This window comes from Puma concolor, chromosome B3 (assembly GCF_028749965.1).
Source record: "Puma concolor isolate L17-30 chromosome B3, mPumCon1.1.hap2, whole genome shotgun sequence".
Classification (NCBI taxonomy): Eukaryota; Metazoa; Chordata; class Mammalia; order Carnivora; family Felidae; genus Puma; species Puma concolor.
Window position 1 is genome coordinate 142,322,974 of NC_141672.1, and position 140,081 is coordinate 142,463,054.

Genomic DNA, 140,081 nt, shown 5'->3' on the forward strand with positions numbered 1-140,081 from the left:
GGCAGATGGAAGAGGTAAGACAAAGAGAGGAGCTTAGATCGGAACCACTGTCCCCACGCCCCTCACCCACAGATGGGGCCGATCCACCTCTTGCTAGGCTGTGATCACATTTTTCTGAGCTCTTCCCCTTTCCGGGATAAGAGTGAAAATAGCAGGTGGGCTCCCACCCAAGGCTTACACAGTAAATAGGTTTGACACAGAATTCCTCAATGCAAACATTTCTTCTAGGAAAATAATTGGGTAAAAAAGCAAAGATTCCTACAGAAGGAAATCTATTGCGGTAATTATTAGGAACACAAAAAGTTTGAAAGTAAATGCCCTGCAGTGAAGGATTGGTTATATAGTTACACAAATGATGGTATTATCTCTTCAGTGGCATACCAGGAGGTCAAGTAAAATATGGATAGTATATAGAAGGATATCCAGGATATAACAGCTGAAAAGAGCACATACACTATGATCCTGTTTTTATCAAACAATCACAGATGTATTCATATGCATAGACAAAGATTCAAAAGATATATAGTGGAGTCACATCATACATGCATTCAATTTCTCTGAATTCAACGCTGTGCCTATGCCACACGGTGGGGGAGGGGCAGGGGAGAAAGAGATAGAACAACTTCAATAGTGTACCTGTGATCTGCCACCCTCCTTGCTAAGATGGGGACACGAGGCTGCTGAAATTTCAGTCCCTCTCAGTTCCCATCTGCCTTCCAGAATGTGGGCATCCCCCCATGCTGAGTGTGACTAGCATGTTTCACGACGTGTATTTTTCGTGCTATCTGTCCCCTAAATGCAAGCCAGCTACTTTTTCTGGGGCTCAACCAACAAAACAGTGATCTGGTTCCATCCCAGAAGAAAGTGCTTGGGTTGTATGGATTGAGAGGTCGTCTGTCCACTGCTAATGCAACACATTCCTTGAGGAAATGTCCAGGGTAATTTTCCTCCTGGTGGACTGCCCCCCTCCAGCCCCCAATGCCAGATCCTATTCAACAAAGTGTGGACAGTAGGGATGTCTGGGTAAGGCTGGGTGTTTTTTTCTATTTATGATACTCTATATCGCCAAGTTTCCTAAAACGAACATGTATTTATGTGATATATTTTTAAATGTTTATTTATTTTTGAGAGGGAGCATGAGCAGGGGAGGGGCAGAGAGAGGGAGACAGACGATCTGAAGGGGGCTCTTTGCTGACAGCAGCCAGCCCAACGCAGGGCTCGAATTCGTGAACCTCGAGACCATGACCTGAGCCTAAGTCAGACGCTTAACCGGCTGAGCCACTCAGGAGCCCCTTCAAGGATATCCCCTTAAAGGATAGGGAAGGCCCCCTGTCCCGGTGGGTATGTGACCAAGCACCCTCCAGAAAGTTCCATCTAGGCATCTCAGCTTTGCCAACCCACAAGGGCAGCTTCCTGTCAGGTGTCTGCAGGCCGTCCTGCTGTGGCTGCAAAGCTGCTCTCCCTTTCTCTTGGCCCTTATCAGTGAGGATCTTTGTGGGTGATAGCATTAGGCCAGGCAGGGAGCCCTGGATGGCTGCAGGGCCCAGGGTGCCAGGCTGCTCGGGGCCATCTCAGCCCATCGCTCCCGGGCTCCATCAACCCTTGTTAGTCCTCATTACCAGCCCAAGCCCAGACAGGCTGCCTCCACGCTGGGTCCTTGATTTTTCTATTTTGAGAGGGTTACTCAGGCCAAATCATCAAATCGAGTTATGTCCCTGACGTCTTCGGTTGGCAGTGAGCTGACGGTTCCCCTCCCCCTGTCCCCATAGGCTGGGGGCCCTCCCTGGTCCCCCGGCAACCCAGAAATACACTCTCTCATGACACGACCTCCCACATACTCACACACACACACACACACACACACACACCCTCACCGGCTCACAAACACACACTTTCACCGGTACTCACACAAATAATCATAACAACATGAACATCCACACTCGGGGGTCCTCAGAGGTCATGAGAGACCCAGGCCATGTGCAGTTTTGAGGCTTCCAGAATATTACAGAATGAGAAATTGCTGCAACCGAGTCCCCATATTTGTAGCTGTTCTAAATGTTAACATTTAACAAATTATCATCATGTGTTTTAAATGCAATATAATTGTGTTATCCACAAAATAACCATAGGATTTATGAACTATTAATTCTCAGGCCACTACAGGCAGCGCACTTCGGTAACGCAATGTGCTCAGAGCTGTGTGATGAATGTCTTCTCCTCTCCATCTTGTCAGCGTATCTCGGACTGCGAGTGTAACCTCATTTGGGGATAATATCAAGAGCCCATATCTGAAGCCCTCTGAGAGTGTGAGGCCCACAGCCAAATGGCTCCTGTCAACTCCTGAACACACACTCACACCGGGAGGCCACGTGCCCGCGCTCACAAACGCCCCCCGTGCCCACCCACGCCGGCCGAGAGAAAATCCAGAGTCCTGTCGCTCGCCAGTGATCTCCGTTACCTTGTGACAGTCATGGCAATGTCTCAGGGCCGGGAGGGGCCCCTTGTGCCATCTGCTCCAGCCCCTCTCAGGACAGAGGCTTCCCTGGTCGCCCCCCCCCCCCCGGGTGGCTGGCCACGCTGCCCTTTCAGATCATTCCTGATGCGCCAGCCTAGACTGGCATCTAATGGGAAGGTCTTCCTAGAACTTCCAAACATCAGCATCCTCAACCTCTTCCATCAGGCGGCCCGGGACAGACATTCACCATCCACTCCATCCGGGCTTCTGTTCCACCCACCTGCATCTGGGCAAGTGTGCACACACGTATATGTGCTCACACACATACCTGCGTGTACACACTTTAAAAGATAGCGTGGCATTAGGGGAAGACCCTGAAGCAAACAAGCCACTACTTACAGCTCTCTTCCTTACGAGTTGTCACTTTCAGAGTCATTTGTCTTCTCTACACCTCGCTTCTCTGTATCTTTAGAGCGGACACAGAAAAAACCTGCCTCAAAGGTCATTGGTAGGATCTCCCCGAGATGTTTCTAAAAGCATGTAGCAAACTGCCTGGCATGTCATTTCTTTGCTATATAGGATGCTCTTTTCGATTTGTTCCTCTGCTCGGGACTGACATTAAGAAATGACTATCCCATGGGGCGCCTGGGTGGCGCAGTCGGTTAAGCGTCCGACTTCAGCCAGGTCACGATCTCGCGGTCCGTGAGTTCGAGCTTCGCGTCAGGCTCTGGGCTGATGGCTCAGAGCCTAGAGCCTGTTTCCTATTCTGTGTCTCCCTCTCTCTCTGCCCCTCCCCCGTTCATGCTCTGTCTCTCTCTATCCCAAAAATAAATAAACGTTGAAAAAAAAAAAATTAAAAAAAAAAAAAAAAGAAATGACTATCCCTCTCAGAGCAAAAATGTTTTAAATTCGAAGAAAAATTTGCTCCTCCCTGTAATATGGGGCAAAGAGCATCAAAATGGAAATCTAATGCCTGAATGCTGGCTCCAGTTCTTCCAAAAACGAGTTGTGTGCAATCGCCAGGGCATCAAACACACTCAACCTCAGTTTTCCTATCTATGAAAGGGGTACATTGGAGTAAATCCCTCAGGCCCTCTTCAGAGTCAGTGTTCTAGAACTCTTCTCAGAGGCAACTAACTCTCTTACCCAACGTGCACACCGACTTTTCCAGACTGGTCCGGTAAAGTTGGTAAACTAGACCTGAGAGCAGGTGTATCTGATCCTGTCCCCACTTCCAGCCCCTGAGCACAACCACGCCTCTGTCCCGGTAGGGGACACTGTATACTTTCCACTGTTTCCTTTCCAGTCCTGCCTGCTGAGCCACGGTGAGCCTGGTGGGAGTGAGGGGCATGCGGACTGCACTGAGTTGGAGGGTCCCGGGAGCAGGGTGGGACGGGCAGCCAGGGGCAGAACCGGTCAAGCAACGCTCCAAAATGGAGTTGAGGAAGGAAGGAAGGTTGAGTTTGCAAAGTCAGAAGTGGAACCTCAGGAGCGAGGACGATCTGGAGCAAGCTGGCACGCAGCATGTAAAGCGGCAAGAGAAAACAGCTCCAGACCAGTTTTAGGCGGTGCCAGTTTATGGCACAGGGCAAGCCCCAAACCACAGAGAGGTCGGCAAACCCTTGGCCATGGCCCTGGAAATCACTAGGGCCGATGCGTGCAGAGCGAGGCTGGAAGGGGAAGGCAGAGACGAGGGAATGACAATGGTCTACAAGCCGGTCCACTTCTCGGCCTTTCCTAAGACATTCGCAAGGGAGAATCGACACTGCACTTCGCCCAGGAGCAACTCTGTCCGCACCCAGGGAATGAGGAAACAAGCACAGAAGACACAGAAAAGCTTGCCATTCCTTAAAATCTGTTCTGGAGGCTTTTGCACCAGAACCTCCAAATGGATGCTTTTCTGCTGCTGGTCCAGCGAGAAGGTGCCCACAGGGATCCATCACTGGCTGTAGTGGCTGGACTGAAGAACGGGACGTTTCAAGGCCTTGCCCGGCATCCCCAGCCAGTGAGACCAGGACCAGCCTCAGGCTCTGCACACACTGTCCAGCTCTTAAGTCATAGACGGACCACTTAATATCAATTTTCAATACCTTCCGTAGAACAGATATGTATGCCCTTTGAAGCCAGGGGGACTTGGGTTCAAATCCCAGCTTCACCTTTCCTAGCTGGGTGACCATAGAAGATTGTCTTAATCTCTTTGTTCTCTACTCTCATCTGTAAAACAGGCATGAATAATGCCTACCTCTCAATGTTTCTGTGAGGCGTTTATGAGAACCTAGCTTATGTCTGTCACATAGTAAGGACTCAATAAATGGTGATCTTCTTTCCCTCTCCTCTTCTGGCCCCATTGGCCCCATCACAAGTTTTAATGCAGCTGGCTGCCTCGCACACGTCAAAGAGAAGTCTCCTGGGGTGTCCCTGAGTCTCTCAGGTGAGCACACCTGAGCATTCACACTGTTTGTCTTTGGGTTTAGGGTGTCATGGGAGTGGGTGTCCTGGAGGGGTCAGGGCCCCTCCAATTCTCAGGTCAACTGGGCCTCCACCTCTTTGCACAGCTGAGGGCAGGGAGTCACTGGTTGTCCTGGGAAGCCGTCAGCAACCAAGGTCAGCGCTGTGTCTGAGCATACAGCCAGAAGCCACCTTTCAAGGCCATTGACTAACCACTGTTGTTCAGGATGACTCTGTTTTTTTCTGGCATGGTTTGCTGATAAGAGTATCCCCCAGACTTAGCTGATTCCCCCCATGTGTATATTCAGTGGCACATTATGCTATCAAGAAACATCTCCTGAGCTCATTGGCCAAGCCCTCAGGTCAGAACCAAAAGGACTCCCTGTCCTCTCCTCCTGGTGAGAAAAATCTTCTGGATTAAGTGTCCCCCCAGGATCTTCCTGAGCTTTGGGGAAGTCCATGGGCCAACCACAACCTGATCCACTCCCATCTTGTATGAGCACCATTTCAAACACCCAAACAGAAGATGTGGTCCATATCCCGTGGGTGGCTCATTATCATCCTTGATCTGGCCAGATATTAGAGAAGCATCATATCCTGGGCAAAGTGGGATCCTGGACTCTGCCTACCTCTTCCACCTTCTATTCACCTCCACTCATTCTCATGATCTACGTTCAGAGCTTGCTGAAACCCTCTGCCCTCAGCCCTGTACAGTCTCCCTAGGCTTCATGTATTGCTCTCTCTGTTTGGAATGTCCTCCCTGTCATTCCCCAGCTCCTCCAGATCAGGGAAGGCTTCCCGGAGGCAGTGAGTCCAGGGATCAGTCTGGAGGGATGAGCTGCATCACCATTTACCTGCCTAATTCCCATTCATTCCCTCAAAGCAGCGCACATAGCTCCTCCCCCAGGAAGCCCTCCCTGACCAACCCCCCCTCCAGGTAGTTAGTTGCCCATCAGGTAGCGTTCTTCAGTGACTGCTTTGGCTTCGGTGTTGAGACATGTATCGGGAAGCAGATGGCACACTCAAACTAGCTAATTGAGAAGAGTTCAATAAAGGAACTGTTTACAAAGGTATAGACAGGGTTCAGAGAGAACAAACAGAGACAGAGCCCACACATAGGACTAGTGGCCGAGGGCAGCCTGAACTACACACAGGGGTGACAGGAGACCAGTGGGGAGTGGTGAGCAGGACCAGGACAGGAGGGCAGAGAGGAAGCAGCGGGGGCTCGTGGGGGGCAATTGCGCATATCAGAATGATAGCAGAATAATAATGTATTCTCTGTGTTCATACTTTAATTAATACTTTTGGTTGATGTTTTGTAATCTGTTTATATACAGTCTATATTTGAAAGGTATTAAGGTTTTAGTGTCACTGATTATGTAAAAATAAATTTTAAATACTTGATTTTAAAGTACCAGTATTCACACTAGCATTTCAGCATCCCGTGAAATAAATACTAAGCCACAGTACTATCATTTTGTCCCGATATTGAAAATTAGCATTCTTTTAATTGGAGGCAGTAAGAACCCAGCCCAAACTGGCTTCCCCAGTCTGATGGCTCCAGGCCCAGCTGGGTTGCAAGGGCCTGAGCAATGTCACCAGAGCTTGGGTGACTCCTTCCTTTCACCTGTCTCTCTCTGTTCTCTTCCATGGTTGTCTTAATACTCAGACAGTCTCCTCTTCGGAGTCACTAGGGGGCTGTAGCAGCTCTAGACGTCCAACCCACTCACCTTCACATCCAGCGGAGAGAAGCCTCCTTCCAGGACGTCCGTCGAAGGCTCGCTGCCTCTCGCGGGCTCTGGAGGGAAGACTTGTCCATCACTACAGCAATCCTGTGACCTGGCTTGTGAGCTTTGACCATCCTGGGGGCCCAGCATGGGCTCAGCTTTTTCTGAAACATAAACATTGAGGATGAGAAGGAGGTGGTTCTCCCAAAACATAAGAAGCTATCCCCCAAAAGTGAGGTCTGATGTCGAGTGAGAAAACAACAGATACCCACCTCAGCCACACCTCTCTACACTTCCACAGAATCCTGGACTTGCCTCGTAAGCGACTCAATTCACACTCTTAAAAACAAAAAACAAATAAGCAAAAAAGCCCTCTCTCTTGGACTGAATTCCTAAAGGACAGAGACTTTCTTGTATTCCCAGTCCCTAGGAAGTGCCTGGCATTCCGGGCTTCCTCCACACTTGTTTGTGGAGTGCACACATGATCACCAGTGCTCAGTAAGAATGCCTTTGCCTGTGGCCATCTATCCAATAGGCTGGAGCTCCGTATGTAGACTTGAGCATACCTAGGAATTTCCGGGGCAGTTTTTTCAAACACCAATTTCCTGGCCCCAATCCCAGAGATTCTGATTCGAGATGTCTGCAGTGAGGCCTGGGATTCTGCATTTCCAGCGAGCTCCCCGGTGGTGCTGCTGCTGGTCCGGGACTATATTGGAGCAGCATTACTCCAGGGAACCTGCAAGGGAGGCCCTGAGCATCAGGGCAAGAGCATTGTTCTGGCCAAGAGTTGGATTCCCCTTTGTGATAAAACAATATATTCAAAATGATGCTCCAGTGACTGCTACATTAAGCGAGCATTTTCAAATGGCTTTGCTCGATGGGGCTTCTAATGAAAGGACTAGAATTTTCAAAACTATCTGGTAAAAGATTTATTCAATTAAAGTGATTCCATTTTTAAAGGTATTTGTCCCTTCGTAGAGGCAAAGACATGCTTTTCTAATTAAAAGCTAATTACTGGCTAATATGCTGGTCTCACTGTGTTCAGCACAATGAAGCAGAGGAGGAAGAGGGCCTGGGGGCGATGTGAGAAACGCCAAGAGTAAAGAAAGATGGGCACTCCTCCCCCATGCCTCAGAGGTCTTGCAAAACAAACCTACACCACTTGTCTTTATTCATTCAACAAATGTCTTAAGCCTTTTTTTTTAAAGTTTATTTGTTTATTTTGAAGGAGAGAGAGAGAGAGACAGAAGGAGCAGGGGAAGGCAGAAAGAGAGAGGGATCAGAGGATCTAAAGCACAGATTCTCTGTGCTGTCAGCACACAGCCCGATGCAGGCCTTGAACTCAAGAACCATGAGAGTGACCTGAGTCAAACAAAGTCAGATGCTTAACTGATTGAGCCACCCAGGGGCCCCAAGCCTTTTTTAAAAAGAGATTTTAAGTTCCTGCATAAACCAGATTATGTCACCCCTTTGCTTAAGACCCTTCAAAGCCTCCCAATTGCATAAGATAGGTACAAAAGCTTTCACATGGCCCATGAGGACTAATCAGGCCCCTCCCCATCTCTCCAGCCTTGTCCTGTTCCATGTGCTTCTTCTCTTGAGGACCAGCCGCACCAGGCTTCTCTCTTTTGGTTCTTCCAGTGCACTCTTTTCCTGCCTCAGGGCCCTTGCACATGCTGCTTCCTCCACCAGAACAGCCCTGCCGGCCTTTCCTGAAATGTCATACTCTTGCATAGACCTTCCCTGATCACTCCTCCCTCAGTCTATTATTTTAGAGAATCCATCAGTGAAACAGATTTCAGATTCCAGAAACATACCCAAATACAGGTAAAAATATAGTACAAGGTCAACATAACATTTTGAATCAGTAGAACAAAGGATATAGTATTTAACAATTGATGGAAAAGAAAAGTTTGATCTCAACCTATTCCTTACACCAAAATAAATCCCTGATAGAAGAAAAGTTCATATACATAAAACAAAATCACAAAGAAAAACTTTTACATTCTTGGAGGGAGAAAGGCCTTTTTCAAAGTATGATACAAACCCAGAAACTATGATAGGAAAGACTATTACACTAACTTCACAAAAATAAATATTTTCTTTATGAGAAAAAGAGTCATTAGAAGAGTAAAAACTGAGGGAAACATTTGCAACGTGTATCACAGACAAAAGGCCAATCCCTCAATATACAAAGAGCTTCTACATATCAATAAGATCAACACTCCAACAGGAAAATGTGGACAAGATAAAAGCTACCAATAACCGAAGTGGAATGGATTTTAAACATAACAAGATGTGAAATTTTAAATGAGATACCATTTTTACCTATCAGGTTGGCCAAGCTGACAAAGCTTAATAACAGACTATTAGCAAAGGTGTGAAGAAACTAACACGCTCATTCTCTGCCTGTGACCTTTCTAGAGGCAGTAAACCATAATATTTAAAATGTGCGGAGTCACTAACCCAGCAATTGCAATTGCAGAAAATTATCCTACGGATATTCTTACACGTGTGAAATGACATATGTATTCGCTGCAGCATCGTTAAAAATGTAAAAGACTAAAAACAAACTAAGTACCCTTCAATATCAGACTAGTTAAATAAATCATGAAACGATCCATATAATGAATAGTATATAGCCTTTCAAATGAATGAGGCGGGCCGCTCCCCTGAACGGATATGGAGCCTTCTCTAAGACATATTACTATTACGTGGAAAAGCAAGCTATTGAAGAGGGTGTAGACCGTGCAAGAATGTGTTGTAAAAATAAAATGCGAGGCGTGCATATACTTACATATATACTGATTAACTCGAAGGAAACACAAGGGCTGGTAACTGAGGTTGCCTTCCAGGAAGGGAACTGGGCGGGGGATTTCCGCTTCCCTGCATACCCTCTGTAACTTTTGAATTTTGTATATACAATGTATCAAAATGAATTTTTGATTAAGAATAAATGAATTAAAAGCCATTTCACAGTAGAAAAATACCAAAAGGCGGGGAAAAAGCAGAAACGAGATGTTACCAATGATTGTGTGGTGGTACCGGGAATGCCTTTTACTTACTCTGTATTTTTCTATATTTAACCCTGTTTCTTTAATGAGCATGTACTGATTTAAAATGGGGAAAAGAATCGTTTTTAAAAAGCATTGGCAGAGTCACTAATCACCATCTTTCCTGTTGAGCTGCATGTGTTCCCAGCTGGATGTGGCACGAAATCCCCCAGCCACATCTGTTAATCCTGAGCCATCCTTGTAAAGACCCTCTGAGCCTCTGCATGTGGCTTTGGGGAAACAGGTCACCCAGCTGCTTTTCTGTTCCCACCCCAAGCAGGCTGGGGGCGGGCCCTGTGCATGAAAGACAACAGAGTTCTAGGTCCAAGAGCCACCATGGGTCCCCCAAATTTGGAAAGACCACGAAATAACAGTTAACATCTGAACAGTGCCCCAGAGTTTGCCAAAAGCATCTTATATGACATCTTACTTGATTCTCACAACTGCAGTGAAATGCAGCTCTGATTATTTCCCCCTTTCGAAAGCTGGTGAAACCGCTGTTCTTCCAGAGAAAGTAACTGGTCCAGGCTCACACAGCATCGTGTCCTGGGGTTAGGAGTTCAGTCCAAGTCTTGGATTCCAAACCAGAAGCTCTCTCCACTTCATTAAGTTGCTGTGGTATAAACACTCAGTGTGCTCCCCAAAATTGATCTCTTTTCCCTGGGCAAACAGCTAGATTACATTTCCCTGCCTTTCTTACGATTCACTGTGTCATTGAATTAAACATGTCTCCTTAGTCTGATGGAGTTTTAAGATGCTGGGGAAACTGCCCTCCCAGAGTTACCAGATTTCCAGAGACAGGCAACTCTTCCAAGAGTATGTCTGTCACCTGAAAATTAACCAGCCCAACCCAAGCCCCTACTTTCTCTGCTCTAACACTGCAGGACATTATTTCTCTGCCTGCATCACACCAGGGCCAGGTATTAGACAACTAGGGTCAGCCCCTATACCTTGAACCCCTAAAATTATTCAAAGTAGCCAATCCTAAAGCAGCTTACCCTGCCTCACCCATCCCCCTCCCCATGAAAAATACAGTTAAGGCTTTTCACTCTCCCTCTGCCTCCTCACTGACCCTGCTGCTTCCCTGTGTGGTCCCCACGGTGCGGCATAACAAACTTGACAACTATGGGCAACAAACTCTTTTCAATGGCAGTCTGCTCCTTTACCCATTATCTCTTGGCCTCACCAATGGGATGTGATCAGCAGTATAAGATAACACACTTCCAGGGCTGATCCACCAGAGCCCCCCTTATAAGTCTCTCTCCCTCTCTCTGTCTCTCTCTGTCTCTCCTCCCTGCCTCCCTCTCATTCGCTTCCCCTGTCTATTAGCTAGATATAGAGCATCCCAACCCAGCAGAGAGTACTTTGAGGCCCTAGGGGACGGTGGGGCTGCAAAATGGAAGGTGTTTGCATGCTTGAATTACCACATGGGAGGCCACCTGTCAGACACACATCAATACTGCGACCTAAGCAAAAACTAAACCTCTATTGTGTTAAGACATTGCAACCGGGGCGCCTGGGTGGCGCAGTCGGTTAAGCGTCCGACTTCAGCCAGGTCACGATCTCGTGGTCCGTGAGTTCGAGCCCCGCGTCAGGCTCTGGGCTGATGGCTCGGAGCCTGGAGCCTGTTTCCAATTCTGTGTCTCCCTCTCTCTCTGCCCCTCCCCCGTTCATGCTCTGTCTCTCTCTGTCCCAAAAATAAATAAAAAACATTGAAAAAAAATTAAAAAAAAAAAAAAAGACATTGCAACCTTGAGCTTCTCTACTACAGGAGCTGGACTATCCTGACAAAATATGTTGCTTCCACCTCCTACCACATCCCGGCTTCTCAAACCTCTGCTCCCTCCTCCCTATTCCCCCAAGGCCTTGAAGCTCCTCAGCTCCCCTCAGACTGTCTAAGTCTCCCTAGAAGAGCATCCAATTATATCAAATATATTCCCCCAAATTCAGCTTCACAAATGCTGCCTAAGTACCTATCCCATGCTGGGCACAGAACAAGACATGAGACCAATGTCACAGTCCTATGAGAGGGCTGGCTATCAGCTCCTGGAGATCAGGAGGTAGGATGTGCCCCGAGGACACAGGGCTGAAGCAGAGAGTATCTGCCACCTTGTATTATAGACTCTTTGATTGCTAGGTGTGCAGATCTCAACATCAAAAGAAAAGGAGAAGGAGGAGGAAGAAGAGGAGGAAAGAGTAGCAGTGCAATTGATTGAGACTCAAAGAATAGAGATAAGACCAAGTGGGAGCTAAGGGGGGCTGGGGAGCAACAGGAAGAACTCCAATCACAGGAAAAGGGGGCCGTAGGGGCTCTAAAAGCATAAGTAAGAACAGTGCAGACCAGCAACATTCCAGTCCCATGTGGTTCTGGAGAGGATGCTAGAGCTGTTTGCTTTCTGTCACTGAAACCAAGCTTTCCTTAGGAAATCCTGGAAGCATCCACAGCTCAGCCCTCCCTGGCCTCCCCTGTCCAGTTAAGAAGCATTTGTGTCTTCACCCTGGGTCTCCGCCTTGGGCCCACCGGACTACCGAGGCTCCTCCGTCGCAGCCACACAGCACTCAGAGGCGCACATTTGCCTTTGGCAAACAGGCAGGGTCTGCTGCAAGGAGCTGGGGGTGCAGGAGGTGTGAGATGCTGTCCTAATCGGGGAGCATTTGGCCGCAAGGAACAGAAGTGCCTCAACTAAGCTCAACTACTAGAGGGTTTTATTGAAGGATGATCAAGAAAACTCAAGGAAGTACCGAGCAGGAAGTGAAAGTCTTTTTCACAGGAGCTGGAAAATCGTTCCTCCCATTCAGAGCTTCTCACTCCCTCCCTCTCTCCTGTTTCTAGTGTCATGACTGTGTGTCCAGTTCTCGCCGTATTACAGCTTCGTCTAGCCACCATGGCTCAGACTCACCCCCAACACAGGTTTTCCATGGGCATCCGTGTGCCGGGCCCACTCAAGCTTGGACTCTGCAGGACTCCCCGGCTCAACGCCCCAGAGCTCATCGACTCAGCCCCTCAGAGTCCTCATTTCAAATTCTTGAGAGCAGATGTGATCACCTTAGGCCACGTGTCCACCCTTGGTCTAATCAGTTAAGGTCAAGGGAGAGAGACTGCATGGAGGTGCCCCTTCCAGCGACTAGGAGCCCCATGAGATGAATAAGTAGATTACAGAGGCAGAGACACAAACCCACTCACGTGTCCACTACAGACTGGCTCCAGCTCTCAGAATCCTCACCATCTCCTGGGAGAGCTTGAGCTCAAGTAGATTCTCCATCAAGGAAATGAGAGCGAGGCATCAGTCTCATTTCCCAGAGAGGAGCAATGAGTCCAAAGCAGGAAGTCCCTACGGCAGGTGAGGAATTCAGCTGGACCCTTACTGGCTCCTTATTGGAGCCATCTACCCACACTTCACACAGACCTAATCTGTGTCCCCCAGTGACAGCCTGACGTTTGGTCCACCCGGACCTGTAGCCCAAAAATAACCCCCTCCCCATCCTCAGTCTATCGTCAGAAACCCCTGCTGTACTCTTACGTGAGCAGAATGCCAAATTAGAGGTGGCCTTCTGACCCAACCAAACAATACCATGCCCGCTCCCTAGGGGCATAAATGTCAGTACACACCACATGGATCTAAAAGCATCTAAGATGTCACGATGTAAAAATACAGAATGTAAAGGAAGAAAAGCTATTAACAGTGGTGGCAGGAGGGCTGAACTAGAAATGCAGAGACCTGGTTGCCTGTCCTGACCCTGAAACTAGCTCACAAAGTGAAGGTGGACAAGGTCCACCTTCACTTTGTACCTAGATGACCTCTATGGCCTGCCCTTGCAGCTTCTTCGGTGGAGGGTCATCTTGCACAGGGTTAGAGGGGTGGTGTGTAAAAAGGAAGATGGTTCATGCTTTCCCCTGCTTAGAAAAGCGTCCCTGCATGAGATCGGGTCCAAGAATTGGTTACAAGAGAGAGGGAAGAGGGCAGTAAACTGGACAGAGTTTTCAGGCCTGGTGCCATCTGGGAGCAAGGAGCTGCATCGCTGTCATGTACATGTGGCTGAATAGCGGCCTGGTACCCTGCTGTTGAAAGATATGGTCAGTTGTTGGGGGCGCCTGGGTGGCTCAGTTGGTTGAGTATCCGACTTTGGCTCAGGTCATGATCTCACGGTCTGTGAGTTCGAGCCCCACGTCGGGCTCTGTGATGATGGCTCAGAGCCTGGAGCCTGCTTCAGATTCTGTGTCTCCCTCTCTCTCTGCCCCTCCCCTCTCATGCTCTGTCTCTCTCTCTCTCTCTGTCTCAGTCAAAAGTAAATAAACATTAAAAAAAAATTTTTTTAAGGTATGACCAGTCGTGAAAAAGAAGGAAATCCTACCATTTATGACAACATGGTGATCTTGGGGGGTGTCCTGATAAGTGAAATAGGTCAGACAGAGAAAGACAAATACTGCATAATCTCACTTATATGTGGAATCGAAAAAAAGCCAAGCCCATAGAAACAGAGTAGAGTGGCCGTTGCCAGAGGCTACAGAGTGAGGGAAATGGGAGATGCTGGTCAGAGGGTACGTATTGCCTATTATAAGATGAGTACGTTCTGGTGTCTAACGTACAGCCTGGTGACTATAGTTGACAATACTGTATCGTATGCTTGAAAGTTGAAAGAGTAAGTGAGCGAGAGTGAGTGATCTTAAGTGCTCTCACCACCACCACAACAAAAAAGGGAAGTATGTGAGGTGAAGGATGGGTTAACTAACCTTATTGTGGTGATCCAATCATCACATTGTATACCTTAAACTTACACAGTGTTTTACATCAGTTATATCTCAATAAAGCTAGAACAAAAGGTCCTGATGCTACCTCGGGTCGCAGGTATGGGTATGTACAGAGAGGAGCTAGAGTAGTAGAAAGCACGCATGAAGTGAAATATTTGGTTTGTGTGGTCTTCTCTGTAGGGTCTCCAGGGAGCCTACTGGCAAGTCTTCATGGTATTCTGGTGTGAGTTAGGGGCATTTCTGTCACAAGGCACAGAAACCCCACCCAAATTGTCTTAAGCCCCAGAGAGAATTTAGCAATACATGTAACTGAAAGTTCAAAAGTTCAGGGCTAGTGCTAGCTTCAGGCATGGCTGGATACAGGCGCTCAGAGTATCACCAAAATTTGGCCTTCCATCTCTGCTTTCTCTGGATAAGATCCATTCTCAGAAGGGCTCTTCTGACAGTTACCACAAGATGACTACGGTGCCTCCAGCACCACATACTTCTAGGTTCAAGGCTTACAAGAAAGTGTGAGTCTACTTCCCCAGAACTGAAACAAATAAAAATCCTAGAGTTCAATCTGACTAGCCTGCCTTCAGTTATGTGCCAGTTCCTGAAGCAATTAGTGTCAGCAGGGGAATGAAATGTACCCATTATTTAAGCCACAGCCTTATGCTCCACCCCTGGGGCTGGGGATGGAGTCTACTCAAAGTGGAAAGAGAGAGAGAAGTACACCCTCAGAGGAAAATGGGAAAATGCCATTACAAGAAAAACGGGGAATGGATGCTTGAGAAGCAAGTGACTTGTGGCCACTAGACCAAGTAACCCAAACTGGACATACTCCTAACAGTGCATTTCCACTGCAGACATAAATCCACGTGGAAAAGAATTCCATCACTGCTACTTTTGACACGTCGTAGCCTCCTTCCAAGAGCTTATTCTTACTCATCATTCTAACACCTGAAGTGCATAATACAGGATCCGCCTGGTAAACAGTAGTGCTTACCACCTGCTTCTTGAATTAAACTGAGTATCTGCAGTGGACGTAGTACCATTAGCACTGTCTGCAACCTTTAAATAATTTCCCAAGCTCTCTTGTATCTGTTATCTAAAAACCCAGTAAAAATAGGCATTACTGGCCTTGTTTTACAGATGAGAAAACTGAAGATCAGTGAAGCTAAGAAACTTGTCAACTCTAAGTGACTCGCCCAGCTAGTGAGTATTGGAGCAGGATCTTACCCCAGGATTTCTCAGCCCAAAGTATGGGCTCTTTCCCCTCCACAGTGTGGTCAGCCAGAGGACCAAAGACAGGACACTAGGGCCAGAGTTTGGGTCCCTGCCACCCCAGCCCAGACAGATTCAGACACGATAAACCACTTCCCCCCACCAAGCTGGCCAACAGGGCCTCCTTCCCTAGGGATGGTCCTGCTGCCATGTCATGTGGCCTGGGGACAGCAATAAATACTCAGCTGAACTCTGTAATGCCAAGTGACCTAATGGATCCTCTCTTAGTGCCCCCACCTCCTGCCACCCTTCAGGCCTCTACTGAGGCTGGGGCCAGGGCAAGATTGAGTTATAAAGCCCATTTAGTGACATATAAAATCCAAAGATTTGTTTCCTCAAGATTCCGCTGAGCACACATTTTTAAAATAATGACTCCAGCCACTGGAAAACATGTCTCTCCATTTGGTGACTGCCTTTGAAAGGACTGATACGCTTCTGAGCATTTGTTGACTTAATACTTACAAATTAAATTTAGAATTTTTACAGCACTGATATTAAATATGCGTCACCTATTTTGAACTGTATATAAAAGTGTTGATAAGAACTGTACGCATTTCCAAGTATTTACTTAATCTCCTAAATTAACCTTTGAATTTCTGCAAAGTGCCTCGCCAAGCAAGTCACTTTTCTTCCTCTTAATGTAGTACATAAAAATATGCACAAGAATTGCATTGTTTTTGAGCATTTATCTGCTTAATCAAAATTTGTGTGTTGGCGCATTCATTTAACTAATTGAAGGTTTTTAATTCTCAAGGAGGGTAAAGATGGCTAGCCAAATGTAAGAACTCTGAGCAACCACAGAGTAACTGCTTCTACAACCTTGGAGCAGCGAAATAAATGCTAACGCTGACACGAGGCGAGGCGGGGGAAGTGAAGGTGAGCAGAGGCCTGGGGGTGGAGGGGAGAAAACGAGAAACAGAAGAGAAGACACTGCAGAACTGCTAGACAACGAGATGTTCCATTGATAAGTATCAGTAAGTGTTACGGGCTAAACAAAAAGCATTTATGTCCTCTCCAAATTCATGTGTTGAAGTGGCACCCCCAGTGTGATGGTATGAGGAGGTGAGACCTTTGGGAGGTAATTAGGTGTAGATGGGGCCATGAGGATGGAGCCACCATGATGGCATTGGTGCCCTGATCAGAGGACAAACACACACCAGAGCATCTTCTCTCCACCCTATGAGGACACAGCGAGAAGGCCGCCATCTGCAAGTGAGAAAGAGGGCCCCTCACCAAGAACCAAATCTGCCAGCACATTGAACTTGTACTTCCCAGCCTCCAGAACTGTGAGAAATCAACGTCTATTGTTTAAGCTCCCAGTCTATGCTATTTTGTTATAGCGGCCTGAGCTATAATAAGCATGGTTGGGCCCAAGATAGGAAGTGTGTAACAAATAATGAGTGTCACAGTGAACTCAGACACTATTCACCTCTGACTCCCCCTGTTGCCCTCCATATTCAAAAGGACAGGTTCCTGGGTTTTTCTCAATGATCACAAACCCAAAAGAAAAAAACTTTTCGTAGAATTTCAAATCATGGAGAATAATATGCTCTTTCAAGACCTCGGTCATTGAGCTCATTAAGAGTTATATTTGAGGGATGCCTGGCTGGCTCACTTGGTAGAACATGTGATTCTTGATCTCAGGGTCATGAGTTCAAGCCCCATGTTGGGTGTGGAGTCTATTAAAAAAAAAAAAGTTATATTTGAGAAGAATAAGATTAACCTTCACAATGAGGAAGATAAAAATAACATGGTTTTATTAATAGCAGGTGAGATCTGCCAGAATGAAGTATGTTTGTTATACTGGGTATGGCTCACTTCCCATCAGTCCCTGCCCCTAGAGCCATTCTCTACCCTTTGGGTCCTTCTGACAGACTGCCTGACTTCACTAGACTTGTATCAAGGATGGCCTTGCATTCTGTCCAGGTCTGTGGGATTATACAACACATTGGACTTGGTGATTTGGATAGCCCTACCCAGCTAATTTAGTTTCTCCAAGTGCTCCCCACCAACACACAACACACACACACACACACACACACACACACACACACACACACACACCTAGAAACCTCAGTTCCTTCTCCTCTTCACTCCAGGAGATCCCATCCTGTTTGTATTCAAGGTAATGCTCGCTGTGATCCAAGGATTTAAGTGACTGAAGCACTATCAACCACAAGCACCAACAGCACAAGCAGATTTATCAAGCCAATTCTTACCATTTTCACCATCATAACACTTGTGAACGATGTGACGAACTTAAGCATGATAGAGTTTAACAAAACCCTCAAACTATTTTTCAGGGAAATAAGTAGGATATTATAGTAATTTGTAATTATTCCATCAATGATTTTTTAATCAATATATAATTTTAGATCAGAGCTATAAACGTAGGCTAGAAGGGGTCTAGCTCACAGAAGTATTTCCATTAGCCTTCATAACATTTTTTTAAATATTGCAATTTTTTTCTACCTTGAAAATGAGATGATTTCACACTAAAGGAACAATCATCTGGGCTTCCAGTTAAGATGGAGAAGGTCAGGAAATACCATCACTCTTACCATAACAACGAGAAAACATCAGGTAAACCATAAAATCGTATCTTGTAAAACCAACAAAGAGCTAAGGATGCAAAGAAATCTAAATGAACTAAATTCTAAAGAGAGACAACCCTTTAATAAGTGAACAGAGACTAGTGGCTGCTTTTATTCTTGGGGACATGGGCAGGCAGAGAAGCAAATCTGCAATAGATAGGGGTACTTTGCTGAATTAAGAGGAAATCGGATTAGCTCATAATGACCATAAAGCCTGGCATGATGGATTGGATTCTGACTGAGCCCTCACGTAGAGATGGCACTTGCTGCCCACCAATCCTCCCCCACAGGATGTTTGTCACATGCACAGCAGCATGTGATCTGGGCTGGAGAGCAGAGCAAGAATCTCCCACAGAATGAAAATGTGAAGGCAGGAAAGGAAATCAGAGAGAGAGCTTATGACCATTTACTATTTAGATCCCAAGGAGAAGCTGAGCACTGGGTGTTGTATGGAAACCAATTTGACAATAAATTTCATATATAAAAAAAAAAAAAAAAAAAAAAAAAAAAGATAGATCCCAAGGAGAAGCATCATCCCATTCTCAAGGCATTTGAAACCAACGGTCATTAAACCATTATTTTACTGCTGAAGGAAGAAAGGACATCGTGTTTCTGGGGATAAACCTTACTCACCTCAGTTTCTACTGTCTTTTTACACACAATATCTAGTTTGTGATCCAAAATTACAGTGAACACAAAAGAATGACAACTCTCAGCAACAGAAAAATGGTCAATAGAAGCAGACCTATAGATGACCTAGATAATGAAATTAACAGATAAGAATTTTTATAAACATTTTAAGAAATAAGTGTAAAGTATAAACATCATGGGTAATAAGATGAAGAATTTCATGAGAGAAACAGAAACTCTAAATAAGAATCAAGTGGAAATTTCAGACCTAAAAAAGATATATATATCTGAAATGAAATCACTTCATAATGGACTGAATAAAGTAGAGGAAAGGATCAGTAAACTCAAAAATAGGTCAATGAGAAAAATTACAAAACTGAAGCACAAAGAAAAAGAATTTTAAAAACAGAATATAGCATCAAAGTTCTACAGGGAAAAAAGAAAAAGTGTATATAAATACAATTATACAAAAAGAAGTAGAAAGAGAGAATTGGAGCAAAAGAAGTATTTGAAGAAATAATGGCCAGAATTTTCCAAATTTTGTGATATATACCAACCTACAAATCCAGGAAGCTCAGTGAATCCCAAAGAGAGTAAATCCAAATAGTACCATTAAGCAAGTTATAGTAAAACCAGTGAAAAATAAAGATGAGAGAAAATTTTAAAGTAGCCATAGAAAAAAGGGACATTAAGTTTAAAGGAATAACCATAAGATTTACAGCAAATGTCTCAACAATGTAAATACTGTTTACAGCAAACAATGGAATGCAAAAATAATACGATGACATTGTTTAGACACCACAAGAAAAAATGGTCAATCTATAATTCTATATGCTGTGAAAACATTATTCAAAAATGAAAGCAAAATAAAGCCATTTTCAGAAAAACAAAAGAGAATATTCATCACCAGCAGATTGCACTAAAAAAAAATACTAAAGGACGCTCTTCAGGCTGAGAAACAGATGGAGGCCCAGATCTTCAGGAAGGAATAAAGAGTACAAAAAAAGGGTAAATATTGGCAGTCATATACTACATATATGCCTATTGAAAGCAAAGAAATAATAGCACTGAACTGTGGGGTTTATATCATGTCCAGATGTGAAATACATGAAAAATAGCACAGGGGCACCTGGGTGGCTCAGTGGGTTAAGCATCTGATTTTGGCTCAGGTTGTGATCTCATGGTTCATGAGTTCGAGGCCCACATCAGGCTCTGTGCTGACAGCTCAGAGCCTGGAGCCTGCTTCTGATTCTGTGACTCCCTCTCTCTCTCTGCCCATTCCCTGCTCATCCTGTCTGTTTCTTTCTCAAAAATAAAATAAACGTTAAAAAAAAAAGAAAAAATACCACAAATGGTGGGAGGTAAAGTAAAAAGAATCATACTTTCTAAGATTCTTGCATTATTAAATGTAATAATACTGATTATATATATTATTTATTAAATATGAAAAATTAAAGATGATTATTATAATTTCTACAACAGACATTTAAAATGAATATGAGACAGGCAACAACAGATGTTGCTGAGGATGCAGAGAAAGAGGATCTCTTTTGCATTGTTGGTGGGAATGCAAGCTGGTGCAGCCACTCTGGAAAACAGTATGGAGGTTCCTCAAAAAACTAAAAATAGAACTACCCTACAACCCAGCAATTGCACTACTAGGCATTTATCCAAGGGATACAGGTGTGCTGTTTCGAAGGGACACATGCACCCCCATGTTGATAGCAGCACTATCAACAATAGCCAAAGTATGGAAAGAGACCAAATGTCCATCGATGCATGAATGGATAAAGAAGATGTGGTATATACATACAATGGAGTATTACTCGGCAATCAAAAAGAATGAAATCTTGCCATTTGCAACTCCGTGGATGAACTGGAGGGTATTATGCTAAGTGAAATTAGTCAGTCAGAGAAAGACAAAAATCATATGACTTCACTCATATGAGGACTTGAAGAGACAAAACAGATGAACATAAGGGAAGGGAAACAAAAATAATATAAAAACAGGGAGGAGGACAAAACAGAAGAGACTCATAAATATGGAGAACAAACTGAGGGTTCCTGGAGGTGTTGTGGGAGAGGGGATGGGCTAAATGGGTAAGGGGCATTAAGGAATCTACTCCTGAAATCATTGCTTCACTATATACTAACTAATTTGGATGCAAATTTTAAAAAATAAAAAATAAAGTTAAATTTAAAAAATAATAAAATAAAATGAATATGAGAAAGTACAGTTTAAAATTCAAAAAAAGAATAAAATGGAATAGTTAAAAATGCTTGGTTAATTCAAAAGAAGGCTGGAAATGAGGAACAAATATATAAGAAAGAAACGGCACACATATTAAAAGGGCAAACTTAAAGCTAGGTATAGCCTTAATTAAACAAAATGTAAATACATGAAACACTTCAATTTAAAAAAAAAGAATGTCTAGATAAAGAATCAAGCTCAAATTATTCCATTTACAAGAGACAAACTTTAAATATAAGGACATAGTTTGAATGTAAAAGGATGAGAAAAGACATGCCATATAGAGGTTAATCAGAAGAAAGCTGGTATAGTTGTATTCATATCAGACCAATAGATTTCAAAACATGGAGTATCGCTAGGAGTAATAGGAACATGTTATAATGATAAAAGTGTCCACTTATCAGTTAGACTTAACAATCATTAATGCATGTGCACCTAATAAGAGAGCTTCAAATTATATGAAGCAAAACCTCACATATATAAAAGGAGAAATAAACAATTCACAATCATAGATGAATATTTTCATAGAATAACTAGTCAAAAAGTCAAGAAGTATAAAGATTTGGGGCACCTGGGTGGCTCAGTCGGTTAAGCACCTGACTTCGGCTCAGGTCATGATCTCACAGTTCATGGGTTCAAGCCCCATCTTGGGCTCTGTGCAGACAGCTCAGAGTCTGGAGCCTGCTTCAGATTCTGTGTCTCCCTCGCTCTGACCCTCCCCGCCCATCTCTCAAAAAAAAATAAACATTAAAAAAATTCTAAAAAAAAAGTATAAAGATTTGAAAATATTATCAACTACTTGACCTAATGAATATCACAGAAAACAATATTCAACACTACAGAATATAACTTTTGTTAAATTCATATGGAACAGTCACCAAAATGACTATATGCTGGGACATAAATCAAGTTTTGATAAGCCTCAAAGGGTTAAAATCATACAGAGTATGTTTTATGACCACAGTGGATTAAAATAGAAATCATTAACAAAACAAAACCTAAAATATATAAATATGTAGGAATTAAGTAGCACTCTTTAAAACCACAATAATAGGGGCGCCTGGGTGGCGCAGTCGGTTAAGCGTCCAACTTCAGCCAGGTCACGATCTCGCGGTCCGTGAGTTCGAGCCCCGCGTCGGGCTCTGGGCTGATGGCTCAGAGCCTGGAGCCTGTTTCCGATTCTGTGTCTCCCTCTCTCTCTGCCCCTCCCCCGTTCATGCTCTGTCTCTCTCTGTCCCAAAAAAGAAATAAATGTTGAAAAAAAAAAATTATTAAAAAAAAAAAAACCACAATAATAACAACTCCAAGAATCAAAGAATAAATTTTCAAGGAAATGAGAAAATATTTTGAACTGAAAATACAGCATACTAAAATCTGTGGGATGCAGGTAAAGCAACATTTAGAGGAAAATGTATAGCTTTAAAGGCATCTATTAGGAAAGAATGAAGATGTATAGATCAATGGTCAATGATTCTACCTCAAAAAGCTTTAAAAAAAATCAACCCAAATAGAAGGAAGAAAATAAACGAGCAAAAATTCAATGAAATAGAAAAGAGGAAAATAACAGAGAAGTCCAACAAAGCAAAAATGTATGTTATTTGAAATTAATAAAATTGGTTAATGTTTACCAAGAAGGAGATAAAAACACAATACCAATATTAGGTATAAAAAGGAGAGTATTATGATAGATCCTTAAGATGTTGAAAAGATAATAGGAGGATACAATTAAGAACTTTATCTTAATAAATTTGACAACTTAGAAGAAATAAAAAATATCCTTTGAAAACACTACGTTATGAAACTCATCCAAAAAGAAACAGAAAATCCCATATTTGTTAGTTGAATTTGTAGTTAAAAACCTTATACAAATTAAACTTCAGGCCCAGATGGCTTCACTGAGGGATTCTTTTCTTTCTTCCTTTTTTGGGGGAGTGGGGGGAGAGAAAGAGTGCAAGTTGAGAGGGGGAGCAGAGGGAGAGACAGAGACAGAGACAGAGAATCTCAAGTAGGCTCCACACTCAGCATGAAGCCTGACACTAGGCTCAATGGAGGGCTCGACGCAGGACTCTATAATATGGGAACATGACCTGAGCTGAAATCAAGAGTCGGTCACTCAACCAATTGAGCCACCCAGGCGCCCCTTCACTGATAGATTCTATCAAACATTTAAGGAACGAAATAATAACACTATGAAGAATGTGAAAAGCTAAGCAACAGACTGGGAGAAAATATTCGCAGCACGCATATCTGACGAAAGGCTTGTACTCAAAATATATGAAGAATAGAGAACAAATATATATAATACATAAATGCATGTATAACATAATAATAACTCATCCCAATTTAAAAAAGAGAAAAGGGAATTGAAAAGGAACTTCATAAAAGAAAACACTGAGTGGCCAATATATACATGTAAAGGTGCTCAATATCGTTATTCATCATGGAAATGCAAATTAAAACCATAATGAGGTACCACTCTACACCCACTGGAACAGCCAAAAGTGTTGGTGAGGATGTCGAGCCACTAGAACTTTCATACACTGCTAATGAGAATGTAAGTTGATATAAATTTTATGGAAAACTGTCCATTTCTAACAAAGTTTCATAGACCTACTTAATGTCCTAGCAATTCCTCTATGTAGATACATATTAATATATATATATTAATATATGTACATATATACATATGTACAAATGTCCATATACAGAGTACATATGTCCAGAAAAAAGACTTATACATGAAGGTTCATAAGCAGTTGTATTCACAACAGGCAAGAAGTAAAAACAATCCAAATATCCCTCAATAAGAGCATGAATAAATAAAATATGACATTTGGTACTACCCAGCAATAAAAGGAATGAACTACTGATAACATGCAAGATGGACAATCTCAAAAGTATTATATTGAGAAGCCACATACTGTTAAGATTTTATTCATAGGAAGTTCAACATAAGACAAAACTAACTTATGGATATAGAAGTCAGTGGTTACCTTTGGTGGGAAATAGGAAACTATTGACTTGGAAAGGAGCATAAGAGAACTTTCTGAGAGATGGAAATGTTCCCTATCTTTATATGGATGGTGGTTACAAATGTAAAATGTATACATATGTAAGAATTCATTAAAATTTGTGCATTTTCGGGAAAAAAACAGTCTCTTCAACAAATGGCATTGGGAAAACTGGACAGCCACATGCAAAAGAATGAAACGAGACCACTTTCTTTCACCATACACAAAAATAAATCCAAAATGGATTAAAGACCTAAGGTGAGACCTGAAACTCAGCACCAAAAAAATCTAAATAATCCAATTTAAAAATTGGCAGAAGACACGAACAGACATTTTTCCAAAGAAGACATCCAGATAGTCAATAGACACCTGAAAATATGCTCAGCATGACTCATCATCAGGGAAATGCAAATCAAAACCATGAGATATCACCTCACACCTACCACAATGGCTAAAATCTACAACACAAGAAACAACAGGTGTTGGCGAGGATGTGGAGAGAAAGGAACCCTTGTGCACTGTTGGTGGGAATGCAAACTGGTGCAGCCACTCAGGAGAACAGTATGGAGGTTCCTCAAAACATTAAAAATAGAACTACCCTATGATCCAGTAACCACACTACTGGGTATGATTTTTTACACAAAAAATACAAAAACACTCACTCAGAGGGTTACATGCACCCCAATGTTTATTGCAGCATTATTTACAAGAGCCAAACTGAGGAAGCTGCCCAAGTGTCCCCTGATAGATAAATGGATAAAGAAGATGTGGTTTCTATATACAATGGAATACTACACAGCCATAAATAAGAATGAAATCTTGCCATTTGCAGCAACATGAATGGGGCTACAGAGTATTATGCTAAGCAAAACAGGTCATATGTGGAATTTAAGAAACAAACCAAATGAGCAAAGAAAAAAATAAGAGACAGACCAAGAAACGCATCTTATCAGGGAACAAACAGATAGTCACCAGAGGGGAGGTGAGCGGGGGGATGGCTGAAATAGATGATGGGGATAAAAGAGCATACTTATCATGACAAAAAAATTAAAATTAAAAAGTACAAAATTAATCATAAAAATTGTTCACTTTATTGTATATAAACTATGTCTCAAAAGCAAAACCCAGCATACATCTTGTTTCTTTTGAAAGCATGTGAAAATCTGGCAACACGGAGCCCACACTTGGCCACAGTTGGTTGAGGGAGTGCACATGCCGCTTCACCACAGACCCCACCACTCTCTATTGCACACCCCCAACACATCACACTCACTTCCACTACCCACTGGGCCCAGATCCAGGCACCTTAGCACACAAGTTCAGGAGGGGAGCCTGGATGAGGACACCACAGCCACCACCCACCCAGACTGCCAGCGAGCAGGCTACTCAGACTCTAGTTGTTGTTCTGCCTGGTATTTGGAAGTAGGTCTCCTTCCTTCATACGGAGCCAACAATTCAATGGGGGCAGGAAGCCTCTAAAGGGAGAACCTGAACTTCTGAATAATAAAGACTGCTCAAGCAATTAATTGGAGAAATCAAAGAAATGTGACAGTATTTTCATTCCAACCTCGTGAAGCAGTTCGTATGGACTGCATTTTTCAGTCATTTCAGCAAATCATGCACAAACTCTGTTTTAAGAGAAATGCGCACTCCCTGTAGCCCAGTTCAACCTCCAGACACAGAGCTCCGTCTTTGTCTAGTGGGTGTGCTGGGGAACACTACGGGCAGGAAGTCGGACGAGGAAGACAGTGGTGGGCCCGGGCATCAAGTCCACAAGCCAGAGTCACTCAGCCCATTAGCCGGGCACCTCTTGGTTGCAGACTTGTGATATTCGACTAATTCGCTGACTGGTCTGGCCCAGGCTTGACCTATCAGAACAGATTTTGGCCAAGTGATGGGAACTCTTTTAGTTAATGGGTCTGTGGGAGGTCTGGGAGGAGCCTGAGGGAGAGGCCAGAGCTAACAGATCAGGAGTTCTCTTAAGGCAGGGTCTATTTACCAGCCGGTATGAAAATTTTCTAGTATTTATTAACCAAGCTTATCACACCAGTGGTGCCGGGCCGGGGCTGTGCTGTGACTAGCTCCCGTCACCTCCGGAGAGCCAGAAGTAAGCACCTCTTCCCAATTCCCCATTCAGTGACACCACAGTGGCGGCTCACCACCGGCCACAGTGGGAGTGTTTACACCACGGAAATCGGCGAGTAGTACCCACCGACTGCCCACACCTCCAAACACCTGTTGGCCAGCACGTTGCTGGGACTAAGTATCAGCTACAACCCCACACTCGGGACAGTCTCTGGACTCACGGACCCTGGTGCCAGGCAATCTTCCAAGTGCTTTAAATACATACTTTCACCTACCTTACAGCAACCCTACGGGTATGTCCTATTTAGATTCCCATTGTGCAGATGAAGAACGGAGGTGCAGAGAAGTCAAACGACTTGCCCAAGGCCGCTCAGCTACTGACTGAAACACAGCTGAGTTCAAACCTGACCGTTTGGAGCCAGAGTCTATAGGCCTCACCTGTACGTGACACGCCCTCCTTCACTTCTTCTTCCCTCAAAAGCTTAAGTGGGCTCTGGGCTTTCGGTCAGCCATGGAAGCAGAGCCCAAATTACTAGCTCTAGAAAATCTGACTTCCCATTCCTCACAGGCGGGGAAAGCCCAGGCCTCCAGAAGCACACTCCATTCCTCAAGCTGCACCCCTTAAGGAGGCTGGGAGATATTTGCATCCAATTGAGAAAAATCCCCCTCCGGCCTCCCCAACCCCAGAAATGTGCCCAATGATCCCTTCTAAAATGAGTTTCCACTGCACACACAGGTGGACCATCCACACGCAGTCTTACAGGCAATGAATGGGTATCCACATCCCTGCCTGAGCTCCAGCTGCCCCGTTCCTGCCTTCCCCCCCACCAACTCAGGTCCTGGGTTGGAAAATCCTGGCCTGGCCTTGGGCACTACGATCTTGTCCAGCCCTGGCCCCAGCCCTGCGTGGGGACCTGAGAAGGTTTCTGGGAATTCTGGCTAATGGCGCCAAGACCAGATGGCCAGGGAGATTACTACAATTTGATTTCCACAAAATCCATAAACTTGGATGAGCTAATGTTCCTTCATATGCCTTATCTTGTAATCCCAGGGAAAGCTGTGCAGAGCCATGAGTCTGGCTCCTCTCCACCTCCACAGGCCGTGGTGTGCTGGGTAATCCCTGCTCTCCTGGGAGGGGGTCATGAAGGCCAAAGAGCCCTGCCAGGGGGCTGAGGAAAGCCCATCACCATGGTCATGCTGGCTCTTCTGAGCCTGGAATTTGAGGACAAGAGGGGAGGACCTAGGTTCTCAGAGGCTGCCAGGAGGTCCTGGAGCTCATGCGGAGGCCTGGCAGACTCCACATGGTGTCTAAACAAAAGCCCCAGGGGTCTCCGGCCTTTGCCTCTGGCCCTGTGTGAGGCTCAAGACAAGAGACTCCTCCTCCGGGCCTCACGACTCTAAGCGTCAAAGAGCTCACCGGCTTCGCCCACTGCCATGTGAGAGTCCGGCCAGCGTCACCTCCTGTCACATGTCAGGAGCTGCTCACCAGCCAGAACCACTCGAGGCTGCCCTGAGGCACGCAACCACCCTATTAACTGTGCCCAGTTCCCAGGGGTGGCCCTCGCAGCTCCTAAGGACTTGGATTGGAGCCCCAGCTCTGCCACTTCCCAGGTGTGTGACAAGGGTCGTGCCACTTTGCGTCCCCAGCTCTCAGCTCCCCTCGTCTGTCAATTAGGAATATTGACACGGCCCTGCCTTCCTCAGGCACACTGTAAAGCCCACATAATTGTAGGCCACTGGGCAACAGAGGATGTAGAGTAACAGTTGGCTCAAAGCAAAAATATGTTAAATTGAATCAAATACCTGTGAAAGTGTTTGGATGCTGACATTATTACTTTTTTCCTTGGCTCTGTCTTCCCTTTCAAATTTTCCCTCCCCTGGGTTCCCACAAACTCTTCGTAATTCTGCCTAATCCTCATGAGCTCACTCGAACGTGTTAATGCCTTAGTTGGTGACTTCTGCCTCACCATATCATTGCATGTTTGCCTTGGCCTTCAGTGCTTTAAGTCAATTTGCAACAGGCAGATGGCTACTCAGAGGCACTCACACGCAGGGAGGCTCGGCAGAAGGACACCACGGGCTTTTGGCCCCCAGAGTCCGGGGCTGTGTATGCATTTGCGTGTAGAGCCTCCCTGTGGACAACACATGTACTGCCTGGGACCCACCCCAATCACCAACACCTAACCACCAGCCCGTGGCAACCCGAGCAGCATCGTGAATCCAACCTCCTTATGTTGCAGATGGGAAAGCCGAGGTTTGCACAGAGGCATATTACTTGTTCAAGGTCAGGCAGTTCTTTTGACAAGTTGTAGACAGGAGTTAAGTGATGGGTGACAGTTCCTCATGATTCCATAAGCAAGGAAGCTAAAACAAAGAACACCTTGCCCCAGTTTCAGAACTAGGAATTTAGATTTGGGGGTCGGTGCACCCAAACCATTAGAGAAAGAGAGACACCTCCATCCTCTCTATTTATCACAGGCACGGAGAGTCCCCTTGTTTCTGAAACCATGTCTAGCCTGCTGATGCAAAATCTGGTTACACATTGGGCTCCTTGAAAGTTTCCATGACTCCACTCTCCAAATGGGCCCTGGCTGAGATATCCTGGATCCCATGAGACCAGGCTCACTGCTGTCATTTGTGATCACCCAGAGAGGGCTGAAGATGCCCCTGAGCCACTTAGTTCAGGGATACAACATGCTCTGTCCCACAAAAAATCCTGGAACAGGGAGGAGGGGCCACCATGCTCATTCATTCAACAAATACTGAACACCTACTCCGTGCCAGGATTTGATCCAACAAAGATCTGAGCACAGTTAGAAGAAAATCTGTTGGCCACAGCAGAGAAAATCCTAACATGTGGACACCAGCCGAGTAGCCGTCGGGTCCAGGTAGGGAAAAGTCGCCCATGCCAGGTAGTTCAGAAGAGGGACTGTAATACAGGTGACTACTGACACAAGTGTTTGGAAAGACTGAACAAAAACAGGGGAGGGTGAAGCCACCCAGAGATGAGTGGAGGGACACGGGAAGGAGGGGGTGCTGTCTGGAGTCTTGGCCATCCTGCAGGAACTGGGATCAACAAGGAGGCTGCTAGTGGGAAGGAGTCCACAGAAGTGATGCTGGGAGTACCACCAAGGCAAAGAATATGGAGAAATACGTGGCCCTCCCCTTTACCCTCCCATCTCTCACCAGTACCTCCTACTGGACAAACCCCACTGGAACCCAGAGGCTTAAGAAGGCTTGGAAGATGCAATTTTCAGGGGGCAGCACCTGCCTCGATGCACATGAGCACATGCGTGTGTGCAGGCGCGCGCACACATGCAAACACACACACACACACACTGTATAGCACAGCAGGGAAAGGGTGAGGAGCAGATCTGAGAGCAACAGGCAAATGACCCGAACAAGCATGTGAGGTGAATACTCAAGTCTGTGTGTGATGTGAATGCTCAAAAATGTGCATGTCATTATCAGTTTCAAAGGTGCATGTGTGCATGTGTGTAGAGTGTGTGTGTGTGTGTGTGTTTTAGTGTGACTGTTCAAGGGTGTGTGTGCATCAGATGGATTTCAAGGTTTTGTATAATGTGTGATAGAAGCAAGCATCCAAGGGTTTGTGTGTGATGTGAACATTCAAGAGTATGTGTATGTGTGATAAGAATATTTAAAGCTCTTGGGTGTGTGTGTGTGTGTGTGTGTGTGTGTGTGTGTGTGTGTGTGTGCTGTGAACACTCAAAGCTGTGTGTATGTGTGATGTGAATCCTGAAAACTGTGTGGCATGATGTTCAAGGGTGTGGTGTGTGTGGCTGGGTGAGAGACTGGTGAGAAGTGGGGACAGGAAGGAGGAAGGAAGTGTACAGAAATGTTCTCAATGGACATGGGAGGAAAGGTAGCCGTGTGTCTTTGTTGGGGATGGATATGCATGCAAAAATTTTCATTGTCTTGTATGCACACAAAAAGGCTAGGAGGACAGTGTTCGGAGAAGGATGTATATGAGGTGGGACTAGAGGACACGTAATTTTTTTTAGCAAAACATAATTCTTAATTTATTGATGGAACCACACAGCTCAGTGAAGCTTTGGGACCTGCTTTCCGCCAGTTTGTGTGCCACACATAAAATCTACAATCATCGCTACAGTCGCCCCATAGTCTTAGAGGCTGAGGCCAGAATTACCTTAATCACTTAAGCACTCCCATTGCTGGCTTAAGAACTTTTCCAAAACGCAAATCTCTCTTCTTAAAAAAGAAACGAGAAGAAAAGAAAAGAAAAGAAAAGAAAAGAAAAGAAAAGAAAAGAAAAGAAAAGAAAAGAAAAAAGAAAAGAAAAGAAAAGAAAAGAAAAGAAAAGAAAAGAAAAGAAAAAGGAAAAAATAAAGTGCTAATTTGTCACCTTTAAGGCCAAGCCTCTTTGGGGTATGAGTTAAAACACAAGTTTTGTTGTTTAATAATGAGTCACTGCCCAGGAGATTGCGCAGGGAGCTACGGAAACAATTGGGAACCAAATAAATACGATGGAACCGCACCATATGCACCTTTGACTTTTTTTTTTTTTTTTTTAAATGGGAGGATTAGGTAAGTTGTTTTTCCAACGTTTATTTATTTTTGGGACAGAGAGAGACAGAGCATGAACGGGGGAGGGGCAGAGAGAGAGGGAGACACAGAATCGGAAACAGGCTCCAGGCTCTGAGCCATCAGCCCAGAGCCCGACGCAGGGCTCGAACTCACAGACCGCGAGATCGTGACCTGGCTGAAGTCGGACGCTTAACCGACTGCGCCACCCAGGCGCCCCAACCTTTGACTTTTAAAAATTAAAATTACTGGGGCTCAGTCAGTTGAGTGTCCAACTTCGGCTCAGGTCATAATCTCACAGCTCGTGGGTTCGAGCCCCACGTCAGGCTCTGTGCTGACAGCTCTGGAGTGAGCCTGAGATGGGTGAGGAACCACCACCTTGGATCCTGAATGCCTAGCTTTGTGGGAGCACCTCCTGATGTCTGAATGTGAGTCTAAATCCCTTTTGTGTTCTTCCAAATTGCCCCAATTTGGGCCTCTCCTCAGGAGACATACACTTGACTCAATTTCCTGTTGGCAACAGGTACAGGAGTCCTAGTATTTTATTTGACCTAGCCCCTAAACTCAAGCCATTGGGCAATCTTAAGCTCAACCAAATCAACCATAATTGATTCCATCAGCGGAAGAAACACGAGCCGTGTTGGATTCCCCTAATGTGACCTCTTTCTAAAGGATAGTTCAACAGGAAATTTGTCCATGATTTGTGCACTGACTTTACAGTTCCAGCCCCCAGGATGGATGTGGCTTCACTGTAATAAGAGATCATGGAACCCATTCTCCTGCCTGACAGGATGGAAGTAATGAACATCCTTCCAACAATGCAACTCTTAAGCTGTCTTTAAGACGCTGTAAGATAACACCCACATGTACTGCCCTCCAGCCCCACAGAACTTTAGGGCCTCTGTAGGCACCTGCTCGCTACTCCCTCCCCCACCCCAGCTCACATGCCTTTATTCTTCAGGCCTCAGCTTCATCGCGTGTGGCCCGGATGCCCTCCCTGCCCCAGACCAGGCTGGGTAAAGACCACTTGTTTTCCCATGGCAGTTTCCCTTCGCTGGTGGATGAGTCGGCTTCCTGAACCCCACCCGCAGCACTAAACCATCAAGAAAACGTTGGCCAAGAGTATTTTGATCAACATTTTATTCCCGGTGCTTGGCAGTCAAACCACCTCCTCCAGAAATATTTGTTGAACGGTCACTGGAATGTTTCAGGAATTCACTTTGATGTCTAATAAGGCTAAATGTCAAGGAACTCTTCTCATGTTGTAGTCTCCCTGAAATTCCTCCTCCTGCATTTCAAGCTCACCACCTCCAATCCAAAGGAGACTGATCACCTTCCCTCGTAGAAGTAGCATGCAAACTTGAGGACCGTGACTCTTGTCATTCTCCGAGTTCAGTGGCTTCAACCTCTGCAGTCTCATTGTTCTCAACTCCAAATCCTTTCCATATTCTCCCAAACTACACCAGTTCAGGCCTTTCCAGGGCTCCACGGGTCTGCAGCAGACTGCCCCTGGGCCACAGGTGTGGGAACTAGATGACGCAAAGGTAATTGTCTAGGCTGTGGGTTCAATCATGGCTCCGCCACACATTGGCTACGAGACCTTCACAGAGACCCTTCACCTCCCCAAGCTTTTCTGCTGATCAAAACATGGTGAGAATACAAGTTGCCACGTAGGGGTGGGTGACAAGAGAATCCAGTGAGGCAGAGTGGGAGAACATGCCCCACATCTGTGCTGGCCGGTTGCATGTCACCTTGAGGCTACCCCCCTGATCCCAGGGGACATGGCACTGGCGGTTCTGCAGAGCCTGGGCAAGGAGCCTCTCCCAGGTAGTGGCCTAAGGCCAGGCGCAGGGAGATTGAGGGACAAAGTGGTTGTCAAGCAAATTCTGCCACCTTGTGGTGCTCATGCAGAAGATCCAACCCCAGCTGAATCCCAAAGCCCTGCCTTACTCCTCTTCCCCTCCACCCACCCCACCTCTCCTCAGCCCCGTCTACCCCAAGACTTCCTGACCTGGAGGTGTCCTCCCAAACCCTGTACTTCCAGGATGTTCCCAATTTCGTCCACCAGTCCTGTTGTCCTCAATGGTCCTCATCTGACTGTACTAGGGCCATTTTCCCCCTTCTGGGCCAAAGGAGAACCCGGGGGTCTCTCCCCCCTCCCCTCCCCTCCCCTCAGTCCCTTCTTCAACCGCTCAGCAGCTACTTGGGGCCTGGTATCTGATTCCTCAGCAACCAGTGGTGTGTCTGTACTGCCGGATCCCCCAAACAGAACCTGCTGCTGTCTCCTTCAGCCCATCTGAGGGTGACTTGAGACAAGGTAGCTGATGTGTGTGTGTGTGCACCTATCCCCTGCTCTGGACTAGTGCCTCCCTGGCCGTCCCCAGCCAGACTCACAGGGCACCTCCAGCTTCAGGCCCTGGGCTGTGGCAGTGATTCAGCTGTCTGGACCTATCCCTGAGCCTGTGTATCCGGGACACCTCTCCTGGAAACAGGAGCGATTCCCCCCCTTCACTTCCTGTGGTCTGAAGCACTGACATTCCAAGGTGGGGTGGGGGGGTGGGGGTGGTGACTGACAGCCTGCAGTGACGGGTTATCCCCCAGGCTTCCAGGAAACGCAGCGAAGGGGGGTACAAGGCCACCCCAAGACTTTAGGCAAACGGCCTCTATCTTACTGTGTGCGCTTGCAGCTTAGTGACCCGTGAGCTCTTAATAACTGGGTTGCTGACCTTTTAAGCTGTGTTTTCCCCCTGCTGGGGTAAGAGGATGGGCCCCCAAGTCCACTCTGTTGTTGGTGCCCCACAGGCCAGCGCCTAGCAATAGCTCCGGATTTCCTGGCCCGGGTGGGACAGTGCTGGCATGCCCAACCAGTCACATGTGCGACCCACCCAATTTGAAAAGGGCTACTGGAATCCATTAATCTCCAATTTCCCATGTCCCTTTCCAAACCGGTCAGAAACGCTCGGTTGCACAAGGTAGCACCTGGACAAGGTGAGAAATGGGAGCTACAAAAGCTAAAGAGGACACAGGGGGCTCCAGAGAATTCAGGAGCCTAACTACACTGGAAAGGGGAAACATTCTTACTTAGTGTCTACGAGCCGTGCGCAGTGCTAAGTATTTTCACACGAAGTATCACATTACCTGAGAAATAATACCGTCTTCCTCTGACAGATGAGAAAGGTAAAGTCAAGAGAACTTAAGAACTAGCTTGGTGCACAGATCGGAGTTCAGACTCTGATCCCACGATGCACTAGTGAGTCACGCTACACACATTAACCAGCCCCTTGGAGTCTCCTTCCTCAACTATAAACCAGGGATAATGACGCCTGACCTACTGGTTTAGACAGAAACGGATGCTGTGGGTACAGACACTAGTTCAGTTTCTCCACTCTGTCAACAGAGACTTGTGTAGACTTCAGGATGGAGCAAGCCAGCCTAGCTGAGACAACGTCCTTTCAAATAGGGTCGGGGGGCGCCTGGGTGGCTCAGTCAGTTGGGTGTCCGACTCCTGATATTGGCTCAGGCTGAGCTGTGATCTCACGGTTGTGATACGGAGCCTGATTGGGATTCTCTCCCTCTCTCTCTGTCCCTCTCCTGCTCATGTGTGCAACGCTCACTCTCTCTCACAAAATAAACATTTTAAAAATGAAATAGGGTCGAGGTGCAGGCCCGTCCTCATGGGAGAAACTGGGAACTTTCTGCCAGCTACAAGTCCTCAGCGGGGACTTCACTTACTCATCACCCCATTCTTCACTTTGAAAAGAACCAATTCAATCCCTCATTTGCATATTAACCCAAGTAATCCCAGCTAACCTAGCATTAATCCCTGTTTTGCATAAAGGACCTGATGGAGAGCTGTACTTGTGACCTTTCCCGTTTTTCACTCCGCCCCTCTGTCTTCCTCAGGACACAGTCAGGTTTTTGACCTGAGACTGTGTATCCCAAGTTGCAGAACTAATTGCCCAAATAAAATGCCTGTTTACTTAAATTTTCAATGAATTCCTTCTTGGCTGACACTTGCCTCAGGTCAAAGGACAAATCCAAACCCAGGTTTCCTGACCCCCAGGAAGAAGTTCAACACTTAAGGGGAAGGAGGCTGATTCACTTAAAATATATTTTTTTAAGTGTGGCCATGAGGCAGTCTCTGTCCTGGGATTTGGAAGTTCGGTTAGGTGTTGGAGCCAGACATACAACTCCTTGTCCTATAAAGTGCTAAGTACAGAAGCAGGAAAGGCACAGGAGGAACTTACTCGTGACGATAAATTACCAGGAAAACAAGTTTATAAGAGTGGTAATATTTCCTCCATAGAACGAGCAAAGGTAAACAAAAATGAAGTGACTGGAAGTCACTTGGGGAGCAATGACCAGGTCGGGGCTCAACTTCCAGAGGGGCTTCTAAGGGCGTTCTCACTTCTAAGTGGCATTTTCTTCTAAGGGTGCACAAACATACCTCAAACTGCAACTCCTGACCCCCAAAACCCACAGCTTAAACTTCCTCCTACCATTTTCCTGGAAGGTGCTCATCCCCTAAAACACAGAGAACACCACCTCTTGGCTCCCTGGAGATCTTGTCCCTAAGGATACACTAGGAACAATTTTCTGGTCATGTCTGGCAGCCAATGGAAGATTCAGGCTGGCATTCAGCATACACAGTCATTTCAACTCTAATGCCAAAAAAGCTTGCATTTTGTAAAATCACACTCCAAAAATAACAAGGCTTCTGGGGAAAGGGGGTTAGGGCAGACCACGCAGAAGCTATGGGATTTTGTAGCCAGAGCACAAATAAAACAGAACCAAACCCAGTGATACCACTGCAGTTAAACTCCCACTGGCGTGTGCACTGGTTCCTCGCACCTTTACTCCCGGGCCTCATGCTTCTTCCTGACGTGCAGAGGCTACTTCCATCAAAATAAAAAACATGATCCAGGAAAGGGCTTTCTCATCAGTTTTGTAAAACAAAGGGGATGCCTTCCCAGCATCTTTCTTTCCGCGCCATTTCCCCAGACAGCCTAACACGGTGGAAACGCTAATAGTGCTTTTTGAAGCTACTAAACCAGCCACTATTAGTAATAAAAGAAGGCACTTCTATATAATTCGTGGCTTTTCTCTTAAGGTAATTCAATCCTGTCCCTGAACACTTCAAAATATTAATGCTCTGGGGAAAATGTTATAGGAGCTAACCTAATTTTGGGTTATCCTGACACCATTTCTCTATTTACCAATTGTATACATGTTACTTCCCATTAAAGAAGCAACTTTATAACAAAACGGAGCATCTTAAGAACAGTCATTAAGATTCTGGTACCAATTCCAACGTGTGAGTTTTTCCCCAACACAAAGCAATTCCTCAGACACCAGCTGCACGTCCTACAATTCAGCTCAATTCTGATACCATCTACCTGGAGGGAGCATGAGATCTCACAGGTTAAGGGCTCCATCCTACCAGATTCGCCCACCCCACCCCACCCCCTCCAATCCCTGAGATGCCAATCTCCTGTCCAGGTATTTGTGCTTCCAGACAACTGGTTCAATCACATGTTCCAAGGACCTCCCATCTTGTGTTCCCTTAATCTGCTAGATTGGCTCACAGAACTCCAAGAAATACGTTACTTACTAGAATACTGGTTTATTATAAAAGGACCTAACTCAGGAGCAGCCAGATAGAAGAGATGCGCTGGGCAAGCTACGGGAAAGGGTACAGAAAACACCATGCTGTCTTGGAGTGCACCACCCTCCCCAAATTCCCACGTGCTCGCCAACCCCAGAAGCTGTCAGAAGACCATCCACTATCCTTTTGGAATTTTGTGAAGGGTTCATTTCACAGGCAAGACTGACTACATCATTGGCCACTGGTGATTGAACTCCAAATCCTGCCCTTCTCCCTCCCAGGTCACGGGGTTGGACTGAAAGTTCCAACTCTCGGTCACAAGGTTGGCTTCCCCAGCAATCAGCTCCTATCCTTAGGTTACCAAGGGGCTTTCTAAACTTCACCTCGTTAACATAACAAAAGACAGCTTGATTGCTCTCAAAATCACTAATTGCATAGGAGTTCTGTGCAAGGAATAGGTACAGAGAACAAAAACATACATTCTTATACACACACACACACATATATATATAAATCATGATATCACAGTCTTAAAAACAGTCTCCACCTCACCCTGGGGACCCCTTCCCTTCTAGGCTGGAGTTCCCTGAGGTGGCAAATATATTCACCTCTACAACTCACTCCAAATCCCAGAAAGAGAAATGCACTCCTGGTCCTATGTCTGGACTTACCCTCTCCTGGTGGCCAGGTTTCACTCCCAGGGCGGCACTACTGCCCATGAAATCAGCAAGCCTCAGCTAGGGGACATCTCCATCTGCAATGAGGGGAAAGAGCACGTGCAGGAGGTACATGGGAAGGAGGGCATTGTCAGGAGGAGACACCTCAGCTCTGACCTCGGAAAGCAATCTCCCTGACCCCGGGGAAGAACACAAGGCTACGTCTGAAGCAGAAACAGAAATCCCAGTCCGCTAGCTTACATCACACGGGCCCGTCTGTTCAACCCAGAAGGCTGTGTGAGAGGAAACCAGGGAGCTGGGAGCCAGGAAGCCTTGCTAGTGGAACCACTATCCTGTGCAGACACAGGCAGGCCTGAGACGCTCTCTCTCTTCCACTCGTTTAGCAAATGTTCCCTGGGTGCCCTCCGTGTGCCAGCGACCAGTGATGACTCAAGCAACACAGGGAGGGATCAGGAGCCCCAACGCAGAGGCAAGAGATCAGCATTCTCCTCCTGCACCCTCAGTGCCGTTAAGACTTGGGGCCAAGTCCTGTGCGACCAAGATTCCACCATTGATAAAAGGGAGATAACAGTCCGACCTGCTTATTCACATGACTGTCTCAGAACAGATATGATTAAATTCTGCTTAAATATAAAATGTTTAAAAAAAATGAAAAAAGAAAATAAAAACCAAAAGAAAAAAACAAAGGAAGAAATTATTTCCTAGGCTAGACTTTCATATCAAGTACAAAGGGAGAAAAACACAAAATGGATAGAGGCTAAGACACTGCACAGAACTCGTTTTTTCTTTTTTTGCCTGAGCCTAGAAGCTTTCACAGACCTCAAGGCTTTTAGAAGTTCAGTTTCCTTCCTTGGGTTCTCTTTCTGGGCCCAGGGAGCCAGCTGATTCACTATGAAGTAACGCAACACTCAATTATCAGCTTGGACACAAGCGAAAGGCGCCCTAAGAGACGGCCCTCTCTTCACAGGGAAAAGCCAGTCGTTCTCAAAGGAGAAATCAGCCAAGACCCACACAAGAATAAACTCGTTTATTTCTCTGAGTTTGTTGCACGATGTTCCCTGCAAAGACGGAGCCAGCACATAGTGTCCTTGAGGCCCCGGTCGCAGGCCTGTTCGAGCACTGTCCACAGCAGCACTGTTCGTCAGAGGTCCAAGAGAAATCTCCTAACCTGGGCCAGGTACTTCGGTTTCAAATAGTCGCCCAGCTCTTCCTTACAGACCCAGACATGCTGGCCCTTCTTCCAGGCCTGGGAGAAGTCTCCTCTGGTTAAGAGCAGTGCTTTGAAGAAGAATACTCTGGCCCCGAGGCTACTCTCTGTCCGCATTGCCTGAGGGAACTTGAACTTGTAGTGGCCACAGGGGGCGTTTCCCAGGAACTTGGCTTCCACTTTTTTTTCTGAAGGGGGGGATGGGGGAGAAACAGAATTGGAAGATAAGGACACACCCACCTGTTCACTCTGGCTCCCCAAGTCACAGGGGGTCTCTGTGAGAGCCATTTCCCGCGAGAGGTAAAAGCAATCCCTGGGAGTGAGGAGTGAGGAGTAAGGATGAGGGTCATTCCTAGAGAGCCTCTTCCCGTCTCCATCCAAATGCTCCTGGCCCGTGGCCTCGGGCTCCGGCTCCAGATTCGCTGGGTCTATCACACTTGCCAGGATACTGCCTTCAAACTGAAGTCAGCAATGCAGTTCAAATGCCACTACCTGGAGTCACAGCACCAAGCTTCTAGACTCAGCCCGGCCACTGTCTGCTGATGAAGGACCAAGACACTCGGTATCTGTAAAGCAAAGCTCATTAGCCTCTTAAAGAGAGGGTTACTTGAAAAGTATGAAAAAGACCCAATTTGACTTCCGTAGGGTGAAAACATAACCAAAGTTAAAAGACAAAGACAGATGGATAGATATTATCTGCAACCTATAACGAGGGTTAACCCCAACCAAGCACTTCAGAGGACAGGGAAAGGATAGATTAATTACTAAATGGCATCTGGAGAACTGGCTGAAGAGGAAAAATATAAAGCTGGATTCCACCAATCTCAGTCCTCATATCAAAATTGACACCATACAGATCCAAGATTTAACAACAGACATTTAACTTTCATAAAAGGATTGTTCATTCTGGATCATGGATGTTTAATACTTCCTGAATTGTTCTGTCTCTTCAAATTTTTCATTAATGAAAAAAGAAGCCAAAAGAGTACTAGAAAAAACTGTGGGATACTTTCCGTATCATTTTCGAGAGGGAAAACCCTAACCAAGACACAAAATTCAAAAAATCCGTAAAACAGAAAACTATGTATTTACATAAAATTTCTACCAGGAAAAACAAAGCATAAAAGTGAAAGACAAAAATGACACACTGAGAAAAATATTTTTGACACGCTCCACAATAGAGTATCTTCAGGTATAAGAAGTACTTAGAGATCAATGAGGAAGAAGCCAACAAATCTCAAAGAAAAATGAACTAAGCATATAAACAGGACCTTCCACACAAAAATAAATATCACTGACCTATAAACTCTTTGAAAGATGCTCAGTCTTATTCAATTAAAGAAACGTAAATTCAAACAACAACGTGTCATTATTACCCAAGTCCCAAAACTTTGAGCTATACGCTGCCTGTCAAGGGTAAGAGAAAAACCAGCACTCTCATGTATGTTGCCAGGGTAGAAATTAGTATTAACCGTCACCTTTGATGAGAGTTACCAATTTCAAGTAGGCGTACCCTTTGATCCAGAGACTCTGCTCCTAGAACTTGATCCCCCCAGATGGTTTCTCTGCGCACGTGAGCAAAGGCGAGTATTAGTGGATGCTCACTACAGCTTATTTGTAAAAAGCAACAGAATGGTAAGGAGAATTGCGGTACATGCCTATTATGAAACCGCTGGCTGGTGTCAGAAAGCCTAAGCTATGGCTTCCCGCGCTGATACAGAGAGATGCTTACGAGCTGAGAAAACGGAGGCATGTAACCATGTTCCTACTACGTGGAGAACAAAAACCGGAGGGGATATGTATGTGCTTGTGATTTCTTTTTTGTTTTCTATTTTTTTTTTAATGTTTATTTATTTTTGAGAGAGAGACAGAGTGTGAGCAGGGGAGGGACAGAGAGAGAGGGAGGCACAGAATCTGAAGCGGCTCCAGACTCCGAGCTTTCAGCACAGAGCCTGACATGGGGCTCAAACCCACAAACTGAGAGAACATGACCAGAGCCAAAGTTGCACGCTCAACCGACTGAGCCACCCAGGCACCCCTGTGCTTGTGATTTCTAACAGGATACACCAAAAAGTGTTAATGGTGTAACTGCTCTGAGACAGAAAATTATTTCTTATCCTATATTACATTTACTAGGCACCATATATAATGAATTGCTTCTCTCAATACTAAAACCAAAACAAACAAAAAACACTATTAGCATCACATGAGGAATTTATGTATGAGGTGAGCTCACCTGCAACACACACACACACACACACACACACACACACACACACACACACACACACGTCAGCAATGGGTATCTACCGGTGATGGAATTATTAGAAAGTTTCTTTATACTTTCCTGAATTTTTCACTTATTTCAATGAATATGTATTATTTTTCTATAATCTGGAAAAACAGATTAAAAATATAAGCCAAACAATATGAAAAAAGAAATGGTTCATTATCAAATGAGCAAAGAATCTAAATAGGCACTCACAGTGGAGCCATGGTGCTCAGTAGGTTAAGCATACGACTTCGGCTCAGGTCACAATCTTGCAGTTGGTTAGTGAGTTCAATCCCCACATCAGGCTCTGTGCTGACAGCTCAGAGCCTGGAGCCTGCTTTGGCTTTTGTGTCTCCCTCTCTCTCTGCCTCTCCCCGACTCAAGCTGTCTCACTCCCTCTTCCAAAAATAAACAGGGGCGCTTGGGTGGCTCAGTCGGTTGGGCATCCAACTTCGGCTCAAGTCATCATTTAGTAGTTCATGACATCTGAGCCCTGCACTGGGCTCTGTGCTGACAGAGCCGAGCCTGGAGCATGCTTCAGATTCTGTCTCCCTCTCTCTCTGCCGTGCCCTGCTCGTGCTCTGTCTCTCTCTCGCTCTCTCTCAAAAATAACAAATAAACATTTTAAAAATTTTTTAAAAAGAAATAAAAATTAAAAAATAAACATTAAAAAAATTTAAATAGGCACTCACAAATAAGTATAAATGCCAATAAACACTTGAAAACATGGTCAATCTCACTAGCAATCAGGAAAACCCTAATCCAGAAGAGATGTTTTACTAAGATAGGCAAAAATTAAAAAGAGACGATTACATATGTTGGTGGGGTCTAGACAAACAGACGCTCCACTACACCACTCCTGAAAAGGTCAAATGTTACGGACACTCTGCAAGACAACTGGGTCGTACTTATCAAATAGTTAAGTGGCCATCCTTGAGCATTTAGCCCACCTCTAGGAATTCCATCTTGCAGAAGGACTTGGGAAGGGAGGTGCCAACAAGCAGGAAATAAATGCACTCCGACTTTTACACGTACATATATTTTTATATTTCGTGAGCTTTTCTTCGCCACTTTAATCATTTTATATTATTTACCATTTTAATAACTTCACAATCAACACATTTTGTTTGTTATGCACCCATTTAATGTCAATACCTCTTTTATACATTTCCCCTCACATTTAATTATTGCAACAGGAATATTAAAAGGAGAAAAGTGGGTGCCGAGATGGAAGCCTGTCCACGTGGCTCACAGGAGGCAGAGCTGAGCCAGCATCAGCCATGACTGTGTGAGAGAAGCAGAGGATCTGAACACAGTGATCCTGGCGAGACACCCAGATGCCACCTCCTAGGTGACAGCTGAGGACATGGGAGCACAGCTAAGGTCCCCACCCACTCCATTCTGTCTCACCCCCTCTCTCGCAGATTGGGGAAGGACCGACTGGGCTGCTGCTTCGTTAGCACGTGCTTGTGCCAGTGGCAGGGCAAGTAAGGTGACTGGGAACAGATGCTGCCAAATCTACATCCTCGGTAAACACACGAGCAGTGAGCCAGGTACCTGATGGGAGCTGGGATGATGGGGAAGAACAGATACTGTCCGTCCCTCCAAGGGAGTCAGAATTCTAGCTGGGGAGAGAAATGTGTCGATAAACAATTGCCAGGCGATGGAGGAAGTGAAAGGGCGTATTCTCCACTAGAACACAAGCTCGCACAGAGCTGGGGTAATGTCCCGTTCGTCGCTGTGACCCCACTGCCTGAAGAGCATCCGGCAAACGGCAGGCTCAGAGTAAATGTTTGTTGCATAAAATGAATAAAGGCACACACAAATTCTATGAAAGCCTAGAAGGAGGAGTAGCTCTGTCTACCAAAGGGCTTGAAAAAGGTTCTACCACGGAAGGTACAATGTACAAGCTGAGTCTTCAAAATTGAGCAATCAGACCAGGGAAGAGTAAACCGCTCCGGTCAGAGACCAGCATGCCACAAAACAGAGCCGCACGCCATGACCACGTTATTCGAGGAACGCAGAAGGTCTGCTGGGTTGGAATTCAGAATATACGGCGATGTGCGGCCAGATGGAAGACCGGCAACCTCAGGACCAGAGCAAAAGGATTTGTGGGCCATGCTCCAAAGTCTGAACCTTTATGGGAAACCCAGGCAGAGAAGGGACAAGGGACCTGTGTCTGAACGCTCATTCTGGCAACACTGAAGAGCATGACATGAAAGCAAGGGGGAACTTTTTGGGCAACTATTTCAAAGGTCCAGTGCAGTGGTTCTCAACCACCGTGACTTGACTCCCCAGGTAATACGTGGCAACATCTAGGGACATTTTTGGTTGTCATGGCTGTCACACTAGGGGGAGTGGGGGATGGGCAAGTGCTACTGGCATCTAGCAGGTAGAGGTCGGGGATGCTACTGAATCCTACAACGCTCAGAACAGCCCCCACAAAGAATTACCCAGCCCCAGTGTCAACAGTGCCAAGGCTGAGAACCCCTGATCTGGTGAGAAGCAAAAGGGGTGACAGCTACAGCTGTGAGGATAAAGAGAGGAATATTCAGACCAGACAGGACCCAAGAAGCTGTGGAGGTCAGACCGAAGCCAAAGAGAACTCTGAGGTTTCTGGCTGGGTAACTGAGTTAAGTGTCGGGCCAGGAAGCAAGGCTGCCAGGATAAGAAGAGGTGCAAGCTGAGCGTGGCAGGATTCTCACTTTTGAAAGTACACGCTAAAATTTTAAATGGGGGGGGGGGGGCAGAGAAGGAACAGGGATGGCGCCTGCCAGCGTCCCCAGAGGGTATTTGAGCAGCCCCCTAGATTTGTGCTGAATTGAATGCTTGCCCCTCAAGCCAACTATTTGAAGATAAGCAAATAAGCCTCTTTCATAGAAAGTCTGGGTACTTTTCAATTGGCTGCCTCTGTGCCGGGCCCTGAGGCAGAACCTAAATCTGAGGGGAAACAGCTTCATCAAGGATAATACAGTCTGTCAAATACTGAGCCACCAAAATATCTTCCTCAAAATGACAGCAGACAGCCAAGGAAATGAAAAATGTCCTCATTTTCAAAGAGACACTCAAACTTCAAAGCTAATTTTAGAACACAGTGACTTAGAAACAGAGGTTGTAGAAGACTGAGTACTTCTTCAAGATCTGAAGTATGGGCTAAAGAGTGAATCTGTGACAGACCATATTCTAAATACAAAAGAGCTAAAGACACTTCATGTCATTTAGCCTCTCAGCACAATGCTGTAGCTTAAAAAAAAAAAAAAAAAAAAAAAAGGAAAAGATAACTCTACACAAAGCAGGTCAGGAAAAGATCCAACCTATGCAGAGATTAAAGAAAATCCACTTCCTCAAGAAATCCACATTAAAATAATCAAAAACGTGGGAAAAGAGAAAGCCAAACAGCAACTCCTAATCTGTTTTATGAACAATAAATAATGAAGCTTTCAGTGGTGTAAAAACTGAAAACCATTTTACTGTAGATATTGATCCTGCAAATACTGTCTGCACTGTTAGTTTCACTGGTGTTCCAAACGGAGACAGAAATCCCACCGAAGGCAACGAGCAGGACCCACCAAGACGGCAGGATCCGTCGTAGCTACCCACTACGATAAAGTATTTCACAACACTGGGCTCAAGAGAAGATCTGGGCCAACGAAACCAGGAAAAGTACTAGAACAATCCATCCCCGTGGAATACGTAAAAGCGTGGAAACCTGAAGATGAATGTTTTATACTCTGTTGGGAAGACAACAAGTCTTACTGAGAAGTTGAAGCTCTCCGCTCTTCAGCTACGAAAGCAGTTGTTAAATTTACTGATGAAGGGCAACCACGAAGAAGCACCACTTTGCAACACCGGCCCACGGAAACAGAGGCATGCAGGGAGGAAGGACATACAACCAAACTCCTGAGTTCCGCAGACGAGGTGAAGGCCAAACAACAAGATCCACTCGGCCAAGCCAGCAGTTTCTCCAACCATTCTGGCTTGGCACTAAGACCCTCAGAGTCTTTATAAAGAAAAGGGCCACTGACTGAAACTTCAAGATCCAAACCTGTAGATGGACCTCTTCCTTTCCCTTCAGAAGCAACTGCCATGTGGATGTTAGTAAAGAATGAAAATGTAGATTTTAGGGGGGAAAAAATTCAACCCACACAAAAAGTAGAAAAAAAATATATAGAGTTCAATAAAGCGAATACATTTTACAAGTGAAAGAAAGAATTGTTTCTTCTGCCATCAATAAGACCGATGTGCTAATAATATAAAGAAAGAAAAGAAGACATAATTCTTTCTAGCTGAAATGTTTAGAGACATCAAAGTTTCCATCAATGACCCACCTCCAACCCTTAAAGCCATCCTTGTAAGTCAGCCTGGGACTGAGTCGGAAGGGAGTCTTGTGAAGTTCAGAGAAGGGCAGAGAACTCACCTGACAGTGTGGCCAGGGTTCGCTCAGCTGTTCCTCGGAGGGTCTCCCCAGGCTGCCACTCGGCCTGGGGAAGTATCCACACATCCTTGTCTCCAAGCTTCTCTTTGACCAATAGAACAAGGTTCCTGTCTAGCTTCCGGTGCAGCGAGGTTCTGTCGTTCTTTTCATCAGCTTCTGTGAAGAAAAGGGGGTCAAAAAAGACAAGAAGTCTGTGATCTGCCAGAACCAAGGAGAACAGAATTTTACAATCTTCCTTTGAGGCAGACTGTACCTCGAAGCCACAACCTCTGTCCTCTTATAATCAGATTACAACCCTGACGCATCTAATTCGTACCTCTTTCAGGGCAGGGTCTCACAATCTTGAGAAAACTACAATGTAAGAAGAGAAGACCAAAAGCTGAACTTCTCCTTTGAGGAGCACAACACAAAGTTCTTTGAGCCTTTGGAAAAGAAGCTACACCCACACTACTTCAAACACCACAACTTCGCTGGGTTTGACACTATTACTGACTTCACTAGGCCCGACTTTCTCTGTTCTTCAGTCTTCATGTATGAACTAAGATAAGAGAGCTCAATCCTCTGCTTTAGGAAGGATTTCAGATAAAACACAGGAAAGTAATGGGAAAGGTTTAATCTCCCTCCCGTTCTCACTCCCAAACTGGAGTTAAACTCAGGTAACATTCATGAAGTTCAACTGAGAGAGAAGAGGCTATCCCACCAGCACCCTTACCTCCCGCTCAAAAATAACAAAGGCCTTTAAAAATGACATTAGCGTAGATGTGAGGAACAGGGAAAATAATTTATTCTTCGCCAACCTGAAAGAAGTTTTGCAATCACTTGTTACTTACAACACAAAGTAACGGCGAAGCAAATGTTCTCTGTCTGGGAACCAAAATACCTAACTGCCCCTTCCCTTGTCTCTTGCTGGCCTGCAAAGACCACAAACCTGTTATGCGAGCTCCAGGTTTGAACTGTAGGAATTTCTGCTCCCATACATCTTCCAAATCCTGCACCAACAGTACATTCTGTCCATCTTCTTCTTCATCATACAAGTCAGCTTTCCTCTTTGCCAGTTGCTGGGCTTCATCCAAAGCACGAAGCTCATGGTCTGAATACATACTTCTCTCTACCTCAATCTGGGAAAATTAAAAGGACAAAAAAAGAAAGCCACAGGCAGAGTAGAAAACAGAGCTGTAGCACGCCTGACAAAGAACTTTACCACTCATCATAACCAGACATACAATCAAAACACCATGGAAAAAGAACCAAAGAAGAAAGGTCACCTGCACTTTGGGCTTGGGCTACATTTGCTAAAATGTTAGAAGGTGACTGAAGGTCAAGCTGCTTCAAAGAACAGAAAACTGGGACAGGCATTTCCTGCCCACTTACTATGCTCCTATCCTATCAGTCTTCTATCAAAATCTCATCATGGATTTTCCTGCCTCACAGAATTTGTACAGGCGCTGTCCCTTCTTCCTAGAATGTTGTCCCTGATGTTTTTCTAAGAAATTCCTGCTTATCCTTCAGGTTTCAATTTAAATATCACTTTCTTGGGGAGATATTCCTTGACACCGCCCATAAAATCAAATTAGATACCCCTGTTAAACCTTTTACAGTATCCTGTATCTTCCTTTATGACACTTAACAAGATCTGCAGTTATACAGTCATGTGATTATTTGGTTACTGACTTGGTCCACCTCCACTAGACTGAATAGTCTGAAAACCAAAGGCATGTCTGTCTTACTCACTACTGCGTGCCTACCACTTAGCACAGTGTCTGTACAAAGCAGGTGGTAATGGATTATCTATAAAATGATTAATAAAGTGTTTGCAGAATAAACTAATAAACCAAGTAAAAAGCACAAACTGAAGTTTCGAACTCTCAGTAGCCAAGACGCAAAACATCTCAGACTCTGGGAAAACAACGTTCAGTCAGTATCTGAGGGGATTTAAGCCCCTCACAGCCACTACACTGAATACTTGCCCTTGTTTTCTCACTTGGCCCTCAGACAGCTTTGATCGCACCATTTTATCGATGTGCCCACTGCCTTCTCCTAAAACATCACATCAGACTTTCTCCTCTCTAAATTATTGACGACCTAGGAGAGAGACGTCCGTCTTCTTCACCACCGCATACCTAGCGTGTGCAATGAAAAGGGAAACCATTCTCCAAAGAGCTGCCTAACGTGACAATAAAGAACAAGGAAAACAAACTATCTTTTAATGAACGCCTCCTATGCACCAAAACAACCCAGGAAGGTAGATACCAGTGCGCAGGTAAATACCCCGAAGTTCTGAAAGGAGATAAGACTTGCTCAAGGACACTCGGACTAACTGGTGCCGGAGTCGTGATGGAACCCAGGCCCACGTGTCTCTATTGGTTCCCCCAAGAGCCTCCTAGAAGCTGTAAGCTGCACCTCAATCCTACCTGCTGTAGTAGAGCCGCCATCTCTTCCTGCAATGGGGTCAGCGGCTTCGAGACCAACGGTGGCCGCTGCAGGCACAACGCGCCCACCAAGCGCCATGGAGACCCGCTGCTCAAGGGTGCGGCCGCAGGGGCCAGGCTGCGAGAGCCAAGGCTACCGGCCCAGTGCCCCTCGAACCGCCGCCAGCCCTTCGCCGCCTCTAACAGAGTCCGCCTTACGGGCGCCGCCATTCTTCTGCTCTCCCACAAGGTACCGCGGCTCCCCGCGGCATCCTAGGCCAATCCCATGCTCCCACAAGGCAGCGCGGCAGCGGCAAGACGGAAAGAGCTCCGTCCCGGGAACTACTAGAACGAACCATTCCAATATGGGGGGGGGAGGTGAGCAAAGATATCATGTTAGACGATTAGAGAAAAGGGAAGACACTCCCAGTTGGTACTATAAACTGAAGTTATTGCGGAGTATTTAAACTGGAACAAAAAATCTTTAATGAACCCTTTGAAGAGGAATGAGATGACTTTCCTTCTAAGCCCCCCCCCAACAAGCGCTCGTGGTGCTGGCGCCGCTCCAGCTTCGCCAGGTTCCGGGGTCGCGCGGACGGGACCTGACAGGGGTCAATTCAAGTCATGCAGGTGGTTCGAAAAACGGGGTCTTGGCTCTTGTGGTCTTGGGCTCGGTCACCGACGCCCGGGTAAGAATGATCACCCCCTCCGAACCCACCTCTACCCCCGCGACTGCGCTGCTGCCCGTGTCCCTGAGCCGCCCGGACTGCAGTAGCCGTTAGGCCTGGACCTCACCGAGATTTCCTTCCCCGCAGGGTCGTGGCTGGGGCGCCAGCCTCCACCATCCGCACCGACGCCCGGCAGCTACAAGATGCGGCGGCCAAGCAGGAAGTTGAGGAGAAGGCGGCCGCCCCGGCTCCGAGCCGCAGCAGTTTCAGGTGAGAGCCACTTAAGTCTAGCCCACGGAAGACCCATTCCACCGACCAAAGTCAGAGAACCAGTCAATCCCCTACTCTGCCACTTGCCATCTTTGGGACCTTATGCAAATTAATCTCTCAGACTCAGCTTTCTCGCCTACGAATGGAAAGGATACCGAGAGACGCTGTGAGGATCACATGAGATGCGCCTGGGCACAAAGTGGATGCTCTGTTAACAGTCTGATGAATGAATGCGTGAAAGTCGGAGGTGTAGAGTAGATGTCACCTTGTTTCCCTCTGAGGGGTATCCCGGCAGACTAACAGTTTTCCCTGGGCTCGGATACAAAATAGAAAGCGGAGGAGCGGGGCGGGGGGTTGGGGGGACAGGAGGCTCTAGGCTGTTGGTGCAGGGTGGCTTTTGTGCTGAGCCCTAGGGATTGGCACCTTGCTTTCCATCAGTGCCACCACCCCTGTGTGCCATCACATGCATTTAACACACGTTTACTGAAAACCTATTTGGTGCCAGGCACTGTGCTAGGTGCTGAGAACACAAATACAAAAGATCATTCTTCCGCACAAACAGTTCCCAGAGTACTAGGGAAGACAGATGTGCAAGAATTTTCAGCGTAATGTGGTCAGTAGTGTACTGGAGGTAAGAAATGGTTGCTTGGAAGTGTGAAGGAAGAGATGTCCCACTCCTGAGGAAATCAGGCAAGTACTGCCAGGAAGATAATATGGAGCTAAGAACTGAATTGAACGGGAGTTCAGCTGGACAATGTGAAAAGGATCATTTTAGGCAAAGCTAATATTCTGGGTAAAGGCATCAGTACGAAAGAACGTAGTATGTTCGGGGGCAGGGGAGAGTGATGGCAGAGGAGGGCAGCAAAAGAAGGGGTAAGAATGCTGACGTCTTCTCTGTAACAGTGGGGCTTTCACCCTGAGCTGCTGAAAGAATTTAAGCCAGGATCCTGCTGGAGTCTTTCAGCAACATCAGGCATTGTTTGAGGTGTTGGGACACATCAGTGACCAAACACCCCAAAACCCTGCCCCCATAGAACTTAAGTTCTAATGGATAGGGGACCAATAAATAAGAAATACGTACAACATGAGGGTATGACATGGCGAGAGTGTGTCTGTTGTCCAGGAGGAAGAGTAGGAAGGTCAGTGTGGAGTGAGGAATAATGCAAGAGATGGGGGAAGGGGGTGAGTGGTGCAGCAGGCACGCAGGGCTGCATCTGTATGGCCTTGTAGGACTTCGTGAGGACTTCAGTCTTGACACTGAATGAGTTGGGAAGCCGCTGGAGAACTTTGAGTACAGGGTTGACATGATGTTTCTTCATTTCAAAGAGTCCCTTTGGCTGCTGTGTTGATATTGAACTATAGGGAAGCAAGGATGGAAACTGGGAGGAGTCCTGTAAGCTATTAGAAGATTATTGAAATAATCCAGGCAGGAAATGATGGTGGCTTGGACCAGGATGACAACTGTCTGGGTGGAACACACAGAAAGTGACGCCAACGGGATGTGTCCGTGTAAGGTGTGAGAAAAGGAGAGGAATGAAGGAACGCTGTAAAAATTTTTGGCCTAAACGGCAGGAAAGGTGGAATTGTACCTAAGACAGGAAGATTGTAAGAGTTTGGTTTTGGGGGGTTATGTTTGAGGTGCTTAATTAACATCCAATGGAGATACAGTGTAGGCTTTTAGAAATGGAGTTCAGGGGACTGCTGGAGCTAGAGACACACATTTAGGAGATTCATCGTATAGATGGTGTTTAAAACCACAAGACTGTACAAGGTCATCAAGAGTATAAGTGTTGGGGCGCCTGGGTGGCGCAGTCGGTTAAGCGTCCGACTTCAGGTCACGATCTCGTGGTCCGTGAGTTCGAGCCCCGCGTCAGGCTCTGGGCTGATGGCTCAGAGCCTGGAGCCTGTTTCCGTTTCTGTGTCTCCCTCTCTCTCTGCCCCTCGCCCGTTCATGCTCTGTCTCTCTCTGTCCCAAAAATAAATAAACATTGAAAAAAAAAAATTAAAAAAAAAAAAAGAGTGTAAGTGTAGGTAAAGAGAAGAGGTCCAAGGACTGAAACCTGGAGTCTTCTTATGTTTAGAAATTTAGGAGATGACAAAGAACCAGCAAAAGAGACAAAGAAGGACACTCCACAGAAGTAGTGAGAAAACCTAGAGGGATTTTTTTTTTTTTTTTTTAATGTAGTTCAGGGGCAGAGAGATCAGCTGTGTCAGATGTTGTCGATAGGGTAAGTCACTGTGTTGATGGCAGATCTGCTTATGGGATTTAACATCGTGAGTTGGTTAGTGACCTTGCCTAGAGCATTTTTGGTGGAGTCATAGGGCTAAAGTCTGGAGTGGGTTCAAGGAGAGCAGGAGATGGAAAAAAACGGCAAGTACAGTCAGTTCTTTCAAGAGGGAATCAAGAGATGGGCAGTAGCTCCGGGAGGCTTTGGGATCAAGAGGTTCTTGTCTGTTTTTAGGTTGGGGAAATGACAGCATGCTTTACCGACGGGAAGGATACGGGGTGGAAACGTTGCTCGAGTGGTGTCCTTGAGAGGCTAACACAAGTGGAGCATCCAAACAGGAGAGAAGGCAAAGATTGTGGGCACAGATGTTTGGTAGAGGACGCTGGCAGAAATTCTGATTGCCTGTATTTCCCTGTCAAGGTCATCAGCTGGCTGTGAGGAAACAAAGCAGGCGGAGGTTGAAGGAGACAAAGGAAGGTATAAAGCATCATCCAGGAGAGTGGAAGAAGGATAATTGAACTGGGGACATGCATACAGAGCCGGTCGCCAGGCAGTGCTGAGGGCCCACTTGATGTCAGAAGTCATTAAAATAAAGCGGCGGCTCTCAACTGGGGTGATTGGGCCTCCAAAAGGACTTTTAGCAGTATCTGAAGACATTGCTGATTGTCACAACTCAGGACGCTGGAGGGACAGCGGGTAGAGGCCGAGGACACTGCTGTACACGCCACAGCGTGCAGGCCAGCCCCTCACAACAAAGAATTGTCCTGCCCAAGATGTCACTAGTGCTAAAGTTGAGAAACCATGATACGTGGAGAGGCCAGTCGACACTGGTGTGTATTTTTCTCTAGTCAGCTGTGCAAATGCATGCCCAGGCTCAGAGTGGCTGCAGAGATGGGTCGGCCGGGGTTAGGGTTTGCCAGGAAGGTACGATGGAGAGGAGGCAGAGGATTGAAGGGGTGTGCGAGGGAGTGATTGTAATGATTGGCCGGTGGTGGAATTTACTGAAGGCCAGGAGAGAAGTGAAGGCCTTGGTGGGGGGAAGCATACGAGTGGGGAGAATCAGTGGGCTTGAAGGGTTCCCGGCGTGAGGTTCTGCGGGTGCGCCTGCAGCCGGTGGCCTGACTGGTGCTTGAAACCGAGGTGATGAGGCTGCAGACGTGGTAATGACAAAGGCCAGGTATGACCACAGGAGTAAGTAGCCAGGCTAGGATAGAGGACACAGGGTCACTGGAGAAAAGGAGGTCAAGAAACAGAAGCCGTATATACCATATATACAATTATGATAGGAGTGGTGAGCCAGGAGCTATGACCTCTGCGTTTTTCTACATTTATTTACATTTAAAAAAAAAATCCTCTCCAGCCGCAATGAGAAAGTGGGCTGAAGAGCGGGAGGCCAGGCCTTCTTTATCCGGGAGCGGAAGTGCAGACTCCCCTGCCCAGGTTCCAGCACCTGCCAGGCTGTCAGGGTCAGTTTGGGTTGGTGGCATGCAGGGCCCAGCACACACCCATGCCTCAGGTGCTTGCAGTGGAAGTCAGACCCCCCGACCCCCACTTTCCAGCCCTTCAGCAGAGAGAGCAGTGGCTGTTTTCAGTCCTCACCCTTCCAAAGAGACGCCGTGTATGCAGGCCTCTCTCCCTCTCCCTGGTATGAGGACGGGTGTGAAGAGGCTGCAGACCGGCGCCCGGAGGCTTTGTCTTTCGTTTTTCTGGGCTTCCCTGCGGTGAACCACTCACTCATCTGTACAGTGGACCTGGTTGGCTTAGAGGCCCGATTTGTCCATGCCTTCGATTAAAATGGTTCACGTTCCAAACCCTCCCTAGCTGAGAACCCTTGCTGTGTATAAAAGGCAGTGCACTGGTACGTTCAATCTTGGGTAGCCTTAAGTTTTTGGACCCCAAGTCAGTAGAGGAAATGATGATGTTTTAAACATTGATGTCATCGCAGAGCCTCATCCACTGTCCATCTTGGCTTGTAGGTTGAAAAGCCAGTGACCTGCTGAGGGGCTGAATCACCTCCACAATCTGCCCTAGCAGGAGGGAGCACACCTGTAACTCTTGAATACCGTTGTGTTATTTTCTGTTTTGGTTTTGTTTTTTGTTTTTTTTTTTTTTAGCGTTTATTTTATTTTTGAGACAGAGAGAGACAAAGTATGAACGGGGGAGGGTCAGAGAGAGGGAGACACAGAATCTGAAACAGGCTCCAGGCTCTGAGCTGTCAGCACAGAGCCCGACGCGGGGCTCGAACTCACGGACCGCGAGATCATGACCTGGGCCGAAGTCGGCCACTTAACCGACTGAGCCACCCAGGCGCCCCGTTTTGTTTTTTGAAACTATCTAGGAAAGCAGGTGGGGCTCCAGGGCAGGACCATGATCCTCTAGTAGAGTATTTTCTAACCCAGCATCCACTGAATTTCAGGAGGCTGTGGGAGGTACAAACACCGTCTGATTCCTGCGTGTAGGCGGGATACAGCAGTAGGTTTACTCAGGTCTGGAATGTTGAGTCACAGCTGTGTGTGTTTGAATAAAGAAAGCACAGCATGGTGAACAGAGCTTTGAACTGAGGCAGGTCTCCTAAGCCCGAAGCCTGGCTTCCCTTGCTCACCCTGCTCCCCTATTTGTACCTCCGTGTCTCCACCTGCAAATAAGAGTACTGACCTAGAGATGACCAGAGGACAGATTCGACTGAGCTAGAAAAAGAACTTGAGCCCCACACAACGTCTAGGTCACTGCTCTCGGCCTGAGTTCATATCTGCTTCACCAGGGATATTTTAGAAATAGATTCTCGGCCCCTTCCAGAAGTCAGGCGTGGGGCGTAAGCATCACAACCACGTGATTCTGCCATTCAACCAGCTTGGAAAACTGGGCCCCTGCTCAAATCTGGCCGGTTTCCTGGTTTTTCATAAATAACATTTTACTGGAACATTGTCCCACCCATTAATTTACCGTGGTCTGTGGCTGCTTTTGTACTCCCAGCGGCAAAGCCGAGTAGTTGCAACAGAAACTTCATGGCCAGCAAACCCTAAATTGTCTATTATCTGGCCCTTTACAGAAAAGGCATGCTGACGTCTCTCATAGGGGATACTGGCTTGGTTTGTTTTTTTTTTTTTAATAGTAATGATATATTATTTTGTCTTTTTTTTATAAAATAGAGAGTCAAGATGCCACCTAAAACCAGAAATAGAGATTTGACCTTATTTTTTTTAATTGCAGAGAGTGGCCCATAGAGAATTGAAAATAGTGATCTGATCGTACAAGAAGGGACAGGGGAGGGTCGAGAGCGTGGATGAAATCCTCTTCTCCTAGCAGAAACTCACTAGGAGTGTCCAGAGTCGGCACACAAAAAAAGACCACTGAAGCATGGTGTTCACCCATAAGAGCAGTGGCACCGGACGGACTGGGGGCAGCTGCCACAGGAGCAGGTCCGGGTGGCAGACTGCTGTTCTTTGTGGTCTTAAAACAAAAAAATCAGGATTCACCTAAAGTGTTTCTTTAATTGCAGCATTTACCCTCCAGTTCCGGGACAGGAGAGCCCTCTGAGGTGGGCAGGAAAGAAATTCGAGGAGATCCCGATCGCACACATTAAAGCATCCTACAACAAGTAAGTGGCAGGAGCGCCTGGGCAGGTCTCGTGGGGGCTTCTGTCCCCTTCGTGGGGGAGGGCAACCCCGGCGGGGAGGGAGGGCCGAGTTCCACAGGGCAGTGTTGATGCACACTCCTCCCTCCTTTTTTGGGGGGAATCCACCTCTGTCTTTATAAAGTTTATTCAGGGTGCCTGGGTGGCTCAGTCATTAAGCTCTGACTTCTGCTCAGGTCATGATCTCTTGGTCTCATGGTTCGAGTCCCATATTGGGTGAGATTGAGCGTCTCTCTCTCTCTGTGCCCCTCTTGGGATTCTCTCTCTCTCCCTCCCTCTCTCTGCCCCTCACTCACTTGCACCCTCTTTCTCTCAAAAAAAAGTTTATTCAGATTCCACGAGAGTGTGAACTAGGCTGGGCATACTACATTGATAAGCTTTCTTTGCCTTTCTTTGGAGTAGTATTTCCTGGTTCTGCTCCAGAGCTGGAGAGAGTGTTTATTGAGGTGTTTGTTTAGTGTTACTGTGTAATGGGGAACAGCAAATGGGTGATACATAAATGAGAGAGGCGGTTGAAGAGTATGCAATTTATTTACAAACTAACCAAAATGTCAATCTCCAAATAAGCATTGTCCCTTTGAAGTACTCACCTTGGGTCACTGTGTGTTGACCTCTCACCTTGTAGGGCTAAACAAGAATAGTGATTTAATGTGACAAGACTAGTATTCTGAGTGGCTGACAGGTGGGTGCCCAGGGACTTCCCGGCTGTGTATTGGCAACAGAAGCCTTGCTGACGTTGAGGACAGCTTTGCAGGCCAGGCCCCCACATGGAGGTGGGGTCACTGTTTGGTCTCAGCCTGCCCACAACGCAATTCAGAGAACCACACGGGAGACTGTTGGTGGTCAGGGATGGGGCGTGGGGCACACGTGAGACGCTGCAGGATTCACCCAGCATTCGTCTGATAAGCTCAAAATGAGAGCAGCCGGATTTCTGGCTCCCCCTCTCTGGCTAATAAGGACATGGGTTAGCTGTGCTTGTTCGAGCCTCTGTGGCCCACCCTGTCCATCTGCTGAAGTTGTGTCAGGGACAGGCAGCTCTCTTGCGCTCTGTTCAGTACAGAAAACCCAGGAAGCCCTGCCAGGGGAAATGGCAGTTCATAGCCGGGCCAACAAGGTCATAGCCAGGCCAGCAAGCAGACTGCCCGGGGCCGCCTAGGGTCCCCTGAGCCCCTTCAGGCCAGAAAGCAGAGCAGTGTTGACCGAGGGGAAATAAGTATGTCTAAGTATTTTTTTTTTTTTTATGTTTATTTTTGAGAGAGAGAAAGAACGCGCATGTGCAGGGGAGGGGCAGAGAGAGAGTGAGGTCGGCTCTGCACTCACAGCAGAGAGCCTGACAAGGGCTCGAACTCATGAACCACGAGATCATGACCTGAGCCAAAGTCAGACACTTAACCAACTGAGCCACCCAGGCACCCATGGCTAACTATTTCTTGAAGTCAGTTAGAGATGACTATAAAAAAAGTTTCACTTCTCTAAAAAAAAAAGTTTTTTGGTCTTGGAACAGAGTGTCATTAGCATTAAAATTGTCCAACAGGAGGGTCGCCTGGGTGGCTCAGTTGGTTAAACGTCTGACTCTTGATCTCAGCTCAGGTCTTGATCTCAGGGTCATGGGTTCAAGACCTACATTGGGCTCTGCACTGGGCATGAAGCCTACTTAAAAAAAATTATCCTGGGGCGCCTGGGTGGCGCAGTCGGTTGGGCGTCCGACTTCAGCCAGGTCACGATCTCGCGGTCCGTGGGTTCGAGCCCCGCGTCGGGCTCTGGGCTGATGGCTCAGAGCCTGGAGCCTGTTTCTGATTCTGTGTCTCCCTCTCTCTCTGCCCCTCCCCCGTTCATGCTCTGTCTCTCTCTGTCCCAAAAAAATAAATAAACGTTAAAAAAAAAAAAAATTATCCAATATGGTAGTATTGCTCACTTTTTTAGGTATGATCATGGTTTTGTGGGATTTTTTCAAAGTCATTATCTTTTAGAACTAAATACTGAAATATTTACCGATGAGATGTTGGGTCTCGGATTTGTTTCAAAATAACCCATCGTGGGGGAAGACCAGAGTAGAAACAGGATTTATAGATGAGACTAAATTGGATATGAGTTAATAATTCCTGAAGCTGGGTGCTGGGCCCATGGGTGTTCATATACTTTTCTATTGTTTTTGTATATATTTAAAACTTCCCCTAACAAAAGCCTTTTTTGTTTTTTTTTTTTTAAGTTACCTGATATAAAACATCTAACTTCTTAGGGAAAAAAGCCAAACAGGGATATCAAGTCTAGACACTGGCCACAGGGAAGACACTAGGAGGGAAACGTGCCACCCTTCTGGATGACACTTGCCCACTCCAGACTGTGCAGCCTGTGTTAGCTCGGCCTACTAAAACCACCACAAACAGGGGCTTAGACGGCAGACGTGGATGCCTCACAGTTCCAGAGGCTGGAGTCGGGCATCAGGGAGCCAGCACGGTGGGGTTCCGGTGAGAGTTCCTCTGAGTCACAGGTGGCCGGCTTTGCGTTGTGTCCTCACCCGATGGAAGGGGTGAGGGAGCTCTCCGGGGTCCCTTTTATAAAACAGAGCACTGACCCTGCTCGCGGGGGCTCTACCCTCGTGACCTACTCACCTCTCAAAGTCCCCTCCTCCAAATACCGTCACATTTGGGATTAGGATTTGAACATGAGTTTGGGGAGGACACACACATGCAGTCCATACCTGAGCTGTCCTTAGATTCTGTGATGTGTCAGATTTTGACGGGGTTCAGGGGGTGATTGGGACCCTTCCTGACGCCTCCTGTAGGAGTTCAGAACATTCATCTGACAAGTTCAGAGGGCACTCAACTGCTAGTTGAGTGCCTTTCTCTTTCTCAGCCAGGCGTGCAAGGGCCTGGCTTAGTGTTACTTCCCTGACCAGTGCTGTGTCCTGTGTGCCTCCCTGCTTTCCCAGCACGCAGATCCAGGTGGTCTCTGCCGCCCACCAGCCCCTCGCCCGCGCGTCCTGTGGCACCGAGGGATTCCGGAATGCCAAGAAGGGCACTGGCATCGCCGCACAAACAGCAGGCATAGCTGCAGCCGCGGTAAGCGTGTGTCTCTCTGGCGCCCCCTGCATTGTGTGCTGGTTTGTGCAGGCCTGATCCCTGGGAGGGAGCTTCTCCTTGAATAGTCCCCCAGGAGCAGTGGTGTTTGCCAACTGTTGTTCGATACCCTAACATCGGGGGCAGTTTGAAGGGACCTTTTTTCTCTCATGAAGTACCAATCTGATTGTGAACTGCTGCAGACCTTTCTAGAAGCAAATTGGCAGTGTGCGCCTATTTGTATATTTATTGACCATCTGCTGTACAGCAGGCACTCTGCTTTCTGATCTTTCCTCAGAGGATGCTCAGTATTACCCACGTGTTTTGTTTTTTTTTTTTAATTTTTTTTTCAACGTTTATTTATTTTTGGGACAGAGAGAGACAGAGCATGAACGGGGGAGGGGCAGAGAGAGAGACACAGAATCGGAAACAGGCTCCAGGCTCTGAGCCATCAGCCCAGAGCCCGACGCGGGGCTCGAACCCACGGACCGCGAGATCGTGACCTGGCTGAAGTCGGACGCTTAACCGACTGCGCCACCCAGGCGCCCCTACCCACGTTTTTAAGAGCCAGTTAAGATCCGGAGTGTGGGCCTCGCTCAGAGTAATTGGTCTAGGACCACAGCCTATGCCTGGGCTGCCGTAGCACGGGCCTTACAAAGGTTCACACTCTGCCAAATTGGAAGTATTTCCTGAAGGAAAACTTCAGCCTGCAAACAAAGCTGGATGCCCCAAAATAGTATTTGCTATGTATAAATGACCATCAGAATGTGTTAAGTGTCTACCACTGGACAGACTGTATACACTAAAATATGCCACCATTAACAATGAGCTCTGCGTGGCAGGTTGAGTGGACTTCTTTGTGTTTTCCAGACTTTCTATAATGAACAGCCTTTATAATCAGGAAAGAAACTTTTCAATGATAACCCTTAAAATTTAAAATAACACTTTTTAAGTGGGTTACTTAGTATTTAGGCTCAACCTTAAAAATCTGCACTCGCTCCCCTGAGAACACAGAAGCGATATTTAGAAATCTCCATCAGGTGGCAGTGCTGACCTAGGGTTTGACAAGTTCCATGCTCTCTGCTGGTGTCTGCCCTGCACTGTGGCCTTTGCTGCCTTCCCTGTGTTCTGCCTGTTTAAGGATGGGGATGCCTCTTCCCTGCAGCTCATAACCCTCTTGGTCCTGGTAGCAGTAGCAACAGATCTGATGGAGCAGTTCTCTCCCTGGAGCACTGACACTCTTTCCTCCTCTCCAGAAAGCTGCCGGGAAGGGCGTGACCCACATCCGAGTGGTCGTGAAAGGCCTGGGGCCAGGGCGCTTGGTAAGTGAGCCGGGGTCTCCGCAGGGTGTGCGCTTCCTTCCTGAGAGAAACGGGGCTTGAGCGCAGAGTCAGGAGACTGGGAAAACCCTGTGGTGGATTTCCATGAGGGCTTCAGTTTCTTTCTGGTCTTTGAACCTACTAAGCTTCTCAAAAGCATGCCCAGATCACTTAGTTTAACTCATCAGACACTTATTGAGTGCCTGCTGTGTGCCAGGCACTGGGAATAGAAAGGTGCTCCCTGGGGGCTGTCACAGATGGACCCCTCGGCACAGACAGCAGGTGCAGTGGTAAAGCTTGTGCCCAGCGTGTTGGGTGCCCATGGGGTATTTCCCCAAAGGTGACATCTTTACTGACTTTTCAAGAATAGCAAGGTATTAGCCAGGTGTGGGGGGAGAGAGAGGACATTCCAGGCAGAGGAAACAACAAAAGCGTAATGCTTACAGGGTGTTGGGGTTTACAGATACTCTTAGTTGTCAGATTCCAAAGCACACGGTGGGAAGTGGTCGGTGCACCTAGAGAAATGGAAGCATCGAGGACGTGGTTGAGGGGTTTGGTCGGGAGTCCTTTGGGAGAGATCAGAGTCAGGATTGTAGGTATGAAAGCCCCACCCCGGCCCTTTCCAAGGCCCATCTGGACATGCTGGGTCACCGTCTCTGGGACCATGCCATTCTACTGTTCCTTCTGCCCCTTCTAGTCTGCCATCAAGGGACTGACCATGGGGGGCCTGGAAGTGATCTCAATCACAGACAACACCCCCATCCCGCACAACGGCTGCCGCCCCAGGAAGGCTCGGAGGCTGTGACGGAAAGGAAGCCTGCCCCTGAACGTGACCTCAAGTCCCGCCTCCAGCTGGACCTCACAGAAAGCACACTGTCAGAGCTCTCTCCAGAGGAGGGCTTGCCGGAGACCCTCAGGGAGTAAGACAGAGCTTTGCCCCCTTATGTGGTCTTCTCACTTGTTCCTTCGACTGGAGACCGGTACCCAGAAGTGACTCAAGAGGAGCCCCAGGGTGGCTGATGCCCAGACTCCAACCAGGAAATGCCGCCTCTGCTCTGGAAAAATAAAAATGTCTCTACATGTGCAGTGGTTCGTGCGTGCTCTCTTCCAGAGTTGCAAACAGCGTTCCCCGCTGCCTTCTGACAGTGAGAAAGTGATCGTGGGTCGAGGTGAGAGCCTAGACAGAGGCTGAAAAGGGAAGTCTGAGCTGTTGTTTATCAGATAGCCTCCTCATTGGTTTCAGGTATTTCCTCTCGGGCCCCAAACCGAGGGCTTTTTGCCTCCTACCTCTGGAGTATCGTGGGAGTAGAAGATCCCACTGTTAGCAGACACGTCTAAAGTTCGCACCCGTGGTGGAAAAGGACCCTGCCTGAGCTCAGGTTCCATAAGTGTGGACGGTCAGAGCTTCCCCACAGCGAAGTCACCTGACGCCCACCCAAGCCCTTCAGCATCCCCAGCACCCAAGATTGGGGGACCCTAAAGGGAAGAGATAGAGGGGTGTAAGATGGGATTCTCTAGAAAATCGGGTGGGTGGAGGGGTGGGCAGGAGCAGGAATTGGTGGGGAGCCCAGAAGGTGTGGACACCAGTGGGCTCAGCCTGGGAACCCCAGGCAGGACTGGCTGCTTGCTGATGGGTTCTGGGCTCCCCGGATACCACGCGGGAGCTGAGGGTGAGGGGTCTAGAGACCCTGGGGCTCTGCACCCCCTGGAATACCACACGGGAGCCAAGGGTGAGGGGTCTGGAGACCCGGCAGGAGGGACCCGGCCTCCCTGGACAGCAGGCCAGCATCCAGAGCGTCCACACATGCCGTTTCTCCCACGTGAACAAGGCTGCAGGAAGGGCCTGCCGAGCACAGAGAGGTGGGCGCCATGCAGTCCCACATCTGGGCCCAGCCGGCCAAGCAATGTCATCTGCCTGAACTCCTGGGACTTCATCCACAGGCGCTGTCTCAAACAGGAAAGCACCTGTGATATGCAGGGTTAGAGGGGAGAAAGACCACAGGCTGGGCGTGAGTTTAGAAGGAAAAAATGTCTCCCTACTGCCTTCTCTTCTGTCCTCGGAAGGACCTGAGGCTGACTTGTGACCCTTGACTGAAGAAACCCAACCGGAGGCTTGTCGGGTTAAGGCCGTTGCTGGAAAGTGTTCTGTTGTCTCAGCAAAAGCACGTAAACAGGATTCATGAAAAAAACACGAGCGCTCACACAGCCCTTGAGAACGGCTCTGTGATTTGTTGGGGTTTAGCCTTTATTCAGGTGGGCAGAGGACCGTCCGACGGTTTATCAGGCAGGGCCCAAGCAAGAAACAAATGGTTGCAAAGGTTTAAGAGAGAAGTTTAACGAAGGTTCTCTACAGAGGTGTGGGCGGGGTTGAGGGAACGAACACGGCCTCATTCCCCTTCTAGCAAGAGCCGGAAGCCCTCCCACCCGCAGCTGCCAGGGGCAGGGGGAAGCACGGTTCCCAGAACCTGGCTGCGGGGAACGCAGCCTCGGTCCCGGAGGCTCAGCCTCACAGGCCACAGTGGTGGTCCCCATCCTTCCTGAAGAGCGGTCCTCTGTACGCTAGTTTTAGAAAACGTTCTCTTAATCACAGCGGGGCTTTGAACAGGAAAATCACACCCAGGGGAGCCTGCAAGCACAGACAGGACACCGGGGCCCTAAAGGATCGATGGTTTTGGGTCCAGAAACAGATGCCTGGCACTGCCTCCAGAGCCCACGGTCAGGGTATGCTGGAGGGTGCACGCCGCGTTGGTGTGAGCGCTCCGTGCACGCCGTGGTGTGCAGGCTCTGTGAGGCCAGGCCAGGCTCCGGTGCTCTCTTAAACTGTAGTATGGTCTTGACCTCTCAAAGACCTGCTCCCCACCCCTCCCTCCCCCCACCCCCGAGAAGACTAAAGCGCGTGCACCCAAGTCTGACTTAGTAAGGCAGTTAACCATTGACCTGAACTGCTGGCCGCCCCGTCCCCTGCGGCTGCAAACCCTTCCGAGCATCGGGCCCCACGGTCCTGAGAACACAGGTGGGCCATGTGCTCGCACCTTCCCGGGGGCAGAGAACAGGCAGAGCTGGGCGGGGGATCCCCACTCTGCACCAGCAGAGTGTCGGCATCAGCTTGTGTGACGACTTCCTCGTTTCCGGGCAGCAGGGCCCTGGACTCTCTATGAGGCACCTGCAGTTTTGCCCCAACCGCCTCCGAGCCGGTGGCACAGGACTGGCTCCGTCACGGAAGCCTCTCTGCTCCCACGCAGGCAGAAGGGCAAATACGACTTCTCTCCTTTCCGCAGAGACCCAGTGTTTTCCCTTTTTCCAGCCGAGGTCATCACCTGACACTGACATGTACCGTCACCGCCGAAATAAGCCTGCTTCACGTTAGAGCACCTGGACGCTGGCAGAACATCCCTGCACGTTAAGGGAAACCATTCTCCAATTACCTCTGCCTGCAACCTTGCCCTGACACATCCATTCAAAAAAACCCACAAAACATGCGTATATACCTTCCCCCTGGGCTCCCTTATTATTTTTCTCTACTTGTTTTTCCTCTAGTGGATAGACACACTGCTTTTTAAATCTGAGTAGTATCAGCCCCAAGCAGAAATTACCCATTCAACCGAATTAAGCAAACATAGGTTATTTTTTTTTTGCACAAACAGGTTGGGCACCGGGGGAACAGAAATGCCGTGACCGTCCTGCATGAAGCTCACAGTCTGGGGAAGCTAGACAGACACGGGGCCAAATCAGAAAGAAGTTCCAGAAAAGAGGCATGAGTGGCCTCGGTGTTTGAGTGTAAGAATGGCCCCCTCAGTTTCAGGGACGGAAGGGAGGGCTTTATGGGGGAGATGGCAAGCAAGAGAAGCCACCGGACCGGACTGTGTCCTTAGGATGGAAAGCTGGCAAGGCAACACAGCCCAGGTGGAGGGGTCAGAGATCATCGGGTTACTGGGTGTAGCTTGGTTGGCATGGAGGGGGTGGTCCCGGGGTTCAGACCGGATAGGAGGACAAATGGAGGGAGAAGCTTACGGAAGGAGTCAAATACCTTGTGGCTACACCAAGAATAAAGGGTAGGTCCAGCAGATGCGGAGAAGGGGAGGTGGGTATGGAGAAGGCAGGAGACAAGAAGGAACTCCAACATTAGGAACTTTAACGCTCGCTGTTTACAGGCGATGAAATTGGGTAGGTAGGCATCGTCTAAGATCAACTGGAAATAAGAATCCCAGAGGTTTAAGGCAGGAAACTATGAGCTGCAGACAGAGTTGTCCGTCTTAATGCTGAAGCCACAAAGGGAAGCCGGAAGGGGACAGAGAAGAAGGCTGTGAGAGCAAAGGTCCCTAAACGAAGCCCAGTGGCCCAGAGAAGAGGAAGAGCAACCCCCTCCCGTGGCCACCGCTGTGTGTGTGAGGTGCAGGGTTGGGGGAGCGGAGCTCTGGGGGCCAGGGAGGAAAGGGAGGGGTGGCGGGAGTCACGAAGCGGAAAGCAGGCTGCGCGCTGGGACTGGGGTGCGGGTGCGGAGGAGGGGTGCAAATGGAAGGGGCCTGTCATGCCTGGAGGAGGCAGGGACAGGGACCCACCATAGCCCCGGTCTGCACGGACAGAATCTGGGTCCAAGGTCTGCTCTGCTTCTAACCTGCTTTTATATGGAATATAAAAGGTCAGAAAGCATGAAGAGATGCTCAGTCTTACCAGCAAGCAGGAAATGGGAGTTAAAATACAGGACCTTCCTTCCCCAAATGATGCTAATCAAAGCCATGGTGGGGCAGAGACTGCCCAGGAAAAAAGCAGAGAATGAGGAAAGCAGGAGGCTGAGTCGTAAGAGTTGTAAATGCTCCAGGAGGACAAGGCTGCAAAGCAGGTGGGGGCGGGGGGGGGGGGGGAAGCGGTCAGAGAGGCAGCAGGTGTGGTGTCTCGAGAGCCAAGGGACAAAGTGCAGGCTGTGGCTCAGAGCTCTAGCCAGGTGAGGACCGGGCAACAGCCACCTGGATTTGGCAACGCGGAGGTCACCGTCCGCCAAAGGGAGAGTGGCTGGGGGAGCGTGGGAGGTGAGGAGAGAGGCGGAGGATCCTGGTAACGTCTGTGTCGTGGCTACAGGGAGCGTGCCAGAACACCCGCACTCTCCCCTGAGAAGTGGCGGGCCAGGAGTCGGGGTGTGGAGGCGCCCCGGACCTCAGGGAGGAGAGGGAAGTGGCTCGGAGCTGGGGAGAGGCAGCCCTCAGCAAGGTGGCAGGAAGCCAGGCCTCAGGGGAGAGGCAGCCCGCGTGGGGCTCCCTGTGACAGGCGTGCCCACTGTAAGTTGGGGACAGCTATGCTTGACTGGTCACCAGCAACTGAAACAGAATATCCTTGCAATCAGCACACAAGTAACGTTTCTCCCCACCTACCCCACCACCACTGCCCCCACACGCCATACAATTGTTCTGAAGTGAAATAAAAGCGCTATTCCTCTCTGAGCCCTTACTGGGGGGACTAGAAATAGCTAGAGCCTCTTCAGAAGGAAGTTTGGCAGTATCTGTCAACACTTAGGATGTACAGACCTTTGGCTTCAGAATTCCCTTCAAGGAATACATCCTGGGGAGCGAGCGACGCTGTCCCAGAGAACATTGTCCCTGTGCAATACAAATGCTCCACCTCCCCGCTGGCTTGTTGGCTACTGGCCCCATGTGGCTCTTGAGAACCTGAGATGTGGGTAGCATGACCAAGGAGCTGAATTTGGGGTTTTATTCAGTTCGGATTAACGGACACGTGCATAGAAACGTGCTGGTGGTACCTACTACCTTGGACAGTGCAGTTTAGATCCTGTTCGTGGGTGTGGCAAGTATATGCAAAGATACAGATTTCCTGAAGCACTGTGAGTAAAGACCAAAAACTGCAACCAAGATGTGCATCAATAGCGGGCCAGTAAAAGACATCACGGTGCATCCATTATAATGGAGAGTTAACCCTGAAACAAGCCAACATGTATCGCTGAGTGAAAGATAAAAGGGTCCAGGGGACAGTGTGCATAGGATAGTCACTAATTTTTGTACAAAAGGGCAGGATATGGGGCTCCTGCGTGGCTCAGTCGGTTGAGCACCTGACTTCGGCTCAGGTCATGATCTCACGGTTCACGAGTTCGAGCCCCGTGTCGGGCTCTGTGCTGACAGCTTGGAGCCTGTCTTGGATTCTGTGTCTCCCTTTCTCTCTGCCCCTCCCCTGCTCGTGCCTGTCTGTCTCTGTCTCTCAAAAATGAATAAACATTAAAAAAAAATTTTTTTTTAAGGGCAGGCTAGGTGTACGTAAATGTATATGCATTAAGAACCTGAGAAGACAGACCCCAAAATGGCAGTGTCTCTGTAGGGAGAGAAACTGGGAAACCAGTGTGCTTGTTCAGATTAATTAATGAACCAACTACAATAAAATAGAAATAAAGGACTGGTTTGTAAAAAAAAAAAAAAAAAAAAAATGTATAAAAGCTGCGAAGTTAGACATTATATATAAATTATCTGCTAAAGTACGCACACAACATCATTAATGGATATTTTGACCCACTCGGACCCTGTAACGCACCCCACCCCCATCCTGCAGGTGGTCCGGTATTTGAGGGAAGACATCTGACTTGGCTCAGAAACGTGTTGTGGTAATTAATCTGGCTTCTCCCCTCTGCCTGCCTGGGTTCAAATTAAATTGTGCACACGCTCTGCGATTTAGCATAACAAGTCTTGCCAGAGAAGCCGGCCTCGGTGTCATTATTGCTGGGCTGGAAGGAGGGGGCAGACAGAGCAAAGTGCTCTGTTTCCATAGTGCCCCGTGGCGGCTTAACCACGATGGATTTGCGTAATCCCCTTGAACGGAAACGAAATGTCAACGAAGGGGCAGCCTAGTGTCCAGGGGGCCCTGGCCGGCAGAACAAATGTCATCTAGACCCAGATGAGCACAGACTCGGCACACAGGCTGTCAGGCCACACTCCCCACCCCACCCCCTCCAGACCTCAGGGTCCCCCTCAGGTCAAAGAGGGGGTGAGTGGGACGCAGCTCCGGCATCCCAGGAGCCCACAGCTCATTCATGGAAGGCCCGGGTCCTGACACACTGGTGGCCACACGGGGAGAGCCTCTGGGGTGTGACAGAGGCCTGACTGTGTGTCCCAGAAGTGCAGTTAGCCCTTCTCCCCCTAATCCTGTCTCCCAGGGGCCTTCAGGCTCCTCCAGCTGCCCGTCCCTTCCAGCCTGCTGAGGTGGGAAGGGCTTGATCGTTGGAGACCAGCCCTGCCTCAGTCTGAACCTCAGCCTCTCCACCTCCCAGGGCTGTTAGGGGCATTTGCTAAGACCACCGTGTACTCCGCTGTATACAGCAGGTGCTCATCCAGGGTGCCTGTGTCCCTCTCACACCTGTGGGCTCTGGGCAGTGTGGGCACCGGCTGGGAACACGGTGGTGAACACAGGTGTGGGTCCAGCTTGCTGCCATCATCATTATTACTTTTTAAAAGCTTTTTTTTTCCTGTGATTTTTTAATCAGAAAATGTTCTGTAGGAGCCAATCACCTGTCCTCCTGCTCCCTTAAATCCACTCAACTGTAGATTAAGCCAGATTGTTAAAAACTTGCAGCCAAAAATTAAATTAAAAAGCCAAATGACTCAAGAGTCTATCCCTCAAGGGTTTTTCTTCCCTCCTTCCTTCCTTGAAAATCTATCAACACTCAGACACAATATGCCTGAAACCTGGTACCTGCCCTAAGCAGCTTTGAGGCTAGTGAGAGAGACAAATTCTGGAAAAGACCATTGTAATACCACTGGTGCTACCACAGAACAGGGGCACCTGTGTGTGTGTGTGTGTGTGTGTGTGTGTGTGTGTGTAAGCACGTGCATGCGTGAGCACATGTGTGACAGTAGGTATCAAGGAACACTTCCTAGAGGAGGTGACATCTGAGCTAAAGATAAGAGTAAGAGAAGGCATGGGGCGCTTGGGTGGCTCAGTTAAGTGTCTGACTTCGGCTCAGGTCATGATCTCACGGTCCGTAAGTTCGAGCCCCGCGTCAGGCTCTGTGCTGACAGCTCAGAGCCTGCAGCCTGTTTCAGATTCTGTGTCTCCCTCTCTCTGACCCTCCCCTGTTCATGCTCTGTCTCTCCCTATCTCAAAAATAAAAATAAAAATGTTGAAAAAAAGAAGAGTAAGAGAAGGCAAATGTTGGGGGTGAGGGGGACGTGTCGAGCAGAGGATGGCATGAACAAAGGGCAGAGTGCGGAGATGACAGCCTGCAATAAACTGCACACTGTTCAGAGCATAATGTGAGAGAGGGAGGCTGCAGGGGGCTGCATCATGGTCCCCAGAGGTATCAGATCTCAACCCTGGAACCCACACTTGTCACCCTATATGCAAATAGGGTCTTTACAGATGTGCCAAAGGATCTTAACATGGGAAGATGACCCTATCTGGATGGACCCTAATGAGATCACATGTATCCTTATAAAATGGAGGCAGCGTTGGGGCGCCTGCGCAGCTCAGTCAGTTAAGAGACCAACTTTAGCTCAGGTCACGATTTCACGGTCCATGAGTTCGAGCCCCGCGTCGGGCTCTGTGCTGACAGCTCAGAGCCTGGAGCCTGCTTCGGATTCTGTGTCTCCCTCTCTCTCTGCCTCTCCCCTGATTGAGTTCTATCTCTCACCACCACTACAGCCCCCATATTCCATACGATTGTTCTGAAATAAAAGCAATATTCCTTTCTCCAACTCTGACTCTCTCTCTCTCTCAAAAATAAACATTAAACAAATAAAATGGAGGCAGCGTCTGATTGCACAGACAGAAGAGGGGAGGCTGGGTGGCCACACAGAGACTGGCAGAGATGCGGCCACAGCCAAGGACCACCTGGGGTCACCAGAAGCTGGTAGAGGCAAGGAGCGGACTCTCTCCCTAGAAATGAGATGAGAATCCGGTAGAAAACAACAGCAGTTGAGACTGTCGGGCAGGGCTCATCCAACAGAGGTCCAGGAGGCAAAACTGCTATTTCCAGGTGAAAGAGGGCCGAGAAGAACCGAGCTGCCACCGGTAATGTCTCATGGAAGGGACCTGGAGGGTGGCAGTGGCCCCAGCTTCTCACAGGCACCCAGGAACAGATGGGCCCCAAGAGGGCCCTGCACTGGGGGGCAGAAGGGGCTCCCTTCTCGGGCTCTACTTCCCGGGCCCTCTGAAAATGAGCCTCAGCCATTGGGATGACCCATCTCTAGCCCCTCGGTCGCGCGAGCTGAAGACAAAGCTGCTTCTGGGGGAGGAAGGACAGTCAGGGGATCCTGACAACTGTCCCTGGGAGCAGGCACATGTTTTTGTCCTGCTGGGATTGGGATAATTGGGGCACTAACCGAAATGCATTTCTCGCCTATTTCCCGTCTGATTGAAAAGTACTTTGCGGTCATTTAGAGCCCTCACACCCCCATAATCAGAGCTCAGTCGCTCTGGCAGAGGCAGGAAACTGGGTCACCAAGTGGGCTCCAGGACCTCCCAGGATGCAATACCCACAGAGTGCAGGCCCACCCACCCTCCAGACCCCCCAAGGACATGGCCAGCTCTGTGCAGGCCCTGGGTGAGGGACAGGTTCAGGAACGGGCTGGACTTGGATGGAGTCTAACAGGGTCCGGTTTCCTTTTTCTCCCATCACTGCCTCAAATCGACTATGTCAGACCTCCTTTTCTATAGCCCTGAACCCCATCGCAGGAAGATTCCATGGCTTCCTGGTTACTTTTTTTTTTTTTTTTTTTTTTTTAGTTGGCATACAGTAATATTAGTTCAAGTGTACAATATGGAGATTCGGCACCTCCATACATCAGCAGGTGCTCATCACGACAAGTGCCCTCCTTAGTCCCCATCCCCTATTTAATTGTAAGAATAAGTCCCATTTGGGGGCACCTGGGTGGCTCAGTCAGGCATCCAACTCTTGACTTGGGTCTGGGTCATCATCTCACGGTCATGGGTTCGAGCCCCACATTGGGCTCTGTGCTGACAGTGCTGAGCCGGCTTGGGATTTTCTCTGTCTCTTGCTCTCTGCCCCTCCCCTGCTTGCTCGCTGTCTCTAAAAAATAAATAAAAATAAAACTGAAAAACAAAAAAAGAGTAAGTTCCATTTGGATAGTTACCACTCCCTTTCAGAGACTCAAAGTCCAGCCCAACCCATAACAAAACTTCAACCTCATGGCAGCCCAGAGCTTCTCCCCCACTCTCCACCCTGTGTCTGCAGCCTGTCTCCACTCCCCCGAGCACAGGGTTGAGGGGAATGCAACGTGGGGGCGAGGGGCTTGGAGAGTGCCTTGTCCTCCCGTCTGGGGTTCTCTTGGCCGACGCTAGCATTCACACCTCCATAGGACAGGCTGGCGCTTGTACAGGTCCATGGGGGCTCTCTGGAGACCAGTCCCATCCACCCAGCCACCGATGCAGGGACCTCAGCCCTGGGCCCGTGGTGGGCATGGAGTTGTGCTGTCCAGACCCCCTCAAGGAAGGGGGTTGCCCAGCTGCCAGGAGCTCCATCAGCCTCAGGGTCGCCTGCAGAGAGCTGCCTTGAACCAGTCACACCCTTCCAAAGGCACACCCACCCACAACGACCTATCTGACACGAGTGAGCGAGTGTGCACCTGGCCCCCTCAGCTCCAGGCTGTGGGGCCTGCACCACCTCTGCTCGACCCTGCTCCTCCCCTCCCTCCCACAGGCCTCGATGCTGGGCCGCTCCCTAATGAACAGTTTGTACCCAGGGCTGTCACAGAGTCTGCTCTCCAGAGAACCCCAACACGACTGCTTCAGCGACAAGCATGTGCACTCCGTGACTGACCTCTCCCACCATCTCAGCACCCAGCCTCCTATGGAAGGAAGATGAGGCCATCCCCTCCCCGCTGCTTTGGTTAGGGAGATACTAGACGTTTTCCAGTTCTGCAGGTGTTGAGGGGTGGTGTGGCAGGGGCAGGGTCCCCATCCTTAAGTCAAGGAGAGACAGTGGTCTGAGGTCACCCACGCCTGGGCGCTTCCAAAGGCACTGTAAACACCTAATTTCCAGTAACAAATCCTTTTCAACTTAGAGCAGCCAGAGTAGTTTCTGTTTCCCGTGACTGTACTTTTTCAAATTTCTAATCTCTTCCTTTGCCTGGATGGGGGGGACAGTTATTGGGTTGGTTCTGCTATCTTTTATTACATCCCACGTGGATGTGACTGGTCCTCCTCCAGGACCGTGCGCGTAACTCTCCAGGAGACCCTTGTTAAAATGCAGGTTCTGGGGCGCCTGGGTGGCGCAGTCGGTTAAGCGTCCGACTTCGGCCAGGTCACGATCTCGCGGTCCGTGAGTTCGAGCCCCGCGTCAGGCTCTGGGCTGATGGCTCAGAGCCTGGAGCCTGTTTCCGATTCTGTGTCTCCCTCTCTCTCTGCCCCTCCCCCATTCATGCTCTGTCTCTCTCTGTCCCAAAAATAAATAAACGTTGGAAAAAAAAAAAAAAAAATTTAAAAAAAAAAAAAAAAAAAAAATGCAGGTTCTGATTCTGTCGGTCTTGGATAAGGCCCAAGAGTCTGCCTTTCGAGCAAGTTCCTGGTAACAATGCCTTTGCAGTAACCGGACCCCTGGCCTGCTGAAGGGCACAGCTGCAGACTGTGAGGGAACCTGGCATCTACTGTGCTCAGCTGCGGGCCTTTATCGCAATTCCAAGGCAGCAGGAAGTAGCCCCCTTACTGTCCTGCACAAGCGGGACCAGGCCAGGTGAGTGGGGGCCACAAAGGTGAGTCAGACACACTCGGGAACCTCGAGGATCACAGCCAGCAGTCTCTACTGTGCACAGAGTCTCGTGAGTGATGGGGACACAGCTGCCTGCTTCCTCCATACCTTGTGACCGAAGGAGTCTAGCTTCCCAGGCACAGGTCAGTGGTGCTTCCTGGTGGGACTGGGGTTTCCGGTCGTCAAAGGGCCGGCACTGCAGAAGCACAGGGGAGAAAGCGGGCCTGCCGGCTGGGGCTGGGAGGAGGAGCAGGCAGTGACTGGGGAAGGAAGGCTCAGAGGTGGCTCTGAGCTGGACCTCTGCAGCTGTGACGGCGGAGAGCATCACCGGACGGGGGGGACAAAGAACAGCAGAATAACTGATGAGAAACAGGGAAAGGGCGCTGGCCAGCCAGGTGCCCCCTGAGAGAGGATGGCACAGGGTGGGGTGCTGGGACAAGGGCAGGCTGGGAATGCTGACAGGAAGGACTGAAAGGGAGATGAGGCCACCCAGAGGAAAGCCATGCAGAGGAGTTTGGGGTGCACCTGATGGTTCTGAGCAGGGCTCTGTCAGAGGCATGACAACATCCCGGAGCAGAGGAAGGTGGCAGCCTGAGTGGCCTCCCACCAGCCCGGGTCACAGGGGCCTGGCCTCGTGAGCCTTATTAATTATATTTTATAAACAGATCCATTCATTCATCTGGCTTTCCTGTTTCTTCAAAAGTTAGAATACTAAGGGGCGCCTGGGTGGTTCAGTCAGTTAAGCGTCCAACTTCGGCTCAGGTCACAATCTCGTGGTTCGTGAGTTCAAGTTTCATGTCGGGGTCTGTGCTGACAGCTGGGAGCATCGACCTGCTCGGATTCTGTGTCTCCCTCTCTGCCCCCCGCCCCCGCTAGCGCTCTGTTTCTCTCTCTCAAGAATAAACAAACATTAAAAAAACAAAAGTTAAAATACTAAATGGAACAACAGAAGTGGACATGATGTCCGTTTAGATTGTCATAAACATGTGGCTTTGAGGGGCAAGTGGAAAACACACAGCACAGCACTCAATAAACATGTGTTGCATGTGCCAAGTGAATGAATGAATGTACAAGATGAGCTGCCGTGGGCGGGGGGTGTTCCAGAAGAGCCCGGGTTGCCCTGATCGAGGCAGCACCGCGTGGGACAGCCTATCCCTTTGGGACCATCCCCTCTGTTCCTGCATGTCCAGACCACTCAGAAAATTATAGATCTTTTTTTTTCTTTTCACTGAAATGACATCCTGACCTCACATGGCCAAAATAAAACTCTTTCCCTCTCCTTGTCTTACCTAAGGTACCTGATGCACCGCGGGCCCACTTCAGGCCAAAAATCTTTGGGCGCATCCTTGCTTCCTTTTCCTCACGCCCACGCCAAACCATCAGCTGGTCCCGGTGGCCTTACCTCCGAAACAGACCCCATTCTGACCGCTTCTCCCCATGTCTGCTACCACCCTGCTCGTGCCCGGCCCGCGGTCTTGGCCTCCCGATTGGCCTCCCTGTTTCCCATCACCCCTTCCCTCAAGCATAACCCATGTGCCACCCCAGCCAGAGTCATCTTTTTAAACCTTAAACCAGATGATGTCTCTGGTTTTAGTTTTCCTGTTTAGATTCTGCTTCATGGGCGGGAATGTAACTCCGTGAACGCAAGGGTTTGTGGATTTGGGGGGACCCAGGGTGGAAGAGCGAGCGCGCACGTAAGGAGTACTCAACAGCCACTCACTGAACAAAGGCCACTAAGCCAGCATCTGGGTGGGGGGCTGGCCTCTACCTCAGTTCCCGGGGGGCTGCCCCGACCGGCTCCACACTGCTGAGCAGTACCACCCGGATGCTGACTGAGCTGCTTTCCAGAAAGATGCCATGAGAATCGTTGGAGAGCATCACATAAAGTGGGTTTTTTTAAAAAAGTGGTTTTCTAGAATGTTCCTGGAGAAACATTTCCAAACAAGAAGTAGAAAGACTCTGGATTACCAACTAGATGAACAATAACACTCAGGAGTGGATGCCACAGTGTTACCTGGGATTCAAAACACTCGCCAGTGTCTGGTTCGGAAAGGGCACCACAGCAATGTTTCCAAAATGTGACAAAAGAATTTAGAAGGTGGGGGGTGGTTTTTTAAGTAGGTACTTCACAAATATTTACTGAACGAATCGACTGCTAATGTAATACTAAAACTTATGCCCAGCATGTCATTCATTCTAAGCTTTACAGTGTAAGAAGCGGTGATCTGGAAAGGGGTCCCTAAGGGGTCCTAGCATTCCACACACACCTCTGGTGACTTCCCCCTCGCATTCTTCTGGCCCCGAGTTATGCAAATATTTATTGTCCTATTGTTTTGAAAGCATTTTTGACAGCTGCTTCAACCCCTCTGTGAAATGAGGCAGGAAACACAAGGGCAGACAAAACAAATGAAATCAGCAGACCCAAGTTGGAGGCGGCACAGAGGCCGGGGAAGAGAGGAGAGCCGAGAGCAGGCCAGCAGAGACGGTTCACTCCAGTTACGGACTCTGGGTCCATCACTGGAGATTCACATCTTACTTTCTAGAACGGAGAAGATTCTCTGATCCAAGGTTCCCTGGCCGTCAAGAGGCAGGAGATGCCACGGCCTGAGCGTGGCCCTGTCACCTCCTGCTGCCGTGAGGACAGAGATTAGCAGGCACTAAGCCCCGAGGGCTGGGAGGCACTAGAAGAGCCAGCCAGAAGGGCGCACTCCGCGTGCCGCACGCGCTCTGTGCCTCTCCACCTGACGGTCCCTGAGGTTGCTGGGTACACCTAATCCAGCTGTCACCACACACTCTCCCTACTCTGCAAACAACAGCTGGTCAGGGCTGGGCCCCACGGCTGCCCATCTGCCACCCGCCCTCCCTGGCCAGAGATTCATGGCTCTCTTTAAAGGCCCTTATCCCTTGGAGCATCTCTCCTTGTCCCCCTGCCTTGGATCTACGGCCCTGTTGGGGATTTTCCATCCTTCCCTCAGAGTCGCCTGCCGGCAGTGGGAGTCTCAGACACGCCACGTGCCCTCCTCTACCCCACGTCCTTCCCCAGGGCCCCTCGCCACACGCAGGGGCTAGGGAGGGACTTAGCTGCAGACTCTGAAGTCCAATTTGAATTCCGGCTCCAGCTTTGTGACCTTCGGCAACTTGCTCAGTCTCTCTGTGCCTGAGTCCCTCATCTATAAGATGGAGACAACAACAGTAGGCACTTCGGGAAGCTCAGAGGATTAGCCGAGAGGACTCGCTAAGTTAACACACAGAAAGCATTTCATCTGGCTGAAGCGCCCAGGAAAATGGCAGCTGTTTTTAGCTCACCTGCATTCCCTCTGACCTTCCAGAAGGCCCGCTGGGCGGCAGATATCCCCTTTAACTCAAGCAGGGCTGTCAGCTCTGTTCGTGCGCATGCTAATACTGATGGCCAAAGCAACGGCTTTATAACCCTCTTCAGGAAGTGTCCTGACACCCACGGAGGGAACTTAAGAATCTAGAGAAAGACTATAACATGAAAGGTCTGCACAGAGACCCCCATGCTATTCTTTTTTTTTTTTTTTAAGTGTATCTATTTATTTTGAGAGAGACAGAGACAGCGTGAGCAGGGAGGGGGAGAGAGAGGGGGAGAGAGAGAGGGAGAGAGAGAATCTCAAACAGGCTCTGCACTGCCAGCCTGGAGCCCAATGCAGGTCCCAAACCCACCAAATCATGAGATCATGACCTGAGCCGAAATGAAGAGTTGGATGCTCAATCGACTGAGCCACCCAGCCCCCCCCACCCCCCCGCATGTTATTCTTAGTTACTTTCCCATTCTATAAAATGGGAATTATTTTACCTAATCCTTGTTACTCCAGCAGTAATTATCCAGATTCTCCATAATCGTATGCTACTCACAGTGTGCACTGTATTTGGAACAGGCAGTTTTGATAGTAAAACTTGAGTCGCTGCCCCACAAGTGTGGCAGGGCCAGGGGGCGGGTAGAGCCTCAGCCGTGACACCCCTGCCAGGGGGCTGGTCTTGGCTCCCGATTGGGACTCGTGCAGTGCAGGATCCCGCAAACCCAAGAAGAGGTCCAAATGCTGCGGGAGCCAAAGAAATGACAATGTCACTCGATGGCATGAAAAGCAGAGCCATGGGAGTGAGCCCATGACCTCACTCAAGAGTGAACGGAAGGAGGCTCTGAATTCGGTGCCGTGCGACATTGCCCTCAGTTCTGTGACACCGAGTCCAGCCACAGCTTTGTTTTTCCTGGAGAAGAAAGACTCCATCTTCCACAGCCTCCCTCTGTACGGCCACCCCCGAGCCAGGCTTCCTGCTGTTCTGTGGCTCACACAACACCAAGCGTGCACCTAGAAGGTGCCTGCGGGCTGGGACAAGCCGGCCTTTGCCTCCACAGTGGGGGGACCCTGAGGTGATGGCTTCCTATTCTCACTTCATCAATAAGAAGCAGCTGGAAGGGAAGCCAGAACCAAGGGTCGTCGTCCCCCATGGTCTCTCTAGAAATGGGAAAAGCGAAGCCTTCCCTCTCATGGGCAGAAGGACGTGAAAATGCCCGGTCAACCCTTCCGACCCTCCCTCGCACCCACCACTCCGAGAGAGTGTTGGGCACCGTGTCGGGCGTGCAGTCTCCTCCTTCATCCTCCTGACCCTTACATCAGAATTCTTGTGCATATTTATAGGTGGAGAAACTGAGGCTGAGAAGGGGTGGAGTCAGAATCCTAGAGGCCACACTCTCAGCCCTCACTAGACTCCCTCCCTCGGGAGTGCCGGGTGAGTCTGCCCTCCAGCCCTGTCCCTCCCTCACTCTCCCCTACACTCAGGCCATCTGAACACCCACTCCCGCCTCAGTCTTTCATGGGGTCCTCGCCTCCTTTGCTGTCTGGCCCGGCCGTGCAGGAGAGTAGCTCAGGCATCAGACCTCGAGAGAACTGGATTCACACCCTGACTTTCCTACGCACTGCGTGTGTTATTTGGAGCAAGTTAAGTCTCCGGGCCTCGACGGGCTCCTGTGAAAACAGGAGAAATGTTACTTCCCACACGGCGCTGCTGTTTAGAGAGGTGGGATTGCACAGCAGGGCAGTCACGGGTGGAGCCCAGGACAGTCAGTTCTCAACACGAGCTTTGGAACCAGGCCACTCAGGCTCCCATCTCCACTCTCCCACCCAGTGACCAAGGGCCAGGGGCCAAGTGATCCGGAAATGCCTCCTAATCTCTCCTTCCTGGTCTTCCAAGTGCCAACCACAACAGTTTCTGCTTCATGAGGTTGTCGTGAGGATTTAAGGAGTTAATGAACATGTAGTTTAAATACCATGCTGGGCACACAGTGACCCATCGATTGAGTCTAGCTATTGTTGTTGTATTTTCTTCTCAACAAGAACACTCCCCTGGGTGATCTTGGCCCTTCGATCCTGACCTGCAGGCTAGAGCTCTGGTTCTCCAGGCTCATTACGCACCCTCCGGTGGATGCCTCACTGGGCGTCCCACAGCTTGCCAACTGTGTCTGGTACTTTCCCTTCCACAACAGCCTCTTCCTGGGTCCCTGGTCTTGGTCGGGCACTGCCCCGTCCCACCTGCCTAACTCATCCCTACCTGTTCTTCCCCCAGCCCCCGCGTACAACTGCTCACCCCCTCCCCACCCCTGGGTCACTGCCAGACCTCCAGTGCTCCTGACCACCCCCCACAGGCCACAGGGCACAGAGGCCTGGTCAAGTGTGCTGGGTGGGCCCAGGACCGGGGCCGGATCAAGCACAGAGATGGTCCTCATCTGAGAGGCAGCAACTCGGAGAGAAGCCAAGTTTTCAACCGGCTTTGCCATCCAACAGGAGCTGTCGGCCTGAGCGCTGACTCTGGGCCACACGGCGCCGAGCCTCCACCTGACATTCCAGGGTCAGCCGCCAGATGTACGGAGCTAGTCAGGTGGGAGAAGGCAGGAACCAGGTGGGCAGGAGAAGCCGTGAGAAGCAGGCTGGGTGCAGAGGACGGGAGGCCCACCCTGCAGGGTTTCTGCACCTATGAAGGCAGTTCTGTTCCCCGCCTGGGGTGTGACAGGGAGGACCCCAAAGAGCCCTTACACAGGTATTTCACTTCCTCTGTCACCTCAACAGCCTGTTCCCCAGCCCCTCCCTATCTCCTGACTGCCCTCACCAGGTCAAATCCACTCTGCAGCCGGAGTGGTCAGGAAACACAAATCCGACACATGGTTTCACGATGACACTCCTCAGGGCCAAGTGCAAGCCCTCAGCAGAACCACCCCCTCAGGTGCTCTTGGCCTTGGGGAATTGAAGGTCTGCTGTGCCAGTCCCCAAGCAGGCCAAGCTCTGTGACTCCAGCCTCTGGCGGGGTCCCCTCCTCTTCCCTCTCCCCTCCTCTCCCCTTTCCTCACCAGGCTAACCCCCGTCTTCCTTTGGAATTGGGCTCAGGCAGCATCTCTGCCAGAAGCTGGCCCCGTGTGGGTCAGGCACCCAGGGTGTCTGCTCCCAGGCCCCTGGCGCACCCGTCTGTCTCTCAGCTGCTTTCAAGGAATCCCGCAGCCTGTCTCCTTGGGTCTGTTCAGCCCAGCGCCCAGCTCAGCTCTGACACTCAGAAGCAGCTCAAGAAATGTCTGTGGAACGATGAGTAAATACAAGGGGGGCCCTGCAGGTGCAGCCTCCCTCACCACTGTGGGTGCAGAAGGGCGTGGGGCTCACACACACAACGGGCCGATGGATGGGCAAAGTGGGGTTACACAAGCCAGCCTGTGGGCCTCCTGATGGCAACACAGCTATTTTACAAATCCTCAAAACTGTAAAAACACCACGTATGCTACATAAAGCATGTCACTGAGCAGCACCTCATCTCAAAAACGTCCAGTCTGTGGCCTCTGCGGAAGAAGCATCTGGGAGGAACCAGGGCCTCAAGTCAGGCTGCTGAGCAGCCACCTCTCAGACCCCTTAAGGAATGGCAAGTTCAGGTTCAGGGTGGTGGCTGCCACTGACCTCTATCTCCCCATGCCCTCTTCCCAAAGCCCCAGGAAACCCAGAGCAGTTAGTGGGCCAGTTGGAGTGAAGCTTTCCTTTTGCCCTTGTCCAAGATGGGGTGCTCCCAGGGCACCCCCAAGTCCATTCTGAAAGGCAGGCTCTGCTTACTATGGGGTGAGATCATCTCTCTTCCCCAAAGTCTCTCAGCTGCACTTCATAATCCCAATGGACCTTTCTAGACCATGTTGCTCTACCTCTGTTATAGCTGGTGATATTCTTGCTGTTTGCTCTGATCATGCACTCGAAGGATGGGTGGGGTGGGCAGTTCAAGGGTCATGAGGTTTTAGCACCACATCTGGCTTTGTAGGAATAACAGGTTCAGATCATTTGCTTCTTTTAGAGAATTAGCCCTGGACCCAGGGACCCTTTGCCCCATGCCCCCACCCCAGGCTGTGACAGCAGGTGGACTGGCCAACCGCCACCCCCCACTTGTCTGGAGAGAAGCAATCCGATGTGAGCACTGCATGTTGCTAGGGAGCCACTGGCAACAGCTGGCTGCGAAATAAGTCGTGTCCTTGGGAAAGCATGTTCCTGGCCGCTAATTAAATGCTGCTGCAGCCTCTTTCTTCAGGGAGCTATAGAAATGTGCTGAATTAATGCAGGCAGGAGCAGGCAGGGAGCAGCGGGTTCACCATCCTGCTAAGGCCCCTCCTGGCTATACAGGGAAAAGGCTCAGGGGGCTGCAATGAAATTGCCGAGCCCCCGGGGGCTAGTAAAGAAAATCGTGGCCTCAGACTATGAGGCTCAACTAGCCCACAGAGTGCCTACCTAATACCATCCCGGCTGCTACAGGTGAATTCACTGGCTAAACACTTTTTTTTTTTTTTTAACTCTTTAAATCCCACTTCTGGGTATATATCCAAAAGAATGGAAAGCAGGATCTCCAAGATATATTTGTATACTCATGGTCACAGAAGCACTATTCACGATAGCCAAGAGCAACACGTACGTGTCCACACAGGGGTGAATGGATAAACACAGGGTGGTATACACGTACATGTAATGGAATATTATTCAGCCTTGAAAATGAAGGAAGTTCTTTCTTTTTAATGTTTATTTATTTATTTTGAGAGAGAGAGAGAGAGCGAGCATGAGCAGGGGAGGGGCAGAGAGAGAGGGAGACAAGAGAATCCCAAGCAAGCTCCCCTACTGCCAGTGCAGAGCCTGACGCGAGGCTCAATCCCACAAACTGTGAGATCGTGACCTGAGCCAAAATCAAGAGTCATACACTTAACCAACTGAGCCACCCGGGAGCCCCGACAATGAAGGAAATTCTGACATAGGCTACAACATGGACAAACCTTGAGGACATTTTGCTAAGTGACATTCACCAGTCACAAAAAGACACCAGGAAAGGGCAAATACCGTATGATTCCACTTACAGGACGTAACGAGTCATACTCATAGAAAGAAAGCACAACGGTGGTTGCCAGGGGCTGGGCGAGGGAGAAATGGGAATTATTGCATAATGGGGACAGAGTTTCAGTTTTGCAAGCTGAACCAACTGCCGAGATTGATGGCACAACAATGTGAATATATTTAGCAATACTGAACTGCACGTAAATAAGTAAGCTGGTAAATTTGATGGTTTGTGCTTTATACCCCAACTAAAAATTGAACAAAACTCATTAAAAATTTTAAGTAATACGTGTTCACAGTTAAAGGATTACAGAGATAAAAGAAATAAGCTAGAGAGTAAATGTCCACATTCCCTTGCCCCCACGTCTGCTCTCCAGAAGTAATTATTGTTAATAACATCTTCAGTATGTTTTCAAAAGTGTTCTACGACTCCATGACTATGTATATATTTAATATCTATAGTGACCTCAATTTCAGCACAGATTTTTTTTTAATTTAAAAAAAAATGTGTTTTCACATTAAATACAGTTGTTCAATTACTACAGCTCAAAGAGCTTTCCAAATCAATATGTATGGACTTGCCTCATTATTTTTCACAGCTGTATCAGCTCCGATTTTATGGACAGAGCTTGTAATTCATTTTGTCTGTCCTCTATCAATGCACATCTAGTAGTTTCCACTTTTTCACAGTGGAAAAGTTACAATGAAATGGCCTTGTGCATATGTCTTGCTCACATATGCAAATGTTTTGTCCTAATGCACAGAATTTAACTGGGTTTTCAAAATATGAATATTTACGAAGACACTGCTCTTTTGTCCTTCAAGAAGTTTCAATCAGTTTACTCCCCCAACAGTAGGGGAGAGCACCCTACGCTCTTGACAACATGGCATCATCAAACACTTAACCTTCACTAATCTGATGGGTGAAAAATAAATGTCACATTTTTTTTATGTAAGCCATAATGGTTTATTGATAGGATGCCACTATCATATATTCTCTTTATAGGTTATTGTTTCTTTTCTTGTTTTTCTTTTTTTTCTGCTTTAAATTTTTTATTTTTTAAATTTACACCCAAATTAGTTAGCATATAGTGCAATGATTTCAGGAGTAGATTCCTTAATGCCCCTTACCCATTTAGCCCATCCCCCCCCAACCTCTCCAGTAACCCTCTGTTTGTTCTCCATATTTAAGTCTCTTATGTTTTGTCCTCCTCCCTGTTTTTATATTATTTTTGCTTCCCTTCCCTTATGTTCATCTGTTCTGTGTCTTAAAGTCCTCATATGAGTGAAGCCCTATGATATTTGTCTTTCTCTCACAGACTAATTTTGCTTAGCATAATGCCCTCTAGGTCCATCCACATAGTTGCAAATGCAAATGAATGCATAGTTCATTCTTTTTGGTTGCCGAGTAATACTCCATTGTATACATATATATACCACATCTTCTTTATCCATTCATCCCTCGATAGACATTTGGGTTCTTTCCATACTTTGGCTATTGTTGATAGTGCTGCTATAAACATGGGGGTGCATGTGCCTCTTCAAAACAGCACACCTGTATCCCTTAGATAAATACCTAATAGTGCTGGGTCGTAGGGTAGTTCTATTTTTAGTTCTTTGAGGAACCTCCATACTGTTTTCCAGAGTGGCTGCACCAGCTTGCATTCCCACCAACAATGCAAAAGAGATCCTCTTTCTCCACATCCTCGCCAACATCTGTTGTTGCCTGAGTTGTTAATGTTAGCCATTCTGACAGGTGTAAGGTGGTATCTCATTGTGGTTTTGATTTGTATTTCCCTGATGATGAGTGATGTGGAGCATCTTTTCATGTGTTGGTTGGCCATCTGGATGTCTTCTTTGGAGAAGTGTCTATTCATGTCTTTTGCCCATGTCTTCACTGGATTATTTATTTATTGTGTGTTGAGTTTGATAAGTTCTTTATTGATTTTGGATACTAACCCTTTATCTGATATGTCATTTGCAAATATCTTCTCCCATTCTGTCAGTTGCCTTTTACTTTTGCTGATTGTTTCCTTCGCTGTGCAGAAGCTTTTTATTTCGATGAGGTCCCAGGTCCCAGTAGTTCATTTTTGCTTTTGTTTCCCTTGCCTCCGGAGACGTGTTGAGTAAGAAGTTGCTGCGGCCAAGATCAAAGAGGTTTTTGCCTGCTTTCTCCTTGAGGATTTTGATGGCTTCCTGTCTCACATTGAGGTCTTTCATCCATTTTGCATTTATTTTCGTGTATGGTGTAACAAAGTGGCCCAGGTTCATTTTTCTGCATGCCGTTGTCCAGTTTTCCCAGCACCACTTGCTGAAGAGACTGTCTTTATCCCACTGGATATTCTTTCCTGCTTTGTCAAAGATTAGTTGGCCATACGTTTGTGGGTCCATTTCTGGGTTCTCTATTCTGTTCTGTTGATCTGAGTGTTTGTTTTCGTGCCATAAATGTCACATTTTCATATAGCTGTTGACCACGTGTATGTATTTTTTCTGTGAACACTCTGCTAATAAGATTCTTTGCCCATTTTTAACTGGGGATTGCTCATCTTTTTATATTTTAAAAATGTTTTACACTAAGAAAATCAATCCTTTGGTAAATGTGTTGTCATTTGTCATGTGACTTTGTTTTGATAATTGTTATGCAAAAGTTTCCACTTGTATCTGTTCAATTTGTTTTAATGTTTATTTATTTTTGAGAGAGAGAGAGAGAGCGCGAGAGAGAGAGCGAGCATGAGCAGGGGAGGGGCAGAGACCGAGATGGAGAGAAAGTATCCCAAGCAGGCTCCATGCTCAGTGTGGAGCCCAGTGTAGGGCTCGATCTCACCAACTGTGAGATCATGACCTGAGCTGAAATCAAGAGTTGGACGCTTAACTGAGTCACCCAGGAGCCATGAAAACCAGTATTTATCTAATGCAATGCTTTTCAGCCTTCCAAAGCTAATCCCCCTATCTGATAAGCAGGAAAATCTCCTGTCCCTCCAAGATTTGGGGGAGATTTGTCTCAGTTATGAATCCATCTTCCGCATAACCTCATCAGATAAGATTTTTTTTAACTTTCTGCAATTTGTAATGTGAAAACTTACACACTTTTTCATTCTCCCAATAAAAATCTCAACTAATTTTTTCAAAATTTCTGTCAAGATTCTAACATGCCCAGGGGCGCCTGGGTGGCTCAGTCGGTTGGGCGTCCAACTTCGGCTCAGGTCATGATCTCACTGTCCGTGGGTTCGAGCCCCACGTCGGGCTCTGTGCTGACTACTCAGAGCCTGGAGCCTGTTTCGGATTCTGTGTCTCCCTCTCTCTCTGACCCTCCCCCGTTCATGCTCTGTCTCTCTCTGTCTCAAAAATAAATAAATGTTAAAAAAAAAAAAAATTTTTAAAAAAAAAAGATTCTAACATGCCCATGACCTCAATTTTATCTGTAACCTACCCTGAGTTGATAATCACTTTTCAGATAAGCTATATTCTTAAAAATTTTAACCAAAATGACATTAAAACATTTCTTTAAAAATAATTGACTGTGGAAGGGGCGCCTGGGTAGTCAATCGGTTGGGTGTCTGACTCTTGATTTTGGCTCAGGTCACAATCTCATGGTTTGTGAGACCAGGTTCCACATTGGGCTCCGCACTAAGTGTGGAACCTGCTTAAGATTCTCTCTCTCCCTTTGCCCCCTCCCCCATTCACGCTCTCTTCTCTCTCTAAAATAAAAATAAAACAAAATAAACTGACTGTGAAAAACAATCTAAAGGTAATTTATTTTCGGGGCGCCTGGGTGGCGCAGTCGGTTAAGCGTCCGACTTCAGCCAGGTCACGATCTCGCGGTCCGGGAGTTCGAGCCCCGCGTCAGGCTCTGGGCTGATGGCTCAGAGCCTGGAACCTGTTTCCGATTCTGTGTCTCCCTCTCTCTCTGCCCCTCCCCCGTTCATGCTCTGTCTCTCTCTGTCCCAAAAATAAATAAACGTTGAAAAAAAAAAAATTTAAAGGTAATTTATTTTCAATAACATATCCCTCCTTAAGGACAGACTTCAAACCTCATAACACATGTCCCCCCGCCCCCCAAAAAACCCTTTAAAGATGAGGGAGAAGAAACAGTTTGAAAACCACCTTTATTTTACTTCTGGGTTCCCCCATTCAGAATATTTCCATTCCCTCCGTTTTTTAAATTTTCCTTTTAGTAGAAATATAGACCCCTCTCTGTTCTTTCAACAATTAATTAAAGTGAAGTGACAGTCTCCTCTCCTAATCCTGGGAAATTAATACTAAGTTTGGAAGACACACGGTAGTTGAAGACCAGGAGATCTCTCTCTGGTCTCAGGACGATGAATGGGACGCACAGCATGGGGCCTGGGAACTCGGCTTCTGCTGGCAGGGCCAGGTGGCAGTTTCAGGCAGCTGTCCTGTGGATCTGTAAGTGCTCCCTGGGGGGGGACGGAACTGTAAGTGCTCCCTGGAGGGGGACGGAACTCCATCATCAGAGTTAATAAAACAGGACACAGAGAAGCCTGGGCTCCCACCGCACAACAACCCACCCCTCGGCTCCTTCCTCCCACCTCCGCATTCAGACACTGGTTATCTGGAAGCTTCCCCGATGGCACGACGACACCCCTCATTTTACGGGATCTCTCGGACACCGCAGATTTTACACGGCAACCTCATGTCTACAAGCTTGTCGGCTCCATTGTTCCAGTAACATTTTGCTCACTTTGAGTCACCGTGTCACGTTTTGGTAATTCTTGCAATATTCCAAACTTTTCCATTGTTATTATATTTGTTGTGGCAATCTGTGATGAGTGATCTTTGATGTTACATAATTGTTTTGTCGTGTGTTCTGACTGCTCCATCAACCAGTTGTCCCCCTTTCTCACTCTCCCTGATCCCTGAAACATAACAATATTGAAATGAGACCAATTAGTAACCCTACAGTGGCCTCTAAGTGTCTGCGTGAAAGGAAGAGTCACACATCTCTCACTTGAAATCAGAAGCTAGAAATGATTAACCTCAGTGAGGAAGGCATATTGAAAGCTGAGAGAAGCCAAAAGCTAGGCCTCTTGCCTCAAACAGGCAAGTTGTGAATGTAAAGGAAAAATTCTTGAAGGACATTAAAAGTGCTACTCCAGTGAACACACACATAAGAGAAACAGCCTCACTGCTGACGGAGAAAGTCTTCGTGGCCTGCAGAGAAGATCCAACCGGCCACAACCTTCCCTGGGGGCAAAGCCTAATCCAGAGCAAGGCCCTCACTCTCTTCACTTCCGTGAAGGCTGAGAGAGGTAGGGAAGCCACAGAAGACAGGTTGGAAGCTAGCAGAGGTTGGTTCGTAAGGTTTAAGGGAAGACAAGACACCTTCTCCATAACATGAAACTACAAGGCGAAGCAGCGAGTGCTGATGTAGAAGCTCCAGCAAGTTCTCCAGAAGCTCCAGCTGTGATCGTTAATGAAGGTGGCTCCACCAAACAACAGATTTTCAGTGTGGATGCAACGGCCTTATATCAGAAGAAGATGCCATCTAGGACTTTCTTAGCTGGAGAGAAGTCAACGTCTGGCTTCAAAGGACAGGTTGACTCTGTTGGTAGGGGCTAATGCAGCTGCTGGCTTCAAGTGGAAGCCTGTGCTCATGTGCCACTCTGAAAATCCTAGGGCCTTTAAGAATTATGTTCAACCTACTCTGCCTGTGCTCTGTCAGTGATGTAACAAAGTCCGGACAGTACATCTGTTTACAACATGGTACACGAAATACTGCAAACCCAAACACTGTTGAGACCTACTGCTCAGAAAAAAAAATGATTCCTTTCAAAATATTGCTGCTCGTTGACAATGCATCTGGTCACCCAAGAATTCTGATGGAGATGTACGAGACTGATGTTGTTTACACGCCTACTGACACAACATCCATTCTGCAGCCCATGATCCAGACATAATTTCAACTTTCAGGTCTTATTATTTAAGAAATACATTTTGTAAGGCTACGGCTGTCACATATAGGGATTCCTCTGACGGATCTGGGCAAGTAAATTGAAAAACTTCTGGAAAGGCTTCACCACTCTGGATGCCAATAAGAACATTCATGATTCATGAGAAGAGGTCAGAATACCAACATGAACAGGAGTTTGGAAGCAATTGATCCCAACCCTCCTGGATGACCTTGAGGGGTTCAAGACTTCAGGAGAGGAAGTCACTGCAGATGTGGTGGAAACAGCAAGAGAACAGGAAGCGGAGCCTCAAAATGGGATTGAATTGATGAAATCTCATGATCAAACTGTAACAGATGAAGAGTTGCTTCTTGGGAAGAGCACAGAAAGCGGTTCCCTGAGACAGCGCCTCCTCCTGGCGGAGGAGACTGTTGAAATGACAACAAAGGATTTGGAATATTACCTACACTCAGCTGACAGCGCAGCGGCGGGTTTTGAGAAGACTCCAATTTTGAAAGAAGCTCTGCTGTGGGAAAAAGTCATCAAATGGCATCACCAGCTACAGAGAAATCGTTTGTGATAGAAGAGTCCATTGATGCAGCAAACTTCTCCGTTGTCTTATTTTGAAAATTGCCACAGCCACCCCAACCTTCAGCGGCCACCAGTCAGCACCGTCGACATTGAGGCAAGACCCTCCACCAGCAAAAAGATTACAGCTCACTGAAGGCTCAGGTGGCAGCATTTTTTAGCGACATTTTTAAAATCAAGGTATGTGCATTGTTTTTTTGTTTTTTTTTTTTTTTTACCGTTTATTTATTTTTGAGACAGAGAGAGACAAAGCATGAACGGGGGAGGGTCAGAGAGAGGGAGACACAGAATCTGAAACAGGCTCCAGGCTCCGAGCTGTCAGCACAGAGCCCGACGCGGGGCTTGAACTCACGGACCGCGAGATCATGACCTGAGCCGAAGTCGGCCGCCCAACCGACTGAGCCACCCAGGCGCCCCTGCATTGTTTTTTTTTTAGACATAATGCTGCTGCACACTTAACAGACTATTGCATGGTGTAAATACAGCTTTTATACACACAGGGAAACAAAAGCATTCATTTGACTTGCTTTATTGTGATATCCATTTTACAGCAGTGCTGGGGAACCAAACCGGCACTATCTCTGAGGTACGGCTGTATTCAGAAACATTTTCAGACTAGAAACGGTTGGGGCTATGACACGAATTCTTATATTCCTAGTTCCTGGCACTTAGTAGGTCCTCAAAACATTTTTAATACATAAATGAACAAATAAGCCAACCAACATACTCGTGTGAAGAGGGAGAAATATGTGGATTTTCAACCTTAATCAAAAATATCCTTATTGGCCATCCCCCTCTAAGGGAGGCAGTGGATACAGAGGCGCTGAAACGTAAGAATTCCCTGTGAATGTTATTGGTAATCAGTGAAACCCCAGTTTAGATCTCTATAAATCCAGGATTTAAGTGAATTCTGACACAGGCTGGATTAGTTTTACCTGCTATTAACTAGTAATGATGGGCAAATCACTTAGCGTCTCGGAGATTAGTTTCCTTATTTATAAAACGAGGGTAATATGGCCTTTTTCAAATATAAGGTGTCATATTGCAAAATACGCCATTATTTATGTGTGTTCATCAGATATTGTTACATAGCAAATTGCCCCCCCCAAACTCAGCAGCTTAAAACCACATTTATCTCACAGGCTTTCTGAGAGTCAAGAATCTGGAAGTGGCTTGGCTGGGTGGTTCTTGCTCAGGGTTTCTCATGAGGCTGCAGTCATCCGCAGGCTTGACTGAGGCTGGAGGACCCGCTTCCAAGGTGTCTCTCTCCCATGGCTATTAGCAAGAAGCCAAGCGGGTCTCTCCAGAAGGCTGTCCGAATGTCCTCACGACAGGACAGCTGGTCTCCCCCAGAGTGAGCGGTTGAAGCGGGGGGTAGAGTGGATGTAGAAGCCTGGCCCCAAGATGCCGTTTATAAACCGAGGCTTGAAAGTGACACACTCACACTTCTGCTTGTGTCATTTTGGTCACACAGACCAACCCAGATACAATGTGGGAGGGAACTACCCAAGAGCATGAATCGAGGAGGCGGGATCACTGCGGGACATCCCGGAAGCGGGCTACCAACCATGCGGCACTAACAAAGGAACCTAGATAATCGTACCATGACGACACTTAATACTTAGGACATTTTGTACTGTATTAACCGTACCTTTTATTTTCTGATGCTTTGACCTATTAGGACCTCACTGACCTTATAGGGACTGCCCCTCCCAGGGTCAGCTAACTCCTAGAGACAGCAAACAACTCCCTGGGAGTGTGCCGTTACACGCACACCAACCAATCCAGAGCCAATGCCCCAACCACCTCCTATATGGTGCTCTCACACTCTGGGCCACTATCCAGCTGCCCTAATCACCTCAGAGCCAGGTATCAGACAACTATGGCCAGCCCCTATGTCGCAGAGCTCACCGAAATTACTCAGATTAGCCAATCCCAAGCCTTCTCAGCCTGGCTTGCCTGTTGTAGAAACCACAATAAAGGCTCTCACCCACATTTTCCCCTGGCTCCTCGACCTCCCGATTGACCCAGCTGCCTTCCCATGGGGCCTGATATGCCCTGCCCCGTTTCTAGAGACGTGTAGGTAAAACAGACTTCTTCCTTCATGACAGTCATTTCCATCTCTGTGTGTCTTACCGTATGGAGTTAAAACAAACCCTACTAGTACCCTTAAAACATATACATATTCAAAGAGCATTTTAGGTCTTTTTTTTTTTTTTTTTTTTTGGATTTAGAGGTATTAGGGGCACACTGAGGAACATCCAGTGTCATTAGTATTTCTCATTTGACTTAGGTTCTAGTTTTCGTTTTCTTTCTATTTTGAATCACGTGCCCCTGGAAGTGAACCGGCTTCTGCTCAGAGTCAGCAGGAAGTTTCTGACCAGTTCACACCTTAATGATTAGTCCTGTGCTTTGCATGAATTGGTCACACAAGGCCTCTCGTTGCATTACAACTTCTTCCATTTATTCCGAGGCCTGTGACAGTCTCCCCTTCCTTCACTTGCCTTGTTGGTTGTTTGACAGGCGGTCCTTTTCCACGAAACTCAGTATGCCAGTAAAACTTCGTTTGCCAGTGGTTATCTTTCTCTCTTAGTTCCAAAAAGCACTTGGTGGCTGCTCTGCAAAAAAATGTGGCCTCACGTTCATTCCTTCAGTGGCAAACCTTTGCTTCGCTGATACCAAAATTAACCACACTGCTCGGCTTCTGTACCTTTCTGTATATAAAATAACCTTTCAACACCAAATCCTAGGATAATCTTTTTGAAGACACTCCAAAGAGCATGGACACTTAACACATGTGGTATCCCCAGCACACATTACTCAACAGCAAGGAGGACAACGTGAAGAGCATGCTCAGTGTGAACCTGCACAGGCGACGACAGCGGTGACGTTGTGGTTGCCGACTGACACTGACGAGATCCCCATATTGGATACACTCCAATTTTGAAAAATGCATCTCAGAATCGATGAAATGAAAGAATACCTTCCAATATAAGGTGCTTACCTAGCTCCTGACCCCAGAGTGAGCACTTAGTAAACGTTCACGATCAATGACAACAAACTGTCAGCAAACAAGGCTCCTTTGAATCCAATGTATTTGGCCGCAAAGAGGGTTAGGGATGTTCTGGTCTTCTCAGAACGGAGACTGTGGTGGCAGAATGGCACCCCCTCAAAAGCCACCGGTGTCCTGTGTAGGGGCTGGGCCTAGAGAAGGGGCAAGCTTGTGTTTCTGGATCAGCAAGGAACAGAGAGGCACCACCAGGGCTGGGTGTGGTCTCTGTGACATTAAGGAGGCGGGGGGAGCCTCCCCCACAGGCCAGGAAATCTAGGGAGAGAATGGAAGCTAGGATTTATTGGCTACTTCCTGTATGAAGAGCTTCAACTAATACTCATTTACTGCTCACATCAGCCCTGCCGGGCAGACATTAACCCATTTTACAGAGAAATTGAAACTCGGTAAAATTCTTATTATCAAGCAAGCCCAAGGATACAGAGCTAGCAGGTGACAGGGACAGGCCCCACTCATAAGCCTGACCTGTTCCCATAGTTCTGTCAGGACAACGTGGGTAAAGAATGAGTCCTACTATTCATCTCTCTATCCTCCCATGTTATTTCTGCCTCTGGTAATCAAATGTTGTATGATGGAGCGAGTCTTCAGAATTTTTCCTTTCTTTGCTTTCTCTTTTTTCTTTTTTTAAACAACAGAGGGTTATAGCTATAAAGGGTATACACTGAGCAGATTGATGTTGTAAACAAAATTGCCCTCTGGAACATCAAAATCATTTAATATGCTCAATTCCTTTCGAAGCACGTATTGCAGAGAACCGTTATGCTGATTACCAATAATTATAATCCATTCATTAAGAAAAGTCTCCAAGGGTTTCTACAAAGGAACACTTCATGGCTGAGATGCAGTTACTCTGTGTACTTGAAAAATAATGAAGCTACCGTTCTTTTAAAAATTATCTAATTTAGGCTTTTCACTGATTTAATACTGTGCTTCTCTACAAGGACTCTGAATGAAAGAGACTAAATTTAAATGGAGCCTTTCTCTCAAAGGCCCAGAACGGCTTGGCCCTGATCATTGACACATCAGCCCCTGCAGAATAGGGATAAGAAGAGAGTTCCAGGCAAGAATTTAGATCTGAAAGATAAATCCCCTGAAGTCTCTGCTTTTCTTAAACATTTTTGGTTCCAAAGAGCTTGATTCTCCAAAGATTCTTGAAGTTCACTGGATATCTGTAGAAAGGCACTAGAATTTACTGAGAGGGGCCTAAAATCCTTTAGAAACAAAGTTAATATAAACACACAGGGGTTGTGAACTTCATATGGCTCAAGTGCTCAATGAGCTCAGTGCTTTATCGCTCATTTCAGTTACATCCTTTTAGCTATAAGAAACACCCAGGCCAGTACAGGTATGGCTGAAGGGGGCTAACAGAGAGCCAGGAATCTTACGGAAATCAGAGAACAGGAGTCATAATTGGGCCTTTTCAAACCCTACCCAGCCAGCAGGAACTTCCTGACTCTTTCCATGGAGGACCTGCCTTTCTCTTTGCATCTATTAATTTGCTTTCAATTATAAGAAACAACAACAACAACAACAAATCAATTCAAAGTGGCTTAAACAGTATGGAAGCTTACTGTCTCCCAGAACCGGAAACCCAGATGTAGGATGGGTTATAGGGTTGAGTGATCCAGCCAACCAACTACATTATCTACGATCCGGGTTCTTTCCTCTCTACTCTGCCATCCAGTTCAGCTCCCTCCTCAGGGAATTTAAAAAAAAAAAAATTTTTTTTTTTACCATTTGTTTATTTTTGAGAGAGAGAGCGAGAGCGAGCATGAGCAGGGGAGGGGCAGAGACAAAGGGAGATACAGAATCCAAAGCAGGCTCCAGGCTCCGAGCTGTCAGCACAGAGCTCCATGTGGGGCTTGAACTCACAGGCCACAAGATCATGACCTCAGCCGAAGTGGGACACTTAACCGACTGAACTTCCCAGGCACCCCTGGCTGATTCTTTTTGAATAGGATCATTGGGTGGTGGGTTGTGGAACTGTGGGCCACAAGGTTCCTCACAGACATTTTCAAAAGAGAAATGTTTCCCCCACAGTTCCAGAAACCTCTACCTTACAGTATAATTGACCTGACAGAAGTCACACGACATTCGTAAACTAACCCCTTCTGCCAGCTGGTCTTGACCTAGTTCTAGTCACTAACACGGAGTAAGGGATCACCACGGTTGGTAAGGCAAAGGCAGATATGTGGGCGCCAGGGGGAGAGGTCGGGGCTGGAAAAAAGGAAAACTGGAAATAGTTCCTAAGTTATTGCCTGCAGTAAATGGGTAAACGCTGAAGCCATCTGGAAACTCTGGGAGGAAAACAACGGGTTAGAGGTGGGGAGTGAGACTCAAGAGCCCAGTTTTGGAGATGCTGGTTTTGAAATGCCTATTAGATATTCAAATGAAGATGCCAGGTAAGCCATGGGATATATGAATCTGGAGGTCCAGGAAGGCATCAGGGCTGGGGTTATAATTTTGAGAATCATCAGCATATAGCTAGAATATAAAACCAGGGAAATGACAAAATCAATTAAAGAAATGGTATACCGAGGAAATGAGGAGAGAATCCAAGGCCAAGGGCTGGGGTGGGGCACTCTAGCATCTAAAGGTAGAGCCAAGAAGCCAGCAAAGGGGACCAACGAGCAACCATCAGCAAGGCAGGAAGAAAACCAGAAACTCGTACTGTCCCGGAAACCAAGAAAGGCAAGTGCTTCCTGACAGAGAGAGAAATGAATTATGCCCGATGTCGGGCGGCTGGGCACAAAAGGGATGAGAGGTGTGTGCTGAACTGGCAACATGGAGTCCCTGGTGGCTGGGACAAGTGCCGTGTCAGTGGAGGGGGGACTAAAACCCATCTGGAGTGGGCTGAGGAAAAACAGGACGTGGTGGGGTGAAAACATTTAATTTAAACAACTCCTTTGAGAAGTTTTTCTGTGAAGGGTAACAGAGAGGTGGGCAGTAACTGAAGGGGGAGAAGAGGCCAAAGCAGGAGGTTTTAAAGAAAAAAGATCTGGGGCACCTGGGTGGCTCAGTCGGTTGATGGTCTGACTTCGGCTCAGGTCATGATCTCAGGGTCCGTGAGTTCGAGTCCCACATTGGACTCTGTGCTGACAGCTCGGAGCCTGAAACCTGCTTCAGATCCTGTGTCTCCCTCTCTCTCCCTCTCTCTGCCCCTCCCTTTCTTGCACTCTGTCTCTCTCTCTCTCTCTCTCTCAAAAATAAATAAATATTAAAAAAAAAAAAAAAAAGATAAAGAAGATCGTAAGCGCGCCTGGCTGGCTCAGTCAGTAGATCGTGCAACTCTTGATCTCAGGGCTGTGCGTTCAAGCCCCTTGTCGGGTGGAGAGATTACTTAAAAATAAAATCTTTAGGGGCGCCTGGGTGGCGCAGTCGGTTAAGCGTCCGACTTCAGCCAGGTCACGATCTCGCGCTCCGTGAGTTCGAGCCCCGCGTCGGGCTCTGGGCTGATGGCTCAGAGCCTGGAGCCTGTTTCCGATTCTGTGTCTCCCTCTCTCTCTGCCCCTCCTCCGTTCATGCTCTGTCTCTCTCTGTCCCCAAAATAAATAAACGTTGAAAAAAAAAATTAAAAAAAAAATAAATAAATAAAATAAAATCTTTAAAAAAAGAACGTCCTAGAGTGTATCTAATGTGCTAGTAGAAATGACCTATCAAGAGGAAGATACAGTAAAGAATAATTGCAGGAGTGAAGAAGTTGAGAAGTCTAGAAGAGACAGGATTCAGTGAGCACGGGGAGGAGTTGGCCTTTTAGGGAAGCAAGGCTACTGGACTCCGGAGGAAAAGCAGGCGAGGAACATAGACACAAGTCACGGGGTTGACATGGTGAAAGAAAGATAAGGCAATTCCCCCACGTGATTGTTTCCACTTCCATCTGGAAGTGGGTGGCAAGGTGATCAGGGAGAAAAGGCAGGTGGGCTTTGGAAGAGGAATGAAGGTGTCAAACGGCAATTTCAGCGAGTGGGAGAGTAAACAGAGCAGGAAAGCGTAGGAGAATTGCTTGGGGAGTTAGACGAGATGGAAGACAGGAGATACGACCAGGAGAATGGAGGAGTAAGGCGACAGGAAGTACACATTAAGCTTCAGAAAGGCTAGGACACCGCCCAGGGTCACAGACCTACTGGGCAGAAGGGCGGGGATTCCCACTGCAGCCCGAGTGACTCCACTCCCCAGTCCCTCAGGTACAGTCAAGCAACCTGGCACAGAAGAAAGCTGCAGGTGAAGGGCTTCAACCACGAAAGATTGGTTGAGTCCCCACAAACGTGTGACTGCTTTGGGATCCTGATTTTGTCATGACCTGCAAAGAATCTAGGAGAATGCCTCAGTATTTCATCCTTCCAGAAGCCCAGTGAGGTCATTCAAACCCTCCTCTTCTCCTCTGGATTACCACCACTGGCTTGTCGGCCCGCCTCCAAACCACCTTCCAGACTGCTAAAGACAGTCTTTGTGAAATTCGGATCACGTCTTCCACCGCACAAACCCTAACACCACACACAAGACTTCTCTTCATGATTCGGTCACACTCCCCCGGCCTCCCCACAGCCTGTGCTGCAGCCGTATTCGTTACCATTCCACAGCCCTGACAGCCCTGTTCACGCTTCCGCGCCTTTGTGCACGCTGGCTCTCTCCTCGAAACGTCCCCTGCCCTGGTCCACACAACAGACTCCTGTTTGTCCGGCTCCAGTGTCCCTTCCCCAGTATGGCTCTCCTCCTCCACCTCTCCTTCATCCTTCTCCACTGTTCCCAGAGAACCACTACTGGGGCTTCTGCCATTCTGCATTATAATTCTCTTTATTGGCCTATTTGTCTCATCCGCCAGATCTCAGCACAGCATCTACCCGACCCACAGCTGGCGCTCAAATCCTGTGCTGCACGCTGAATGAGAATGAATGCAGCCGTTCGATATTGAGGATGATGAAATTAGCTGAACTGGTTTTGGTGGGGCTCTGTATCTCCTATCACATTTGTTATGCTCCCAAGGGAGGTCGATCTGGATGGCAGAGGGATACGGAATCCATCTGTTCGCATCCGTGACTCTTTCCACAACCTGCTCTGAAATCCAACATTTCAAGCTGCTCTCAAAGTCAGGTGCTACTAAACAAGCTGACTCCATAAGCGGGGGATACGTTATGCGGATGAGACAGAAGCAGCCTCACGAGCCCGCCGGAGGACACTGGCTGAGACCGCACAGAAGGAGGCTGGCTGGGGGCCAGCAGGTGTTCGGAGGAGCGGTGACGGCCGGGCCATCCAGGAGCAGTCAGTCTGATCTCTTTAGGGACGCGTGGAGCCTGCCAGCTCTCACGACCCAACTGCTGTGCGTGCTACACGGTGTCTGTATCCGCTACGGCCCCAGAGAACGGATCACCCTCCCACCTGCATGACACAGACCGTGCAGATGGGAGCGTGCTTCCACATGACAACATGCAGTTATGCCCGGCCCCTCCAGCTGTAACGACTACCAGGACGAAACCCCAGGGAAGACGGCAATCCTGACAGATAACGGTCTTCCGTGCCGGCACACACCACTCCGCTCTCCCCAGGGCAGCTGCTGGAGCCATGGCCTCCAGTCCCTTTCACAGTCCCTCCTGGAACCACAAATGTCAAAAGTATTCGGTGAGATCGGGACAGAAGGCAGTCAGCAAACAGGATATATTTAAGTAAGAAAATACCAAGGCTTTATTTGTGTTCTCTTTATATAAAGATAGCCCTGCTGTCGGCTACGTGGAAAGATGGACACAGTTCCCGTGAGCAAAGATGTACCCACTTCAGACCGCATACCATAATGCCAAAGAATGGACATGAAGGGGGGGGAAGGTGTAATGCTGTCATCTTCATATAGCAATAAAATGCAAAACAGAACAAAAACTAACTGGACTTAATTAATGCTGGGCATTCCCACAGGGAAAGGACCAGAGGACTTGCAATCAATCAGTAGTTGGATACGATAAAAATTCCATTTGGCTGGGCCACCCTCGCTCCTCTCTCCGGCTCTCCCCAACTGAGGTATAACCATCTGGAACCAACAAAGCCGGCAGGCAGGAGCTTTTGCTTCAGAGTCCACTGAGACAAGAAGGGGGCAACGTTTCGGAAGACCAGGTAACGGGGCTCTGGTGAGGCACCTACGTGCAGCAGTGTCGCATGTGGAAGTTGACAACGTACTCGGCATTAGTCCTCTGCACGGAAATAGCAAAAGGCTCAAAAGGGTGAAAGGTGAATGCAACAAGGCGCCGCACTGTGTGGTTGATGGGGCGGCCCAGTAAGCCTGCCTGGATCTCAAACTTGAGCAGACCAGAGTCCCGGGCATAGAACCTAAACAGAACAAGGAGAGAAAGAGAGGATGGTACAGAGATATTCACCACCACTTTGCAATCCGCTCAGCACGGGAACGGGGCAACTCGTAATTCAATCTTACTCACGGGATCTCCTCTTACATCAGCCTCAGGGTATCAGAACTGCGAAACCACCTTTGTCTGAGCTGCTCGTGGTATGCACGGGGTCACTGTGAATTGTACTGTGCTGTCCTGAGTCACTGGCTCCTTTCTCTTTCCCAAGATAACCCTTAGTTACAGCCTTAACTACAGCCTCCTCTTTTCCAGACACGCTGCCCCAAGAGTATCTAGACCAGAGCTAGAAATGAAATGCAAGCCACATGTACACTTTTAAATTTCCAAGTAGTCACATTTAAAAAAGGTAAAAAGAGAAAGGTGAAATTAATTTTAATAAAATATTCTGTTTAACCCAATATTGGCATCCAAAATACTATCATTTCAACCTATAATCCATGTAAAAAATATTAATGAGATATTTCACATTCTTTTTTTTGTATTAAGTCTTTGAAATCTGATGTGTGACACTTGAGCACATGTCAACTTGGACTAGTCACATCTTAAATGCTTAACAGCCACATGCAGCTAGTGGCTCCGATATAGGACAGTGTAGATCTAGACCCATATTTGAGTTGTCAAGAACAAACTCTTTTGAAAGGTTCTTCTTTTTCACACCCAAAAACAAAATACTAACTAGTCTGACATTTTTCATCGAATAATTCCATTCATCCCCATACTTAAATACATTTTCCCATATGCAAAGTAAGTGTCCTCTGGAATCAGGAACTAGAGATGTTCAGGGGGGGTTGGGGCTGAATTAGGGTAAGTTCCAGAAAAATGAGAGCTCTGAAATAGAGAGCTCTGTAATTTCCCTTTTGGACAACAAACATATGTACCCATAAAGATACTCATAATCCCATTTCCAAGAATTTCTATCCTCAGTATTTAATCCAAATGAAGTTAATAGTGATGTGAATAAAGACGGCTACTCTATCAAAGCTCTAATGTAAAAATGCAGACCGAGAATAAAGGCTCAGCAACAGGGGAAGAGTTAAATCAACTGTGGTGCGTCTAACGAGGGAACAATATGCTGTCATCAGGACTGCTATTCAGAGGACTATGTAACAACACAGAAAAACATTTATAAAATACAAGCCGACTACAAAGTATTACGCTAACCAGGATGACAACTTGGCACGTGCAAACCTGCAGAACGACAAAGACGAGACTGGAATACACAATACAGGTGTTCAAGTCACAGCATTTCCTCTTCCAGTGCCTCTAATATCCTTACATTTCTCATTTTAAATTAAAAATAAGTGAAAAACAGGGGCAATAGCCATTTCCAAATTTGTCACTTAGGTTAATCTTTTCAAATCAGAGGCAGGTCAGAAAGGAGGGGAGTGTATCTCACACTACTTGACAATATCAAATGAGGCCCACGATATGCTTTTACGTGTGAAAACCACATTCACCTCACCCACATAGTCCCCAACACACAAAGGGCCTGTAAGCAAAGCGAGTTGTCTGAGCTTCTAAATCTAACTACCAGTTTACAGGAAATATGAGAGACTGAGAAAAATAGTAAATACTACTCCAGGGATGCGGTGAGCAAACTTCAGAATGTGGGAAACACTACAGGACAAGCAACATGGTTTCTTCAACAATTTCACTGCAAGGAAAAGAGGAAGGAAGCGGAACATATAGAATAAAACGGACTTAAGGGAGAAGCGACCAAATACAATGTATGAACCCTGTTTAGATCCTGATGGGAACATGTGGAACCACAAAAGAATATTTACAAGACAACAGGGAAATGTGAAAACTAGGTATTGGGTGGTCTTAATAAATTTTTGATAATTTTCTTAAGATAGAATGGTACTGAGGTTGTATTTTTTAAGTCTTTCTCTTTTAGACATTACTAAAATATATATGAGCAAAATGCTATGAAATCTGGGATTTGCTTCATCATATCAAGGGTGGCATTTGGGGCGAGGGGGAGTGGTGGTGGTGGAAAGACAAAACAACACTGACCATGGGATGGGATGGCAACTGTTAAGACTGGGTGGTGGGGAAAAAAAAAAAAAAAAAGACTGGGTGGTGGGCGCATGCAGGTTCATTACACTCTTCCACTTTTATATGTTTAAAACTTTCTGCAATTAAAAAAAAAGGTTAACTGTTTTTTGGAAACTGACTGAAATTTCCCAAAGGAAATGCCATGAATGGTGATTAATCGTACAGAATATGTTACACAGGCCTCTTTCATACACAATGAAGCCGGACAGTGAAATACCAGCTACCACTGTTTCTATGTTTCTATGTGAAAAAGAGCTTCCACTCTCCAGCCCAGGGTTCCAGAACATACCTCCCCCCGAAATAACCTCACAGGTGGCGGTGGTGCCCAATCCTCTCCCTAGTACCCAATACATCACACAGAACAACACAAGCTCCCAACGGGGGGGGGGGGGGGGGGGTTCTGTGAAGAGGACATTTGTGAGGGAGGGACTGCCTGTAAGAGGTCAGTCTCAAGTTTCTAGCAATAATACAGTATCAACATTCCAGAATTTCTTCAAGTGAGGAAGCGGGAGTTTCTCCAAAACCTGCCTGTTCCCCAAACCATCTCTGCTAGCTTTTTTACTAGATAACACAGGAGATAAAATGATTTGAGTGAAATAAATTTAGAAAGTCTCAACCTACTGCTATTATGAAATGGCATGTGGTTTTATACCCTGGATACCTTTAAAAGGGAACAAACTCATCTGAATTGGATGTTTTCAGGAGAAGCAAAGGACAGAACTACTGAGACTAGTACCTACATGATCAAAAGCACTCACCACATTACAGAAACAGCCTGTCCCTCCAACTGAAGCCATGAGTACAAGCGGACATAGTCACAGTGAAATGATGTCCAAGAAGAGAGAGAGGGCGGGCCGCCCGTAGCCCTGAGGCTACAGTGATGGTGTACCTGATAGGGTGATCTCCACAAGTCTTGGGTCGCTCCATGACGGACACCCACTTGTCGTCGTAGCTGAAGAGAGACAAATCAAGGTAGGGGCTACCGCTGTAAGACTGGGCACTGATGGGAAGCTGCCCCAGCAGCCGGCGTACTGCCTCCGTGTGCCCTCCGTACTTGGCGTTTACGATAGTGTCTTTAAACCTAAAATAAAGCACCAGTGAGGAAGGCTGTGTTAGTGGACACACCAAGCTGCCTTGGATTTTAAGCTGATAAAACATGTCTAAAAACAACTCATTCTGTACACAGAAATCTAGGTAATGCAGGAAGTCAGAGCTCTCACACATCCCAGTCGGCCCGGCTACAAATATTCTCAGAAACAGAAAAAAATTCGCAATAGGAACATTAAATTACATTAGAAGAGTTAACAAAGACTTTCCAAACAAGTTTAAAAGGAGTGTGACTACTCTGTGACAGCACTTCCATTCAATTCTACTTCCCCCAAATAATAGCCTAGGTTTGCATCAAGAGTTCTAGAGAGCAAAGAACCCTGTAGAACAGAGCAGCCTCTCTGTGACTCTCCTTGGGGTCAGTTATAAGCCAACTTCCATCAAAACTCTAGGGGCGCCAGGTGGCTCAGTCAGTTAAGCAGCCGACTTCAGCTCAGGTCATGATCTCTCAGTCTGTGAGTTCGAGCCCCATGTGCTGACAGCTCAGAGCCTGGAGCCTGCTTCCCATTCTGTGTCTCCCTCTCTCTCTGCCCCTGCCCTGCTTGGTCTCTCTCTCTCTCTCTCTCTCAAAAATAATAAACATTAAAACAAAACAAAAAAAACCTCGGACGAACTACTCATTCTGTGTTCAAAGTTTACGAGCTAGCTACCTGTGCTCCTGCACAAACGCCAGTGTCTGAAGAACTGTAACGCGGACACAGAGTCACACATCTCACTTAGTTTTAATAACAACAACCATGGGGCAATTTCTCACACTTGTAATGAATACCAAATTTAATACCCTTTGACCAAGCATTTCTCTTCTTGTGGAAATTTACCCTAAGGAAGCAATCCCATACTTAGAAAAATCTCTCTGCCCCTTTAATAAAGCATTGCTGATGATAGCAATAAATTGACAGAAAATTAAGAACCTAATGGAAAACCATAATTTTCAAAGACTGCATAGTAACAGTGGAAACAGTTATCATAATGGTAAGTAAAAGAAACAGGCTACACTCTGTCTACACAGTATGATTAAAAAAAAAAAAAAAAAAAAAAAAAACAGAAAAAAATTAGTCCTAAAAATCAGACTGGTGGTGGGGGTGCCTGGATGGCTCAGTCGGTTAAGTATCCGACTTCGGCTCAGGTCATGATCTCGTGGGTCAAGCCCCGTGTCGGGCTCTGCGCTAATAGCTCAGAGCCTGGAGCCTGCTTCGGATTTTGTGTCTCCCTCTCTCTCTGCCCCTCTCCCACTCACCTTCTGCCTCTCTATCAAAAATAAACATTAAAAAAAAAAAATCAGACTGGTAGAAATACGTCAAAATAATTGTGCCTGTGTAATCACATTTTGTTTTTATTCTTTTTCACTTTCCTACAGTTTCTTAGAAAGAATGTCAACCATCAGTATGTATTTCTTTAACCTCTACATCAAAGTATATCATATGGTTTAAAATACAAAGGGAAAATAATTTAGTCCAGGGACAAAATATGACATCTCATCCCTGAAATTAATGGCATGAAAACCAAATAAAATAAATTCAAAAACTTAAACGTTCCTGACTTTGAGGAGACCAGAAAGATTGATGAGATGGGTTCTGTATTTTGTCTTCACTATTAACCTGTGATTCTAGATGGACATTAACACCTCGTTTATGAGCCTAGCTATCAATACTGCTTTCCGTTACTCTTCTTGACAGTAATTTTCACCACCTCAGTGTAAGTCATAAAATTAAATCTTGGGGCAAAGAGAACTTATTTCTTTCCCTTTGAAGGAGCAGGAATCATCGTTTTCGGCTCCTTGTCAGCCAAGATCCAGTACGACCTCTCACAACCCGCACCACGGCCTTGCCTGGCTCACCGGCTCCCAGTGACGGGGGCTGGCCCACGGGGAAAGCAGTGCTTTTCCAGCGGCACCACCCCCTCCACTCGCCATGCTCCCCACGGACAGAAAGATGAAGCCGTCATCCCTGTGACAACTTGCAGCGTTTAAATCCTGGCTCACCGTCATTCTGTCCAGTTATGCCTCTCTCAGTTCGTGGGGATTTCCAAACTCGTAGAGATGATCCTTCCAGCACCATGGCCCCCTGGTTCCTGAACCTCCTCTCTGCCTCAGCCCTCATTCCGAGGTACTACATCCTCAGTCTCACCATTACCCATGACTGCGACCTCTCTGTAACATCAGGGTGAGGCACCACTCTCTCCAGCCTCCTCCTTGCCTATCTTTCCAGCCCATTCCCTCTACTCCCTGGATCTACAGTCCACTGATTCTACCAGTTTTTGTCACCCTACACCTTGACCATATCCTGTGTCCTCTCTCTTTCCTCAGCCCATGCTTCAATTCCACACTTAATCCACCGCACTCATCCTCCACAACTCTGCCTTCTCTTGCTTGGGGGCACTTCCCTGGAAAACCTACAGCCCTAGTTAAGCTCAACTCTGCCCGTTCCATGCCTGTATCTGCTCGGTGTTCTCCACGGCTGGAGGGAAACATACAACGCTCACTTAAATGTATAACCATGAACGTCGTGGGGCCCTCCTGCTGCAGGCACTCAGGCTGCAATCCCCGGTCCAGCCAGCCCTCCCACTCCCTCTGATGCCTATTTCATACCTCCACCAGACCCACCCTCACCGAATGGCATCTCCTGCTTTGTTCCGACAAACAGAAGCAAGCAGAAGAGAACTTTGTGAGGCCCCCATCGGCGATCTGCACTATACTACTGTCTGTGCTGCGGTGTGAGACCAATCTCCCCGCTTGGGCACTAGGTCCCATCGCCTCTCATATGCGACATCAATTCTTCCCCACCTTTTCCTAAACCGTGAGCTCCCCCCAGCTACACAGTCTCATCTGCACACAAACACGCCACTTCCCCCCCTCTCAGTCACAAAATAATAAAAGCACCACCACTCGCCCCCTCCAGTGCAGGCACCGTCTTCCAGCCCTGACAACAAAACTCTCAGAACACTTCTTATGGTGCTGTCTCCAAGCCTTCTCTTCCCACTCTTCCTTAAACCCACCCCAGAGAGGCTTTCCCCACCATCCCACTGAAGCCACTCTCATGGAGCTCACCGATGACCTCCATGCTGCTAACTCCAGTAGCTGATTGATCTCTCAGGAGATACAGACCTGCCCTGGCAGAAGCATCTGACACTTCTTCCTGAGAAACTACCAGACCTCTCCACTTACAGAACCTCCAACCTTCTCCCCTGAACCTCACCCACAGCTTCACCATCACGGTTGGAGAGTAACTCTCTTTTGCAAGACAAAAACGTTAACAATCGTCTTTGACTTTGCTCTTTCCACGGCCCAAACCCCATCCTCCACTAATCTTTAGGGTTCTATTTTCAAAATACGTTGAGCACACAATTACAGCTGACCCATGAACATCACAGGGTCAGGAGTACCAACCTCTCCCACAGTCAGAACTCTGCATGCAACTTTGACTCCTCAAAAACTTAATAGCCTACCGCTGACTAGAAGCCTTACCAGCAGAAAACAAACAGGAGATTAACACATATTTTGTATGTTACACGTGTTATAAACTGTATTCTTACAATAAAATAAGCTAGAGAAAAGAAAATGTTATTAAGAAAATAAATCATGGGGCGCCTGGGTGGCGCAGTCGGTTAAGCGTCCGACTTCAGCCAGGTCACGATCTCGCGGTCCGGGAGTTCGAGCCCCGCATCAGGCTCTGGGCTGATGGCTCAGAGCCTGGAGCCTGTTTCCGATTCTGTGTCTCCCTCTCTCTCTGCTCCTCCCCCGTTCATGCTCTGTCTCTCTCTGTCCCAAAAATAAATAAACGCTGAAAAAAAAATTAAAAAAAAAAAAAAGAAAATAAATCATGAGGAAAATACATTTACAGTTCTGTATTTACTGTAAACAGTCCACATGTAAGTGGACCCATGCAGTTCAAACCCATGTTGTTCAAGGGTTGACTGTTCCCACCCTGATCCAAGCCAATGTTATTCAATCAACAGATAATTACCAACAGCCTAGTATACGCCAGGCATGCTTCTAGGTGCGTAAATATATAAATATATATTCCCTGTGGCAGGAAACATATTTAGCGAATCCTTGCACCAGTCTCCTAACTGGTGTCCCTGCTTCTACCCCACCCTCCTACAGTCTATTCCAACACAGCAGCCAGAGTGACCCTGGTAAAATAACAAGTGAGAATGTGTCACTCCTCTGCTCAAATGCTACACAATCTCATCTCTGCAGTTACAGCCAAAGCCTCAGAACAGCCTCAGGTGTCTGGCCCCACCTCTGACCACGTCTCCAACTACTGGGCTTCTTCTCACCCCAGCCCAGGCACTCTGGCCTCCCCAGCGTTCCTCAAATGCATGAGACCCACCTCAGGACCTTCAGAACTACACTACCTTTTTGGGGGATAATGTGCCCCCCAGTATCCACATGGCCTGCTCCCTGACCTCCTTCAAAAGCTCTGCTCAGCTATCACCCTCGTGAGGCCCACAATGACAAGTCTACTGGAACAGAGCTAACAATCTCTTCTTGATCCACTCAAACCCACCAGACCTCCTAACAATTACCATCTTGCACTGGACACTTGCCTCTTGGAAACCTCCACCCTCCTGCCTCCTCCAGCTGGCCCACCTGGTGTTCTGCCACCCCAGAACTTCCCTTTTACCATCATCTTCAGAGTGCTCTTTGCTTCTCTCTGGCTTCAGACTATTTCCTGTACCATACTTTTGTGTTTTATGTGGAAAACACATCTTCCAGAGGCTTCCTTAGAAAAGGTACATGAGAAGTAATTTTTCAAGAACTTACATGTCTGAAAAAATCTTTGTTCCACCCTACTGGATAGAAAATTCTAGACTCGGTATCATTTTTTTCCACAGACTTCTGAAGGCATGATTTTAATGGCTTCAAGCTTTCGGTGTTATTATTGATAAACGCAATACCAGTCTGCTAACTTATTTTTTAACATGTGAAATGTATGTTCTTTCTGAAAGTTTTTGTAATTTTCTCTTTGGCCTCAATGTTCCAAATTTTCATGATGGTATGCCTCCATACAGGTCTTTTTTCCATTGGGTACTTAATGGAGCTGGTGATACACTAATAAAGACTTAAGAAGTATTTATCTGGGGAAAGAAGCCATGATTTGCAGCGCTTGCCAATTTCTGTGCTGTAAATCCTACTGCTGTGGTCAGTTTCAAGGTACCAACGTGACATCACTGAATGTGGCATTGTCGAAAGATGAGCAGCAGCAGATTTTCAGTAGAGAGTATACATATATATATATATATATATAGAGAGAGAGAGAGAGAGAGAGAGAGAGAGAGAAAATATACAGTATTTTCACCACACAGAGGAGATAGACACAAATACACTCAAGACCATAAATAATAGTAAAATAGTTAGGAAATAACTAATTTTTAATAATCACCACGTTTAGCAATAGCTTGCAAAAAATCCCTGCCATGTTTAACAACTGGCCCTCGTGAGCCAGTACAAGCCAGCCCCAGCACATCACTGAAAGGTCCTGCCAACCTGGAAGTTGGGAAACTGTCTTACACTATTTCCTCTCTTCATTTTCTCCACCCACCCTCTGCAAATAACCAGATGTTGGGCCTCCTGGGCAAATTCTGTAATTCCTTTTCATCGTTTTTCTCCCATTTTCCTACTTTTATCTGTTTATTCTCCTCTCTCAACTATACCTAACAAAGTTTAAATTTCTGTTTTAGGAATGTCTCCTTTTTTATAGCTTCAATGATTTCAGTGACTGCAATACTGCTCCTTTATTCTTTACTGTTTTATTTTGGTCTAAAGATTTTCCTTAAGTAACTCATGATCCTCAGTGTTCCCCTCCTTTTTTTCTTTTTTTTTTTTTAATGTTTTTTTATTTATTGAGAGAAAGAGAGACAGAGCATAAATGAGAGAGGGGCACAGCAAGAGAAGGAGACACAGAATCCGAAGCAGACTCCAGGCTCTGAGCTGTCAGCACAGAGCCCGACATGGGGCTCAAACTCACGACCTGTGAGATCATGACCTGAGCCGAAGTCCAGCGCTTAACCTACTGAGCCACCCAGGCGCCCACCTCCTTTTTTTCTTGAACATTTGCTCTAACCTATAATGGATCCACTTTCACTTATTTTTCACCAAAAGATTACTGGAGACTGTAAAATTGAGCATTTAGAGTCATGTGTTCACACGAAATGAAAAATGATTCCAATTTATATACACATTGTGCTTTCAATGCAGCAAAGCATGATAAGATGGCTAACAAAATATATTAGGATCTATTAGGAATATATATTAGGATATATTAGGATACAATTCATATAAAATGTTATATTAGGATACAAATACGAATTTGAAGACAAGAAGAAACAATGTGAAATTTCAAACAGTATGGGAATAATTTGCTCTCTACTTTTTATATCAAATACTAACACCAAATTACTTTTGCAACTAGGTTTCCCTGGCTATGTTCAAAAGTGTTACGTTATACACCATAAACGTATATGATGTTATATGCTAATTGTATCTCAATAAAGCTGGGGGAAAAAAGCTTATAATATTTTTAAAAACGAATATTTAATATACACTGAAAATTGCATCTTCTGCAATTATTCAAATTTAAGATCAACTTAAAAATTAATATGTAAGGACATCTACAGTTCTTCAACATCTTTTGGTGGTATGATCCAACATTTTGAGAATCACAAAGCTAGAACACCACCTTTCTCTTCAAACTTTATTTCTCCTGGGACTTCTTAAAATTTCACTTAATTCCAGATGCATTCTGAAATAATTAAAAAAACAAAACAAAACATAGCTTCCTCTAATTACTGGGTGACTTCATTCACTCAACAAATACCTAATAAGCTTCTCCCACATGAAAGACACTGGCCTAGGTGCTATGGATATGGCAGTGAATGAAACAGACAAAAATCCCTGCCCTCATGGGAGTTTACCTTCTTTCTAGTGACTTCTTTTGATGTTTTCACTCAGCCAGGTGTACCCAGCTTTGTAATTAGTTGATAATGATCTGCCTAATTTTAAAGTTAATTTTAAAAGAAGGAAATTTGTTCCAAAAAGAAAAAACCACAATCTGAGCCACATTCTGTCTCCAAATATCCTTCCATAACTGAACAGAAATGCTTAGAAGGCAGAAAATTTGTGTGAACCAGAGAAAAAGGAAAAGGCAAGTTAGCTGTCTGAAAACCAATACCCATTTCTAGTTGATTACTATCCTTTTATATAAAGATGATGCCACTGCATTAATGTACCTACTCTGCTCATTTTTCCTAGTGGCAGTAATGCTTATTCTGATTCTTCTGTTCACTCCAGTGTGATCTATCTTGAAACCTAAAGCAGATGTTTTCCCTAACTGGCCAAGGTTGGGGGAGCAATTTAAAGTGGCATCCAATGAGGCACTGACTAGAGTAGGATTCAGCTTGGGCCCTTGGCCCAGAGTAACCATTCATTTCACAATAATGTTGTACTCAGATAATTGTATCAGAAGCTCTGGTTCAGAGAAAACCCTGTCTGATGATGGGGGGGGGGGGTGGTATTAATTTAGGGTGACCTAGGTGTTTGTAAGTGTCAGTATCTGAAGGTCTCTTCTTTGGGTTGGTCAGTTTTCCTAGTGAAAAATCTCTAATCTCCTGCATAAGGAGTATAAACCTGGCTGTCATATCTTACCTTTCAGTTTGTTGGCTTTCATTCAATTCTTGTTTTTAGCATGACAATCTCATCCCTACTCTCAGCTATGCCTCACGAACATGAAACCAGGGCCTACATGGTTCAGTTTCTCAGGAGACTGAACCTCCAGCCTTCTGCGGAGGTGGAGAAGACACAGTCAATTGGCTAAGTAGGCTTAGAGAAAGGGGCTAAAGGGCCTGATTGCTTTTTTTTTTTTTTTTTTTTAAGTTTACTTATTTATTTTGAGGGAGAAAGAGCACACACAAGCAGGTGAGGGGCAGAGAAACAAGGAAAGAGAATCCCAAGCAGGCTCCACACTGTCAGCACAGAGCCCAACGTGGGGCTCAATCTCATGCACTGTGAGATCATGACCTGAGCCTAAACCAAGAGTAGGATGCTTACCCGACTGAGCCACCAGGAGCCCTCTGATTGCTCCTTGCAAGAACTTCACCCAATCCTCTGAGTTTAAGCCCACATTACAGGTATCTTCAGAGGTACCTAGGGCCTCCAATTCTCCGACCCTTTCCAGAGTTCTCTGGTGCAAGGCAACTTGTTTCTTGATGGCTAAGCTCTGCAGTCTTGTTTCTGTTCTCTGAAGTGTGTCAAGTCAGTTACCACTCATCAGTTAGCTTCTCAGCTCCCAAAACTGATTCCTATCCCGCCGCCAATCATCTCCTGCCTCTCATGTCTCTCCTTTCCCATTCTCTTTGTTTTTGTTAAAGTTACACCTTTTACTTCTTTTTGTCACTTTAATAGGATTTGGGGATGAAGCAGAGATAAATGCAGGTGTTCAACACATCGCATCCTGTTTAACCAGAAGTTCTAAAATTATTTCCTTAAGTCATATCACTCCACAAATACTTAAATGCAATACATATAATAAACGTATTCATGAGAACACAGCAATAAATAGTAAAGACACAGTCTCTATCTTTCCGTAGCTCACATACAGTCTGGGAGGAATCACGGACAGCGTACTAGTAATTCCACAGGTGCTGGGAGACAGAAAGGAAAAGGTCAGGGTGACCCAAGGGTTTACCACAGGCAGACCTAACCAAACCAAGGTGGGCGGAGAGAATACAGGAAGAGTTTTTTGGAGGAAGTAACTACTGGCCTAACACCAGTGAATTGTCTAGAGAGATTAAGCCTGTTAAGCCTGAAAGAGCTTACCGGCGCTGGATCTGCCTTGCAAAATTGTTGCTAGAAGCTGAGCAGGGAAACTGGACTTCACTGTGCAGGGTGGCGTTACGGAAGAGGTCACAGAAGTTCTCAAAGAGCTCTAAAAGCTCATCGGATGTATTCTCAAACACAGCAATCACCTCTGTTGTCACCATATTGTACACCACAAAGAAAGATGCCTGCAGAAGAACAGAGACAGCTTTGAGACAGCGGGTATGAGGCCATGCCTTGGAAACTTCTCACTTGGCTGAAAATTCAAACTACCCAAGGAAAACAAGCGAACCCTTCCACTCCTGCACTAGCACAACAACGTGGCTGCACGTGGTTCTGGGAAAGGAGGAGGCCTCGGTGGACTTGATCAGTCCAGGGCCATCAGTCATGGCCAGTGTCGCCGGATTTACCACTGGATCTGCTGCTAGAATTACGGAGCTGGCCCACGCATGTGTGTAGAAAGGTTTTCAATCTTTCATTTAAGACTGCAAATTCAACATTTTTCCTTCCTAGTAATTATTCCTGACTTGCTCTCCAACCCACCCTGAAATAAAAAGCACTTTTTTAAAATGCCAGATTTAATTCTTCCTCCTGCTGAGAAAGTAATTGGTAGCCTGTAGCTGCCTGTTGGCAAATTATTTTCTCTTGTATACGTACAGTTGAAAGTTCAATTCAGGGGCATTTATTTTCCCTCTTAAGATTTCTAACATGCAGAGAGACACCTTAAGTACACTGTGTCCTAAAACTGCCCAGGCAAGTTGTCACCAAGCAGGGAACTGCCACTGAACAAATGGAAAATCAGAGTCGCGTTTTCCATTTCTTCCTTCACAAGTGTTCTTTCAGCCAAGAGCATTTGTAAGACACATTTGAGATCTGTAGCAATTAAGATCAGAGGGGACATCTGAAAAGCATTCAAATGCCACAGGTGGCAGGGTTACTGCTTTCTCTGAATGGGCCTCTGGGGGACAGGCCCTCTTCGTTTAAACAACCAGTGCTCTCTGCTCAGCCTAACAAGGAAGCTCCAGGAATCCCTGCGTTTTGTCACAATGAATGTGGCAGTGTGAATCAATCTGCAGGCTTCCAACAGGACTCTAGAAGTTTTCAGAACATTAGGATTAGTACTCCCCCTCCTATGACTGACTTTAAGTCTCCATCACCAATTCCTGGAGCCACGTGGCCCACCTGTTTTACTAGTCATTAGTCCTTCCAGAGCTTTCATTACATGACTTTTTCGGTCACCTGGAAATTAAATACGGCTGTAAATTAAAGAGGTTGGAGAGTAACCTGAGAATAATACCCATAATATTAGCAAGGCTTTGTGTGTACATGTGCCTTTTACTCATTAACTTTATTGAAACCTATCAAATTAAACTGGGGAAGGAGGTGGGAGGACAACTAGGGCAAATTGGGTTTAAAGTTACAACCTCTGTCAGCAAAACACCGAGCTCCCGTACTGATTCTAGCTACAATTTATTACAGCTACCGGAAATAAGTAGGTCATGTTTTTTAGCAAAGGGAAGAAGGACGATCTCAAATGCAGCTACCACAGATGACTTAGTCCTTCCAAAAGAAAAAAGGTAATTATAGCTCAAACCTAAATAAAAGATTGAGTCATGTCCTTTCTATATACGTGGACAACATTTGGATCATTTCAGGACTTCACCAGGATCCATCACAATTATATGAATATAAAATTACACAAACCTTTACTAGGCTTGCCTCCAGGGCAGACTGGGAAATACAAGACAGAAGGGTACAGAAGTCAAGGGCTTCACTGCCAACCCCCCATGACACATAAGATACACTAGATGCTCCTTCGTGATGGCTCAACGGGTGACTTCATCATTAATAGGGAAGAAGAAGAATCCAGAAAAAGTAACATCCAACCGTTATTACTCACCGCTCCCCCTCCCCGCCACCTTGAAGAATACACAGGCTATGATTCAGAAGAAAAATACTGGAAAACATTTTACCATGGATGCCTGGTAAGGTCTCAGGAAACAATGCCCTGTACAGTCTCTCCTATGATAGAAGCAACTGCAAGTCAGTGGGAGATACCAGACTCAGCCCCCTTTGTGGTTTACTGGCTTGCTCTCTATTCTCAATTCTCCTTAGATAGGAATCTAAGGACAGATTCTGGAAATAGAACAGGGGGGCAAAGGTATAGAAAAGTAGGTATCTTACTTGATCAACACTAAAGTGGAGAGCCTCTCAAAGAGAAATGCCCAAAATACCCTGAATTTCAACATGGTGTTTCAACCCAAGAGTCTTACAGGTTTCTGTGCCCTTAACACCATTTTATTCCCATCTGAGAAATAGCTATCTCCCCTAAAGAGATCTTTTATCCAAAGTGAAAAACCCTAATACTTGAAGTCCTGATGATTCACTTGGGGGATAAGAAACTCTGGCTTCCTTTTAATCTTTTCACTGCCCTACAATCTATGCATGGGCAAGGTCAGAGTAAAGTCATAAAACTTAACTGCCAGATGAGCTTACCTATTAGTTACCTTCTAAAGGCTTTATGAAGAAGTATATTGACATTAACCATCTGGGCAGGAAAGAGGCTAAATTTTTAGAAAATGTTTCTGGTATGGTGGGCTCATTCTCATTCCTAGAACTAAAGCAGTCAGACCACTAATCACAGCCTCACAAAATCAAGGCAGGATTATCCACAGGCAGTCCAAACTTCGACCCTGTAGCATTTGGGCTTCTATCTCAGGGGTACTGAAAATGCTCTGCAGAAGAATCAGGGTAATAATCACAGAGTTGACTATCCACATGCCAATGGCTTGAGATTTAGCTTCCATTTGTCCAAATGAATACACGTGGCCAGAGAAAAATGGAGTTGTTTTGAGTTTGAGGCCTAGGAAAACAAAAATTCAAGACCACATGAAATGCGAATTTCGGAGAGGCTGGCTATAGGCAAAGACAGAAATGTTCCCATCTTCCCAAGGGGACGGGAGGAGCAAAGAGCAGGAGAGCACCGCATACCTGTGATGGATCCGTGACCCGCAGGGTGACCACGTCCTCACTAGTGTACTTGATAAACAGATGGTTTTCGTCCAGAAGCTGCATTTTCCACATGCGCAGCTGCCGCAGCTGGTCAAAGTACTGGAAGAAGCGCCTCTTGGCCATCGCACTCCCGTCCTGCTCCGCCCGGCGCCACAAGTACACCAGCAGCCGGTGTTTGAGGGAGTTGATGAAGGGATCTCGGAAAGGACTGGCCATGCCCGTCTGACTGTCCCGCTGCACCTCAGGGAAGACAGCTGACACGGTGAGGAGGTCATCCTCGTAGCAGAAGCGGCCGATGGTCCTCACGTCAATGAAAGTGCCTTCAGGGGTCACCTGGAAGACGTGGATGGTCTGCTGCTGCACTGACAAGATGGCCAGGATGTTTTTGTACAGGTACAGCCCTTGGTTGTGCGACAGGACCACTTTATCACACTTGAAGGTGCGCGTATCACATAGGCGGCCAGTGTGAAGGTCAATGATGTGGAGGGAATAGTCCTCCAGAGGGGACCGGGGGTTGGGGGTCACGGACTCACTGTTGCGATACACCTCGTAAAAAGGAGGATGCGGCTCATCCGGGAGGTAGGCAGCTGAGCCCACGATGACACAGCGACAGTCGTCAGTGAAGAGGCTGCACTCCCGGTTCAGGTGCTCACCGTTGGCGGCCACGTTGGTGATGTGCAGCAGGACGAAGAAGCGTTCAAAGAGCCGGCCGCGGATGCTGACCGACCGCTGGTCATTGCCGTTGGACAGGATCTCCCCCTCATAGCCCTGCAGTAGGTCCTCGGCTGCCTGGCAGCCCTGGTACTCATAGATCTCGAGAGACGTCTGGTCTGAAGAGAAAGCAATAAAGTAGCGTCCATCAGGTGAGAATTTACGCAAGAAACAAGGAGGCTTTTCAACATTGACGACCGTGAAGTTGGGGAAGACATTCTGGTGGAATACTCGGACCTGATGCCAGTGGGTGCCTGCCTTGCCCGAGCTGATCCGTCGGCGTTCCAGGCGGTGAATGACATTTTGGTTCTGGATCCTTCGAGGTTTGATGGTGGAAACATGATGATCCATTATCACATCTCTGCATGGAAAAGTGAAGAAGTCACGAAAACAAAACAAAATTGGCCGAAATACAAATATAGAAAGGTATAGAAAGTATAGAAGGATAGAAAGTCAAAGCTTTTCGTCCTTATACCCTGGACCCAGGAACTCCCAAGATGACAGTGATCAGCAGTTCTCCTTCTCAGATTAGAGTGAGAAAGTGGTCCTGACATTTCTGAGTCTAAAAACAGGTTTGAGGGAAGGACCTGATTCACTAGGAACACCTGCAAAGCACACTTAGATGTTGGGAATATTCAAGAGAATAAACCTAGAACTACATCAGAGTTGTTCAGTGTTAACAGCAACGTTCAGTGCACATTCATTAAAGAAATCTATTTACTGGGCTGTTAAGATGTCCATACTACCCAAAGCAATGTATAAACACAATGCATCCCTATCAAAATCCCAGTGGCGTTTTTTGCAAAAATAGAAAAATTCATCCTAAAATGCACAAGTGATCTCAAGGCACCCCAAACAGCCAAAACAATTTTGTGAAAGAACAAAGTTGGAAGACTCAGACTTCCTGATTTCAAAACATATTACAAAGCCAAAGTAATTTTTTTTTAAGTGTGGTACCAGCATAAAGACAGACAAATACACCAATGGAATACAATAGAGAATCCGAAAGCAAACCCTCACAGATGTAAACTCAAGATTCAGAAGTTCAGAGAACCCCAAGCGTGATAAACACAAAGAAATCTATGCCCAGACCCATCACAGTCAAACTTAAAAACGGAAACACAAAGCAGAAATCTTGCAAGCAACCAGATAAATGATATATTGTCTGGAGGGGAACAATGCAATCATCTGTGGATTCCTTGGGAAACTGTGGAAGCCGGAAGGAAGCAGAAAGTTTCTGAAGCGCTGAGCTGCCTCTGTGTCACCATTCAAATCTCAGCTAAAACAGCAACTTCTCAGATTCTCCCTACCTTCCCATCCACACCAACTGTCATTCCACCCTATTTTGTTTTCTTCAGCCCTTCTCACTTTTTAAATTATCTTGTTTACCTTTTTAGTATCTGTCACCACACACAAGACCCCAGGTACCCTGCCCAATTCCTTGCTGAATCCCCACCACCACCTGGGGCAGAACCCGAGGCACAGCAAGTGCTCACAAGTAGGTTAAATGAATGCATGGAACAACATTCAAAATGGGCCCTGCAGGGTAAAGAATTCACAAGGCAGGGGCGCCTGGGTGGCGCAGTCGGTTAAGCGTCCGACTTCAGCCAGGTCACGATCTCGCGGTCAGTGAGTTCGAGCCCCGCGTCGGGCTCTGGGCTGATGGCTCAGAGCCTGGAGCCTGTTTCCGATTCTATGTCTCCCTCTCTCTCTGCCCCTCCCCCGTTCATGCTCTGTCTCTCTCTGTCCCAAAAATAAATAAACGTTGGAAAAAAAAAAATTTAAAAAAAAAAAAAGAATTCACAAGGCAAAGAAAAAGAGGAGCGGTCACTTGGAGGAAATACACTTGGAAGGAGAGAGGCGTGATACATTTGGGAATAGAGATTCCAAGTGATTAGAGCCCAGGAAGCACAGAGTAATAAAAGAGAAGCTTAGAAAAGCAGACCGGAGGCAGACTAGAAAACACTTCACACGTCACGCCAGGCCACACCAATGCCACACCAGCTATTGTGGGTTTTAACCAGGAGTGACTGACCTAATCTATATTTTAGAAATAAAAACATATACACAGTGTGGTATTTATTTATACCCTGCCTCCTTCTAAAAGGGATCTGAAATGCTGTACATAAGTATAGATACTATCTGGTCCAGTGAAAGATGTGCATATCTCTATGACTGAGCAAACTAGATTTCTCAAACTGTTAGTCACAACTCATTGATGAGGCTTTGAAATAAATTTAGTGGATATACCAGACATTTTAAAAAGTGGAACAAAAACAGAAAACACCGAACTGTATCACATACAGTAAGGGCAAGTACTATTTCATGAAACTTTTGTTTCAATTATACATATGAGTTACACGCACTGGGTGAGGATATAAAATATATTCCCTACTGATCTAGATTACAGCAAGAGAGCGCATAATGCCCTCAGGCCAAATCTAGTCTGCCTGCCTGTTTCCGTAAGTGAAATTTTATTGGGACACAGCCATACCCATTTATTTACAGGTTACCTATGGCTGCTTTTGTCCTACAGAGGCATAGATGATTAGTTGAGACCAAAGACCACTGGGCCCACAAGACTGAAATACTTACTATCTGACCCCTTGCAGAAAAAGTCTGCCAACCACTGATCTTGGGCACTGGTTCCTAACTGGAGCAACTGGAGCATCTGGAGACAATGGTTGGTTGTCCTAACTTGGGAAGGAGGGGTGTTATGAGTGTCCACCAAACAGAAGCCAGGGATGCTGCCAAGTAAACAGGCCAGCCCCCCACATTTGGACCAAGAGGTCAATAGTGCTAAGGATGAGAAACCCTGATCTAGAGAAATATCTGCACGTAAATAACAAGAATGTCTGCAGCAGGACCGTTAGAAATAGCACGAACTGATGACACTCCAAATGCCCAGCAACAGAAGACTAGATAAATTCTTCCAGGCCTATTCATACAGTGGAATCTCATGAAGCAATAAATTAATGCTTAGCTAATTAATGTTAGCTACACATAACAACCTAAATGAATCTCAGAACACAATGATGAATGAAAACAGCAAGCAGCAGAGTATTTCGTGTGTTTCTCTTTACATAAGCTTCAATTTCTAGTTTAAAAGCCATCAATAGGGGCACCTGGGTGGCTCAGTCAGTTAAGCGTCCGACTTCAGCTCAGGTCACGATCTCACGGTCCGTGAGTTCGAGCCCCGCGTCGGGCTCTAGGCTGATGGCTCAGAGCCTGGAGCCTGCTTCCGATTCTGTGTCTCCCTCTCTCTCTGCCCTCCCCCATTCATGTTCTCTCTCTGTCTCAAAAATAAAATAAACATTAAAAAAAAAATTTAAAGATGGGTATTGAGGAGGGCACCTTTTGGGATGAGCACTGGGTGTTGTATGGAAACCAATTTGACAATAAACTTCACATATTGAAAAAAAATAAAAATAAACTCTATTTTGTCTGATATAAAAAAAATTTATAAATAAATAAATAAAAGCCATCAATAGATATGGAACACAAATATCAAAAGCAAAGGTATTATAAAATTAGAACAGTGGTTACCTGAGAAAAGTAAGAAACTGGATACGGGTTGGGACACACTGGCAACTCCAAGGTTACATTTTTTTCCTAAATCAGCACTCACTGTACTGTCATTCTTTAAAGATTACATATATTCAAAGTATTACTTGTACTCAGAATTTTTAATCAGAAAATAATTGTGAAGAGAAAACTAAGGTAGGACAATAAGACGAAGCCAGACGTACGCAGAAAGGTACACCACACGGACCTGCAGCACTGCCAACCGTCTCATTTGGCCCTGATTTTCTCAGCAGCCAGAGCAAAAAGGAAAACACAATCAGTTACAGAATGTGCATGGCCAATAAGATACAAACTTAATAACAGATGCTTGGAAGAAACGGTGGGAGTTTAAAAGCAATCTCATAAGTTTTCTCAAAGACCCTTGGCATGATCAAGTAAGCAAAATCCTCCACAGCTGACAACAATACGGTATTAAGTCACACACAGCTACTCCTTGTAACAGTAACATTATAAATGTGGCTACTCTGATTCAGCCTTAAAAACACAGTATTACGGTTGAAGCATTTTAAAATACCAAACAGCATACAAAACTGCCTCACTCAATCCCTGCCGAGGGCAATCCTGCCAACCTAAGACTGGGTTGGAGTCAGAGGGAGACCAGACCGGGATGAGAAAGGCAGACGAGGCCCAGGAGCAGGAGGAATAGGGACCAGACACCATCTAACAGACGAACTGCTGAGTCGGATAAAGTGCATACTAGAGTTGCTCAGCTAAGAAAGAGCCACTGATCATATTAAGCAAAACAGATGCTTAATTCTAAGAAAATTGGGATACACTTTGCATAGTCCCATCTGAAATTCTGATTTGTCTTTTATAATATATATATATATATATATATTTTTTTTTTTGAGAGAGAACGAGTGGGGTACAGGCAGAGAGAGAGGGGGACAGAGGATCCAAAGCAGACTCCATGCTGACAGCAGACAGCCCGATGTGGGGCTTGAACTCACAAACCACGAGATCATGACCTCAGCCCAAGTCAGATGCTTGACTGAGCGACCCAGGCGCCCCTCTCTGATTTGTCTTTTTAAGAGAAAGACACCAGTAACTGGGGTGATGGGTGTGAAGGGGTGGGGTGAGTGGAGCTGACGACCTGTTGGCTTCAGCTCCAAATCGTACAGGAAATCGTCACTGAATTTCCTTCCCTCAGCGTGCGTGCTCTCTCTCTCTCCCCCTCTGTACGTACACACACACACACACAATTTTATAGCACACAATTGTGATTTTGAGAGACATGGAGTTTTTCAAGGCTTTTTCAATTTGTTCTCTCACTGTTCTGATTATAAAAGTACACGCTCATAAAAATTCAAACACTATAGAAAAAGTATGTAATGAAAGTCCCCTCTAGTCAGGGTGAGACTTACGAAAAAAGAGAGGAACTTACGAGTGTCCTAAAATCTGGCCCTCTCCCAGCTCCCTTAGGCCAGTGAATGAATGGCCTAGCAACTCTCCAGCTAGCAGGAACCAGAAACCTGACAGTCTTCCTTGATCCCTCTTTCCCTCGGCCCCCTGATCAGTCCCCAAACTCTGGAGACTTTACCCTCTAAACAGTCCTCTCTAATCTTCCACTTACTCCTATCACAAGCTGCCGGCACCCTTCTCCGAACTTCTACACTTTCACGTCTGCGTTACTGCACCAGCTTCCTACCTAAATCCACTCCTTTCGGGGCGCCTGGGTGGCGCAGTCGGTTAAGCGTCCGACTTAAGCCAGGTCACGATCTCGCGGTCTGTGAGTTCGAGCCCCGCGTCGGGCTCTGGGCTGATGGCTCAGAGCCTGGAGCCTGTTTCCGATTCTGTGTCTCCCTCTCTCTCTGCCCCTACCCCGTTCATGCTCTGTCTCTCTCTGTCCCAAAAATAAAATAAACGTTGAAAAAAAAAAAAATTTAAATCCACTCCTTTCAACAGCCAGAGTGACCTTTCCAAAATGCTTTGGTGACCGCGTCCTTTCCCCTGTGGACTAATACAGGCCAGTATCTCCCCACTTGCTCTTAAAGAGAAGAATCAAGCCCTCAACATGCCAACCAGGTGCTCAAAGGTCTCAGCTCTGCCTCTCCGGCCTCATCTTTTCCCGTTAACTCTAACCATTTATTTTCTTCAAGAGGGACCCTACCTCCTGTCTCGGAAGCTTGGCACCTGCTGTTAACCAAACCTAAAAAAGCTCTCCTCCTCCCTTTGCTGAGTTAACTCCCAATTCAGCCATCAGCCTCATAATCACTTCCTCAGAGGAGTCTTCCTTCGACTCCCCATTAGCTAAAACACTAACTTACTGGCCACACCTCTCTTTCACGGCACTTACCACGCTTGCAACTCTGTCCCTGCATTTTACTCCTATCTGTGGCACTAGGTGGTGGGTGTTCTGCACGCCCATCACACTACGTGACACCTCTCAAGCTTCATCTCCTGCACGTTGGACCTGCCTCACGCCAAGCTCTTTGCCAACTCAGGTATCCACAGGTGCTGTTCCCTCTGCCTAGAACGTCTTTCCCCAGGCCCTTGCCATAACTTCTCAAGTTGCAGCCTGTCATCTCCTCCAGGAAGTCTTCCCTGACCATTCTCTCCAACACAGGGCTCCCCGTTTATTTTTTGTCTTCTCCACAGTAACGGCCACGACTTGAACACGCACTTGTACTTGCAGGGTTGTGCGTTTAATAATTGACTCCCCCCACTAAACGGTACCCCCCGGAGAGGAAGCAACCACGTCCACACCAGTCACCGAAGTTTTCTCAGAGCCTAGCGATGGGGCTGGCCTCTCGTGTGCGTTCGGCACGTTTTTTATGGAACGAGAAGAAAGCCTGGCTGGATCGGGCCACTAGCTCGTCGAGTGGCACTAGACCTGTCTTTTTCCTCCGCTGCGTCTCGGCTTCCCCACGGGGGCCGGTGCACCCCCCCCCCCAATTCCTCGTGACAGCTTCCAAAAACGGTAAGGGGATACCGAGGGGCGGGCACACACACCCAAGGGGGCGCCCCCGGAAAGAGAAGGCCGGGGCGGGGCCTCAATGGGAAGAGACCGCTCAGGGAGGGCGGGGGCCGCGGAGCCTCGGCATCTGGCAGGGAGGGGGCCGCCCCGCGGCGGGAAGCCGGGGAGGCCTCGGGAAGGGCCTGACGGGCTTGGGGGCTGGGCCAAGAAAGGAGAGGTCCTCACCTGTACGCTCCGGGTTCAAAGGGCCGGGGAGACGGACCCCCCGGCCTGCTCGGCACGCGCCTCCCCCAGCCCCGCCCCCGCCATGCCTCCGGCTCCGGCGGCTGCGAGTCCCCGCTTCCGCTTGCCGCCGGAAGTGCGGCTCAGCAAGAAGTGGGGAGAGCGCGGCGTCGTCGTCAGCCGGCACCAAGAGAAGATACAGCGCACCCTGGTGCCTGGAGGGGGGATCGAAACCACAGGGGCCCAGTGGCTGTGAAGGAAAAATTAACAGGGAGCCCTAACCTGGTCACGTTGGTGATCTCTTACAGTGAGGTCTCCGCGCCTGCAGGACACGTTTGCAAAAACATGGGTAAAATTAATGTTTCAGAGGCACCTGGGTGACTCAGTCGGTTAGACGTCCTACTCTTGATTTCGGCTTGGGTCACGATCCCAGAGTTCATGAGTTTGAGCCCTGCATCGGACTTGGAGCCTGCCTGCTTGGGATTCTCTATCTCTCCCTCTCCCTCTCTCTGCCCCTTCCCTGCTTTCTCTGTCTCTCTGTCTCTCTGTCTCTCTCTCTCTCTCTCTTTCTTAATAAATAAATAAAACTTAAGGGGCACCTGGGTGGCTCAGTCGTTTAAGCGTCCAACTTCGGCTCAGGTCATGATCTCTTGGTTGGAGCCCCGCAAAGGGCTCTATGTTGACAGTTCAGAGCCTGGAGCCTGCTTCGGATTCTCTGTCTCCCTCTCTTGCTGCCCCTCCCCACTTGCTTGCACTCTTTCTCTCTCTCTCTCTCTCTCTCAAAAATAAATAAACATTTAAAAATTTCTAAAAAAATAAATAAAACTTAAAAAAAAAATTTTTAATTAATGTTTCACCTCGTAATTAGATGCACCCATCCATCGGCCAAGAAATAATCTGCTCTGTGTTGTCTCCTCCCTCACAGCGAGCACTTGGACCACTGGACTGGATTCATTTCTGAACACTCTGCCCAAAGCAGTTGCTGGCACGTAGTGGAAGTACAGAGAAGCTTCTTGCACTAACCTAGTCCCATAACCTCTCCTTGGACAGTCTGCCCCCAGATTTCCCTCTCTGCCTCCTTTGGATCATTCAGTCCTCTGTGCATGAGTCACCTGATGGCTTCCTGGCTGCTTTCACTCCACTGCCACCCGCTGTTTTCTGTTAGCACTCAACGCTGTCTGATATTACCTGATGTGTGTGTGTAAATTTCTTTCCCTGTTCTGTTTCCCTTCCCCCTTCTAGAATGTCAACTCCATGAGAGCAGGGATTTTGTCTTGTTTTCTGTTCTATCCTCACCTACAGCTGCGTTTAGCGTCGTGTAAGTGCCCAGTAAGGATTCAGCCCACGAATGAAGGGCTCTGCCCACATTGCTCACAGCAATCGTAGGAGGAAGGAACGTTAATTAACCTTTACAGATAAGCACCCAGACTCAGGAAGGGTAGGTAGCAGAGAGGAAACAGGCTGGGTTCTCTGTCCAGCCTTGACATTTCCAGACTGTGTTCTCAGGTACTGACTGCACAGTTTTCTTTTTCTCTTCTGGGAAAGGAAGAGTTGCCTGCCTAGTAAGGTTATTGGAAAGATTAGAGGTGGTATACTTAAAGCGGCCTGCACAGAGCCTGGAATGTGGTAGGTGCTCATTAAAGTATTATTGTAATTACCCAAGATCAACTCCCTTGCCCACCCATGATGCAGTTGAGACCCCAACAGGTACCTGACTTGTACAAGTTCATACAAACACAAACAGAAGAACTGAGACCATGACCCAGGATTTCCATCGCCCCTCTCCCCTCTTCCAGGGTTATCTCCTCTAGTACCAAATTCTGACTCTGCCTTTCGGGTTCCTACATGATTTTAAGCAACTCACTCACCTTCTCCAAGTCTGTATTCTTACACCTAAAATTGGGGAGGGGCGCCTGGGCGGCCCACTCAGTTAAGCATCCAACTTTGGCTCCAGTCATGATCTCACAGTTTGTGGGTTCAAGCCCTGCATCGGGCTCTGTGCTGACAGCACAGAGCCTGCTTGGGATTCTCTGCCTCTATCCCTCCCCTCCTTGCTCTCGCTCTCCCTCTCTCTCAAAAATAAAATAAACATTTAAAAAAAAAACAAAATAAAATTGGGTAATTATCTGACTTGATTATTAGAGAGATCACATAAGAGAATGTAGTTTAAACTATCCAGTGCTACCCAGATGGAAATGTTTGGGGCCTGCTGCCTCTGTGCTGAGCCTGGTAATTAAAATTAGGAGCTTCCCTGGCAGCAGGTGTTGAAGAATAACTCAAAAGAAGCTTCACACCTCACACCATCTACAAAAACCAATTCCAAATAGACCAAGACTTAAATATAAAGGCCAATCTATGAAACTCTTAGAAGGAAACATATGCATAATTCTTTATGACCTTGGATTAGGCAACAGTTTCTTAGGTATAACACCAAAAGCACAAGCAACCGAAGGAAAAACATAGATAAATTGAGCTTCATTAAAATTTTAAAATGTTTGTGCTTCAAAAGACACTTACGAGAAAGTGAAAAGACAATCCGCTGAATGGGAGAAAATATTTGCAAATCATATATCTGATCAGGGTACAGCATCAAAAATATTTCTTAAAGAAACCCTTGCCACTCAACAACAAAAAGACAAACCAGTTGAAAAGCAGGCAAAGGATCCAAACAGATATTTCTTCAAAGAAAATATACAAATGGCCAACAAACACATGAAAAGCTGCTCAACATCATTAGTCATCAGGGAAATACAAATCAAAACCGTAGTGAGATACCATTCCTCAGCCATTAGGACAGCTATAATTTTCAAAAAGGAAAATAAATATTAATGAAGATGCAGAAAATGGGAATTCTCTTATACTGCTGGTGGAAATAAATGCTACAGCCATCGTGGAAAATAGTTCAGCAGTTTCTTAAGAACTTAAACACGGAGTTCCTGTATGACCTAGAAATACTTCCTTTAGATATATGATCAAGAGAGATAAAAACATGTCCTCATAAAAACTTGTATACAAATGTTCATAGCAATGTTATTCATGATAGCTACAAAGTGGAAACATCTCAAAGGTCCATGAATGGATGATTGGATAAACCAAAGGTGGTATATCTATTTGATGGAAGATTAGTCATGAAAGGATTGGAGTGCTGGTATGTGCTATGACATCAATGGACCTTGAAAATATTATACTAAGTGAAAGAAGCCAGACATAAAAGGCCACATATTGCCTGACTCCACGTATATGAAAAATCCAGAATCCCTGAAAATAGAAAGTAAATTAGTGGTTGCTGGGGGTTGAAGAAAGAGGGGAATATGGGAATTTTGCTGATAAATACAGGGTTGCTTTACAGGGTGATGAAAATGTACTGGAATTAGATGGGGGTGTTGGTTGCACATCTCTGTGAATATACTCAAAACCACTGAACTGTACATTCTTATTTTTTTTGTGTTTATTTATATTTGAGAGAGGGAGAGACAGAGCATGAGTAGGGGAGGGGCAGAGAGAGAGGCAGACACAGAATCCAAAACAGGCTCCGGGGTCTGAGCTGTCAGCACAGAGCTGAACGCAGGGCTCAAACCCACAAACCGTGAGATCATCACCAGGGCTGAAGTCAGACGTTTAACCGACTGAGCCACCCAGTCGCCCTTGAACTGTACATTTTTAAATGGTGAATTCTATGGCATGCACATTATATCTCAAGTTAAAAAACAAATGGGAGGAGCTCTAACCTTCAGGTCGTCCCCAGCTCCGTGGCTGGGGTGGTCTGTAGAGACAGCTGTGAGTGGGCTGCAGGCCTTCCCCTTCTCTATTGAGCCCCTCTCCAGGGGTCAGCCCAACCTCCCCCCCCCCCGCCCCCCCCCCCCCCCCCCGCCACCCCTCCACAGCCCTCCCTATCCATTCCCGCCCACCATGGAGAAGGCAGGACTTTCTGGAGCTCCTCTCATTTCTTCCAGGAAAGCCTTCCCTGTGGGACAGAGTTTAGACCAAAAGCATTCTTGGACATTGAGTTCATCACAGTTTTCCCTCCACTTCTGTATATGTTGGAAATTTCCCATAACAACAGCAGAGAGTGGAAGTCCCCTCCCCCCTGTCTGGCATCCAGGCAGCCTGCGTCTCTCTTCACCGATAAGCTTACTCTCAGGCTTTGCCTACGTGAAGACAGAGCAATAGAAGGAATTCCCTTCCCCTGGAATGTGGACTCCTAGTGCCCTGTCCCTAGCATAACACTGCATAGGGACAAGGGGACAACAGGGCTTTGCCTTCTTTTCTCTGCTGACCTCTGGCATGTAAGTTTTCCCCAAGAGAAAAAGGGGGTGTTAGGTTGCAGTGAACCTGGTTTCATTTGACCTCCAGTACTTCCTACTTCCTTGCTTAACCTATCTGCACCTCAGTTTTCCCATCTGTAAAATGAGGGTAGTAATTGTAGTACCTATATTATAAGGTCAGCAGGAAATAAAATTAAGTATTGCATTTAAAGCTCTCAACACTCTGCCTGGCACATCTTCCATGACTTTTAGTGGTGTTACATCCAGATAAACCCACCATGAGTTGAAAATATAAGTTGAGGGTAACCTGGGTGTCTTGGTCAGTTAAGCATCTGACTCTTGATTTTGGCTTGGGTCGTGATCTCATGGTTCGTGACATCGAGCCCCGCATCAGGCTCTGCGCTGGGAGTATGGAGCCTGCTTGGGACTCTCTGTCTCCCAATCTCTCTCTCTCTCTCAAAATAAATTTAAAAAAAGATACTATGGTAAGTCAAAAATGCACTGGACAGCATAGCTTAGCCTTGCCTACTTTACACGTGCTCAGAACACTTACATTAGCCTACAGCTGGGTAAGATCATCTAACACAAAGCCTACTTTATAATAAAGTGTTGACTACCTCATGTCATTTGTTGAACACTGTGCTAAAAGTCGAAAACAGAATAATGGTCATTTGGGCACAGAATGGTTGTCAGAATATTGGTTGTTCACCCTCGTGGTCACATGGCTAAGCACCACCAGAGAGCATCGTATGGTATGGCGCTGACCTGGGAAAAAACAAGAAGTTAGAATCGGACGTGTGCTTTCTACCGAATGCATATTGCCTTCCCGCCGTTGTAAAGCTGAAAAATCTTGAGCCCAACCATAGTAAGTCGGGACCATCTGCATTTAGTCTCCATCAATGTTAACGCGGTAATCTGGCTCTCACCATGCTGGGCCACCTTCCCTTGGAACCTTGCAAATTTTCATCATCAGTGAGGCTGTAAGGCCCTTGAAGATAAAGATCGTTTCCTAATTCTGTGTGCCTACCCCAGGTTGACCGCTCTAACTTCTCTGTGAGTATCGGCTTCATCCTGCAATCCCGCCACTGGCTTGTTGTGTGGCTTTGGCAAGTCATTTCTCTGACTGCTTTCCCATCCGTGAAATGGGTATACTGGGGGGTTTGGATGTGGGAAAGCCATTGTGTTTGTGAAAGAGACTTAATGTTTACATGAATTTGTAAATTCAACCAATAATATACAAATGCATTTGTAATTATAAAATAATTACAAAACAAAATACACAAAATAATACACAAACACAATTACTTGTAATTACAAAAATAATACACAAACACAATTCTCTGTTAAAAGTCTGGCAAATGATGTCAAAAGAGAGTAAAAACTGGAACTCGCCTTCACATCCTCAGTCCCACCCCTTCCACCTCGTAATTACACACCTATCCTTCCAGGCCTTTCTATGCATTATTGGTACAAATGTATGAACAATCAGAGATCTATAAATAGGATTTCGCTTCACTTTTTTCTTTAAACACAAATGGATATGGCCTTGCGTATCGTTTTGCAACTTGCCTTTTGCATTTGTCAGTAATATTTTTGAGATTGTTCTAGGTCAGCACCTAGAGATCTAACTCTTTCCACGGTATGAACGCCCTTCATTTAACTATATTCCTATTTATGGGCATTTAGGGTTCTTTCAATTTTCACCTTTATAAGCTGCTTCAATGAATAATCTTTTATCTATACCTTAGGGCACAAGCATAAACATACAAGACATATATTAAACAGTAGAATTACTAGGTCAAAAGTTAGCTTTTTTTTTTTTTTTTTTTTTTTTTTTTTTTTTTAAGAAAAACAGAGAGACAGAGCATGAGCCAGGGAGGGCAGAGAGAGAGAGGGAGACACAGAATCCGAAGCAGGCTCCAGGCTCTGAGCTGTCAGTACAGAGCCCCATGCGGGTCTGGAACTCAAGAATGGTGAGATCGTGACATGGGCCAAAGTCAGATGCTCAACTGACTGAGCCACCCAGGCGCCCCGAAAAGTTAGCATTTCAAAAGTCAGAGTGCTAATTACAAAAAGGTTGTATCGGTTTGTATTCTCATTACTCTGCACCCTCGCCTGTACTATGTGTCATCAATCTTTCTTATTTTTGCCCATGACATTAGCAGCAGATGACATTTTATTGTTTTAGTTTAGATTTTCTTGATTACTGATGAGGTTGACTAATTTGTTTTTTCAGATGTTTATTGGCCATTCATGCTTTCACGCTGACCTGCCTTTGCATACCCTTGGCTCATTTTTCTCCTGGGATACTTTTCCTTATTGATTTGTAGGAACTATTTATATATTCTGGAGATGGATCCTTTAGTAAGACTGCAAACACCTTCTCCCTGTGTGAGGCTGGCTGGTCCTTAATTTTTAACTTGTATTTAATATCTATTTATAGGGATGTCTTTAAAAGGCTCTGCCTTCCCATGACTGATTCTTGCTGTTTGTCAAGTTAATGCAGAGTCCCACGTGGGGAGGCTGTCACACTGTGCTTCCAGGAAAATCTGCCAGGGGTAAAGGAGGCCCAAGGTTGTGTTTCCTCCCTACCTTTTCCAGGAAGTGGATTTCGTTTTGTTGCTCTCAGAGTCTGATGTTAAAGAAGCAACCAGGGGCAAGACTAGGACTGCCTTCTGAGTCTTTGCAAGGAGTTGCCTTCAATGCAGCATGAAATAAAGAGCAACAGGAGGGCTCTGAGCAGAGGAACAGCTTAAGCAGATTTGTGTCTCAGAAGATTCACTCTGAAGGTGCCTGGGTGGCTCAGTCGGTTGAGCATCCGACTTCGGCTCAGGTCATGATCTCACGGTTCGTGAGTTCCAGCCCTGCGTCGGACTCTGTGCTGACGGCTCGGAGCCTGGAGCCTGCTTCAGATTCCGTGTCTCCTTCTCTCTCTGCCCCATCCCCACTCATGCTCGGTCTCTCTCTGTCTTAAAAATAAATAAAACATTAAAAGAGAAGGAGGAGGAGAAGGAGAAGGAGAAGGAGAAGGAGAAGGAGAAGGAGAAGGAGAAGGAGAAGGAGAAGGAGAAGGAGAAGGAGAAGGAGGGGGAGGAAATTTACTCTGGCTGTCACAGGGAGAGGAGACTATTGAAAGACCAGCCAGGAGGCTACTGCAATAGACCAGGCAAGAGATGATGGTCGCCTGGATTTGAGTGAGAAAGGAGGTATGAAGTGGTCAAATGTGAACTATATATTGAAGATACATTGCCAATGGCTTTGATAAGCAGTGTGAGAGAGAGACAGAAAAGAGGCAAGTATATTCCAAAGTATTTGGCCTAAGTAGCTGTGAATGCTTTTACTCAGAAGGTAATAGAGGGGCGCCTGGGTGGCTCAGTCAGTTGAGGGTCCAACTTTGGCTCCGGTCATGACCTCACAGTTCGTGGGTTTGAGCCCCACGTCAGGCTCTCTGCTGTCACTTCAGAGCCTGGAGCCTGCTTCCGATTCTGTGTCTCCCTCTCTCTCTGCCCCTCCCCCCCTCACGTTCTGTCTTTCTCTGTCTCTCAAAAATAAATAAGTGTTTAAAAAATTAAAAAACAAAAAAGAAAGTAACAGAGTATTTGGATTGGGCTACATTTGAAGTCATCACCGTGAAAACAGGAACCATTTGTTTTGCACCTACTGATCCCAGAGGCCTAACACAGTGGCAGGCATATGGGCATGCAATAAAGATTTGTCCAGTGCTAATACCAGCCTTCTGTACATGCAGGGCAGTGCCTCAGATGACACATGTGATATTTCCGCAGCCTTCTGCCTGCCTCTCCCAGATGTTCCAACTTCTAATTGCCCACCGCTCCCTCCCACTGTGCTCCCAGCCGAGGAAGAACATTGAGTCCTGAGCCCCCACAGCAGCCTGTACTCCTTTGTCCCTCTAGGGAGTCCTAGTGCACACAAGGTCCCCAAGTGAGTGGGATGATGGAGTGCTAGGGAGGGGGGCCTGGAGGACCTGAGAGCTTCCTCTCCGGTCACTTCAGTCCTCCTGTGGCTCTTCTGCCAGGCCTTTTAGCAACTCTGCTCGGGATGTGCATTAGCCACGAGAGGAGGAGATGGGAACAAAAGCAGGATGAGAGGCTCTTGTTCTTTCTCCTATTCTAGAAGAGGCTGGCTGCACTCTTTTCACCTCTATATTCAGTGGCACACATTTCTTACCCTAAGTATTATACCACTGCCGCCGTGTTATTATCACCATCGTTATCATCATCAATCTTTTCATGAAGATCATCTCACCATCGCCATTTAGCACACACTTACTATGCCAATCATTTCACCTACATTATGTCATTGATCCCCTGTGACTTGGAGATTGTTATCCCCACTTTACAGACGCAGAAACTGAGGCTCAGTTTCACCTGCCCCTCGTTGAGATCCGCCACTCTATTCTCGCCCTACAAGGCTCACATCTTTACAGTTAAGTCCTTTATTGCTAATTCCAGGAAATGCTCAGTTTCTGCTTATAGTTCCTCAGGCTTCAGATTCCAAATCCAAATTCTTATCAACTGTTGGAAGATGTACCTTCCCTCCATGCTCTCGGCAAAATGCTTCCTGTCCCAGCAGTGGTTTTTCTTTATCTTCGGTGATCCTGCAGCCCTGTCTTTCTTGGACAATCTTCCCACTGTCTTGGGTACCTATGCTCAGGCAACAGGATGAGGGTTGCTCTGGCCAAAAATCTCTCTCTCTCTCTCTCTCTCATACACACACACACACACACACACACACACACACACACACACACACACACGAGTTTTCTTTTGACTTAGAAACGTTTAGGGAGAATTGCTCCTGTTCACTGGCAGAGAAGAAGAACATGGGCTCCAGAAGGAGGACTGCCCTGGGGCACCTGGGTGGCTCAGTCGGTTAAGTGTCCGACTTTGGCTCAGGTCATGATCTCACGGTCCGTGAGTTCGAGTCCCGTGTCAGGCTCTGTGCTGACAGCTCAGAGCCTGGAGCCTGTTTCAGATTCTGTGTCTCCCTCTCTCTCTGACCCTCCCCCGTTCATGCTCTGTCTCTCTCTTTCTCAAAAATAAATAAACGTTAAAAAAAATTAAAAAAAAAAAAAAAAGAAGAAGGAGGAGGACTGCCCTGGGTTTAAACAGGCCATCCCTTGCTGTGTCTGAGCTGGGACTCCTGGGCAGCAAGAAGGGGGCTGAAATCTTGTCCTTGCTCTGGCTCAGCCAAGCTGGGACCCTAGCACAGAGCTGCAGCAGCCAGGGATGGAGTGTCTTTTTCTCACTGGTCCATGCAGAAGGCTTGCCTCTTTTTGCAGTCCATCCACTCAGAGAGGGAGCTTTGTCCTAACTCACATAAAGGCGCCTAACAGTAACAACAACCGTGGTTCCAATCTCATTTTGACCCCATGCTAGCAGCACAACTTTAGACAAGTGACTTTACCCATCTGTTATTTTCAGCCGATCTTTCTAAAATGCTGGCTCTGTACCAGGCTCTAGGTGGGACGTGGCAGGACTGGGGCGAATGAGCCACAAGTCCTGCTTCGGAGAAGCCTGCCGTCTAGTTGGAAAGACACTCACGCTCATAGCTAATTTCTGTATGATGCGGTGAGCACTCAGGTAGAGGTCTGTGCAAGGTGGCTAGATGGGCACTCAGCTCAGCACTCTGAAAACGAATGCTACAGAAGATGGCGAAGGAGAGGCAGGGATGGTGTTCCAGGCCGTGGGGACCACAGGGGCCAAGGTCTGAAATGCAAAAGAACCCGGTGTCTACAGAGAACACAGTGCAGTTCGGCAGTACTGAATCACAAAGGGTTAAGTAGGCAGGGAGAGGAGGGAGGGCTATAGGCTCCGAGGTTCACTTGTCTCCTCTCTGAAACAAGGATAATAGTATTACCTCCAACAGTGCTGGATCCGATCAGCTATTCAATCTACAACTGTCTCTATGTCCAGGCAGATTTGAAATTTCTCAAAGGCAGCTACCATGTCCTAAAATTATGTCTATGGCCACGCCTCACCTGGGAACTGTGCTGAATAAGCCTGTGTTAAGTAAGTAGTCCTTGATTGCCAACTGCCTACCACATATTAGAGTCCTAACGAGTATTTGTTAAAATGGTGAATGAATGAATGAATGAATGAATGAGTAAAGCCAAACCTGAGCTCCACTGCTCTCCTCCTTCTAGATGTGCTTGAGATCCAGGGTCAGAAGAAGGTCTCTGGGGAGGAAAGAGAGGTAAGAAACCATCAGCACCTTCTCTCCTGTTTCAGTATCTGTTTCAGCCACAGAACAGAGCCCCATAGAGTGTGTCCCTCAAGCTGGGGGTCCCTCAAGCCTGAGGGCCTTCCTGTCCCACCCTCCTCTCTCTCTCGGGGCAGGACAACTGTGGGAGAATGGCTGAGGAGTGAGTGGCCAGGGTAGGGGTGCGGGCAGAGCTGGGGTGGGGGGAAGGATTGTTCATGATGCTTGCTGGAAATGAGGAGAAGCTGGGAGCCGAGGAGGCAAAGTCCAGGGAAGGTGAAAAATCTTAGCTGCAGGGAAAAGCACTCTTCTTCCCACGAAGGCAATGAAATTACAGGTAATTGTGAGACACAGAGATTCGATAAAACCTAGGGAGGCTATCAGGTGAGGGGACCAAGGCTGGCTGGTCTTCCCCTCCAGCGCCGGTAATCACCCCTCTGTTATGAAGACTGAAAAAACAGTCCTTCCTGGCCCCTGTATATGGGGGCAGCTGGGATGGCTGGAAGAGGGGGGGTGGGCTGGCCACCCACAAGCACAAGCCTCCTCCCCGTCCACCACCTAACTCCTGGGGTCTGGCAGCCCAAGCACTGTGGAGTGGGGGGGAGGGCCTGTTCTGAGGGCAGGTGTGATGGGGTGGGCGAGCTAGAATGGACCTCCTGTCTACCCCCACCAGGCACCAGAGGGCCTGGAGGGAGCCAGAGGGCAATCTGTGGGAGGTGGACCGGGCATTCCTTTTTGCCCTCGCCCCCAACCTCCTCCCATCCCCCACATTGCCCTCCCTTTCATCCACTGAGGATCCATTGGTGAGTAACTCACACTGTCAAACAGAGAAGGGGTGTGGAAGCACGGGGCCATGTGGCTACACACAGCAGATGACAGCGAGCCCAGGCGCTCCTTTGTCAGGGAAGATCTTCAAGAAGTAATCTCTAACTGGGTCTGGTGAGCAGCTGTCGGGGGAAGAAGCAACAGAAGGGAGAGTAGGTGAGAAAGCACACAGAGAGAGACGCCTTCTAGAACACGTATTTCCCTTTGGGAGGCAGGTATTGAAGGAAATTACTGAAACATAGAACCGGTGATAAGCATCTTGGAGGAGAGCACCATCACTCTGACCAGGAATTATTATTTTTTTTAACGCTTATTTCTTTTTGACAGGGAGAGAGACAGAACGTGAGAGGCGCAGAGAGAGAGGGAGACACAGAATCCCAAGCAGGCTCCAGGCTCTGAGCTGTCAGCACAGAGCCCAACGCGGGGCTCAAACCCACCAACCGTGAGATCGTGACCTGAGCGGAAGTTGGATGCTTAACCGACTGAGCCACCCAGGTGCCCCTGACCAGGAATTATAATTACAGTTCTTAGGAGAATGGAACCATCCTCGCCAGACTGTTCATTACAACCAAGATGCCCTGCAGCAGGGCAAGGACTGAGAAAACTCTGTACAGCCCCCTCAAGGAATCTAAAGCAGCTTCCAAAGCCAACAGTCAGGAAAACTGACTCCTAATATGGTAGAAGTTCATGGTGAAATGAGTGTCAAAGGAGGATCCAAATTGCCTACACCCTGAGTCTAAAATGTTTTAGCAAAAACACACGGGAAGAGAGATGCCCCTAAGTAACTATGGCCAAATAGTTGGGTGAGACACGGTGAGTGAGTGCTGTTGCTTTTTGTTCCCATTTTTTTTTCCCATGAATTATTTCTAGAATGTACTTTTTCACAAACTGAAAGTGATACTTACAGCTAGAGTTGGGAACAATGTAACAGTCGACCAAGAGGGGACTCTGGTTTAACAAAGGGAGGTAGACTATCAGACAGTGGTTACATGAGATGAGTTTTGTGTGAACTGGAAAGCACATTCATGACTATGGTTCATTGATGACAAGCATTATGCAGAGCGTGGACCCACTTGAGGGAGAAAAGAGTTTACACAGATAACAAAAAGTCAGCAAGTTTAGACATGGATCTGTTGACAATGCTTATTCCTGGGCAGGGTAACAGAGAGAGATTTACTTTCTACTTCGTATGTATCTCTGGGTTTGTTTGTTTGTTTGTTTGTTTGTTTACTTTATTAAAAAAATTTGTTTAATGTCTATTCATTTTTGAGAGACACAGAGCGCAGGCGGGGGAGGGACAGAGAGAGAGGGAGACACAGAATCCGAAGCAGGTTCTGGGCTCTGAGCTGACAGCACAGAGCCTGACGCGGGGCTCGAACGCACGAACCACGAGATCATGACCTGAGCTGATGTCAGACGCCTAACTGACTGAGCTACTCAGGCGCCCCTATATTTCTGGTTTTTAAAACTTATAATGAACATGTTTTATTTTGATGATCAGCAAAATCAGTACAGATATTTATGCTGAACGTATTCAAAATAAAACACAAATAACAGCCAAAAATGGTAGGTTGAGAAAAATGCTTGAGCTTTCAAGCTACTTATAATCCGCCTTTTCCCCTCAGAACAGGCCATCTGTGGCCAGAACAGCTCAGCAAGGACAAATCATGTTTCCTTCATTCTACAGCCCAGAGACACCACTCAGTTCAGCAAAACGAGCCTTTTATGTGAGCATCTATGCACGGGTCCCCTGGCCAGGCACTGGGGATGGAGAGGGGGCGCAGGAAGAATAAGATGAACTCCTGCCCTCAGTTTGACCAGAGTATTAGGGCCAGGAGAGGAAATTCGTCTAGACAGAAAAGCATGGGGATCTGTTGGAGAGTCTCCACAGCTGCTCTTGGTCTGCAGTGGAGGGCAGGGATTGGAGTGACAGGATTGGAGGCAATCCCTAGGAAGATCAGCTCAGGGCTGTGGAGAACAGGCAGGGAGGGTGGAGACAGGGCCATGAGGGAGGGAGACACTGTCCCACCTTTCCAGGTGATGAGGGCCCAGGCCAGGGGGTGTATCCAAAGAGCCCCCTTATTGAGGGGAAGGAAAAAAAAAGAGAGAGGTTAGAGTGGGAGACAGCCAAAGCATAACAGACTCTTAAAAACTGAGAACAGGAGCGCCTGGGTGGCTCAGTCGGTTAAGCGGCCGACTTCGGCTCAGGTCATGATCTCGCAGTCCGTGAGTTCAAGCCCCGCGTCGGGCTCTGTGCCGACAGCTCAGAGTCTGGAGCCTGTTTCAGATTCTGTGTCTCCCTCTCCCTCTGCCCCTCCCCTGTTCATGCTGTCTCTCTCTGTCTCAAAAATAAATAAACGTTAAAAAAAAAAAACAACTGAGAACAAACTGAGGGATGATGGGGGGTGGGAGGGAGGGAAGGGTAGGTGATGGGCATTGAAGAGGGCATCTTTTGGGATGAGCACTGGGTGTTGTGTGGAATCCAATTTGACGATACATTTCATATATTAAAATAAATAAATAAATAAATAAATAAATAAATAAATAAATAGGAAAAAAAAAAGAGCCCCCTTATTGACCAGCAGCCTTCTCTCTGTGGGAACAAGCAGTGAATGGGCTGATCACCGCTTCCCCAATGTCGGAACAGAGTGTGTCCCCTTGATCAGCGGTTCTCAACCATGACCCCCCAATGAATGCAGTTAGGGAGCTTTACGACAGCTGGGTCCCAGGTCCCCTCCCCAAGTACTCTGATTTCATTGCCCAGGGGTACAGCCTGGGCATGGGGTATTTCTGGGGATTCTAGAGTGTCGCAGAATTTGAGGGTCGCTGATGCAGAGCACCATCAGACACAACAGGAGCTCCAGGGGTCTGCCCCCAGAGGAGCTCTTCCAGCTCCTCCTAGAATAGATGTCAAGCAGCTGGCCACTCCTTTCCTCGGACTCTGCATTTGGAGCTTTTCCTGTCCTCTTGCAGCCGGACAGGAAGAGTGTTCAGCTACTCCTGCTCAGTATTACCCATGACTTTCTTCCTTCTGGAAACTGTTAGTCACTTAATGCACGGTTGACCCTCTTCCTGTTTCCCTCATCATCATGGCTGCCCTCTGTACATGGGTTCTTCTCTATATTCCTGGGATTTGGAGTGGGCAGGAGGGAAACACATGTGTGCAGGGGGCCACCCTGACCTGGAGGCTCCTTTCCATCTTTTATGGGGGCAGGGGTGCCAGGAAGGATTGTGATCCTGGGGACATCTAGCCTCCCTAGTCTCCAAAGGCTGACTATAGGCAAAGGACATCATTTTAGGTATATTCAGAAAGAACTGGGCTCTGTCCCAAGATGGCTGGGGTGGGCATTTGCAACTGGAGATTGACACTCGTGATATGTAACCAATAATCAGAGTAGTTAGGATGTGAAGCTTGGCCACTTCTTCCACGGGTGAGGCCACCCAGGGTTACTCTCTTCTCCCCTCCATCCCACTGATAAAAACTGAAGGCTGGAGGCTCGGGGCTCAGGTGCAGGGGGGCAGAGTAGTCAGGCCCTGGGAAGATACGTCCCCTTCCACTCAAACAGGAATCCTACCTCACAGCCAGTCACGGAGTGATTTGTCACACGTGCCAGTCCATAACTGGTGAGTTTGGGAGACAGCCAAGGTCCTTGTGGGGACCTGGCCAGCAGCCTCTGGGGACAGACTGACAGTCAGCTGCTAAGAACCAATGGATGGCCTTGCGACCAATGTGGGACAGGTTCAAGAGATGGGAAGAGGGAAGGGAGGAGTGGGGACACCTTCTCTTGCTGCCTTCACAAAACATCACTGTCTGCTGAGGGCTGGGCCCCTCGGGACATCTGATAAGGTTGTTAAGTCAGCTGGAGCACCTGGCCAGCCATCTGGCACTTTCCTTCTCCAGACATGGCCACCCAGGCCTCCTTGCTCACCTCTTCAAAGCCAGGGGGCGGCAGGGGCCCCACACACCTGCCAGGGAGAATGAACCCCACCCCCCAAGCTTCAAGGGCTATAAGGCAGTGTTCTCAGTTCCCAGGTGACACTTCGGAAATTCTCGTTTGACTTTGTTAAGGGATGGGTTTCTATCAATCACTCACCTTCTCTAAGGTTCCCGGTAGTTTAAACATGAGTTAATTCTGACTTCGCTGAGATAACAGAGTAGCCTGGTTGGTGGGGGGCGGGGAAGTGGCTGGAACAGGGAGAATTTAAACAAGGCTGCCCTCTTTCCATATCAGACTAAAAAAGAGCGCAGCCCAGGGATCATTAATCATCTCAAATGCTGGGCTTCAGGATCTTATCTGCTGTACAATTGTCTCGTCCCCTCCTCTTCTGAGCTCTGGAAACCATAGCATTTGCAGAGAAAACACAGCACCTATGTTAGCAAATCTTGTTAGGGTCAATCTAGTGGCACATGACCCACTAATGTATATATTTAGCTGTTCCGATAGAGTTCTGAGTTGTGTTAAGAAAAACACACAGGGGCTGACGGAAGTGTTCTGTATCCTGGCCTGGGTGATGATCGGACAGGTGTATGCATTTGTAAAACGTCATCCAGCTATTTGCCTAAGTGCCCTTGATGCACATGCTCTCTCTCTATTATCCGTCTACTTACACATTTACTGTATTTATTTCTATTTGATTTTGAGAGAGAGAGTGTGTGAGCAGAGGAGAGGGGCAGAAGGAGAGAGAGAGAGAATCTTAAGCAGGCTCCACACTCATCATGGAGCCTGACACGGGGCTCGACCCCATGACCCTGGGATCATGACCTGAGCCAAAATCAAGAGTCAGACACTTAACCGACTGAGCCACCCAGGCACCTCATCTGCTTATACATTTAAGAGAAAAAAATCTATGGGGCGTCTGGGTGGCAGAGTCGGTTGGGCATCCAATGCTTGATTTGGGCTCAGGTCATGATCTCACGGTTTGTGGGTTTGACCCCTGAGTGGGGCTCTGTGCTGATGGTACGGAACCTTCTTGGAATTCTGCCTCCCTCTCTCTCTGCCCTCCCCCCATTTGCTCTCTATCTCTCTCTCAAAATAAATTTTTAAAATAAACTTAAAAAAATAAAAGAAAAATCTATTTTTTTCATGGAATGCACAACTGAGTGTTGCTAAACTCTCAGGTTTAACACCCCTACGACCAAGGGACCCAGGCTGTGTGTGCACAACTGTAGCTTTACTGCCTGGATCCCCGCCCACTGTGGGGCAGGGGTGGGGGGTGGGGGATGGCAGCAAAGTGGAAAGAGGTAGAATTCGAAGGAGACACAGCTGTATTTGAATCTCTGCCCTTTCCTAAGTCACTGAGGGCAAGTCACTTGGCCACTCTGTGCCTCAGTTTCCTCCCCTGTAAAGTGGGGATAGTATTTCCTGCCTTAGCAATTGTTGATGATTAAAGATAATTAAGTGGAAAGCACGTGGCACATCACAGGCACACACCAAATGGCAGTGCTGGTCCCCGGGTAACAGCTGGTCCCTCAAGAGCCTTTTCCTCCTTCCTTGTCCCTGCGTCAGCTTCACACTCGGTATCTGAAATGAGCTTCCATGTCACTTGGCATCAACTTCTCCCTCTTCCTTGCCCCGTCATGAGCTCCATGATTTTCCCATCCTTACTCCCACTGTGGAAGTCCCACTCATAACCCCTGCCCCGTCCCCCGCTCACACAGCTGCTGCCCGCTTCGGCAAGAGTGGGCCAACCCTTTCCACCATCCGTCCCACAAGACTGACCCAACTCACTCTGTGTTCAGTGCCCCCAGCAGCAGCCTCGGCCGCAGAAGCTGTGGCCCCAACCAGAGCTGTGGATTCAGGAGATCTTGGGCTGAAATTCCCATGGCGTATGAGGAGGATGTCAACAGCATACCCAACACCTGGCAACGGAGACCGGTGGACGGCCAGTTCTCGCAACTCGGGGTACAGGTGGGGCAGACTCAGTGCCCACACTGAACCACCTGTGTCCACTTGGGAGCACAGACCCACTGAAAATGGGGTGTCATAGCTGGAGACCGACACATCAGAGGCTTCAGTGCTCACCTGTGCACCGCCTCTCCTCAGTGTACATCCCTGTGCTGCAGGGAGCTCACTGCCTCCCCAAGACAAACCTTTTCCTCTATCAATGACTTAACAGCTTTACAAAACCACTCCATCCTCATGGGCGCACGTGTGCTTCCCTCTCATGCCAACTAGAACCAGACTAATCCCTTTTCTGCACTCTTGGCTTCCAAATATGTAAAGGCTTCCATATCTCCAATCCTTCTTTTTTTTTTTAATATTTAGGTATTTTTGGGAGAGCACAGGTCGGGGAGGGGCAGGGAGAGGGAGACAGAGGACGCGGGGCTCGAACTCACGAACCACAAGATCATGCCCTGAGCCGAAGTCAGATGCTCAACTGACTGAGCCACGCAGGTGCCCTGTTATTTTACATTCTTGTTAATTTTGCTTCATGTGATATAAATTTGGTATCATTTTCTGCATGTGTGCGTTCCTTTAAAATTTTTTTTAATGTTTATTTATTTTTTGAGAGAGAGAGAGACAGAGCATGAACGGGGGAGGGGCAGAGAGAGAGGGAGACACAGAATCCGAAACAGGCTCCAGGCTCCGAGCTGTCAGCACAGAGCCCGATACGGGGCTCGAACTCACGAACCACAAGATCATGCCCTGAGCCGAAGTCGGACACTCAACCGACTGAGCCACCCAGGTGCCTCCCAATCTCCAGTCCTTGCAAGGAGTCTTCTCCAGATTCGAGGCGCCCTATTCCTTCAACCGTAGCTCAGACTCAAGCCCAAGAAGTTCCCACTTGTTATAAGCCCTGCCCTCGGTTCGTCATGGAGGCAGGAAGAGATAAAATGAAGAAACGATGGCTATTTTCACACTGGGCCCTCCCCTGTGCTCTTCACACCCTTTTACCATCCTGCACCACCGCTCCCAACCCCTCCATGATTGATTCCCTGGTTCACACTAATTAGGCCTTGCTTGCACTGTGAGGGAGAGAGAGCGTTGCCATTTTCTTCAAGGAAACCGTGAGAGAGGCCGACCTGCTGGTGGTTGCCAGGCAACCTTGATGGTCCTGCAGGAAAGACAAACTCGGGAGACACTGAGCCAGAGGGCCTAGTTAGCAGCTATTCAGCACCGGGCTCTCTGCTCCACGGAGAGGCACAAGAAAGGCCTGGCACCCATTAGTTCAGCTGTCTTTTTAAATGGAATGCACAAGAGTGTGTGTGTGTGTGTGTGTGTGTGTGTGTGTGTGTGTGTGTGTGTGTTGGGGGTGCACACACAAAGCGAGCTGGGAAAGAATAAAGTAGCCTTAGCCTTTAAGGTGGAATCATAATGACAGATGCCATGGCAAAATAATTTATGAGATATCACCCTTTATCCGTTTACCCTTAAATTTTCCTTTCTGTCTCCTCAACTCTGGGAGACAAGCAGGACTTGGAATTCCTTACCTCAGAGTAGGACAGAAAGCAGACACAGACTGTAGGCAAAGGCCTTTCCCCTTTTATAAAGTATTAAACCACAGAACAAGGGATAAGATGAGGAGTCTTGGAGGGGGCTAGGGAAGACGTGTGGTGCTGGGGAAGGGGGGTTTCCAGGGGTCGGGGAAGGAGACAGAGGTCTATGACCCTAAGAACGTGACCTAGGGTGATGGTAAGATTTCAGTGGGTCTGAGCACCTGCACTCCCAACCTCGTCAAAGGGCTCCTTAACCTATGCCTGGCACAGGGCTCCCTGCAGGAAGGAAGTACACAGGTGCGGTGGGGGGGGGGGGGGGGGCGCTGGCACAGCACACGGCTCCAGGCAAACCCACGGGAGCCAGAAGCCAATGCCTTAGCATCTCCAACAGCCCAGAACCTTTGCATGACCCTGATGGAGGGAGAGGAAACAATGGCTCAGACTGCCTTTCCCTGTCTTTGAGGACACATGGGGACTCAGAGCCCAGTGGGTTGGATAGAGAGCCATTAAAGCTTTTTCAGAAAATTGGGTGTCTGGGCTACTAAAGAGTTAGGAGAACATGCGACTCTTAATCCCTGGGTCATGAGGGATCCCTGGGTCACTACATCGGGTGTAGTGATTCCTTAAATAAATAAACTTGAAAAAAAAAAGCTTTTTGGCTGACCAACTTGGTAATATCTACCAAAGTTTTAAATGTCACACCCAGTGGGGCACCTGGGTGGCTCAGTCGGTTAGGCGTCCAACTCGGTTCAGGTCATGATCTCATGGTTCCATGAGTTCCAGCCTCGAATGGGGCTCTGCACAGAGCATGCTTGGGATCCTCTGTCTCCCCCTCTCTCTGCTCCTCCCCCACTCACGCTCTCTCTGTCTCTCTCAAAAATAAATAACCTTTAAAAACTTATTTCACTAAGTGAAATAAGCCATACAGAGAAAGACAGATACCATATGTTTTCACTCTTATGTGGATCCTGAGAAACTTGACAGAAACCCATGGGGGAGGGGAAGAAAAAAAAAGAGGTTAGAGTGGGAGAGAGCCAAAGCATAAGAGACTGTTGAGAACTGAGAACAAACTAAGGGTTGATGGGGGGTGGGAGGGAGGAGAGGGTGGGTGATGGGTATTGAGGAGGGCACCTTTTGGGATGAGCACTGGGTGTTGTATGGAAACCAATTTGACAATAAATTTCATATATTGAAAAAAATAAAAAATAAAAAAATAAAAACTTTAAAAATATAATAAATAAACGTCACACCCAGTAATTTCACTTGTAACAAGAAGTAACATTTGTTGTACCTCTCTAACACAGCTGCCAGGCAATGAACGTTCTAGGACCTTTCATACATGCTTGCTATCATGAAATGTTACCAAACTTTTTTTTTTTTTTTTAATTTTTTTTTTTTCAAAGTTTATTTATTTTTTTGGGACAGAGAGAGACAGAGCATGAACGGGGAAGGGGCAGAGAGAGAGGGAGACACAGAACCGGAAACAGGCTCCAGGCTCTGAGCCATCAGCCCAGAGCCTGACGCGGGGCTCGAACTCACGGACCGCGAGATCGTGACCTGGCTGAAGTCGGACGCTTAACCGACTGCGCCACCCAGGCGCCCCTGTTACCAAACTTTCAAAAATGTTGATCTGTTATTGGGAAAATGGCATCTTGTTGTTGCTTTAATGTTATAAAGCTGAGTAGTGATTTTTCACTTCCGCTTCTGTTTGTTTGCTTTTTAACCATGAGACGTATTTATGTATCAACTGGTGGTAAAATTAAGGTAAATAAAAATCATGATCCTTCATGCTCTTAAGAACATGGCTTTGGAATATAGCGAGCAACAATGGATAGAAAAACAAGGTGAAATTGGGGCTCTTGGGTGGCTCAGTTGGTTAAGCATCTGACTCTTGATTTTGGCTCAGGTCATGATCTCCCAGTTGGTGAGATCGAGCCCCACTTTGGGCTCTGTACTCACAGAGTGGAGCCTGCTTGGGATTCTCTCTCCTTCTTTCTCTGCTCCCTGCCCGCCCCACTCACACACACTCTCTCTCTCAAAATAAATAAGTAAACATGTAAAATAAAGAAAATCAAGGTGAAATTAATAAATCTACATGGTGGAAGATTTTGGCCACATCTCTCAGATATTAGGTAAAAGTGAAATATTTGATAACGTAATTAAACTTGATCATATATAAATTTCTATTACATATGTGAATACGTACACATAAACACAAATACACACAAAATCCAATGAAAGTATGCACACACACACACACACACACACACACACACACACACACACACACATCATGCAGGGAACAGTCTCAAAAAATGGACCCTGATTTAAGCTACAAAGGAAAACTCAACAAACTCTAAAAATAGAAAAATCATAAAGAGGTCACAGTCTGTGAACACAGTAAAATAATATTCAAGATTAATAATATTAAAAGGACAACTAAAACATTATCTGCCTAGAAAAATAATTAAAATATAGGGGCACCTGGGTGGCTCAGTCAGTTAACCATCCAACTTTGGCTCAGGTCATGATCTCACACTTCGTGGGTTCAAGCCCCACCTCAGGCTCTGTGCTGATGGCTCAGAGCCTGGAACCTACTTCAGATTCTGTCTCTGTCTCTGTCTCTGTCTCTCTCTCTCTCTCTCTCAAAAATAAATAAACATTAAAAAGTTTTAAAAACATAATTAAAATATTCTCCTAAATACTCAAAGAAAAAAAAGGAAAAAATCAAATTATGATGTATTTAGAAATGAAAGACAACCAACTGGTTTAAAGATTTAAATGTAAACAAACACTAGACAAATTATGAGTAATTAAAATATAATCTTGGCATAGGAAAGGGCCTTCTAAATATAACACAACCTTCAGAAACCCCAAAGACTAATACATTCAACTACTAAAAGTTAAAAAAAAATTTTTTTTTATTTGTCTATATGACAAAAACTACAATCAGCAAAATCAAATCACGAACTAGGAAAGGATATTTGCAACTTATATCACCAAGGGCTAATTTCCTAATATATAAACATCTTTCATAAACCAAAAAGAATAAAGACTACTAGCCCAAGAGAAAAATGTCCAAGGGATATGAACCATGAATTCACAGGAAAAGGAATTTAAGAAATGGCTGTTAAAACATATGATGTGATATTCCATTGCACACAAGATAAATTTAATTGCAAAACAAGACTACACTGAATTATAGAAAGAAGACTCACTGGGGGGCACCTGGGGGGCTCAGTTGGTTGAGCATCTGACTTGGGCTCAGGTCATGAACTCACAGTTCGTGGGTTCAAGTGTGCTGACAGCACAGAGACTGCTAGGGATTCTCTCTCTCTCCCTCTCTCTCTCTCTCTCTCTCTCTCTCTCTCTCTGCCCCTCCCCTGCTCTTTCTCTCTCAAAATAAATAAATAATTTTTAAAATGTTTTAAGAAATAATGTGTCCGTAATAATACTTGTTGCAGACAAGATAGAGGCTAAAATCAAGGGACAAAAGTTTGAGAAGAAAGAGATATTAGCATCATTTCAAAGTAGCTCTCCCAAGATATTTATCAATTACAAAGGGAAAAATAACTTTATAGTGGAGAAATCTGGCAGACACTGCTTTGTTAACATCATCAGTAATAAGAAAACGTCATGTACCTTCAGATAGAATCCACTGAGAAGGACGCGCGACCTCTTCTGGAGTATTCTTCCCAGTAATGCATGGCCTCAGTCCAGTCAATGAGAAAACACCACACAAAGTCAAATGGAGAGATACTCCACAAAGTTATTGACCAATGCTCTTCCAAAGTGTCAAGGATGTGAGAGTCAAGGAAAGAATGAGGAACCACCACAGATCCAAGAAGACTGGGGAGATAGGACAACCAAACACACTGTGAGATTCTAGAATAAGAAAAAGGGGCATTTGTAGGAAAACTTGCAAAATTCAAATAAAGTCTGTAGTTTTATTAGTAGTATTGTAAAGATGTTAATTTTCTGGCCTTGGTAACTGCCTTGTGGTTATATAAGTAGCTGACATCAGGGGCAGCTGACTAAGAGATATACATTAATTCTCCCTTTTATTTTTGCAACTTTTCTGTAAGTCTAAAATTATTTAAAAATAGGAAGGAAGGAAGGAAAGAGCAGAAGGGAGGTTGATAAAACATAATAAACAGAAAAGGAAAAGAGCTGAAAATGCTCTTTCGGTTTCTCTGTTTGGTGAGCAATGTTATAATTTCAGAAAATGACTCAGCCTACTGGGAGTTTTATTTGACTGTAAAGATAGAAGTAGGGTTTTTTGTTGTTGTTGTTGTTGTTTTGTTTTGTTTTGTTTTCCCA

The 140,081-nt window shown here is 47.0% G+C and overlaps 3 protein-coding genes and 1 pseudogene across 10 annotated transcripts; 2 read left to right on the top strand and 2 right to left on the bottom strand.

Annotated features, from left to right (window-relative positions):
* Positions 1–38,127: 38,127 nt before the first annotated feature.
* On the bottom strand, positions 38,128–47,705 carry MRPL46 (mitochondrial ribosomal protein L46). The gene is made up of 4 exons (XM_025919531.2): positions 47,441–47,705; positions 45,958–46,147; positions 45,012–45,185; positions 38,128–38,510 (listed from the first exon to the last, which is right to left on the bottom strand). Exons 1-4 carry the CDS (start codon positions 47,666–47,668, stop codon positions 38,257–38,259), a joined length of 846 nt encoding a protein of 281 aa, XP_025775316.1. The 5' UTR covers positions 47,669–47,705; the 3' UTR covers positions 38,128–38,256.
* On the top strand, positions 42,654–46,124 carry LOC147580443 (tudor domain-containing protein 3 pseudogene; annotated as a pseudogene).
* Positions 47,706–47,980: 275 nt separating the features above from the next.
* On the top strand, positions 47,981–59,701 carry MRPS11 (mitochondrial ribosomal protein S11). The gene is made up of 6 exons (XM_025919575.2): positions 47,981–48,126; positions 48,253–48,375; positions 54,103–54,201; positions 57,170–57,299; positions 58,553–58,618; positions 59,313–59,701. Exons 1-6 carry the CDS (start codon positions 48,062–48,064, stop codon positions 59,418–59,420), a joined length of 591 nt encoding a protein of 196 aa, XP_025775360.2. The 5' UTR covers positions 47,981–48,061; the 3' UTR covers positions 59,421–59,701.
* On the bottom strand, positions 58,640–117,148 carry DET1 (DET1 partner of COP1 E3 ubiquitin ligase). 8 transcript variants are annotated; one of them, XM_086711511.1, is made up of 6 exons: positions 117,015–117,124; positions 109,556–110,648; positions 106,565–106,752; positions 97,532–97,723; positions 59,060–59,130; positions 58,640–58,658 (listed from the first exon to the last, which is right to left on the bottom strand). In XM_086711511.1, the coding sequence occupies exons 2-5, from the start codon at positions 110,636–110,638 to the stop codon at positions 59,085–59,087; spliced, it is 1,509 nt and encodes a 502-aa protein (XP_086567637.1). In that variant the 5' UTR covers positions 110,639–110,648; positions 117,015–117,124; the 3' UTR covers positions 58,640–58,658; positions 59,060–59,084. The 8 variants fall into 8 exon arrangements, with proteins under 8 accessions (XP_086567637.1, XP_086567636.1, XP_086567635.1 ...); XM_086711509.1 differs by lacking the exons at positions 58,640–58,658; positions 59,060–59,130 and adding exons at positions 82,761–83,530; positions 85,024–85,105; XM_086711510.1 differs by lacking the exon at positions 58,640–58,658 and having other exon boundaries at positions 59,030–59,130.
* Between the last annotated feature and the right edge of the window lie 22,933 nt (positions 117,149–140,081).

What these genes read in the sequence shown, in the direction of transcription:
- MRPL46 (XM_025919531.2), bottom strand. Translation starts at nt 47,668, where the DNA reads ATGGCGGCGCCCGTAAGGCGGACTCTGTTAGAGGCGGCGAAGGGCTGG. An exon ending in ACCTGGAGCTCGCATAACAG is followed by an intron (nt 45,186 to 45,957) that starts GTTTGTGGTCTT and finishes TTTTCTTCACAG; the next exon opens with AAGCTGATGAAAAGAACGAC. An exon ending in AACCCTGGCCACACTGTCAG is followed by an intron (nt 38,511 to 45,011) that starts GTGAGTTCTCTG and finishes CCCCCCCTTCAG; the next exon opens with AAAAAAAAGTGGAAGCCAAG.
- MRPS11 (XM_025919575.2), top strand. Translation starts at nt 48,062, where the DNA reads ATGCAGGTGGTTCGAAAAACGGGGTCTTGGCTCTTGTGGTCTTGGGCT. An exon ending in GCTCGGTCACCGACGCCCGG is followed by an intron (nt 48,127 to 48,252) that starts GTAAGAATGATC and finishes CCTTCCCCGCAG; the next exon opens with GGTCGTGGCTGGGGCGCCAG. An exon ending in ATTAAAGCATCCTACAACAA is followed by an intron (nt 54,202 to 57,169) that starts GTAAGTGGCAGG and finishes CTGCTTTCCCAG; the next exon opens with CACGCAGATCCAGGTGGTCT.
- DET1 (XM_086711513.1), bottom strand. Translation starts at nt 110,638, where the DNA reads ATGGATCATCATGTTTCCACCATCAAACCTCGAAGGATCCAGAACCAA. An exon ending in GGGTCACGGATCCATCACAG is followed by an intron (nt 106,753 to 109,555) that starts GTATGCGGTGCT and finishes GTTCTTCTGCAG; the next exon opens with GCATCTTTCTTTGTGGTGTA. An exon ending in GCAAGGCAGATCCAGCGCCG is followed by an intron (nt 97,724 to 106,564) that starts GTAAGCTCTTTC and finishes GCTTTATTTTAG; the next exon opens with GTTTAAAGACACTATCGTAA.